At 21.3% G+C, this 121,227-nt stretch overlaps 6 protein-coding genes and 1 long non-coding RNA gene across 12 annotated transcripts in view; 4 read left to right on the plus strand and 3 right to left on the minus strand.

Moving 5' to 3' along the window:
• The window catches only part of Tgs1 (Trimethylguanosine synthase 1), a 14,368-nt gene extending 12,833 nt beyond the window's left edge, over positions 1-1,535 (plus strand). The window contains exons 8-9 of the mRNA XM_011507469.1: positions 311-609; positions 1,431-1,535. Of these exons, the coding sequence (XP_011505771.1) occupies positions 311-609; positions 1,431-1,535 (404 nt within the window). The remainder of the gene's footprint in view (positions 1-310; positions 610-1,430) is intronic.
• An 8,125-nt stretch (positions 1,536-9,660) lies between these two features.
• Positions 9,661-35,682, plus strand: exex (motor neuron and pancreas homeobox extra-extra). Its single transcript, XM_011507470.1, has 3 exons — positions 9,661-10,234; positions 31,717-31,880; positions 35,435-35,682. Exons 1-3 carry the CDS (start codon positions 9,661-9,663, stop codon positions 35,672-35,674), a joined length of 978 nt encoding a protein of 325 aa, XP_011505772.1. The 3' UTR covers positions 35,675-35,682.
• Positions 35,683-43,108: 7,426 nt separating this feature from the next.
• Positions 43,109-55,341, plus strand: GlnRS (Glutaminyl-tRNA synthetase). Its single transcript, XM_011507472.1, is given in 8 exon segments — positions 43,109-43,219; positions 44,993-45,297; positions 46,341-46,522; positions 47,393-47,645; positions 50,488-51,484; positions 54,721-54,941; positions 55,025-55,217; positions 55,291-55,341. Coding segments are annotated over 8 exon segments (2,313 nt in total).
• A 1,515-nt stretch (positions 55,342-56,856) lies between these two features.
• LOC105368148 (uncharacterized) lies at positions 56,857-59,577 on the minus strand. Its single transcript, XR_913096.1, has 3 exons — positions 59,221-59,577; positions 59,088-59,146; positions 56,857-56,955 (listed from the first exon to the last, which is right to left on the minus strand). It is a non-coding gene; the product is annotated as an uncharacterized LOC105368148 (long non-coding RNA).
• An 11,164-nt stretch (positions 59,578-70,741) lies between these two features.
• On the plus strand, positions 70,742-74,865 carry TfIIS (RNA polymerase II elongation factor). Its single transcript, XM_011507084.1, has 4 exons — positions 70,742-70,810; positions 70,876-71,053; positions 71,111-71,469; positions 74,388-74,865. The coding sequence occupies exons 1-4, from the start codon at positions 70,742-70,744 to the stop codon at positions 74,721-74,723; spliced, it is 942 nt and encodes a 313-aa protein (XP_011505386.1). The 3' UTR covers positions 74,724-74,865.
• Positions 74,866-79,154: 4,289 nt separating this feature from the next.
• Positions 79,155-118,640, minus strand: Pak (serine/threonine-protein kinase PAK 3-like protein). Of its 6 annotated transcripts, none has more exons than XM_011507090.1 (9): positions 107,481-107,503; positions 106,104-106,166; positions 101,301-101,496; positions 92,104-92,272; positions 84,604-84,754; positions 83,630-83,747; positions 81,386-82,168; positions 79,623-79,841; positions 79,155-79,548 (listed from the first exon to the last, which is right to left on the minus strand). In XM_011507090.1, exons 2-9 carry the CDS (start codon positions 106,157-106,159, stop codon positions 79,441-79,443), a joined length of 1,800 nt encoding a protein of 599 aa, XP_011505392.1. In that variant the 5' UTR covers positions 106,160-106,166; positions 107,481-107,503; the 3' UTR covers positions 79,155-79,440. The 6 variants fall into 6 exon arrangements, with proteins under 6 accessions (XP_011505392.1, XP_011505389.1, XP_011505391.1 ...); XM_011507087.1 differs by lacking the exon at positions 107,481-107,503 and adding an exon at positions 107,291-107,325; XM_011507089.1 differs by lacking the exon at positions 107,481-107,503 and adding an exon at positions 107,287-107,315.
• Tango10 (transport and golgi organization 10) lies at positions 111,290-117,483 on the minus strand. The gene is made up of 2 exons (XM_011507085.1): positions 117,304-117,483; positions 111,290-112,778 (listed from the first exon to the last, which is right to left on the minus strand). The coding sequence occupies exons 1-2, from the start codon at positions 117,337-117,339 to the stop codon at positions 111,363-111,365; spliced, it is 1,452 nt and encodes a 483-aa protein (XP_011505387.1). The 5' UTR covers positions 117,340-117,483; the 3' UTR covers positions 111,290-111,362.
• Positions 118,641-121,227: the final 2,587 nt, after the last annotated feature.

A 121,227-nucleotide genomic window follows, 5' to 3' on the forward strand; every position in this document is an offset into this window, starting at 1 on the left:
TAGTATGTTTCAAAGTATGCGATAACTGAATTTGATAATCATTATATAAAGACATAAAATATAAGTAAAAAAAATTATAGTACTAGTTTTTTTATCAATCGTTTTATGATTACAGCTATTAAACTCAAATTCGTGATGTACGTTAGGTTGATAATATATTAATTTTTTATAATAAATTTTAAACTTATATATATTAAAGTATTGTAAAATATTGCTTTATGGAGAGAGAGAGAGAGAGAGAGAGAGAGAGAAATAAAATTGTACTCTTAAAAAGGTTGTGGTCATTAAATTAAATATTTTTCTTTTACAGTTTATGCTATAGATATTGATCCTCAAAAAATTGCAATGACTAAACATAATGCCCAAATTTACAACGTCAATGATAAAATAGAATATATTTTGGGAGATTATTTTTGTTTGGTTGACAAATTAATTGGTGATGTAGTATTTTTGAGCCCTCCGTGGGGAGGACCATCTTATATTAACAATAATGTTTATGACATTAGAAATATTATGAGCCCAATAGGAGGATTAAAATTACTTGAAATATCGAAGATTATTTCTAATAATATTGCATTCTATTTACCAAAAAATATAAATATTTTGGAGGTATAGTACCAATTAATTTTTTAAAGGTAATCTGAAAAGTCAATGGAAAATATCAGAAATGCTATTTCTAATTTATGTTATTATAATTCTTCGATATCATTAATAAGGTTTTTTTTTTATTTAGTTACATAATCAATATTACTTTTATTTAAAATCAATAAATTATGGATTGTTTCAAAGAATAAAAGAATTACAATTTATATTTCAATTTATAAAAACTTGTAATTTATTCAAATGCTACATAGAAGTTTGAAATAGAAAACATATTTTGTCACGTTTATAATATGAAAATCAAAATAGTTAAATGATGAAGTTTTCAATAAGATAAAGTTTTCAGTTTTTTTTACAATCAATAAAAAATGTGAATAAATTAAATTGATACGATATTTAGAAATATTTTAGTGCAATCTGGCTTGTTTTGTAAATCAAAATAAGACTGTATATCTTTCTTACAAGCAAGAAAACGATCACATTTATTAAAGTAAATGGTATTTTTTCATACAAATAATAAATAATAAAAACCAATGATAGTAAATAAATCTTTTAACAAGTATTTATTTCTATTAATAAATAAAAAAGTGCATACATGACCATATAAATATAGTAATAAGATTACGTTTTTATAAATTCTGAATAATTTAAATACTGTTGATTCATTAGTAAAAGAATAAAATATTTTATAATATGAAATTTAATAGAAATATTTTTAAAAAACTTTAAAAAATTGTATTTCTTTCAATTTATATAGACTTTTCAGATTATCTGCATATGATTTTTTAATAATATAAAGAAAATACAAATTTAAAAATTCTATTTTTCAGTTAGTTACAGCTGGGGGTCCAGGATCAAAAATAGAAGTTGAACAAAATTTTATTAATAATAAATTAGTTGCAATAACTGCATATTATGGAAATTTATTAAAATAAACATGACCGTTGTAAAAATAGACAACCTTAATTTTAAAAATTTCTTTTTTACTCTACTCCATTGATTTATTTTACATGGCATTTATGACATTTATATATTTTTTATGTATTTTCAATCATATTTTTATAATTGTGACTAAGTTAAATATTATTAATAAAACATATTTAAATTATTATTAGAATATGCACACACACACATGCACACACACACACACAGAGAGAGACACGTGTATATATATACAAAATTTATAAAAAATAGAATATTGATACAATGTTATACTATGTGTAAAAGTAATGCGGTTTCTTCAGCTATCTCTGGTTATATTTCCAAATCCAAGAATGATTTTTTTTAATACATGTTAAATACAGACGTAGATATAAATAAGCTATAAATAAATAAACATAGCAAAACTATTATCCAATGAGTGCTATATATTTAAGTCAGCAAAATGCTTTTTAATTCTTTAATTTCAAAATATATTTATTGACAAAGATTTAAAAAAATTAGTATAATAGAATAGCAAAATCAACAAAAAATATATTAAAGATACTATTTTCTCAATTGTTTCAAGAGAATATTTCCAAATATCTTCTATAGTACAGAAAATAATTTGCATAAACCGAACAAAATGATGTAAAATAAGTAATCACAGGACTACTGAAATTTACATATTTTTTAATGAAAAGAAAAATTTAATAAAAATAATAAAATTGAAATTGTATTTAGAAAAAAAGTACACATTTGAAAATAACTCGAAATATTAATTTGATATGAAAAGCAAAAATAAGTAAATATATAAATGTAGATGAAAACATTAAGAAGATTGTAACAATGAATTATAAAAATATCAAATTTTAATAAATTTTTAGAAACTAATAATGAATTATGGAAAAAATAGATTTAATTAATCGAACTACTTTTTCTTGAATGAAATATGGAAAATTAGAACGTAATTCAATCTGTTTTACTTTCATACATGATTTGATACGTATTACTATTTTATATTTGTAAATTTAATAAATAAGACGTACATTGAAAAATTTAACAGCCAATGCACTATTGATAATATACCTAATAATACACAAAATTAAAGTACGATAACCAAATTAAAACAAAAATTATAAAGTGATCTAACTTCTCAGTACAAGCATTATTTTCGAAAAAATATAATTATAACAAATGTTAGAATGCGTAATATACAAAATTATAAATAAAAAACTAGTTATATACCAACCTTGTTGTATTTCTTAATGATAAGAAATCATACAAAATTTCTTAGAGGAAGCAAATTTTGCTAGCCTATATCTGACTATCTGATTTACTAAGTGAAAATGTATTCAAATAAACTATAAATGTCTCGCGTCTTATTAAAACAATCAGAATTTATAACTGAACAATTGAAAAACAATCCATTTGAATGATACATATAAGATATTATAAGATGAATCTAAGATAACAAGTATTTGTTGGTTGATATCATAGATATCATATTTAATAGATAGATAAGTTATTCAACATACAAAGTATATTTTGAATTAGAAGGTTTTACAAAGAATATTTTTTTAATTCTATAGCTATTTCTCTTTATGAAATTCTAACAAGTAATTTTAATAAAATTTTTGCTTAATATTTAATAATTGTATAATGAATTTTTTTATACAGTATCACACTGGGATGATTACATATGTTTTCATTATTTTATTTTATCATTTTATTAAGATCGTAATATAATATAATAGTTGACAAACAATATAAAACTTTTATAATAAAAAATTATTTAGCAAAATGATTGTTCATTGAATTTTTATTATTAAGCATATAATTTTATCAAGTTATCGGAATTTATATACTTAAATAAATCCTTAAAAAACTAAAATATATACTTAAGTGCTTTTATAAATTATTGTTATAAAATTGAATTTTTAACATTGAGTTCTTACTTTACTATTATTTATACAGTTAACTAAGTTAAAAAGATATTGATATAATTTACATAATTAATTCTATTTTATACTTTATTTAAAACAAATGTAGTAACAAAATTTTAATAGTGAGTATATAAACAAGAATAAATTTTCATGTACCATTAAAACATTAATAAATAAAGAAGTTTTCAAGTAAAAAATAAAATTAATTGAAAATCTAATATTCATCAATGCAAAATAAAACCATTATATTACTATTAAGTATACTAGAATTTAAATTATAAAATTAAAAAAAAATCGAAGTAATTTGTAGAATTTAAGGATAAAAATATAACTTTTATATTCTTTTTATTGTAAAATATTTCTTGTACATAATAAATACATTATACTTTAAATGGGTCTGCTTATCATTATTAAATCCTAACTAGTACTATGTGTATATCACTATTTTAATATATAAAACACCGAAAGTTTCATTTACTATAAAATTTACTTTTCTTTTTATCTACCGCTACAAGATGTTTATATATTTTTAGAAAAAGTGAAAACTCACTATTTTATTCTTAGTGACACAAGTGGGGAAAATTTATTGATTGGATGATAATAAAATAAAAGTAAATATAGTAGAAATAGAAGAGAGAGGAGAGAGAGAAAGTTAAGAAAAACAAACTATTATTTACGTGCCCTCAAAATTATATTTACACAGTTTAATTATATATTTTCAGCAACTGCTGAGGTACGCATTGATCTTAATTCATTAATATTATACACATCCTCTAATTAGTATATCTGCTCTTATCGTTCGATTTTTTTTCTTTATATTTTTTCGTAAAATAAAAAACTAACAGATCTCAATTCTTTTCGGAATAATCCTTTACTTTTATTGAAGAGTTTGTTCCAAATATTGCATATATCAATAAAGGATTTCAAATAATTCTCAATCTATTTTTAAACAAAAATAAAAATAGATTATTCAGTTAAATCATTATGAAAATTTATTTATCTCAATATAAATATATATAGTATCAGTTTTATAGTTTATATTTTAAACGGAAAGCTGTACATTAAACAATAAAATTTCATCGATAAAATCAATAGGAATCTTATAGTTAATTTTAACTAATCTAAAAAAAAAATAGAGTAATTTCTTGGTATTGCACATCTGTTCACAGTTCATTTATTTTATATGTAAAATATCAAATTCGTGCTTCCTGTCCACATATTACGTTTTTACTTGCAAACTAGTAGTCAACCATACATATATAAGTTTTAATATATTAAATTATTAATTAAACGAAAAATAATATTACATGAAAATTAATACAGATTAATTATATAGTGTAAATCATTAAAAATTAAGAATACTAAATAATTACCGAATAATATTTTTTATAGAATAATATAGTATATTATCAATTATATATAATGTATGTATGTTAAAATGTACAGAGGTGAACGCTGATAATTTTAGTATATTATTTTTAACATAGCATAGTTATGTATAAGTACGCTTTCCTCCACATTTAACTGAGAATAATTTCTTACTAATGCACGCTCCCAGCTTAGCTGTTAGGTTCTGCTCACTGAATTTTATTCTCTCCCTACGCACAAACAAAACATCATCTAAACTCTATCACTTGTTTTGTGTAATGTATGTTGTCTCCTAAATTTTTTTACCTTTACTTTTTACTGTTCTTTATGTCCATTTTTATTATTATAAAATATTTCTTTATAAAATTTAACATCAAATCTTTTAAGCCCGTCAAAAAAGTTGGCCAAACTCATAATTTCTTATTTATAATTGAATTTATTTTTTATTTTTAATTTAATAATTCAAAATAAAAAATAAAAATTAATGTCGATGTTATTTAAATTTTCATCTTTTAAATAAAGGATCTTGAGATTCGAAAACATTAATTATATAGAGCATATGTAAAAACGGTTACATACATATTATATTATTAAAATAATAAAAATTTAATACATGACTTTCAATACGTATGATATAATTTATATACTTATATATCTTATTTGAAAAAAATTTTTAATATTTTTGTTTTTTTTTAATTAATATTTTATAAATATTTTATTTATCTGGTTAACAATAAATGTGAATTAGAAATATAATGTAAATTGGATTCAAATCAGAGATCAAATTAGAAAAATAACATACGGAAACATATATATATATATATATTCCATATAATTATTACTGGTACAAAATTTCGGGTGTATACAAATCGAATTATAATGATAGAGCATAAATATTGTATACTGTTTGTAATAAATAATGAATGCCAGTAGACAATTTTGAGTTTGTCTACTAAATATTTTATCAATTCTAATTTTACTTAAAATTTTAAATCCAGTAATATGTATTTAGTTTGTATTCCAGTAATGTATTTATATTTTTATAAATTTCGAAATATAAAACATTCCATTTATGGATAATTATTATTATATGTTAAAAATGTATCACAAAACACTAGAATGTGTAATAAAAAAATAATAAAGAACAAAACAAAATAAGGCAAGTATGTTACCATTAACTGGGTTATATGAAACCCACGATCGAACATCCGACGGACTTTTTAGCTCTTTGAAAGATGCAATTTTTTTAGAGACTAAATATATATCTTTTGAATATTCTTCGATGGTGCTATTAATAAAATTAATATTTTAAATGAAAGAATTTAAATGAATGATTGTATAATTTTGATTTTTTAACAAAAAATGTTTAATTACTATAAGAAATTGATATTGCTTCATCTTTATAAAGATTTCACCAATTCCCTTCAATATTTCACGAATTATTGATATACATTACAGACTGAATGACATTTATAAAAATTTTCTAATAACACTAAGAAGAAAAGAGACTTGCATAATATTAATAAGGAATGCTATAATATTTATTATTTATCAAACCCAACCAATTTTTTAATAAAATTAAATCTTGTCAATAATGTATTATTACAATTTTTATATATAATTTTTAGCTGTATTTGATTAAAAAACAAAAAAAAATGTCTACATGAATATATAAGAGACAAGATTGTACAATCCAAAAAGTAAGATAGAATGGTTAAAAAATATAAATATTCTTGACAATTTTGAAATAATATTCATATATTTTTATATTTTTGACAATTCTACACATTAATAAAATTAAGCGAGTCTTCAGTTTTTGTTAATTTTATTAGCAGAATCAGAAATATTAGTAAAATGAATTTTTTTATTTTTTTAAATTAAAGAATTATTAATATATTTATATTCACATTTATATTTACCATATAAAAAATTGTTTATCTACTATTTTCAATTGTTGTTAAGCATAGTATGATCAAATACATTAGAAATTCATTTTATTTGAAATCATTGTCTACACAAATGTTTTTTGAATTTTCATAAAATTTACTATTTTCTATTTTTAGAATTTATTATATAAATAATATTTCTTAGCATTTGTTAACATTGTATTCTTAGAAAATTATTTGAAAAATACTTTATAATGTTATTAATGTAATAATATAATAATTTTAATTAATATATTAAAATTTTATAGAATATTTATAAATATTTTATATAATACTATTATCATAATCTAGATAAATAATATAAAATTGTAATTATTCTACTGAAAAAATTTTTTTTCAATCTCTCATTTTAGATTTTGTGAAAAATACTATTATTAGATAAAATTATTAGATTATAATATAGATAATATTATTAGATAAAATATTAAAGATAAAATACATTTTAATCATTATAAATGAAAATTACTTCATTTTAAAAAATTCAATTTTTTAATCTATTTTTACATTTTTTTGAACTAATATTTAGAAGAACAATATTTTTATTTAACAAGATTTTACATTTTAATGAAAACAGAAATTTAATCTTATTTAACTAACTATGAAAATAAGCTGATCTTAATATTTGGTTAAATAATTATTAAATAAAGTATCATTGTAAATATTTAATGATATACTTTATTGATTTAATTTAAAAATTAACGAGTCTTCTTTAAAATTATGAGTATTAAACATTAGGAAATCATCCAAAATAAATTGCTCAAATGTTTTATGTTTTGTAAAATTTAAACAGTAGATTTTATTTTGTATATGCAAAAACTTTACATTTTATACATTATATTCCTAATATTGTAATACATCAATTATAATTACTACATTTACAATTATTTATAAATTACGAAAAGCTTAAATACAATTAGATTTATCAAATATTAGTTCTTTTAAGAACACTTAGCTATATTTATTTTGTTTGAATAAAATATTACAAAAAATATATAAATTACAACATTATTTGTTATTTATGGGAATATAAAAAGTGAAATATAAATTTGTTTCCAAGTATTTTCATTTATAAAATATACATAAGTATAATAGAATGAAAATAAAAAATATATATAAAAAGTAAAATAATTAAATTATGTATAAAAACAGTGATCATGTACTTTTATATATTATTTTATATTTTTATATCGTTTTTCAATTAATTTAAACTTTTGTTTAATAATTTTGAAAGTAACACAAACAACATGCAGATTAAAGAAAAGTATTTGAAGTTTGTGATGATGTTAAAATCATGATATCCCTTTATTTTTTTATTAAAAAATCATTCATTTTACTATACAAGATATTTGTAATGCAAAATAAAGTAATGGTATTTAATAAATAATAAATTATTATCTATAAAATTCATTTTTAAAGGAGCAGTTAGTGTAAAAAAATGAATTTTATTTTATTAATACTCTAAATGTTAAAATAATATAAAATTATGTAAAGAACGTATAATTAATCAATAAATACTTTATTAATTAATTATTTTTAAAGATTAGCTATTTAAGCACATAATAAAATAATAGGTTTAATCATTATTAGAAATGCAGTGATACATAGCTCGATTAATTGTTATGGAAGGTATCAATCTTAAAGATGATAAAGTAAATAAATCTTATTCTTTCGAAGAGTATACTATCATAAATGTAAAGACTAACGCTGAGATCTATGAGAAGCTTTCCTATATGTCGAATGCGTGAGAAATACTGTGATTGGCTGTTACAAATTATATAAGTGGGCTGGAACTCAGTTGAGGGGAAAGGCACTCCCCACTTTTAGTATGAAAACAAAGCTATTGGCCATAGGGTGTCTCTTTCCAATCAACGGACAGCAACAATCTGGTTGGTTGATGAGTGCAATAGCAATATATGTTATAGGGGCGTGGCATTGAAGTCAAAATATTGGAAAGGGTAAAACGATAGACTTGCATCTAGGGAATCGTACAGAAACTTCAAAATGAAACAGAAGGTGAACAATATATAACATAAGAGAGAGAATATGGGCGGAGCAATCGCTATGCTTTCCTTGCTGTAGATTTCAAAATGTACAGAACCAGTTTCATTCTGTTACGTGGTTTTAAAGCAATCGTTTGCTTTCTGTTAACAATATTAAATCTATTGTATACAGAATAGATAGATTATTAGTGTTTTAAATATTCCATACATTTAATATCTTTTATCAATGTCTTAAAAATTATTAAACACAGTACATCTGTTTGATTCTTTTATTTTTGCTTCTTGTATAAGAGAGTAATATAAATAAATAAATTTATAATGAATTATAATATTCAAACCGTATCTCAAAATTTGAACCAACATTCGATGCAGATTTACAATCTCCAAAAACATGTATCGTCATTTACAGAAGGTTTACATACTTTGAATAATGAAAAAATTGAGAATTCGCCTATTCAAGAGATTTGTGAAAAGATTAAAGTGTTGAATTCAAATAGCCAGGAACCACAGTTATTGAATTTTTCAGAAGATAAAAATTGTGAAAGTAAAAAATTTTCTACAGAATTAGTTATTAATAATAAAGACAATTTTTCAAAAACTCAATCATTATATTGTGTCGAAAATGATTTGAATAATTCGGAAAAAAAAAAAGATTCTCAATATAATCCTGAAAATCAATCTCCTACATATATTGGTAAAACATCTTTTTATATCGATGCTTTATTGAGTAAAGCCTCCAATCAAAAAGATCCAGAGAATTATAAATTTAATAAAAAATTGAATCTTTTAATCAATATTAAAAAAAAAAATTTGAATCTTGACAATACCAACTCGTGTAAAGAAACTAAAACAGTAGAAATTTTAAACAACTATACATCAAAAATGGATAATCCTGAAAATGTTTTGTCTTATTTTCGAGAACAGAGTCACTCTATTTCGAAGTTTGAAATATCAAATAGTTTCGAAAGTAAAGATTTTAGTAAACAAGAATTTGTACAAAATTTTTCTCCTTGTTTACAAACTTCACTGCAATTTAATAATAAAACCATTGATATTAGTACAGAAATTGATTCAAGCAGAACTATTAGCGCAAGCCCAGATAGTAATGCAAGTAGAAGTTTAACAAATAGTCCGCCGATATCACCAGGATCTGAAGAAAACACAGGAATAGTGTTCGATGATAAAAAAAATATAGTGTCTAGATATTATGAATTAGGTGTAAACAATTTACGGCGAAATCAAAATTTTGTATTTAATTCAGGAAATTCGTTAGTTTATCCTGGAAGCGTATACTATCATTCTAACAGTGGAAGTGCTTTTCACACTATTCAAAAAGGACATTCAATTGGACATCTGATATCAGAAACGCCTCATCAACATCATATCCATTCGTTGCAGTTAGAATGGTTGGCTCGAAGTGGAATGCTTTATCCTAGATTATCTACTGATCTTACAGGTATGATCTTTTAAGTGTTAAGAACTTGAATTTTGTATAACTTTACTAATTTACTAAATATTAGTGCGAATTGTTTGTATTCATACGTAATGATTTGTTAATATAATACACTCTAATTAAACCAAATATATTTCAAATTAAAAATATAATATTTTTAATATAATATAGTATATGAACATAAATAAATATTAACAAAAATAAGTTAATAATTGAATCAATAACGATTAATTTAAAGTGTAGATAAAGGAAAAATAAATACATATATATAATTGCACAAAATTAATTATACTTTCGCCTATTTCAATTCGAAATTTAGAAACTATAGACATATTATAAAAATATTATTGGAGGGGCTTCTTGAAATAAAAATAATAGTTAATCATATCTTTTACATTGTTTTATATTTTCTAAAGTTTACTTATACTAAATTTGTAGGAATAACTACTTATGTAAAAGAATTTTATTTAATATTATATAAATGTATTAATATAAATATGATTTTTTAAATTTATTATGAAGTTAATATAATTCTAGTTTTTTTATTTATTCATCATTGTTTATAAATAATTTTTATATTATTGTCTGTATTTTATAACATTTCGGCAATTCATATTATAATAAAAATCATAAGAAATAATTTTCTAAGAATACGGAAAATAATATAATAGAAAAAGTATAAAGATGGTATAAAAATATTTATAAATATACTCAAATATTAAAAATATTTCAATTATATGCCTTTAAAAAATTGATTAAATACCGAAGAAATTCTTAATTTTGTCAATATTTTTAAAGATACTTATTTATTTTATTATAAAGACATTTATTATTTTATCATTACTTCAAATCAAAAATATATTTTGTTATAATAACAAGTTATATTGCATTATTAACTATAATTAATTTACGAATAGTACCAAAAATCATAATTGATATTTTTTTATGTTAAACATTATTCCATGGTTAATAATTCTAAAATATTTAATTCTTGTATCGTATTTAATATTTTCTATTATTTAATAATAAATCATTATACATTAATAATTATATAATTGACATATTGTAAAATGATAAAATAAAATAAAATAATAAATCTCATTTACTCTATTTTATATTAAAAATATAAGGATGATATTTACAATAATTATTTAATATAGGAACATGAATATTTCATGTAATAAAGAATTTCATTTTAAAAAGATTATTTTTATGATTTGTTAACTTTCGAATTATTTATATTAATTGAATCATTTTTTTACTTATAATTTTTCAAGGTTTCACATTTGATTTCATATTGATTTTAACTTTAATTTTCTTTTAACAAATAGGTATTCAATATCATAAATATAGCTATATAGCATGAATTTTTAACTTTCCACTTAAAATTTTAATTATGAATACGATACAATACTGTTTGTTTAATTAAATACATTTTTTAATTATTCGGCTTACTATTTATTTGATATAATTTAAGTATTAAATAATAATACATTAATGAAAATTATAACAATAACAATAACAATAATAACAACAACAACAATAATAATAATAATAATAATAATAATAACAACAATAACTATTTAAACAGCTCTATTGATACTACATATATAAGAAATCCAAAATATTCTTGTTAATTAAAATGTGATTATTTATTACTAATACTAATAACATGAAAGATTAATAATTTGCCTTTTAAGTTCATTAAAGAATCAGTGAAATTCAATGAATATGTGAATATTGAAAAATATTTTTAAATACTGTTATACTATATTTAATAAAAATACTACATATTCGTAAAAATGATTAATCATTATCTGTTTTGTCATTGTTCTCTAAAGAACCTACTATAATTAAGAAGAGTAAAACTATATACAATTTACAAAATCAAACATAAATGTTGAATAAATAAAATTATTATTTAATATTAAAAGAAAATTAAATATATTAACTTATATTGAATTGAAAATTAACAGAAATTTATTGTATAAATAATTAATAAGTTGTGAAAATTGATAAATGTATAACTAATAAAGTAGCCAAAAGTACAATTAAAAACGGAAAAAATTAAATATTAATTTAATTTACATTTTTAGATATAAATAATAATTTAGTAAAACTTTACATTTATAAAAAGAAATTGGATAAATAAAAAGAATAATAATATTAAATACTTAGAATTTTATGAAAATAAAGTACAGAATCGAGAAAGAATAATCGAGAGGTTATTAAATCATGAAGGTATTTAATTGATAAATAAATACTGTCCTTTGAAAATATTGTATTATACAATATGAATTCCAATAATTGAGTTTTAAGTATTTGTAATGCTTTAAATTGATAAAAGTGTTAGATTAATAATAAAATGTAACCGTAGATAAAATATTTAAGAAATATTATAAATATATCAAATATAAACATTGTAGACAAGAACCAAAATCGACAATGATGGGATAGCTTAAATGATTTTGCATATCGTACTCATTAAAAATTAATTTTCTCAAAATATAATATTTTTAATTTATAACAAAGTTATGCTTAGTTTTATTTCTCGAAGATAGACATATTCTTTAACGATCGACTTGAAGCAAAGAATGTTTGACATTAAAATCTGTTGTACATAATAATAAATCTAATAGTTTTCTGATTAAATTGTCTATGATAACCCCTTATGTTTCTCTTCTTCTTATTTCTTATTCTTGTAACTAACACAATTATTTAAGAAAATTTTAATCCAATTGCCGACGGACGTTCAATACATACTTGCAAGATTTAATATTATAATAGATAAAAATAAAAAATAGACAAAAGTAATATAGTGAGAGTAATTAAATAATCAATGTTATTTTCATTAAAACGAAACAACTGTTAAATATATCCATATTATTCTTTAATACAGAAATATCGAGTATTGATAAATGTGTGAAATCGTGAATGTGTGAATGTATATATATATATATATACAAAATTAAGAAAAATAATTATTATAAGTAATTAGGAAATAATAAATAATAAAGGTTAATTATTGAATAGGATAATAATAAATAATAATTTGTAAATAAAAAATGAAAACAAATGTAAGTAAAATATATAGTAACATTAGAATTTACGTTCTAGATTTTTAAAATACAATAAAATATAATTGATTTAATTTATAATATCAATAAATGATGAAATATGAAAATATATATCATTTGTAAAAATAATAAAATCAAAAGAGCAATTGTTTCAACAATCAGACATATAATATAAACAAAAGTTTAATTAATATAATAGTAAAGCATATGTTTTATATTAAATAATAAAAATTACTTTTCTAATAGATAATATGAAGAATTATTAATATAAGTGAGCATGTCGCATTTAGCAACTAAAGTGCAAATAAAACATAGAAATTCAATACTTTCTAGTACATTTATTGTTTTATTATAATGTTTTGATTTTTGTAAGAAAAATAAATATACTCATCTCTTCTATTATATATTTGAATATAAATATATATAATAAATAAAATAATTATTAGAATAAAAAAACTTATAAAATAAAATATTATTGAAATTACTTTTATAGTTATACACAGTTACATAATAATTCGTATAGGTATATATATAGCTATTACATAAATAAACATTATATATATCTTTTATATTTGTAGAATTGATATCAATATATATATATCATGGAATAGTTAACATAAATCAGATGTTCAAAGGACATATTATTTATACTTAACTTGATGTAAAAAGCTGAAACTATTTTAACAGCAAGTATATATAGTTTGGTAATATCATATCTATATTAATTCAAAGTTTAAATAAATAATGTAAAGTCTATCTTTCTGTATTGGCTCATCTACTAAATCATAAGTTATTAATTTTGAATAGTCTTTTTGATTAAATTTGAAGATTTTAATAATTAGCTATCATTGATAGGCTAATTACAGTAAATGTATAAAGTTTATAATCATTTTCAGATACCGTAGAAATTTCACTAATAGTATAAATTTGTTAAAGTAAATTTCACTTGAATATTTTAGTCAATACAACAAACGGAAATATAAGAATTTTCCAAATTTATAATATGGATTTTCTTTTTAAAAATCAAATTTACATTAAAGTAAAATTAAAATTCCTACAAACAAACTTTTTTATATAAATGATATATGATAAATAAAAAATTATATAATTTTTAAAACTCACAAGTGTTATCTTTTATATATTCTGCTAGTATAAAATATGCTATTTATATCAGATAGATATTTCATTCCTCCTTTTATACAAAAATTTCTAACATTTGAAACATTTATTATTGATTAATTTTCAATGAAATTTAAGTATTTGATTAAGTTATCTTTTAGGTTTACCGTCATTTACTAAAAAACATAAGCTTTACAGGAAATAATTAATATGAAATTAAAATATTTTACATAGTGTTTTTAATTTCATATACTTAAATTTCATATATATTTTTAGATTAAAGGAAACTATATAATATGTGACTAAGACTTCAAGTGGCCTAACACTGGATGTAAATTTGAATAGTATCAATGCTGAGAGAAACATCATGCTCAACCGTATAACAAAGAATCGGGAAATAAAATTACTAACTAATTAGTACGAGAATTATATCAGATTCAGAAAGTTCTTTAAATTTGATTTTTTAAATCCTGTTAGTGAAACTCTGCTAAATCTAATGTATTTGACTGAAGTATAATCTTGAATTAAGAAATAAATTTTCTTTTTATATCCTATTCACTTTCAAAGTATTAAATATGATAGTACCTACACTATTAATGCCGTGGTTTAATTCTATATATAATTCGAACTTAAGTATTTCAATTTCAATTTCAATTATAAATTCTTTCATGTTTCAATAATTTGTTATTGTAATATTAAAAATCATAACTCACTGTATATTAAAAAATTGCAAATTGTCGGTCCTATTATTGAAAAGCTTATGTTACGTGTAAAAGTAGAGAATTGTTGTACTGTTACAGACGAGGTGAAATTCCTAAACTTGAATTTGATTCATAGCTTTCTAGTTGATATTCAGATATACTTAATGGACTTATTTGTTGTTTTCATCTTCTAGCATTGCACTACGTATAAAAATGCTGAATCGTTTTTAAAAGCAGTTAGAAAGTAGGAAACGAATACGATGCTATCACTTGTTCTTATTATCTTTATAAAAAGTAAAATGGCTTACTAATTTTCTTATCAACGAGTTTATTAAAAAATAGTTTTTAATAGTTTTTAATATATTCTAGTCTGACACTTTTGGAAATATATTTAAGTTTCACAAATATGATCAACCAAATTATTTTTATTTTAAATTTAATATATCATGTTGTGAGTATACTATTAAAAACAAAATCGACATTTAAGATGCTATTTAGTTCACAGATATATAGGAACTTTGCACGTTTTATAGTATATTAATAGCAAACATTAAACTTTATTGATAAATTTGATATTTTTCAAATGTATACTACATACATGAAAAATATCAAGAATCAATTTTGTGTGGCGATATTGTAATAAAAATATTGTAATTAATTATATAAATTTTTTAATTATTTTTAAATATTATAACTGTTTGAAATGTTACCTTTATTTTATGATAGTTGCATCTACTAACAATCAATTTGAAATAATGTAATTTCGATAATTCAGCGTAATTCAAATAAGTTTTTTGCTGATTCGGAATGACGTATTAAGCATGGATAAAAAAATGTGCTGAAATAAAAAATGAGAATATCACAATCTGTATTAAGAAACATTGAAAGTATTTATTACTATGAAAGAGGAGCTTTTCATTATATAATGATATTTTATGTGAAACAGATGTATATTTCAAAATACTTGATAAATCATGGTTTATAGAAGGTACAAATTTATGAAAACTTGCAGAAAGCCTACTTCTTTTATGAAACTAATTGAATCTACTGCGTAGAAACTAGATTAAAGAATAAAATCGATTTTGAATTTAAATAGTTTATTTTCGTTATTAATATTGTACGGATTCTCTTCAGTATGCAATAATAATATCTAAATATCATTTATTGCTTTTGATTAATAATACAGAAACATTAGGATATTTGTAATTTTTTTTATCAATATATCAAGTATTTGCATGAAGTATACAAATACTAGTAGGTTTACTTTAATATATTAAGTTTTAAAAATTCACGTATATTATATAATAAAATAATTGATTTCTCTCAGTTAGTTTTATTATTGATTAAGTATATCATAATATAACTAAAATTTAATAAATTAAATGTTTAATACTTTCTCAAATATTTTGTTCAATTTTTTAAAATGACTAATACATTTTATCATTTTCAGATATTAATCAGGCTGAACTCTTTAATAACACATTCTGATTACAAAAAAAACATAATATGATATTATATTCTGGTTAAAAAAGGAAAATATCATATACTATATTGTGTTTAAAAAAGAAAACATGATATACTATATTCTGGTTAAAAGAGACAACATAATGATACTAAAACATATTAAAATATGTGGTATTACAACTATGATTATCAAAAAATCGATGTAAAAAATAATATGTTATTTTCGTTTTACAATTTATTATTTTGATTTTAATAGATAATATTTTCTACGCTAATTACATAAAAAGTTTTCTATTAAGATTTCAATAAACATCTTTTCAATATAAAAATTTTTATTTTGAAATTCTAGTAGGTCTATGTATAAGCTATAAGATCATATCACTTTTTTGGACACGAGCGATGAGATTTGCTTTACTCTTTTAATAAAAAGTGACTTATATCTGAATAATTATTCCATTTTTTATTTTAATTTAATATAGCTTAAATTTCAAATTTAACTGAATAAAGAAAATTGAAAAATGTCTATTTTGTGTATAAAATCTAAAATATAGAATAAAATATATGAATTATATCTTTCAAATTATACTAATATTATTTTTGTAAATTTATTGCTGTTTATACATTTAACGATATAGCTCTTTTTTTTTAAAATTAATTTATAATATAATATTTTATAAAATAGATTTCATAAAAATATTAAAGTAGAACAATTTTTAAGAATGTTGGAAATAATACATTAGTTGATAAACAATCTATTTTGCAATCACTTAATGACTGATTTTTACTTGAATTGAAGATGATAAATCTAGAAGCAGAAATAATATATGACAAATTTTGTAGTATTATCAAATCACCAAAGTATACAAAATACTTAATAATTGAATAATTATGGAAGTACAATTTATAATTATACTAAATACTACCGTTGTTCGAAATAATAAATATGTTTATTATCCACAAAAATGGATAATAAGTGATATAAATTATCTTTAGCTGAGTCATGAAAAATCATAAACAGTAATTAAAAATAGAATTTCGTGATTATCTAACACAATATTCTTTTTTAGTTCTGTTTTCATTATTCATTAATATTCTCAGACACTAAATATTTCTAAAACATTTGCACTTTTTATAAATTCATAGTTATAACATAATATTATTAATGTCTTTTTTGATATTTTAAATATTTCTTTTACATAAAACCTCTTGCAAATTATATTTAAGTAATAGTTTTTGCAAAATGAACATATTTGATATAGTGTATTAAAATAAATATATAAGACGAATGCAAAAAAAAATTAAAAGTACAAGTAATATTTATTTAACAGTTGATTTGAAAAAATCTCGTACACGAATAAAATGTTTTAATTCATCGATTAATATATATATTAGTTATATGAAAGTTAATATTTTAAATTGATTTCTTATAGAATTTTTAAATACTTGAGGCAAGTTATTATAATTATAAAACATGTGCCATTTGTTGGAATAATTAATACAAAGATAAAATCTTATAATTATATTAATACAATTACCTTAATAGTATAAAAGTATTGTATTTTTTAAAGAAATTGTTAATTTCTAGAAGTGTTATTTATACCAAAATCTTTCATTTATATTTATTTATAATTTAATTTATTACATTAAACAATTATATAAATTAAATTTTTATATGAATATCACCAAATGTATAATTTGGTAAATTATGTATAATATAAATGTTTTTATAAACATATTTATTCAGTTTTAAATTTATTTCTACAAATATAATTATTCTTATATAAATATTTTTACATAAAAAATTAAAAATAAATTTGAGAATAATATTAAGTTGTATAAATTCTATTTGATATATGTTGTTAATTACGGAGCTATAGATTTGAATGCACCCTTATTGTCACGAATAAGCAAGTGTCACACCGGCTGTCAGTGTTTGTACATATGGCAACACTTAAAAGATTTTATTTCTAAGTTAATCGTGACAATTAGAGGAACTAATTATAAATGGATACTAAATATTGATGTAATCAATTTTAGAATATAAAAAATTATTGGTTTTTAGTATATAGTATAACTTATATATATTTAGTATAGTTCATTTATATAGATATTTTTATTATTATCAAAGATAAATAATTTGAATTTTTTCTAATTTTGTTCTATGAATTTTTTGTTATTAGTATCTTATTACACTAACGTTTTATTAAACAGATCATAATTATTTTTAATTAAAATCATATTACTAAGCAAATAAAATATTGTAACTATGTAACAAAAAATTTTTAAGCCCAATTTTGACGAATGTGCTATTCTAGGTAGTTTCCTGTAAGTCATTACTTAATTATAATACAAAATATTATTTGAGATTACAATGCTATTGTAAAAGCGTAATAGAATGGATAGCACGACGATTTCGGTTTAACTAGTTTAATTTTGAATAATTTATTAAATTTGAAAATAAATTTTATGTTAATTTTCATTATTGCAATTTTTTAATATATCGAGTATCTTAAAGAACTATTTAATAAACGAATTGATCGTGTTAAATTATAATGATACAGAATATTTTTCAAAATTGTAAATTTCTATATTTCTTTTACTCAAACAATGAGATTACATGTAATTTTGAATTATAAGAAATTATTTTTTAGTTCAATAACAATCTTATTGTGTATTATTCAATAACAATCTTATTGTTTATTATTCAATAACAATCGTATGTTTATTAAATCTAGTCAACTAAATCTTACACAATTGAATTTTTTCTCAAATTGAAATACCACAAAAGATGTGTTCGATTTCTATTTAATGCAATATATGATTTTCAATAATATTTTATGATAGTTCTAAATCAACAACTACTACAACATAATACTGTATACCTGTTTTTTATGTTTTAATCAATTTTTTCTATAACTCTTGATAAAATATGATAAAAATTGATTAAGCATTTGCATTCAGTAAGTTATTTTTGTTTATTACTATTATTAAGCTTACAATATTGTTTTTATATTATTGTTTGGAACATTTTGAATAATAAGATTAATTCTTTATGTTACATTCCTTGAATAAAGAATATGATTAGAGAGATAAATATAAAAAATTTTAAATATAATTAAATATAATAAAAACTATATAATGAATTGATAAACTGTTATTCACAATATTAATCCCTAAAATATAAAGATAAATTTGAATAAATTTAATAATAAATAAACTTATTACATAAATATTGTAAAAAATAATTAAAATTATATTCACGAATTTATATATAAAATCAAAGCTTTACGCTTCAATAAAATAAAAAGTAATTAATATAAGTTCTGTAGTTATATCTCAACTCAGGTGAAAATTTTTAAGGTCTTAACAGAATGCTTTGAACATGTAAATATACTATATTTATAGGATTCAATTAGTGCAATTAATTTCACTTCAAAATAGTTCGGTAATTTATGAAATTTATTATAATATTTTCAAATATAAATTGGTGGATAATTTACATAATGAATATCCAAAACAATAAAAGTTACTATTTTAATTTACTATCTTGTAAAGTATATATATTTATTCATTGCATATGAAAATTATAAATAATATAATTACTGATAAAAAATAATAAAGAAAAATTAAGAAAAAACTTTTTGAAAAAGAGCGGATATAAGACTAATATTTTTTATTTGTGAAATTTGAATTAATGATTAATCACTGTTAAATAAAATAACAATTAAAAGACTTTAATAGATGAAACATACATTAGTAGTATATACATTGTTAAAATAAACAAAATTAAAATAAGATTGTACAAGAGTATATTTTATTGTAAGATCAACATAACTCGTTATTGGTGAAAATTAAATTATTTTATTTTAAGAAAATCGCATTTTTATTATTATAATATATTATGTCACTTAAATACAATTGAAATGATAAGATTAATAATAACACTGCAACAATAATTTTTTTGTTTAGCTTATATTCTGAATTTAAACCTACTTATTTGAAATTTTCCAACTTTAATTTTCTAAATACTTACTTGGTAAATACATTTAGTCTTATTGATTTTTATAATTTATGAAATTCACTGTGTCATTGAAAATTGAAAATCGTTATATTATACATTTTTTTTAAAAGATCTTTTAATTAGAATAGATAAATTTATTATAATGTGTGTGTAATTTGCGACAGTTTTATTTTTGAAAATAATTTAATATATTTGACATCATTCAAGTGAAAAAGGAATTATAATAGAAATTATTTATTATATTTATATTTTAATATCATTTAAAATTATTTTTTTATGCTTCATAATATAATATAAGTATAAGATAATAGAAGTAGTTGAAATAGATAAAATTTATTTTAATATTAGTTAAAAATTTGGAATGTAAGAGTAATTATAAATTCATTCATAACTACTTGCAATTTCTTTTTTATTATTGTAATTTATTTATTTTCATGTTCGAATAACAACGTTTGAATGTGATATAATTTTATTATAAAAAATTAAGTTTCTTTTAGTCAAACATTGTAGTATATATAACTTTTTAAATAAATATTGATAAGTATATCGTAATATATAATGTTATATATCGTAATATATAATGTTATTAAAAATGTACTACACAGATTGAAAAGTTATAAAAGAGGGTGTGTTTATTGATCAGAGCTGATCATTGTCAATCTAACTTTCAATACGTTTCCATATCAAATTTGAACCTCAATTCTATCTGTACACGAAATCTTCGACCCCACTTTTATCTCTGTCATTATTCTGTTAACATCGATTTATTTCTCTTTCCTCCTTCCTTTATATTTAATTACTTTATTCGACTGATTAGATATTCAATCTATATTACATCAAATTATTTTATTTAACAGACTAAAAGTATTGCTTATTCGTATTGACTTTATTATTTGGTTGACTAATTCTCGATGCATGTCTCCATTTTTTTCCGCATATTTAGAATCTAATAGTCATTTAATTACCTCTTTCTTCTTGGTTTACGAATGCTTATATAATTATGTTTTTACTTCAATTTTAATGAAAATAATATGTTTAAGAAGTATTAATATAGTAAATTAGTTTAATTTCGTAAATTAGCTTTCATTTTGTAGCATAATAAGATATTATATAAAAAATTATTATTTTTGTAATTAATCCATAATATTATATTAAAATGTAAAACAAAGATAAAAATCTGTATGATATTTCGTGATACGATAAAAATAAAGTCAACTCATTTAAATTTCAATAACAATTTATTTAATTAGTTCTTTCAAACTTTTTTGTAAAATCGTTTCGTATTTAAGTTATGTTATAGAAGTTGTAGCTGTGACGTTCGTGTAATTTAAGTATTTATCGTATATAATATATAGAATAGTCTGTATATAAATTACAGTTAGATATTGTAAAAATATACATATACTTAAGTAATTCTTTAAGTTAAAAAATGTGTTTTCAGTTTATTTTTTTTGAAAAAAAAAATAAAATTTACTAAATTTCAATATGCAATTAATAAGTAAAATTTTTTATAACCCAATTTTCATTGAATAATGAGAGTATCAAGTAATTAATACAATATCAGAAAATAATAAAATATTAAGGAACGTCGCAATTAAACAAAAAGTTTTAATTTTTAATTCGATTATAATAAGATATCAAATACAACGTATAATACAATGATTATATTAAGAATATTTCATAAACACGTTTTTCTCTGTTACTTTATCTTACGACATTCTGTTGGGATAATTGCAAATTTTGGATTACTAATTGTAATATTAGAAGTGTATAATACTAATAACTTAGTTACTTATATAAATAGAAACTTTTCAAAGTATTTTCCAGTTAATTTCTCTAAGTGGTATCCACTATATAGACTGCCAAATAGGCTGAAGAGAATAGTAAATAGATGCAAAATCTCATACGAATGTAAATGACGATAAAAATGTTCTGACAGCACTATAAATAATTATTACATTGTTATTTTTAGTCGATAATTAAAGACAATTATCTCAAACAAAGTTTGTATGTATATATTTATGTAAATTGTTTCTGACACTTTTTACCAAAAAATTTATATTATGTTTTTTATATTTTATGTTTAAATATATGTTTAAAAATGTTTAAAAATACTTTATGTTTGACTTTTTTAAATTTTTATTTTCTGAATCTGATATTGTAGTCTCATATTTACAAGATGTGGTATTATTATTATTATACAGATTGTAAATTTATTAAATAATTAGTTTAAGTTGTTAAATAGTTTGTCTAATTTATTAAATAGTTTGTATAATTTGTCAAATATTTTGTCGAATTTGAATAGTTTCTCTTATTTTTTAAATTATTTGTTAACAAATAACTAACTTCAATACAGTCAATCAGTTGTAATAGATTTCAAATCATTCTTAGGCTGGAATCACTTTTTAAATGTCTATTAAATACAAAAATTTCCGTTTTGATTTACTATGTTTGTGAAGTTTCAACATTTATATAACTGTAAATCACAAATAAAATTAATAAAATTGTATACAATTTGTTACATTTTATTCAAATTTAGTACTTCTGAAATTATACAGACATTTAGGTAATTTTTCCGTATAGTGGTTACTTTTAGATCATTTAATCTCATTGATATATATCATTAGGATGACATGCAATTTTGTAATGAATTAATATATATATGTATATATAGATCAGACGAGTAGCTGTAGGTTAAGATATAAAAAAAATCATTATTTCTTAGCGTAACAAATAAATGAACTAATTTGAATAAATATATATGCATTGTATTAAAAAGTGGCTACAAAAATAAGTAACAATTCCTTGTTTTTGTTATTATGAATATATACCATTGAAAGTAAGAACAATTGCAAATGATTGAATTAGACATCAATGAAAGATTTAATGATATATGGCTTAATACAAAGTGATATAAAATTGTTATTTATTCATTGTAAATTTCAACTGGTTTTATATAAAATGTATTTCAATGTTATTATTCTCTATACTTAAAATAAATAAGTTTATGCTTAATATATATATATTAATCATACACTTATTTATTTATATTATATATATATATATATATATATATACGCGTGTGTGTATTCCGAATAGATGCTTATATTTTATCGTATTTTAACCAACCTTTGACAAGGTTCTTAATTGAAAACTACACAGAATGTAATGCTTGAATGTCGCGTTTTATATAGTTAATTATATGTTTGGACCTTAATAAAAATACACTTTATACTATGGTATAAGAAAAAAGTACAGATTCCTAGTTTGAGATAGTTACAAATCACTGTCTATATGATTAGAATAATAAATTTATATCATAGACATAATTTCAAATATCTGTTATTTCATAAATCTATTATTTCATATCTGTTATTTCATAAATTTCATATACTTTCAAAATTATTTATTCATCTTATTTATACAAGTAAAAATACAAAAGACATAAAAATATGACATTCATAAAATATAAAACATGTATAAAATATAAGACATATATAAAAATGTATAAGATATCAATTTAATTCTTAGATTTTTTCAATTTGTTTCTTCAATTTTTAGATTAAATAATTTTTTTCTCTGATATTATAAGATTAAAAATCAAAATATTTATTAAATTAGTTACTGTTTTTATATAATGAATTTATAATTTTTTCTTAATAAATTTGTATTGATTTATTTCTAAATAATACAATGAAAATAGAATAGCGAAATGCAAATGCAATAAAAAAAGCACGATTTATTTATAAGAAAAAACAAAATTCTAAAATAAATTCATATTCTATTACCTACGTTTTTCAAATTGTAAATAATGAGATGTTTGTAAGATTGTTTAATTACATCAAAATATAAATAAAATTATATATATTATAGAACTTATTTACGTATTAAGTTTCAGTTTCAAGCTCATTCAAAATTTTAATATTAGTTTTTTTTAATTTATTTGAAGAATATATAAAAAGATAATCAACAAATGTTTCATATAATAATAAGGATATTAATATTCACATGATATTTAATTTATTCATATTCTATTTCCAATATTATATTACACATTAATAATACCATTATATTTATATACTTTAAAGAATAAGGAATTACATCAAAAGTATATTATTATATCAAATTATGAATTGTAAAATCTCCAACTTAATCATACAATTTTTCATTTTGCAATATCGTGTGCACATGTATGTGAATTTGTATGCGTGCATATACTTTTGTATGTACGTGTGGTTTCATGTGTTTGTACCTAAGTAAATTAAACTTTAGTTTTATTATGGATTTAGTTACTCAATTATGCATTTAGATATATGGTATCTACGTAGCTGATATTTTATTTGTTACAGAAAATATTGCTTATTTAGATAGTTTTTCAAAATTAGAATCATTATAAATACTGAAATTATTTGAAAGAATAATAATTTGACATTTATTATACTAACAATTTATTTACAATTTTATACAGATTTAATATACATAATACAAACAGCTATGTGATTTATTTTATACGTGCCTTATATTTATCTTTTACAGAAATAATTACTAACATTAATTCAGCAGACCTCTTACTATCATAATTATGGGTCTTGAATAAATTTTTTTATTATTTTTGAAGGACACAATTGTATTTCCATTTTATTTTATTATTAGATAAAAGTGCAATATTCTATTATATTATGCATATACTAACAAATAATATATACAAAAAAACGAAAGATATCATCGTTTCTTTAAAACATCGTTTTCTGCTCTTTTTCTTTGTATAAGCAAAAACAAGTGATATTAAATCGACAGGTTAAGAGGAAGCGTTGTAATTATTGTAAAATATTGTAACTTTATTTTAGGATCTCTTATAGGTATATATTAATTATACTAGTAATTTTTATTAAATTATGTTGAATAATGAAAGTAAATAAATGTTTTTGCAACTTTTATAAATAATTTGTATTTATTATTAAATAATTTACGTTTATTCGCTAAATCTTGATTTGTAAAAATGTTTTTAATCGTTTGATTATATGTATACATATATAAGATAATTTTGTTGAAAACAAAATGAATGAAAACTAATGGTTAGTTTTTCTGAATCAGATAATCTTTGCATTGTATTAAAAAAATGTAAAAACAAATAGTATTCAAATATAGACGTAAACAATTATTAGCTAATATATACATACTTATAGTGATAAGCAATATATTTAACCGAATAAAATCTTCATAATTTCATACTTTATAATATTAGAACCAAAAATTTATATTTTAATAATATTTTATTATTTATATATAAGTAATTCAAGGTATAAGATTTGCTTTGTAAATATTTATAAGTAAATAGTTTTATATGAATTTTATAAATATACTTATATATAATAAATACATTTGTATTATACTTGTACTAGACATAAATAAACTATATTAAACTTTCCAAATACTTTCCAATTTTATATTTTTTAAATTATTTACGTTTGGATTAATGTTCGGTAGATGTTATATTTTTACTTTATTGTATGTAAATTAATTGTATGTAAAGAATTGAAATGCTATACAATATTTGAATGAAAATATTCATATTTTAATATTAATATTATTTTACTACTTTTTTAATTTATAAGATTCTAAGAATATCTAGATAAACAGTAAAATAGTACATAGATTATTGTTTTGTCCTGTGTTAAGATTATTTATTTGTTTCGTTTCATTTAATGACATATAGATTAAACTATATATATATTTTAATTAAATATAGAAATTTAATTCTTATATCATATTTCGGAAATATTAATATTTTTAAATAAACGCTATAAAAATAATTAATATTCTCTCTAGTCGTTTACAAGAATTTCAGCTTTATAACTAATAAATATTGTAAAATATGTTATTAATGTTTAGGTATTACTGTTTATTAAAATATTTATATTAATTTAATGATTTTATATAAATCAATAATTTATTTTAACAATATTCGATAAAAATTAGATTTAAAAAATCTTACAATCAAACTTTCCAAAAGAACTGCATTCAATCAAAAAATTTTAAAATAAATAAAATTTTGGAATTATAAGTATACAATAATACCTGTTTAAATGACCAATTCATAGAAGATTCAATATATAGCATGTTTGAAATAATAAAATAGTAATATAAATTACAAATGAAATTTTGAAATATTATGTTACAAATATTATGCATTTTAATATTATAAAAATAATAATTAAAGTTTTCATTTGTAATATTTATTTAATAATTAAGAAATTGAACATTGTTTAACAATTTACTTTATATATAATTATTATTTTAAATAATTGACATAGAAATATTGAATACCATTGGATAATAAGAATTATAAAATTCTTTCGTAAGGGAGAATACAAATGATGACAGATGTTAGTAAATAAGGGAGGCGGATTTATCGAGTGAACATATCGCTGTTAAAGCTTGTGTTTGTAATATCCTTAAATAAAGGGGATGTTATGCAGGGGAATATATGAGTCCTTTATTATGATAATTTAATTTATTTGGGTTACTATTAGCCGTTTTCAGGTTGGATTTACTGTTCCATAAAATAATTTTAATCAGAGTAACGGTGAATGTCAGCTCATATCAGAGATTAATATTAATTCACAATTTTTCAAAATTCTGTATAAGACACTAATCCAAGTTTTTATATAAAATATATTTCGTATTAAATATTACATATCAATTTACTAACTATTATAAATTTGCTTTTTATCTTATGAAATTTTTCTATTCAATGGAAATATGAATTGGTATTCAATTTTTGTATTCAATAGAAATACAAAAATGGTATTAAATAATTCTAGTAATTAAAATGAAAAACTTACTCAAATTATAACCATTGTTAAAATCTCAATATTTTATTTTAAATATTTTTAAAAAATATCTGCACTTTTTTTATTCTTAATTTAACAATATAAAATAATTAATTAACAACATGAATACAGTTGTATCACATTAATTTTAATAATATGACAAAAATTAATTGATAATTGTAATTATTACAAAATTGGCACCTTAAATCGCATATGACCATTTAAATATTTAAATGTATTTTGTTTTTATTTTTGTCGCGAAACCAAAATTGTTAACTATTAAATATTTTTTTCTATTAATATAGTCTTTAAATAATTATCCACTATCTTCGATTTTATGATCGGAATTTGAATAAAATAGCAAAAAAATAATACGTATTATAATAAATAATAACTTATATAGGCTTAGGAGATAAATAAAATATAATATTTTATACATCGTTATTATTTAAATGTTTTTAAATAAAAAAGATTATTTATAAAATTTATGAAATCCAAAATAATGACAAAATATGTAATTGCAAATATAATTTTATATATTACGCGAAAAGTTTCGACCTCAATAGATAATTAAAATTAAGTAAAGATAGAAACTTGTTATTTATTTAATTAATACAACTACGTAAGATGTCACAATAACATTTCAAAATTATTAATATATTTCAAAAGATAATTAACTTATTATCGTGAAATTATCTAGTTACATAAAAATAGATATTTTAAATGCTAAATAGAGTAACCTTGTATAAATTACAAAGAAGCTATAAATAAAAATTGTGTTAGCAACTCTTACTTCAAAAAGTAAATAATGTATTTATAACATTTCTGATATAAAAAAACTATAGATTCATAAAGATTGGATTCAGTCGGATACTTTTCTATAATAAAAAATATTATCATTGAAATTATAATAAATTATCATTATGTTTCTCAAGCAAATTATATAAAATATAGTATTATTGTGAAATTATCTCGTATACAAATCGTTTTAATTATATTACATTATTATATTATGTAATCTGAATTTATAGATTAGTATATATAGTACAATAATATTGTACAAGTCAATATGAAATATTGGATGTTTTACATTGGTTGTAACGAGTTTGAATGTATTTTAAAAATGAAGCGTAACGGCCACAAAATCTAAATAATATTTAAAGTAAAAAAAAAGACAAATAATATAATAATTCAAATAGTATCCGATATAAAATATTATTTAGATATAGCATATAGCATATTTTCCTTTTTGTCATCTTTCAAGTCAATGAAACAACGATTATAAATATTTAACAACGTAAGTTAAATAGACAAAATGATTGTAAGATAATGTTTTACAGTTGTATAATTAAAACAGAAAGAATGAAATATCAAATATATTAGTAGTACAGGAGAACACTGAAATTTGTCTAAATGGATGAAAGATTTTTGTAAATAAAACGTATGCTAATTTAAAATAGTAAAAAAAGTATTATAATTATAATATTGAGGTTAAATTTTTTTCTTCCTTCTATATTAGAATTTATCTTTTGTTCTCTCTTCTCTCTCTCTCTCTTCTATCTTCTCTCTCTTCTCTGTCTCTCTCTGTCTCTCTGTCTCTCTCTCTGTCTCTCTCTCTCTCTCTCTCTCTGTCTCTCTTATTCCAGGTTCTAGTTGTGTAGATGGTTATTAACGGTTCATGAATTCAATTAAGATTCTATCTTCAAGCAAGTAGTAGATATGGTTTCTCTGTTGCATTGAATGTTATTCTCAATTATTGTTCACCATATAGTAATCAATATCTTTTAGTGTTATATTTTAAATTTTAAATTTCATATACGATCTTTCTGAAAATGTATATAATTATAAATAAATTTTATGAAGAATAATGATTTGTATGATTGATTAATCACATTAAATAATATTAAATAGTATGTAGAAAAAAGGATTCTCTTCATGATATATTTATATTTAGAAATCAGAACTAATTTGTATTATTTCTATCTTAATAAAAATATACAATTGTAATTGCAAATAATTTGATTTATTGACTTTATTTCAAAGACAGATATTTTTGTTAATTTGGTAACAATACGGTTACCAAACGATTTACAACCCTGTACGGATGTATATATAAGAGTTTTTTTTATTTTATTCGTGACTATTCTGTGGAGTATTCAGTGATGAGAAACGATAAGTGTATTATCCTTACAGACTTTTGAATTCATTTTCTTAAAAAATTGTACAATCTTTTCTAGTTAGCGATTTTCTTAAATTATCTTGGTTTTAAATTGTTTCATAAATTTTAGTAAATTTATTTTTTAAAGGATACTAACGTAAGTATAATTCCTGTATGTAATATATTACATTACACTATTGTTATTTGTTTTCATTAGATATCATGGACTTTTCATCATGCTACGGGTTTATTTAAAAAATTTAGTTGGGTAATATTTTAATAGTTAAGTATTTCACCCTTTCATTCTTAATTTTTGTATCATACTTACATTATTATATGTTTAAAAATAAATATTATAATTAAAATATATTTTATTAGTAAAAAAATGAATGAAATTAAAAATTTTTTTGAATATCAAATTTGTTATATAAAAAAAGTAGTTGTTCTGTTCATTTTTTACACTTAATATATATATTTATATATTACAATTAATGTATTTATTTTATAAATGCTATAAGGGATTACTTCTTGATTAGTGTATAGGAATTATAAAATTCAAAATTTTGCTAGTTTTAATCTCTTATACTATCATTTTGAATATTTTTGTTTGTAAGTTGACAGGTTTTACAATACCTTTAAATTCAAATTTCCTCAATTTCAGAATAAACTTCTTAACTTATAAAATCACCGATAAAAAATTATTGTCAATTTCAATAACTACCTGTATAAATATAATGATGAATTTCAATTTATATTCCTCTCCAAGTAATACCGCGTCATATTACATTTGATGATTATGAAAATAATATATCTTATATTAACAATTACATTTTTTCTTATGTAAATTAATTTGATAGTAACTAAAAATGTTTTATAACGTTAAACAGTTACTAATATAATTTTACAATCTTTTCTAACTTTTGCTTCTTTTAAAATCATGATCTTATTAATATCAAAAGATTGTTATTAAGTGTCTGTCCATGTTTAAATTATCATAGTATATCATGAATTAATCAATTGACCTCTTTACTAATTCATTTCTACCACGAAGTTACTATTATTTTCTAAAATTGTCCCTCGCCTTAGCATATATTATTACATTTGTTTTTACTGTTGCTTCTACAGTCATTTACTGTTATTTATGATCTTTATTTATGTTATTTTAGTATTTATGTTAAGTCTATATACTTATTGCATTAATACAAAATATCATATCAATATTTTACGCTAGTTTCGAATAATTAAATTTTTTAAAATATTTTTTAAAAATTATTTATAATTAGATTCCCATAAAGCAGACTAACATTTATATTGATGTATTGCGATAATTTATTTTTATTTTGCAATACAATGGTATTACGAAAAGAATATTTTATTCTTGGTTTAAATATTTAAAATCTTTAAAAAATCAGAGATAAAAAAAATTATGAAGCGTAATATAAAAAGTTGAATTACAAAATTTATATATTATTTTAAGATATTTATATTATATCGAGATAATATTGTATATTGTAATAGTAAATAAAATATTATACCGAAAATAATATTTACATCATCAAAAAAATAATATTAATATATAGATATAATTATCTACATATTTTACTAAATAAATACTTTAATTATATAATTTCTTAATAGACATTAAAATCTGGCTGTTTCTATACAAGTCAATAAATTATATAAATATATATAAGATAAAATTAATAATTAAAGCTAACTATATTTGAAAAAACAAGCCTTAAAGAATATTATAATTCATAACAAACATAAAAAAGAGATTTATTATAATTAAAATTTTAAAATCTTTATATTATATTAATTTTTTAAATTAACGTATAAAAATAGTATGAAATATATTTTTCTAAAAAAGAATAGAAAAAACTGAATATATTTATTCTATGGCTCAATTAAAAAAATATTGGAAAATTAAAAAAATATATAAAGAATAAAAACAATAAAATAATAAAAATTAATTTTTACTTATTCACTTTTGTATTTACATTTATGTTAATTATACATTTATAGTCTGTTTTCTTTAAAAATTATTTTCTTGAATGTAAATCAAAACATAATAATGATTAATTGTTATAATCATTTATTCTCAATGTTTAGGTTGTACTACACAGCATGCTCTTTTAGGGAAAACCAGACGACCAAGGACAGCTTTTACTTCACAACAACTTTTAGAATTAGAAAAACAATTTCGTCAGAATAAATATTTAAGTAGACCTAAGCGATTTGAAGTTGCAACATCCTTAATGTTAACAGAGACCCAGGTAAATATTTCATATAATTAATTACATGAAATGAGTATTGTGTATCCAATTGTGTAGTATTATATATATTTTTTTCTATTTTTAATATAAAAATAATAGAAAATATGGTTTTCTATAAATTTTTTTATAAAAAATTAATATGGAAATTATATAAAATTTGATTAATTTGTCGATATAAATTTTATTATTATATTTAAATCGTATTTAATAATTGAATATTTAATCAATTTAAAGATTAATCTGTTTTTAATATTGCGATATTGAAGAGCAAAAATATGCAACTATTTATTATCTCAAAATATATTCAGTAATTACATTGTTAATATAAAAATCATTAAATACTAATTTTATAATTTAGTAAGTACAATTATATAAACTTATAAATACAAATCAAACAAATCACATTAATGCCTTTAACTGAAATTAAAATTATATTTTTTGTATAATTCATATATTATTCACAGGTTCATTAAAGTTTTTACATTTTAGACCTTCTATATTGAACTTATTAAACACTAATACGTTGTAAATGTTTAATAGAAAAATGAAACGACTTTTTATCATTTCTATTTATAAAAATCAATATAAATATAAACAAATATATATTTATGATATTAATTTATCAATATTACAAGACAAAAATAAATAATACGTAAATATATAATATGTAGATAATATCATTAAATTGCAAAGGTTTAATTTATTTATAATTTTAAATTTAAAATAAAATTACATAAACCTATAATAAAATAATACAATTATTAATATTTACTAAATATAACTTTAATAAATGCTCAACAGTATACTTTCTAGTGATCTAAAGTTACCGATCAGTGATTCTAAAGAGAGTGGTTGTTTATTTAATATCCATAGAATTGTTTGTATTTTTTTAATGAAAGCTAAAATCATTGAGTGAAATATTTATATGTATCTCATCTAGATAGTTTAAAATATCGATAATAATTATTCAATGTAAACTGAGTTAGATCATTACAAATTTTATTTGATATTTAGTTATTAATCTTGTAATGATTTTACCTGCCTTAAACATAAGCCTATTTAAATAATAAAAAACTAACAAATGCAATAAAGTAAAATGAAGTTGATCTAAATATATTTGAAAAACTATATCTACTATCTCTAAGAACTTATTTTTATTAAAAATGTTTATTTGTTATCTTTTTATAAAAAATCTAGAGTATTAAATTTGTCAACTTAAACCACTTTTTTATGTTTTAATCTTTTATCACTCTCTTATATTTCGTTCTTTTGATGAACTACAAAATAAAGGAAAAAAATAATTAAATGTTATAGTGAAATAAATATGGTATAAAATAATTTTTTTTAATTAATAAAGGATTTTTTACTTATTATCAATAAATTTATATTTGATTTTTTGATTTGAGGTTTTTCATATTTCTTGACCTTGAGAAACGTTACCAACAAAGGAGAATTTTCCATTGATTTAAAGATTTTCTTAATCTATTTGAGATCAAAAGGTAACATCTTGCTACTAAATATAAGTTTTGCAATTGCTAAAATAAGTTATTTTAATTATATAGAGGATATACGTTTTCTAAAAAATCTATAATATTATATATATTTAAATTTCTAATATTGTTTATTTTATATATATATATATATATATATATATTGATACTAATTTATCTTACATTACACAAATTTCATTTTTAAGAAAATAATAAAAGAAAAGCGAAAAAATAAGATTTTACAAAACAACAATTTTATTAATAGAAATAGAAGATATAAAGCCACCACGTATATAAATATTTAATATGTATTAAGCGATAAATTTTTTAAATTTTCCAAAGACATAAATATTGAAAGAGATAAAGAAAAATCAATTAAATATACATCCGGAAAACAATTTATTGAACTTATTCTATAAAACTATGAAAAAATGGTTGAAGACATGTGAACAAGATTAATATTAACAAAAGATGAATATCCAGTTGTATAAAAGATTGTTATAAAAAAGATATAATGTTTTAATGCCAATACACATAATATCGTTATTTCATCCTATACTAGCAGTCGTATAAAAAATACATCTTTATCATTATAGATAAAGATGATCCAATAAAAAAATGTGCATTTAATGATAACAAATATAATTTAAGTTCTGAAATTCTATACATAATATATCAAGTAAAAGTATGTTAAACTTATTATAACATCCGTTTTATAATTGCAACGTTTAAATTATAATTAAAATTAAGGCCAAATTTGTTGTAACTTCATATTTACTTTTTTAAAACATTTTAATTTTAATGTTTGTTTTAAACTTTTATTGAGTTTCTAAATTTTTAAATTAAACTTAATCTGTTCAATTTACGAAAAAAAATTATAGAGCAGAGACATGTAAATGATGAATAATAAATACTGCAAATAGCAGTATGTAAGTGAAACATTTAAAATAGAATGAAGTAATATTAAAATAATGAGTAATGTGGCAACAATCATAATAATTACATATTTAAAATAGCAATAAATTAATCGATAATAGTAAGAAATAATAAAATAGATAAAACAAAATTATTTTTATAATAAAAAATTTTTTTTTAAAGCACAAAAATGGATGAGAAGGGCGTCTAATAAAATGTGTTTAAATATACAGACACCTATTGTAAAATGATTGAATATAAGTATAGAGAAGTATTGAGGTATCAAATATACACAAAAAAGTAATCTTCCAGAATAAGATTGGGCTTCAAATATACTTTAGGCCTCTTTATTCTTTGATTATATAGTATCACATATGTATGAATGACATCTTTTTAATCTATAATATTATCAATAAATATTATCAATATGATTTGTTTAAATGTATTGATGACAGATAACAAAAAAAAAAAAAAAAAGATTTCATATAATACTATTTAACTTTTCATTTTAAATTATGTTATCACTTCGGTATTATACTATTAACAACATGGATTAAACATTTAATTATACTAAATATTAATTTCTTATGCTTAATTTAAAAATATAGATATACGAAATATAATACGAAATATTTTTAATACGTAAAAAAAAACATACTTAATGAATAATTCTACTTATACATTTTATTGTTCTTGTAAATAATGATTATAATAGTTATTTTATAATGATTTTCATATATAACTCAAATATATTTGATGCATTAACATTTACAAATATTTATAAGTAGTATGGAAGTAGATATTATCTAGTAATAATCAATTTCAAATTTCAATGTTTTTAAATCAGTCGAGTAACAACATAAATTATTAGAACTACATAAAGATTGCGATGCTTTATTAATTCATCCTTTCCTTACAGTCAGTGTTTTCATTAAATTTCACTTGTTCATTAAAAATTTTATTAATACTTTTAATAATTTAAAAAAATATTACTACAATTTTTGTATAATAATAAAAATAATAATCTATCTTCAAATATTCCTTCTTATTAATATTCAATCCTATTACTTCAATTTTAAATATAATATATTATAATAATGTATTATAGAATATTGTTTAGAACTATATTGTATATTTAATTTTTTATAGGTGAAAATTTGGTTTCAAAATCGTCGAATGAAATGGAAAAGAAATAAAAAAGCCCAGCAGGAAACGAGGTCAAATACAAAAGGACAAGATTCAGAAGTTATTCAAATTGATAATCAGAAATGTAGAAATAATTTAAATGATTTAACATGTAAATCAACTGAATTAATACAAAATTCGTATGACAGTCAGATTAGTATTTCAGATATTCAGGAGTCCTTGTATCGCCCCTATATAACGTAAAGTAATTCGACTCTTATATTTCTACTTTTCCTGAAAATATAATAGAATATTTGTTTATAGATTTAGAAATAATAAACCAAAATATATAAAATTTTATTTTAAATGATATATAAAAAATACCCTGATATAATGTAAATATAGGCGCTGTTAATTGTAGATTCTGTAAATACTTTAATCAAATTCTGAAATATTGTGCCAATAAAAATTATTTCTAGCTGAAATATTATTCTCCATGGTTTGAATAAAATTATTAAAACTGACTATTAAATAATCGTATTTTGATTTTTTAAATATATTTGCAATTCAGTGTCTCAATAAATTCCTTTCTTAATTAAGATTCCTTTTAAATCATTAATAATACTTTATAAATATTTTTTATTTGTTAATGCATTATTTTTTTTAATTTCTTATTTTATTCATAAGTTGACTTAAAATTGAAAATTTTTTTAGTACATAGGAATTTCATAATTAATCTGAAAGAACTGAAACTTATAATATTATTCAGTAAGCCCTAATTATTTTTTCCTTAAAATTTTAATGTTATATTTTTGTAAATTATTTTTCTTACCATCGTGATGTTTAAATCGTAAATACTCAAGTTAATATCTTTATATTAATATAAGAATGAAAATAATATAACTAAAATAAGAATTAAATTAATTTGAAACCTATTCCAGTTTTCCTTCAATTATATTGATCAATATTGGATATTTGAACATTATGACAATTATTTGTAAAGAAATTATTTAATTAAAAAATTAATATTATTTTATTAAACTAGATAATAACTTTAATTAATAGTAATTTTATTCAATCTACCAGACTATGATAGTTCGTAGTCGGAGGAAAATCCGTCGACAGATATATCAGATTTAAATGAGTAGTAAGCAGATTCTAGAAAATATTATTCTTTAAGCGGTTCATTATTTTTGACAAACATATAATAAAGAAAAAGTGTTTTTAATGTCTTACATTTTCGTTTCATTTTTATCGACAGTGGTAATTATTGCGAATTTAGATTTATCATTGCAGTAATAATTATGCGATTGTATTGTTTTTAAATAAACAAATTAATAAATTGTAGACTGAATTTATTAATAGACATGGAAAATAGATTTTATTGTAAAAGACATTAAATGATATACTCCAAAAAAATGGAAGAATGCTATAAATGGATACTCATAAACAAAAAAATATGGTAATTTTGAATAACGCTAAAATAGTTTACGTAAAGAACATATGCACTCATGAATTTGTATACTGTGCGTACAGTGTGTACAGTACATGCATTAGTTATGTGTTGAAGGACGTTTAGTTGTATCTAATTTGGATCTTGGCACGTCCATCCTTTTTCAAGATTTTAACTGTCTTCATTTTGATAAGCAATTCGGTGTTTGAATATTAGACTGAAAATATAAATTTATTCTGGGTCATATAAATGGCTATAAGTAATACTGATTAGTAATTTCTCTATTAAATTATTGACAAAAGTATTCAAGTGTATTAAAAAAAAAACAACTCATTTAATAATAAGTACTCATAAAGATATTTTAATCATAAAGATTATTGCTATAAGGTTATAATTTTTCTGACATAAACATTTAAGAAGTTATAAATAATATATTATATATGTATTATTCAATACTAAAAATTGAAAATAAAATATAATATATAATCAATATGTATTTATTTAATGTATATAATCTTGAATTAAGTTTTTAATGAGATGCAATTAAATATACGTTGATAGGTAAAAAAGAAAAACAATTAAAATGATCGAAGTTCATCTAATAAAATAATTTAAATCGTCGATTATATGTTAAAATGTTAAATGTACATCGAATTACAATAACATAAAATTTTTCATAATAGACATTATCATATTTTTTCTGATTCACTTAATTCTATAGTACTGTATCGTATAATATGTTTATATGATTTTTTGAACATGATATGCAAATATGGCAAATTATAATTATTATTTTATATTATTGCTTATATACAAAACCTTCTTTATTATAAAAATATTCATTTTCAAACAGTCACTTGAATAATTTTATTTTAACTAACAAATGAGTCGTATTATTGTAATATTTATTTTTATATATATCTATACATAATTTTATATAAATATATATAAATAATTTTTAATTATTTTACTAAGCAATCGTAAATAATTGTAATTTTCTAATAATAACTACAAAAATATAAATATAAGATTTTATATCAACGTATAAGTAATTCTTTTTCTGTAATTGGCGACAAATTTATCATAATTTCATTTTTTTATATAACATTTTTAATTTTGAGGCAGGTTAATCAATTTATGCAATGTCGGAGTTCTTTAAACTTAAATTTCCAAAAGATAGTATATTACTTAAGGAATATATAAAAATGGAATAAAGTGGAGTTATACTCATTATGGAAATGTAAAAAGATTCTGTTATCAATTTGTAATTTCTTAATAGAATAAAAATAATGTGAAGTTGGTAAAAATATAATTTTTTAAATAACTCAAATTTGTAAATAAGTACAATTGCGTAAGAAATTATTTGAAGACCAGAAATGTAGTATGTTTTGCACTTTAATGGCAATATATGATATATATTTCCATAATAGGTTTTTAAAAGTATATTAAAAATACTGTAATATATTACTGTAGAAGCTTGTAGTAAATCATAGTAAGAATGATCGGACTAGAAAAAGATTAATTATTAAAATTGTATTAAATAAAATTAAATATAGTTTTATTAATTATTTTTTAAACAAAATACAAAGGTGAAATAATTATGCCTATTTTAATCAAAATATATAGGCAATTAATTCTATAAAATGTGATTGAAATGTATCATTTATTGACATTTAAAACAGTTGTTTATGTTTATTATTCTTGTTAATTTGTACTTCTTAGGTAAACACTCCCCAGATGTCTAAATTTAGATATTGAAATTATTGTTATAATTATGTGTTTGATAAGTATTTGTTTGAATAGCATAGACAAAATTTTTACATTCATAATATTTGTTCATTAACGTTAATTAATGTTTAATATGACTACTATGACTATTTAAATCGATATATCAGTAATTGATGAAAGTAATACGAATAAAAAATAATAAGGATTTATAAACATTTTTGGTAAATAAAATATTGTTTGAATTTTTTGAAAAATCTAAATCTAAAATTTTTGTCTTCAATTACAAAAATAGGAATATGTGGAGAATAATATACAATATTAAATATAGACATTATATTAGTATCAGAGACTCTAAAATTTTTAAAGATATTTTGATTAAAATTCTTATAAAAATACAATATTTACGAAGAAAGAAGTAATCAATATATTTGATTTTCAAGTGAAAAAGAAAAGGCCTAGCTATTAAAAAAAAGGTAAATAATAATTAGGAGACATTCTTTTTCTGTAAAATCTTGGACAATTTGTAATATGTGGAATTCATGAAAAGAAATTCAGAATAAAAATAAAAAAATATATAAGGAACAATTTCATTCTTTCATTTTTACACTTAATATGACTTACATACAATATTAGTATATAACAAAATATTAATTTCAGTAATTATAAATGTAAAAAATAATGTCTATGGTATATATGTAAAAATTCGATTGATTTCTACGAAATTAAACAGCAGTGGCCATTAATATCGTTGTACATGTAATACATTAAGAAACAAAAAAATTGCAGTTTTTATTTAACTATTTTAAACCCATATTTAGTGCAAAATATATAAAAGTTATAGATAAAGGTATTACATTAGGTATATAAAAAAATGATTTTTGAAATATTATAAAGATTATATAAGTTATGAGTATTATAAAAAACTTTCAGTAAATTTGCATTTAAAGATGTGAAAAGCAATATGTAATGTTCAATTTTATAAAAAATATAAAAAAAATATTGTTCATAATTCGAGTATTAATCATTTAAATTTTTATTTATATAAGTTTTTAATAGTTTAAAAAATATTTTATATGAGAATCTATTTTAATTTTTGGTATTTTCTAATTTTTTAAAAAACTAATTAATAATCATGACTGACGGTATTCTATAAATAAAACAAAGAGATTGAGTATTCAATTATAATAAAGTCTTTTTTATGCTAATAAAACAATAATATATTTGTAAGTATTTCAAATGGTCAACAAATTATTTAACGCTAGATGAAAATGATACTCATACGTAGTAAGTGATGATGGATAATACGTTTCACAATACCATGTTAAAAGGACTTGTTACTTCATTTAGCAATTGACTATGAAGGTAAGAGAAAGCACAAAAGTAAGAGTATAAAGATTTTTCAAATATTGAATACGTGTTTGCAAAGAGCGACAACTACTTCAGAATGTACGAGAGCGAAATTCCATATTAAGGTACATATTATATACATTGATTTCGTCTAATACAAAATGAACAATAAAATACACTTAAAGTTGCGATTTAGCTAGCAAAATGCAACACAGTTGATATAATAAATATTTTGGTTACTACAATAATTTAAAAAAGACAAATTTTTATTTAATAAATAATAATATTTCTAATAAATCATCGAACTACATATCTACACCTAAGAGTAAGTATACAAATAAAATAGAAACAAAATTTTTTACTCTGAAAAAAAATGCTTTGCGTAAATGCTAAGCAAACGTATGACAATTCAAATAAACCAGGCCAGATATTAATTTGCAGAACAAATTATATCTTTATTAAATATTTTCAAAAATAAATAAAAACAAATGTAGGACCTAAATTTTTTTTCCGAAGAAATATGTATTTAATCGAATATTTAAAGAAATGTGATGAAACAAAAGATATAGTAAATTTAATTCACAGTAATAATAAAGTATAAAGTATAGAGTAATCGCGACAAACCCAAATTGAAGAAATTTATAAGATGAGAAAAAAGTTATTATAATTATGTGGACTAAATGGTGAATTATCATAACCTGTGCAAATCTAACATGTAGAAAAATTATAAATCATATTAAATTATCATATACAAATTATATCAAAGCTGATTCACCCAAAGAACACTACAAAAGATTGAATAAAAATTACATATTAAATTGTTATGATTTTTTAGGTTCATCAAGAATTAAAATCAGGATGCTGAATTAGAAATCAACTTATTTCAAATTCAGGTTTTAAGTTAAAATGAGCAATTTATTTAAATGAATTAATCTTTATTAACGAAATCTTACTTGATCTTTTTGAAATAATAAACTAAATTTATCCGTGAAGTTAAATTTATCTAGGTATATTAACTATATCTTTGTAAATAGTAACTCTAAGATATCGTAACAAAAAGCTTGTACATAGAAAAGAATTTTATTTCTTCAATTTCAAGTAACTACTATAGTCTTAAAAAATTACAGTTTTATAGAATTGTACTTATTATCTAATAAAATCATATAAATAAAATGAATTTGGTTTATCTAAATAAAGTTTCAGTAATATATAATCAATATACAATATTTTGGATTTAATAGATATAATTAGAAGTTGGAGATACTGTTCTGAACCTATTATTTAGATTCTATTAAATCAATACGTGAAAAATAAACGTACACATAAGTTTTTAATATTACATTATGTCATTGTTAATTTGAAATAATGACATACTTATTAAGAATACATAAAAGTTTAATAACTAATAAATAACGCGTTAGGAAGTATGCAAAACAAAAAAAATATTTCATTCTATAGATAATTTAATTTTTTACAACAGATTTCCATAAGTACAGAAATTGTAATTTAATCTAATAATAAATACTTAATAGGCAAGAAATTAAAAAACACAACATATATTAAGTGAAAATAGTTTAAATTTTAACTCAAGAAAATTAATTACTATGCGAAATTTTAAAATAAAAAAACATAAAAAAATTTAGGATTAAGAAATTATTTAAAAAATAAAAATAATATTATACATTATATTATATTGCATTATATTAAATATTATACAAAATATTATAGAGAAATTTACGTAAATCGTTCATTCCTTGATATGTTTCATAAAATTGTGAAAAAATAACAGAATTTATTTCAAATAAACAAGTATCTTTCGAAAAAAAAGAAATATTTAATAATGTAAAATTATAAAGATTTATTTATTGTATATAGTGATGAAAATATATTAAAGAACTATTGTATTGTAACTAAAAAGTATTGGCTATAGTATAAAGTAATACGTTTTGATGTTTTGATGTTTACAGTAAATTCTATTGTAAACTAATCGATATACATATATTTCCATAATACTGGTCATATAAGAATGTAATTCAAATGAAAAAATCTCTGAAGTTATTTTTTTTAATTAAGTTAATAAAAATAAATTTGTCCAATAACTATATCTGCGTTAAAGTACCAATGATACCACCTTTGATAGATATTAATTTTGTTCAAATTAAAAGATCAAGAATAAAAATTCTTTTTTAAATAGTTTCAATATGATTATTATGTAACGAATGAAATTATGAAATAAAATCTTAATGTATTATTGTGATCGTTCCAATCAGTAACAATATACTATTAAGAGATGATAAAAATATAATGATAAAAAAGTAAAAACGACAAAGATGAAAACGAACGTTTGTAATATAAAATAAGTAAATAAAAATTTATTGGCTTTACAAATGCTTGCTATTTCAATATAGTTTTCAAAAAGTATCAATAACAATGGTGCGTCTGAATTAAATGAAAATCATTATAAAATATATTTTTGTTTGTCAATAATAGAAAATATAAAATAATTTATTTAAATACTTTTAATACTTATTTTTTAAATACTAGCACCTTTCGATGCTAGTATTTAAATATTAATTATATAATTTGGTCATATTACATCACTAAAACAGAGAATACATTAACATTCGGAGAATACATTCGGATATATCGAAACATATTACAACATTTTGTCTTATTATATACAAAATTGTAATTTAAATATATTTCACATCTAGTAAAATAACTTTAATGTTTGTATAAATATAAATATAAATACATTAAAATAGTAAATATATTGAAATAATATAATTGTAGTACATTTTAAATAAGAAATGTATGAAAAATATTTACTTTTAAAATATTAAATCTGATATAGAGATTAAAATAATGAATAAATTAGTTTATATATTATCTATAAAGAAAATTATTATATATAAATAAAGTTTATTTTATACTTTTTTCTTCAAGCAATATATTTTTATTAATCATTTTTCAATAATTATAAAAAGAACTCAGTAGTAACATTACATGTATTTGAAGAGCCAATAAGTTTAGGCCATCATTGCGCATGCTTTTAAAAAATGCATTCTACATTTTCCATAAATTATATTAGTTACTTTAGTATCTTTATAAGATATTACAGTCTATCTAATTTTTTTTATATATTTATATCATTTTTCATTTTAATAAAAATGGAAAAAGATATTCAATTATTAAAATCTATTGGTTTAAGTGAACAAAAAGCAAAAGAAACGTTAAAAAATCTACAAGTTACTAATAACTTAAAAGAAATAATTAATGAGGTTAGATTTTTTAAATATTTATTTTTCGTAAATTTCTATTATAAAGATCGATTCTTGAGAGAAATTTCTTGTAATGTTGTTTTTATAATTGAAATATATTACTCGGGCAAAACATTAATATTATAAAAAGAAGCATTCTTTTTTAATGTAAATATTAGTTTTTTCTTTTCATTTTATATTAGATTTAAATTTTGTTATTTTCATTACAGTAGGGTTCATTAAAGTACGTATATTTTAAGATGTATAGTATTAACTTTTAATATTAATTTTAAAAATTATACAATTTATTTATAAAACTGATTAACATCTGGTGAAGTTTTATAACAATTTATCACAACTCCTTGAAAAGTAAAAGATGATATTTTAATTCTAAATATTAACAATTTATTATATTCTCCTTTTTTTAATAAAACTTTGGATTACAAAATAAAATAATTGACAAAATTGAATGCTTGAATATACCTTTAATTATCATTAATAATTCTTTATTTAAATGTATTGTATAACATGTAACATGATAAATTGTAATTTATAATTGATTTTATAATATTCATAACTAATTTTTAAAAACTTATATGAACTGCTTTATAGAGTAGAATATGTATCAGATTATGTATCGATAATTATCCATTTATATTAAAGATATAACTTATAATATTTGAATGGTAATATCAAATAATTAAAAACTTTATGAAAAACAATTTCTGACTATATATAACGTTTTATATATAACGTCTAATGTTTGTATATAACGCTAAACTATTTACAATTAAATGTTTATATCGCAAATCATTTATTAAATTTTATTTTATTATTTATACCATTATAGTATCTATATTCTATAATAATATTCTTATCAAAGTTTTTCTACTCTTAATATTTATATATGTTAATATGATATATTTCTATTTAATTCTTATTAATAATTAAATTGTCAAATCTTGTATTTCATGTAGTTGTAGTCTGAAATTCATTTTTATATTATACTTTTATTTTTTCTTAGATATTATTACTTTGGTTATTAATTTTAGTTTTGTATTTATAATATAATTTGTTAATTTTTTTAGTAAAATAATGCTAATTATACAATATTTTATTTGATTAATATATATATAAATATCAAATAATTTGCATTTTATTTACTTTCTTTATTGAGTATTTAGGCTTTGTTTATAATTAATTGTTATTTTTTCAATGTTTATATCTTTTATTTATTTTTATGAAATTATGCTTATAAGTAATAAGTTTGTGGTAAAATGTTTAAATTATATTTTTTTAAATAAAATGTTATAGTAATATAAAAATTATAAATAAATTATTGTAACAAAATAGTTTACAATCTAAACAATATTATATATATATATATATATATATAAGCACATCTACATTTATGTGTGTATTTATATATATTGAAGAGATTCAGTTTCCTTAATAGACAATGTTTGACTTATCATTGGTTGGAATTAACAAATTTTTATTTGATAATTGAAAAATAATATAACTATTATATCACTTTTTATATTGAAATATCATTTAATTTAACAAAACTTTGATAAACTTCTATCAATTTCTTCAAAGATAACTTTAACAAAAATTCTTCAAATTAGCAAAAATTTAAAACGTTTTTTATTAATCTAATTAATTTATTCAGTGTATATTATATATATATATATATATATATATATATATATGTGTATGTTATAATTTTTTCATTATATATATGAATTAAAATTATGTGCTCAAAACTTATTTAACAATTTTATTTTATCGTAGGCTGTAAAATATGGTACGATTAATAATGTAAATGGAACCCTTATATATCATCTTGCTAGTAATATAAAAATGCAGATAATAAATACTATTCCACTTCTTACTCAATGCATTATTGAAAAGAAATTAGATTCTGTTCAAAGATTGGATTGTGCATTGAACTATTTATTACACAATCTAGGAAAAGTTGTTAATTTTGACGAATTTTCTAATGCCTGTGGTTTTGGAATAGTGATTACATCTGAAGAAATTAAAAAAGAAGTAGAAAAGTGCATTGAGAAATATAAAAATGAAATAATAGAAAAAAGGTTTGTCAATAGTAACATATATGTAATAATTATAAAACACTGAGAAATAAATTACTTGTTAGTAAAGATGTTAGTAACATATAAATCAATTTTATTAAAAATATTTCAAACTTTAAGTTATAAAACATAAAAAATCTACTAATAGTTATCATTTATATTAAGTTATTTTTAATTTGAATATATATATTTGTTTCTAAAATTATAGATTATAATTGAAATGTAAAATTTTGTAATTATTTATTTTATGTGGTATTTATAAGTAGTAGTCTTCTTTATAAGTACATTATGATTAAACTACACAGGAAAATGTACAAATCAATATTCCTTCTATAACTTATTGGATATATTTACATAATATATATTTTTATTTACTGATTTAATTAATAAATAAAAATAATTAATAAAAAAAAAGAATTAGTTGTTAATAATGCTTTATTTATACATAAATGTCACTATTCTAAATATATTTCCAGATGAAGTAGATTACATTTTTATCATTAAAAATTTACTTAATCATCATGAGAATCATTGAATATATAGACATCAGCTACTTAGAGGATTTTTTTTTATTTTTACATTAGAATGCTTGATATTCTAGACCTCTCTCATTCTCTTGTTCTGTTAATCTTGTATGGAGTTCAGGTTTGACTACAGTACTTATTAAGAATTAATTCATTTACTAATCTCTTCTACATAGAGATAGCTGAGTAATGTAATAGAATACTGTATAAAAATTAATTATCGAATGTATTTAAAGAAACTAAAAAATATTTGACGATATCTAAGAACTGAAATAGAAATTTCTAAATATCTGTCATTAGTATCTCTGAAAAGGTATATAATTAAAGTTTAAATTGACTTTGATTATAATTTACTTATAAAATAAATAATACATAATTTTGTACCTAATTTAAAATCTGTAACTCATAATATATCATTTAGACTATTAGAACTCATATTTTTTTCATTCAAATGAAACAATATTTCCACAATTTTATTCTTATTCATGAATAATATTTTAATTTTAATAATTTATACCATAGATATCGATTCAACAGTGGTATTTTAATGCAAGAAATTCGAAATTCGTTAAAATGGGCAGATGGAAAAACTATTAAAAATGAAATTGATGTACAGTTATATGATTTATTAGGTGAAAAACTAAAAAGTGATTGCATATTAATTAAACAAGCAAAACAAATCAATCAAATTAAATCGGAGAAATGTAATGGTATACAACTTTATATTTTAATATTTGCTAATATGTATAAAATACTGTAAGCGAAGCTTTATTCTAAATTATTAATAACATATTTTATTAAAAAGCTATTAGTTTAGTGGTTCCATTTAAACACCTATTATTATTAAAAATGTAAAATTAAATTTGAGTTTAAAGTAAGGATATAACAATTCATTCGAAGAAAAATTGAAACACAAGGAGTATATAAAATATTATAAATAAATAAATAGATAATAAACAATTGAATAATTATAAAAATTATTTTATATTGATATCGTTACGTATACAGGTACAGATTATAATAAAGGAATTGCAATCATATGTGATTCGTAAGTGTAATGAACGTAAATGAGAATTAAAAAATAGACATTATATAAGACTGAATTAACTAAAATGAAGTATCAAAAAGATTTGGGACCCAACTAATTTTTATATACTCTGTATGAAGCCGTATTTATTATAAATTAAATGTGTCAATGAATCGATGATTCTTAAAAAAAGTAATAGAAGAAATCATTTCATATTAAAGAAAATATATGAATTAAATGCTATTAACTTTTCAAAATTTAAAGTAAATTATAATTTATAAATTGTTCAAATTATGTATTATTATTATATATTATATGGATTAATGTCTGGAATTATTTAAAAATTAAAACATGTTTTTTATAATTTGTGTAACAAGTAAAATTATAAATTTATAAAAATGAATTAAATTACTGATTGTCTATTTTAAACAACTAATTGAAAGAAAATTAAATTATTTAATTAATTTCATTAAAATTATATTAGTTTCATTAATTATTTTACTTCAATTTATATCGTAAATAAATAATAATATATTATCTTTTATAGAAAATACATCTGAAAAATATTTAACAAATAATTCAGAATCAATTAAAATAAATGATATAATAAAATCGAAAATTCATTTTCATAAGCCTGGAGAAAATTTTAAAACTGATGGCTATATTTGTACTAATAATACACAAAGGTTATTGAAAGAACATTTACTTATTACCGGTGGCGAAATAAGAACTCGATTTCCACCAGAACCTAATGGAATACTACACATTGGACATGCAAAAGCAATAAATATAAATTTTGGGTAATTGATCAGATTTATTCTATTTAAATATACATTAAATACTTCTATAATAATATTCGTTATTTATAATATATATGTATTTTGTATAAGTATTTAGAAATTTCAGTATTACTACATATAAAAGTTTATGTAAGTATTTCATATTTTATAAATAATAGTCATAAAACATTTACAAATGTGATTCTCATTACATTGTTCAAACATTAAAAGTAGGTTTTGTTATATCTTTCTATCATTTATCCAATTCCCTTACTTATATATATTCTTTAAAATTCATAAAAAGTATATAGTATATAACTATTTTATTAATTCAATTCAATGTTTTTTATGATACATGTACTTATTTGATTGATTTGTTTATAAATTGTAAAGATTTAAAAAATGTATTATTTAATTTTTTTAATTCTTAATTTAAGTTGATTTGCTTAATATTGGAAATTTTTGTTTATAAGTAAAGTATCCTAAAGTATAGAGTTTTAATCGGTTTCCTTGTACACTTCGAATCTAAAATTCAAATTGGTAGTTTTCTAATCAATATTTTTTGATTTTCTACAAAAATTTCTTTATAATTTAACATTATATTAATTAACGTTCTATAATTAATTTTTATCAGTAATTATTTATTAAATTTGGAATTTCTTTTTCAATAATTTCCATTTGTACATCTTGGTTTATATTTCTAAAACAAAATATTAGAACAAGAAATATAGTAAATTATAAAGGAAATAATTTCATTATAAAAGTGCAATCATCTGAAAAATAAAGATAAAAGTTGAACGAATCAAAGAATAACTTGTATTGAATTCTCCATTTTAATCAAATTATAATTTTGCTTGCCAAATTTCTAGATACATTGCTAAAACGTTTTTAAGAATATTTTGTAATTAAGTATCAATTATTTAGTAATGCTTTTATTTATTTCTTGATTAGAGAAAGATTTCTTGAAGAGCACTTGATTAAAAAATGTATTTAACATTAATGGCTTAATAAAATATCAATATATTTATAATTAATAATAATTATAAAATTAGTAGAATATATAAAAATATAATCTATGATTTTTAGTAATGTTGTAGCACACTAATAAAGCTCTAAGAAAATGTAATTAGAATGATTTATTAAAAAGAACAATCATTAGGGCGTTTGGTTATAGAAGATATTTTTAGAATATATTTAGGTTTAGAATATATTTTTAACAAAATAAAATATAAGTAAATTAAAATTAAATTATATTAAGTATTAAATTATACTAAAACAATGTTAATATACTTTAATTAGTTTACATATAAGTTATATAAGTAAAAAAGTGTATAATTATTTATATAACTATAAAATTTAAACTTCACCAAGGATCTGTTATTTATGTTAATTATGCCTGTTGATTATGTACTGAATATTAAAAAAAGAAATAATTTTCATACGCACATACAGACGTTAAACTTCTATTCATATAAGTACAAAATTGAATTCTTACTTTTAATTAAGAATATACATTTTAAACTACGACATTATATATTTAATTTCTGTTTATCTGCGATATTATTTATTATGTATATTAAGTTTAGTTATATTTATACAAATCTTCAATCGTTACATATTTGTAAATAAGTTTCATAATATAAATATTTCTATGAAAAGATAAGCACTCTTTTAAGTTGCTTAAATTTTTACTATATTCCCTAGAAAATAAAATTTATCAAACGCTTATATGATATAACATCATTTTTACTTTTCAAGTTTTTATGAGTTTCGTATTTGATTATTTATTCAAATAGTTTTTGTAAGAATAAAATTAAAAATTCCTTTAACTTGCAATTATTAAGAAATTTAATTATTCCTTTAACATACTACTTTATTTGTTAAAACTTTGCAGTTCATATTGCCTATCTTAATTATATATAACTTATAGTATGTTTATTTTATTATAATACTTCTATTATGCTATAGAAAAATAATTTTTGTCTTTTTAAATTTATTTTCCGCAACAGTAATCTATTATTTGTACATCTGATACAGAGAATCTATATATGTATATAGTTGCTTTAAAAACATTGCTAGTTTTATGATACATAGATGTCTAATAAAAAAAATTCAGATATTAGAAACACTAGCAAAATTGTAGATACTAAATTAAATTCTGGATTGAATAGAATGACATTTTATATAAATATTTCTCGATATATTTCATACAGAAGTATATGGAATATGAATTTTCTTTTTTCGTTTAAATGTAGGTATTTAGCATTAAATTGAAGTACCCTAATTGCAAAGAAGAAGAATTTTTAATCAAATGTTATTAAGACGCCCGATAAAATTATATTAGTATAATTAATTTTCTATTGAATTACTTCAGAAATAGAACCTATAAATATAAAATTAATATATCTATGTAATTATTCATTTCTGTGTACAATTTTTGTTTCAAATCAATAAAATTTTCAAATTTAATATTTAGTTTTTACTGATTCAGTATGTGACATTTTTTAATGATATTGTTTACAACTTATAATATTTAATTATAAAATGTGTTGAATTGCATAAATAAAACAAAAATGTAATATTGAAAATAACATTATTTTATCAAAAATATTGTTCTTTTGTAAAAATTTTTACAAATTCCATCTCTATAAAATTTAAATTGGATAATTATTTAATAATTAATGAAAATATATCATTCAAATGATTTTAAACTTAGAATTTAATAATAAACGGAATTGTACTGAGTTTTTCCACTACCTTAAATATTCAATATAACATCAAATATGTATTTTGATTGTTCTGAATTAGTTATAAATTTATAAACCATTTTGTAAATTATTCATTTTATAAATTATTTTTATAGATATGCTGCTACAAATAATGGTTCATGCTATTTACGATATGATGATACAAATCCGGAAAAAGAAGAAGAAAAATTTGTTAAGGGAATTTCAAATATTGTCCAATGGCTTGGATATAAACCTACCAAAATTACATTTTCTTCGGATTATTTTGATTCATTATTTAAATTAGCTGTTTTATTAATAAAAAAAGGTTTGGCGTATGTTTGCCATCAATCTAGTAGTGAAATTAAAGGTTTTAATCCTATATCTAGTCCTTGGCGTGACAGACCTATATCTGAAAATTTACAAATTTTTCAAGACATGAAAGATGGGCTATTAGACGAGGGAGAAGCTACATTACGTATGAAAGTTACTCTGGAAGAAGGTAAACAGGATCCGGTAGCATACCGTATCAAATTTTCACATCATCATAGAACTGCAGATGAATGGTGTATTTATCCAACATATGATTTTACTCATTGTCTATGCGATAGTATTGAAAATATAACACATTCCTTATGTACTAAAGAATTTCAATCAAGGAGATCCTCGTATTATTGGCTTTGTAATGCTTTAGATATATACTGTCCTGTTCAATGGGAATATGGAAGATTAAACATTAGTTATACTGTTGTATCTAAAAGAAAGATAGGAAAACTTATTAATGAAAAAGTAGTAAGCGATTGGGACGATCCCAGGTTATTAACTCTGTCTGCTCTTCAACGACGCGGTGTACCTTCTGAAGCTGTTAATAAATTTTGTACTCAAATGGGAGTTACAGGTGCACAAACTATAGTTGATCCTACCGTACTTGATACAGTAGTAAGAGAAACTTTAAATACTACATCAGCGCGTCATATGGTAGTGTTAGAGCCACTTAAAATAACTATCATTAATTTTCCATCTAACGAACCAGTAATGATACGTGTTCCAAATATTCCAAGTGAAAAAAATAAAGATAGCCATTCAATTATTTTTGATAAAATCATTTATATTGAATCTTCTGATTTTCGTCAAGTAAGTTTTTAATTTTATAAAGTTATGTATAATCATAAATTATCAAATGTACCATTAGAGATAATTGGTACTAGTTTTTCCATAGTTCAATTAAAAGCTGTAAATTAAGGAATAATTGAATAGTACAATTTTTTAAAAAATTAAAAAATTTGTTAATCACTTTAATTATAATGTGATACAAAATTAAAACGTAAACTTTCTTATGCTATAACATCAGGTTTTATTTTTACTAAGCTCTAATTTGTAAAATTGTATGATATCTATTACTATTTCATAAATATTTAATTCTCATTGAAAGCTTGAAGGACGTATAAATATATACACTGGTAATTATTCGATAATCAAATGCGCATATAAAACTATCGCGTTTAAAATACTTTTATAAACAGAATGCATCTATAAAATCCTTTCATTATTTCATGATTAATAAACTTTAAATTATAAATTAAAAACTAATACGTAAATACTTTACACTGTTGTTCATTGCTATATATTTTATATTCATATTGTTATTTATTAAAGTTTTTTGTTTTGTACCTATTGCATAATACATCGTCTACTATTTATTATTTTAAAAAATTATTTATTACTACTTTTAAAAATTATTTTTGATATTTGGATAATCATTTAAATTTGTTTCTATTAAGAATGATGAATGTGCACGCAAACATAATAGAATTTATGTATCATAATTAAATCTAATTTTATAATTGATACTCCCTTCTATACTATAACTTTCATTGTATAGTTACAAAAATATTTTAATAATTTATATGTACGTATTCTATTAATAACAAAATTATAATAATTGATCAGTTTACATTATAATAATATACAAGAAAATCTTTATTTAAATTGAATATGAATAAGTATTTATATAATTTTTGTAAACTCATTGTTATTAAAACAAAAACAGTAATATAACAATGTTATATTTATTTCGAATTTTTCATTTAAACATATGGATATAGTTTTTTTCATACTATATAATCATAATTAAAATAAATAAGATTAGGAATTTCAATTAAATTTATTATCAATTAAAATTTGCATATTTAAATTTTTGATAAATATATAAATAAAAGATAATATTTTTTTATAAAAGTTGTTTAGAAAACTAAAGATAACTACACATTTCAATAGTGAATAAATTTCCTTAGGCAGACTTTTGTAGCACGCATATTATTTAAATACGCATTATGTAGCTTATCGATTACATGTAATCTGTTGATTTATCCAAGTCATCAAATTGTGTTGTTACAATTTGCTATTAACTTACACAAAGAAATTAATACCGAGGCACCCAATTTTTTTATATTTCAAGCATAACACAAAATATTTTATTTTCAGAAATTATAATTATTATAATATATAGTAATATGATAAATATATTTAATTATGTATATTTCAATTAAAATTGTACTGAATAATATCAATCAAAGAAAATTAATTGATTTAATTTAAATAAAAAGTTTACTTTGAGTTTATAATTAGCTACTAATATTTAATAGTATATTTTAATTAAAATATTTTAATAAAATTAGATTTTTTTAAAGTTTAAAAACGGGTAAAAACTAATTTTAATTGTGTAATTAATACATTTATTTAGAAATTTAAAATATTATTTGAAAGTACCTTATTTTCAAAAAAATTAATATGAATTTCTCAAATTTTTCTGTAATTTAGAAGACATTTTTCTATATAAATTTGAAGAACTTGTATTAATATTAATTAAAAATTTAAAAACTTTGATAATAAAAATTTGTGTGTTATAATATGAATGAATAATCAATTATTAAATCAAATATGAATTGAAAGTGTTTATAAAACATTTATTTAATAATTTCAAAGAATATTTCTCGCTTCTGCACAGAAAGTTTAAGTGTGTTATAGAAGACATTCGAACAATCTTCAACATTTAATAAAACCTATTTGTTAAAAAAGTAATGAAATGTCTAGTACTGTTACATAAATTTATGTTAATAAATCTCCCGATTTTTTTATATTAAGTAGTATAAAAAATAATTAAAACTTTTATATTATATATTTCTAAAGTTTATATTAGTTTCTTAAGTAAATTTATGCTTTTTCAAGATACCTATTTTTTATTTATTTTCTTTATAAATAATGCAATGTTTATTTATATATTATTTCCCTTTTTATTATTCAATGTGTTTCCCATAAAAATTAACTGCAAATTTTGGAATGAAAAATTTTTTAATATATTTTTAAAACCGATAAGATAATACGCTTATTATTCGACTTAACTATTTTATAAGATATAATATAATATACTATCACATACATAAATATACTATTTTATAACATATATATATATTAAACATTTTTAAAACATACATATATTTAATACTAAATTCAAAAGTCAAAAATAAATTGTATTAGAAAAAAAACTTAGAATAATCTCAAACGAAAAACATCGAATGCTACTACTAGATAGTAAAATACAAAGAATAAAAATTTTGACTAATAATAATTAAGAGATTATCTACAACTGCTGATAATACAAATAAGATTTAAATAAAAGAAGAGTCAGTGTCAGTCTGAAAAACAATTTATAAACACGTATTTACTGACCAAAACAAACCTGTTTCTATTTATTTCAAATTTATTCCACGTGTGACACTTATTAATTGAAACTAAATTATAATTGATACAAGAAGTGACATTTAGTTTTTAATTTTAAATATATTTTATAATACTATTAAATTGAATCTATTAAAATAACATTTTACATAAGATTTATAATAAATTATAAATAAAATACAAATTGATAATATACAATTTTATTTTATTTTCATTAATATGAATAATAATGAATATGTTTTTTAATTCCTATAAAAGATGGTTATAATCGTGAACAAAACTTGATAATAAAATGCTTTAAAACTAAAACAAGGAAACTGACAGAGAGTGAATGCAGTTTTCATCATTGCCATAATAATAAATTAATAATATCACATTGAAAAATAAAAACAAATATAATCAGTCGGACTTTTATGACAAATGTCAAATATTATGTACATTAAAAAAATTATTTTTTATCCTTATCTCAAAATAAGCTTAAATATATTTAAATAATTTCTAAAATTAGTTATAATATACAATATTTATTTAATTTAAATATTAATACATAATTCCATTTTATATTATGCAAGAAAAGAATCGACATGTTAATTATACATCAAATTAAGCTTTAGTATTGAAAATATTTTCAGGAAGCTGATAATAAGTTTAGAAGGCTAACTTTAAAACAGTCCGTTGGTTTAAAATATGCAGGTGTTGTACTCACAGTACAACAAATAAAAAAAGATAAATATGGTTCAATAGTAAACATACTCGTACACCAAGAAAATATTTCTGAAGCAAATAAACCAAAAGCTTTTATCCAATGGGTATCTCAACCTACTTTAGCGCATGTTAGGATATATGAAAGATTGTAAGTGATTACGTAATAAATAAAATTATTTTTTATCATTTTGAATTCATAACGATTAAAAATATTTACATACTTAATAATAGATTTCAACACAAAAATCCCGAAGATGAAAATCAAGTTCCAAATGGATTTCTAAGTGATATTAATTATAATAGTAAAAAAGAAACTTTTGCTTATATGGATATAAACTTTGAAAGAATTATTAAACATTTCGAAAATTATCAATTTGAAAGGATAGGATTTTTTTCCGTAGATCCTGATTCGAGCTCGGAAAAGGTTACTAGCATTTATTAATTTTTATCTATTTTTCTTTTCTATTTATATTTATATTTTGTTAAATATGTTACAGGTCATCTTCAATCGAACTGTCACTTTAAAGGAAACTAATTATAAATTATAAAAACAGAATAGAAAAATATACATTGTAATTTATAATTGTATATTCGAATTTTTAAAAACAATAAGAATTTAATGTCAAATTTTTATAATTAAATATATATGTAAAATAACATTGTAAAAAGTCAAAGCTAAAATGAAGATAAAACTTGCTTTTGTTATTTTACCACAAAATTATTGATTGCTACATATCTAGATAAATAACTTAAGTATTATTTATTTAATATATTACTACTTATACTGATGTTATTTTCTCACTATATTTTAATTTAAATTTGGAAAAGAAATAATTGTTGAACACAAACTTTAAAACTAAATTCTTATATAATAGATTATATTTTATTTTTAATTTATCTTAAACATGCAATAAACGGAATTACAATTTTTTTAATTTTTGGAAAAAGTAAAGTACTTCAAATAAATTACAAAGTTGATGCTTTTCAAATGTTATTTACTTTTAAATGAATACATGATTTGTAAAATCATAAAAAATTTCTTTCTATTGTAATAACACATATCTGTAATAAAATCATTAGAAAAAAGCTTACAATTGACACAACTTTGTTATTTAGATACGTAGTATCTATAAATTATGAATGACATTGTAACAATGTTATTTAAAAAAATATAATTCCTGCTTTTCAAAGAACAGACTTATTGCACATGTTAGAAATTAATCAATATTTTATAAAATAACAAATAAAATAAATTTATAAATTGTTGTGAGGTAATAAATATAATATATACTTTTAAGTAACAAAATTTATAATTGTATAATCCAGTGCTTCTATAAATTTATATATATATATATATAAAACTAATGTTTTGAAATCCTTTTTTTCGCAGATTTCAATTAATCACGAACATAGCGAGTTATTTAGCAAATACTGAATTAAAATTAATTTCATTAGACATTTGCTTTAAAAATGTCCAGATTCAAGCAATAATATAATGTAAACATTAATATGATATATAAAAAACTAGTTGATAAAATATTATCATTATCAATATATCCAATAAGTAAAAATATTGTTTTATTATTGCATATAGATATTTCATTCAAAATATTTTGGTATATTTTTAAAGGTTTTTCTATTATTCATTATATAATTTGTTAATATTTGTTAAATTATCAACCAAAATTGTATTTGATCTTTTAGTAAATTGTAAAAGTACAATTGTATTTACATTTGTAAAAGTTACAAACAAGTAATATATACAAAAAATTCAAGTTAAATAATGTTAATCAAATTGAATATTGTTAGATACATAAATTAAATTTACGATTTAATTACTGGAAACATGTCAAGAAAACTGTAAATTATTTATTTTAGACATTTAAATCTGATTTTATAATTTGAAATTAATTAATTTATAAAATCTAGCTAATATTCCTATAGACAAAAAGGTTGGGTATAACGAAATATGTATCTATGTATGTATGTTTTTATTAACTTTTTATTTATATATATATATATATATATATATATATATATTTCTGCATTAATAATTTTTCATTATTTCTCATTTTACTAAATTTATATGAATTAAAAAATTGAATTCATTTTATTTTCTTCAAATCAATCGCTTAATTCGGCTTCTATTGTGATATGACTTCCTATAAAATAAAAACATTTAAAAATAAGTGAACAATTTACTTAAGGTAAAGTAAATGTATATAAATAGTGTATAATTTCTTAAATCAGTTTTTAATTCAAATTCAGAAATTAATTTATAATGTTTCATTGATTTACTTAATTTTATGAATACCAACAACAATGTGAAATTAATTAAAAGATGCTATGATCCTTACCAGTTCTCGATAAAATATTTATATACTAATGTTAGTTTTTAATTCTTGAATCCCATGATCATCGTTGTATGTGCTTAAACATATACTTGATTATCAAAATATAAGATCTGAAGATAACATAAAACTTATCCATTTATTCTTGATTAATTAAAAAAATTGGACTGTTAATCGAACTATATATAATAAAATAGCACGATATTTTACTCCGTATGTAAAGTTGTTATATTATACATACTATTCAAATTTTCGATCTTGTATGGCATATTTTATCGATATACATATCATAATTTTTATTAATAAGTATGTAATCATAGATTCTTCTAGTAAATGATTAACTTATAGAAATTTTATTCCTTGCCAAATTTTTCTTTTAGGTAATAACAAAAACTCACTGCATTTTAAAAAGATATAATCTGTCCATGAAAAATCAGCTCAAATTTCTTAATATAAAATATAAATTCTGAGCAAAACTAGTATATCTGTCTAAAGTTTAGTAATATAAACAGTTAAATGCCGGTATCTGAAAATTCATGTTTGTTTTAGAAATTAAAAAGAAAATTTTATTTCCTATGCAAATGGTGTATTTAATAAATTATATTTGTCTACATTTTTTATAAATAACATTTAAGAAATTGTACATAATATAATATAGAATGTTTAAAATCCTCAGATCTTCTATTTCGACGATAAAGTATATTTGCACAAATGTTGCGATGATCAAAGGTTATAAGAAAAATTATATAATGAAATTTTAATGTAAAATTATGTTTATCTAAATCAAATTTTTAATTTTTTGCATAAAAACTTCATTCAAATCATAAAATTTTTTAAAAAGTGATTGTTTGGTTTGTGCGTTTATATTAATATACAATTTAATAATTAAATTTATAATTTTTATGAATTATAAAATATGAAAAGGTTTATATATTATAAAAAATTTATTATTTTTATTTACATTTGAATATCTAATAAAAATATAGGCTAATTAACTTAAAAATAAAAATCAATTTAATATTTGGAGTAATTAATAAAAAGCATATTTATCGTTAAATTTAATAATTATATTATTTCTTTTAATTAAACTTGAAAAATCAGAAAAACAAATATATTTATTTTTACTTTTATTTTATTAAAATATAATAATAAAATAAATAGTGTTTCATTTCAACTGACTTTTTAACGTATTCTTAAATAATGAAGATAACATTAATTAATTTAAAGCTCTTAACCTATATTATTGTGAAGTTATCTATATATTTCAAAACAAACAATTACAGTATTAGCAATTGTTATCGCACCAATGAAATATATAACACCACTTGGATTTTCAAAAAAATGCTCTGGATATGTTTAAAACTTATAACATTTACATAATTTTTTAAAATCATTAATTTGTTTATATTAATTTAACAAATTTGATTTAAATACATTTAAATTATAAAAGTACTTTAATAGAAAAAATATTTTCTGTATTATATATTGAATAAATCCTAGATTTATTTTATAAAATAAAATATATAGTTAAAAATATTATAAATTAAATACTATAAGTATACCTATTTATATTAAGATTTATTATAAAAATTAATTACAATCTTAGAGGAAATTTGGCAGTTATCAAAATTATAAATATGAATGTACAACTTTACTTTATTAAAATTAAATAACAATTTAGAAGTAATAAATCTTCAAATATAAATTTGACGTTAAGCTATTATTACGTATTTATTTAAAAAATAGAAATGTTGAAATTAGAAACAAAAGCAACGTGAAAAACTTAAAAAATAACGTTTTACTTTTTTTTTTAGAATTTGTAATTATAGAATCATGAATTAAAAAAATATTACATAATACAACTTTTAATATCTAAGTTTAAAATATTATTTATACATTTATGAAATTGATAAATAATTATACAATGGAGTTATAATACTTACAATCATTATGATCTTTAAAAAAACATTTGCGATTTGTTCTTAAACTTTTTTCTGTAGTCCTATAAAATTTTTAATCTTTAATGTTTTAATCTAACTATAATCTATATAAAAAAATAATCTTAAATTAACGTACTCATTTACAACTTCTTGAAAAGCGGACTGCAGTAAGCGAGTTGACTGGATTGGTAATAATTTATTTAATCTTTCTGCTCGTCGCCGACTAAGTTCAGTCCGAAGATCTCCTCTATCATCAATGCTTATACTATTCGAATTACAAATAATATCATCTTCAAATTCTAATAACGAGTGACACTTTTTTTTACACATTTCATTTTGTATTTTCATTATCTTATATAAATCAGCTTCTTTTCTCTTTCTTTTTTTCTTTGATACCTTTCTTTCTTGAATATCTAATAAACGATCTATTCTATCATTTTTAAAATAATTTAATGTCATTTGATGATTATTAATTTCATCAGCTCCGTTTAGAAAATTTATATCAGGATTAAATATTTTATCAACATTTTGTTCTTTTAATTTTGAACCTATAATTGTCAAATTAGATTTTCGTAATGAGTTGCTGGAAAATTGTTCTATGTCAGAATTCATTCGAATTTTTTTATTATCTATAAAATCCGAAGTTTTCGTAGATTCAAATTTACGATGCTTTGCCTCTGATATAGAAGTATTAGCAAGACGATTGTTTTTCATAGTATATCTTTCTTTTTTAGATAAACGTTCCTTTAATATACATTTGGACCTCTTACAACAAAGTATAGAATAATTATGACAACAAACAGGTGTATTCATTGTGTTCAATGAAATAGACACTTTTTCAGAATGTTTAGAATTTAATTGATCTAAACATTCTGTAGAAGAAATGTTATGAGATAATATATGATTAGATGAAGTTCTATTTTTTGATTTTAATCCAGAAAATGAATTTTCAGTTAAATATGATTCTTTTATAAATGATGTTTCATTTTTATGTAGTAAAGATTTCAAACCAGCTCTTGTTCTTATTGATTTTAAATCTCCTATATTATTAAATTTAGAAGTTGTTTCTATATCTGGTTTAGATGTTCGAATTGATTTTTCTAATTTTGATGACAATTTTGATTGACTAAATACAGATGTAGACTTTATTTTTGGCATATTACATTGCGATTTCGTCATTGTTTTTTTCGATTTTTCCAATGAAGTTATATGTAAAGTTGAATGTGGTGAAAGAGACCTATGTTTAGTATAAGGCGAATTTTTTTTTACACGACGGGTATTGATATTTTGACCTATACATAAAATTGTAAAATATAAAATAATCGAGTATCTATTAGTCAAATTATAAATAAAAATTTATATATTAAACAAAAATATATCTTACCTTTCGTACTTGAATATATATTTTCATTACGATTTGATGAACATTTAGTAGTACCTTTTTCAACCGATAATTGAGTATTATTAATTTCTTTCTCCATCTCATCCATTAAGCGTTCTAAACTGTCTTCTTCTTCATGATCTGACATAAGAATAATGTCATCATCATAAATATTTTTTCCTATTTTTCTTTCATGTTCAATATTTTCAGCTGTAATTTCTTTCATTTGATTGACCACTTTTTCAGAATTTATTACAGAACATGTCTTTTTAAAAACATTCTTCTGAGTTTTATCTTTTAAATCTTTACAATGAAAATAATGTAGTGGGTCTAAAATATATTTAAAAATTGATGAAAATATTTGTTTATAAACGAACTTTGTTCATATATAAATACTTTGACAATTCGATTCAAAATTGATGTATCAACGTATAAAATTAAGAAATTATTTCAAACTATTATTTATAAATCGAAACTATTAAATAAAGTCTTTTATTTGACTTAAGAATTTTTAAATAATAACAAAAAGCCATAAATTACAATATTTTTTCTAAACTAATGTTTTCATAAAAAACAAAAAAATCGTTTATACAAAAATTATCATTTATACAATTATTATTTCAAACGCAGTTACTACGTGAAAAGTATTACATTTACTCTAAATAATATAAAAATAATTAATGAAACATAAATGATAATAGTATTAAAGATAATATCCTAATTATTAGCAGTATTACAATTAATAAATACTAAATTGATTAAATCTTAAAATGCAAAAAATACAGTTGTAAGAAGTTCAAATTAATTAATAAAACTTTATAATAATATATAAAGTTATAATAGAGAAATTATAACTGCTTGTTTATGGATAAAGAAATTATCAATATTTGAATTAGAAAAAAAAAACAGTTCTTACAATAAACGACTAATTACATACCTGAAGAATTAGATTTCATTCTCGATTTTCGGTCTGCTACAATGGTATCAACATCTTTTGGAACGATTTCAATTAAATCTGATTTTTGTTGAAAATGACAAAACGAATTCTGTAACAATCAAATTTTCAAAAATATATACATATTGATTGTTTACTAAATAGTTTGATTTAATTAGAATTCGATTTTTATTGTTTACACCATTCGTGAAATGAAAAATTTATTTATAAATGATTAAAATACATTTTTAAATAAAGATTATTGAAAAAAAAATAGTATACGTGGGAGAGATATTGCGCATTGAATTGGATGTCTTAAAAAAATTAACAACTAATACACATAACTAGAGCGACTCGGTGCTCTCATCTACAAATCACAAACAAATTTCGTTAATTAAATTTAAACTTTTATGAATCTATTGACTATTTATTAAAAATTGTATTTATCTTCAGAGTTTAATTTCAACCACAAATAAACCGCTACATCAAATAAATAAATTGAGTAGAACCTCAAATTATTTATTTCAACGCAGAGCTTTCAAATTATTTCAATAAATCTATTTTAGATTTAAACAATATTTATAAAAATAATTGGCAGCAAAATTGTTACTATTTTAAAACTATTTAAAATAATTGATAAATATTAAATTAAAATTAATTCTTAATATTCTTATATGTTAATTTAATGAATCATAACTACAGTACGTTTAATATTTACGCTTCAAAAGATGTACAATATGCAATCATCAATATTAATTCTAATAACAATAATTAAGTTTTTACGATTAGTAATATAAACATATAAAATTCATTGCCAACTAAAAACAACAGAATATAGGGTACCTTAATTCCATCATTATAAAGACTAATCTATAAATACAAAATGTATACTAAGATCATTAATATGAGGTCACAATAATTCATCATTCATTCATCATTCACAATAATAGTATTTACGTCTCAAATAATTATTTATTTTTACACATAGTGCTTTTTTTCATGAAATTTAAAATTCAAAGTAACACCAAAAAGCGTACGGTCCTATTTTTTATTCAGCCAATATTAAACATTTTATATGCACTAACTATTTTAGGACCTGAAGATCTATGGCTGCTTATGATTTATCTGGATTATATAATATTCTATTATAGTAATCAACTGAAAATTATAGTTACCATGCATACAAAATATTCCAAATTTAATATTATTATCAGTGACTAACATGTTGAACATTTTTATCTATCTAAATATGTATATTAGTGAGCAAAATAATGTAATAATAATTTATTCTTTGACTTATTTATTTATGAAATCTGAACCATTAATTCGGCAATGTATTTATTTATTTATATTTTTGTTTATTAAAAGTTTTCTTATATTAAAATTCCGATATTTATTCTTTTGACAGAGGGAAATTTATACTATACTCTGTCAACGTAATCATTAAACTTTTTATCCAACATCAGATCTAACACTCTAGTATTTCATTTATATTTTTATTGTATATATGTTCACTAGTTCTATAAGCTATTTACCCACTCTAATATTCTTTTTGTAAGTGGTCAAACTTCAACAATGCGATATGCAAACTTCAAATATGTTTATTATATTCAATCAATTTATTACAATTATCAATTTTTATTGATAGTTGTATTTGAACTTTATCATCTCGTCAGTTACATACACTATTTTACATTTTCAAAACATCGACTTGAAATAATTTCTTATCTAGAATCAATCAACGTATGAAGAATACACGTTATATCTTTACTTGTTATGAAATTGAATAATATAAACATAAATATTATCAGAAGTACTTCCAAGGATGACGTCAGTTTATTGTAATAAAGATAAGTATACAGAGGAATTCTGATATAAATCACAATAAATAAAAAATAGATTAAAAATTTCAGATTTATTACATCTACTATATATAAAAAATATAAAATTAATTTAATTTAACAAAATCATACAATCAATAATAATTAACATAGAAATAAGTAACGCAACTGCAGTTGTATTTGATTATCTTAGCAATATAGAAGTGATCATGGTAAATAGAATATTTTTATGTTTTTTTTTCTTTTATAATTTTTTAATCTTTATTTAAGTTTTTAATTATAAAAAATTTTATAATTTTTAAATAAAGATTAAAAAATTATGGTATTTATTTTTTATAATATGGTTAATAATGAATACTTGATAATAGTTAAATAATTCTTTATATATGTATGTGATAGTTTTACGAAATTCGAACATTTTAATCTCCCAGTTTTCGCTAGTATATAACAAAACAAAATTAACTACCTTATTTTAAAGAGATGGTTATATTGCGTTAGTCACGAAAATTCTATTATAAATAATATCGGACTTCATTACTCATTACCTATAACAATTACGAAAAAGTCGCGCATTTATGTTTGCATATGTTAATGTATTTATTATATCCAATTACATTAATCTTTATTAACTTTTTATCGAATTAAATTAATATACTGTATATGAGGAAGTATTTCAAGAGAGATTTAAAAAAATAAACAATATAAGTTTTATACTAATTTAATTAAAATTATATTGATTATATTATTGAGATTATATCTATACAACTAATATATATAATGTTTTATTCTTGATTCTGCATTATACGAAATTTTTATGAGGATTTCACTGTCCTTTTATTATAAAATGAAGCATAGTATAAGGGAAAAATTTAGGTAGTACATAAGTTGATATATATATATATATATATATATACTTCAATTTGTGTTCAATACAGTTCAATAAGGGGGCAATAATCGAGGAAATAAAGATTTTGCTTTGTAAATGAAAAAATAAATATGAAAGATGATAATTGTCTAGCAAAAAAACAATTGTTACAATATATTGAATTGAATTTGACAGCTGATATATTGCTTAAATTTTTAAATACAAAGATAATAAATTATTAATATAAATTCATATAATAAAACGTACTTGGAAAAACTAAACATTGAATATATATAGATTCTTCTTATGCAGCACTTTTATTTATCTTTGTCCATTTATAAAGGTGAAAATTATTGGTTGGTAAAATTGAAAATATTTATTTCCAAGTTAACTGAAATGTTGCTATTTAAAATCACGAAAATACCTTTTTAATTACATCAATGTAAATAATGATATAATAGATAAATTAAAATTAAAGAAATTATTTTTCCTGTGTTCTATTTTGAATTCACTAAGTATTTTTCAATGAATTAGGTAGGTTATTTTTATTAAGTATCAACAAACATTTAAAATTCTTTCATGTAAGTTTTATATGTAATATAACTTATTTATAATATAATTGTAAAAAAAATGACGTCAAGAATCAAATTTCTTAAATAAACCGCAAATATTAAAAAGAAACAATGAAATTAAATAAAACTATGTATAAAAGTTCCTATTAACATTTATTATAATTTTACATTATAAGCATGTCTGTATTAAAACAATTTTAATCTAAAATAATTTAAAATAATATCAGATAAAAATAAGCGTAAAGCAATTATTTATAGGATCATAAGAGAAAGAATAATTAATTAATTGTAAATAAGATATACATGTTTTGCTATTTATCTCATTTTTTTTTACAATTATTTAATTGAATTACAAAAAAGTTATTTTTATAAAATATAAAATTATATTAATGATTAATGGCAGTAGATATTTATAAATTTATTTTAATCAACACTATTTAAGTATAAATAAAAACATAAATTAAACTGCATATTTAATAATTTGTAAGTAATTTTAATACGCATTTTCTTATTAAAATGATTTAAATATTTTATCGTTTCTTTTATGGATATGAAGGTGGTTTTACAAATAAACAAAAACTTATAATTGAAAATTAAAAATTTTTTTAAAATTGCATGTTACAACAAATTTTTTGATAAAAATTTATAACTGTTTAGAAATGTAAACGCTCATTATGATTTAATAATCTAAACAAATATCAATAAATAAAATTTCTTAAATATAAATTTTTTCTATTATGTAATAAAAATTTCAAAATAGATTAAAAATATTAATTTATATAATTATATATAATTATATATAATTGGTTCTTTTATTAAATTTTCTTATTAAATAAAAAAGAAAAATTCTGAATATCATATATACTATCTAATATCAATTTATTATAATTCGAATACCTTATTTTGTAAACTGAATTTATTATTCAAAACTGTACTGCAATCAGAATTTGTTGGTGTTATACAATTATATGGAGATTTACAATTGGAAATTGATAAATCTTTAAGCAGTGTTTTTTTATACTGCAATGATTGAAGTGCTGCTAATCTTAATGCCTCCAAATCTTCATCATCATTATCATTATCTTCATCATCATTAACATATGCTTCTTTGCTATTTTTTAAATTAGTAAATGAAGATTTTGCCTACAACATACACAAACAAATCATTGAAAATGAAATACAAGTTTGTACAATTAATATTAATCTTCAACAAATTACAAACTTATTCAACATCTTACGTCCGTAAGTTTTATAATCACATTTTCAGACTAATTGTACTAATGTAATAATTAAAAGTAAGTTATTATTATAAAATTAAATTCAACATTTTATTCAATAGAGTTTAATATTTCATAAAATTTTGATTTTCTTCTTAACAATAATTTAAAATATAAATTTTATTTCATTATTAGCTAGATGACATAATTCAAAATAAAAATTAAATTAAAATTAAAAATTGATAAAATATATGATTAAACAATGCTTTAAACAAGTATTGTTTGCATATATAATATATAATTGGTCAACAACATTGATTTTTCTTACTTAAATTCACAAACTACAATTTTATATTAAAATGAGATATTTTTATAAAAATATTCTTTTATAAAAGTACCAATAAAGTTAAAACAAATTGCAGTTTAATTAATTATAATATTTTATGTTACAGTATAATAATTTAAAATATTATTAAATGTTAGTTTTCAATAAAAAATCAATCATTAAAAATATAAATTTTCAATGAATACAAAATTAAATTGATTTTAAATTAAAAAATATAAAAACTATTTTGCTTTAATAAAAATATTTTATAATAGTAAGAATAGATTTTGATTTGTGTAAATTATAAATAAACTACAAATCTATTAAAAAATTACAAAATACTATTTGACTATTTTACACTATAAATCCAATAAATATTATCAATGTAATGCTTACTTTCAATTTATGATTCATTGCAATTTTTTTTTCTCCAAATATTTTGAATACACTTATTTAAAACAAAATATTAACATACAATAATTATATTTTGACAACATACAAATTTCTTTTTTATAATAGTATTTAAATATTCAAAAATTATAAACTAAAAACAAATTTGTAAAATGTGTGATTTCACACAACTATAATTTTTTGGAATGTAAATAAAAACGTATATTTATATTCTCTTGTCATTATAAAATGTGACGGTTTTGTAAGGATCCATAAATTCCTTCATCCAAACGTTGTTTAGGTTAATGCTTAATGTTGGCATTATTTGGATACTTATATAGGATTTTAAATGGGAACAACAAAATATCACGCATGCGCATATCGTATCTAACTGTGGAATATTAACCTGTACATAATAAAACTAATTAACTATGAAATCTATGAAAAAAATATTTTTAAAAAATTATATTTAAGATATGAAAAGAAAATAATTTACAAATTAATGCAAAAAAGCTTTTCAATATAATGTTTTGAAAGTTTTTCTATTAAATGATATAATCCGATCATAATATTAATGCAATAATTATACAAATCGATAATCATTATCTAAAAATAGTATTAAAAATAATAAATATACAATGTTCTCATATAGAATGAATAAAATAAACCACTATAAGTAAAATATCATTATTAACTATTAAAGCAATAATGAAACATAGCCTTTTCAATATACGTTTATTATTTTAAGAAAAATATTAAAAATCTATTAGGTTGAATAATCAAAAGTCTCAATAAATTTTTAATTATTTTATGAATATTTATATGGATTATATAGTATGTATTATATATAATATAATACGGAAGTATTTGTAATACCGAGTATAAATATTCATTTAAAAAAATATAATAAATATTTTAAAGCTTACTTACACATCGTTTAAAGAAATGCTTTTTATGTAAAAATTTCAGAATCTACTTAGAACCAATTTATTTTCTTCCTCTCGTCTATTATTCAACTTTTATTTTTCTACATTTTATGCATTTATAGAAAATATAAAAAACTTTCATAAAATTTGAACAAAAAAGAAACAAAATTCTATATATTAAAACTTAACTATAAAATTTATTGAGAAATAATTAACTAATAAAATATTGTTCATCTTTACATTTTAAATAAATATTAAAGGAATAAACATACGCAATATAAATAAAATATTTAAAAAAATTTTATTATTAAATAAAAACAAATTTAAAATAAAAAATGTTTTTAATATTTAAATAACTAATATTGTTTTTTTGGGATTCTTGATTATATAGCTAAAACCTTCAAATTTTCAATTTCATTTTTTCTCCAACAAATTTTCTAATATTTTAGTTTCACCAATTTAAATTATTACCATTACGAATTACAATTTTAATTCTCTATTATATTACTGTAAATTCAGTATTAACTGAGTATTTTTTTTTTAATGTATATTTATTCAAAAACTATAATTACAAAAAATGTTTTATTCGTTAAAAAAATAATAATGAAATTTACTGTAAATGTATGGAAGTGTCAACTTTGTAATCTCATTTTACCAACCGTGTGTCTAAGCATGCCATGAAATTTGGACTTATGTGAGGTCAATTCACTGTCTTCTTATTCTACTTGTCATTTATAATTAAAATTTTAAATTAATATATATAAGTGATAATTAACAGAATGTTATTTATATATCTATTTCACTTTTCTTCTTCGAAATTTTACTATTTATTATAGTTTAAAGTAATTTATTATCTAGTCACGCATATCTTTACAAATACAAAATAAAATATAAGCCAATACTTTTTCAAACTATGCTAGCATTTTCAATCAAACAAGCAACTCAATTTTGTTAGTCTCGATTCAAACGTAAAATATATAAGAATATATTGGAAACATTAATATTAATTAAAATTTGTCATGATATAATTGAAAATAAACCTTTGTCGCTTTCAACAATATGCATAATATTATAAGATCCAAACCTTGATCCAAACCAATGTTTATAAAGTATTAACTGTATTATTAATTAATATTTATTTTAATACGACATAACTAAATATATAAATAACTTATCCTCTGATTATTTTTCGTTTCATACCTGCTGGCACTAATATAAATAAACTATTTATTAATTATCACATATTTCTAAGAATAAGTTCATATAAAAGATCTATTTAACAATGTTACATATACGGAAAATTTTTGCGATTGCTATATCTGCTTCGTATTTTCTCAAATACCTATACATATAAAATTCAGAAAATTTCCATGAAATATTTTTAAAGTAGAAGCTTTATAGGCGATCAGTTTTTACAAACAAATATTACTTTGCTATTCAAGAATTTTTCTCCGAAAATGTATAATTGTTTTCTCCGAAAATGCATTTGAAATTGGAATTTGAAATACTAAAGCTCTATGACACGCGCGAAACTAATTCCGTATGCATATGTATATAAACAATATTAATACATATATTCATATTGTAACTTAGCCAAACCCAATTATTATACTAAAACAAAATTATATTTCGGTATTGTAGGTGAAGTTAACATTTGCGAATTTTCATATAAAAGGTAAATAAATAAATAAAATCACGACTTTTTCACTTATCAATCGAAAAGCTTTGTATATGATTCATTTTTGTACTTACAATTTTATAAATGATATGGTATACAAATGAATCAAAGACTATTAACACGTATTCAAATAAAATAAAAAATACTTTATAATGTAAAATAATTCGCTATTCAATTTAAGTTTAACACCTTAAATACTATATTGGCAAACAGATGTATATCAGCATAAATATATTGTTTGGTTATAAGTACCATAGCTACAATAGTAAATATCTAATATTTATTGAAAAATCTCGAATTACACGAAGAATATAAATAACATTCAAATATAATGGAACCAAAAATAATAAAGATATCTTAATTGATAAGTATAGAAATTCCATTTTTTTTATAAATACAAACAAAAATCCATATATTTCCTGACACAATATTGTATATATCAACGTTGATTTGTATTTATCAATTAAAATAAAAAAATAATAATCGATTTTTATTATCTAATAATAATATTGTAATATCTTGAAAAGTATGAAAATTTTCATAATTTTTTTATGTAAATTATGTATAAATGTCTTACTAATTTTTGTATATTTTTGAGAAAATATAATACACTATTGAAGTGCTATTTTTATTTTCTAAAAAAATTACTATAAAAATAATAAATAAAAAAGATGGAACATAGGTTTTTGTATATTATAATTTTTAATATATACATTAACATTTTTAGAAATATAGCACACAAAAAAATATTGACATAAAGATTAAATTCTACATATAATAGATTCTTTACTTTAGTTATTACTATAGGAAATCCAGTAAGTTTTCATGATGTACTTTATATATGCATATTAAATATATATAAGATTTTACGACAAGTAGATTGAAAAGAACATTATTATTTTACAATAATAAGTAAACATTTAAATATTAAGAATATTTTGCAACTATTTCAATAAAATAGAATAATATGTACGTTTGAAAGTTTTAAAGTAATATAAATATTTACATGCTTTAAAAAATTATTAAAAAGTCTAAAATGAAGAAAATATAAGAAAAATTAATGTAATTATTGACATTAAAATATAAATTAACTTTCATCAATTAAAAAAAAGTAGAATCGTAGTTTTTATTTTATAGTGCGCATGCGTTTTATAAACCATAATGTTTTTAATATTATAAAGTTTAATATCAATTCTATTTTTATTTAATATGTATATATAATGTTTTGACTATGTTTGCAATATTTTAATTTATTAAAAAATTATATGAATTTAAGCTGCTAAAATTTAATCCGAAAATTTTATTTCAATTTTTTTATTAAATATAAAATGCGCAAACAAAAATGTCGTTATTGTAATTCAATAAATAATGAGCAAATTATTTATAAAACTAGTCGTTTTATAACTATACACCATTATTTTTTTTGACATTGTAACATATTTAGATTTTTTGTGTGTAGTACTTCAAAAATATTACGATTGTTTTTTGAACTAATTATAAAGAAAAATTTAATTTAATAATTTTTAAAATGAATGCCGAAGAAGAAGTTTTACGAATTCAAAAAAAATTAAATAAAATGTCAACTGGTGATGGAACGGTATTAGCTTATTAATAATATATTCATAATCTTGATACTTACTTTTAAATAAATATTTTTTACAGGGACAGGAGCAAGCCTTAGAATTATTAAAAACATTACAGCAGTTACCAGTAAATTTAGAATTACTTCAGAAAACACGTATTGGAATGACTGTTAATGCCTTACGAAAATCTAGTCGAGATGAAGAAGTAATAGCACTTTCTAAAATGTTAATAAAAAATTGGAAAAAGTTTCTTTCAGGTATGTAAAGTTATATTGTTAAAATAATTTCTATTAAAATTAATTTACTTGCATCAGGTCCTAATAAAGATACAAAAGATGCAAGTTCATCTTGTAGCTCAAGGAAGAAAGATGATAAATTCGATAAAAATAAAGAAGATATTGATTTAAAAAGAGAAAGAGAAATTGTTGATAATAAAGATATTAAATGTAAAGAAGACAAATCCAGTAAAGACTTATATAAGAAACAGTCTTCTTTCCCAGCTCCTACTACTACTGATGCAGTACGGCTAAAATGTAGAGAATTACTTTCAGCAGCTTTAAGAGTTGATGGTACAACAATAGATGGTTGTGCTAGTCCTGAAGAGTTAGCTGAAGAACTTGAAGAAGCTATTTATGCAGAATTTAAGAATACTGATAATAAGTATAGAAACAGAGTGAGTAATTTATTTTCTATTAAAAAGTTCATGTCATTAATACAGAGCATTCTAAATTTTTGGTAATTATTTTAAATAACTAATTTATATTCATCATTTTTTTTCTAAGAAATCAATTTAATATATTAAATAATTTAATGTTTCTATGTAATTTTCTAAAAGATTATCTAGATTAATATTTACTCTTTAACTCAATTTATTTTTCAACTGGCTTTCCTATAAGTTGTACAAATGATTTTTATGTTATTGAAAGAAAAATATATTTATTAATAACTAATCGACATTTATTGGATTGTAAATTGCAACCTCTCAATATCAATGTGACATCGATTTTATAAAGTGATTGAAGAATTCTTATATTATAAAAAGTTAATCTTAAGATATTATATTGAAAAATTAGAAATTATTGTTAATAATATCTATATCCAATTTTGTTCCAAATATAAATATACATGCAATAAAACTTATTTGTATACAGTATAAATAATTCTAAACTGTATTTAATAGAATAAAACAAATATGAAGATTTAATTAACTTATGCAAACTGTATATTAGCATTTAATGAAAAAATATAAAAATAAATAAAAATTAAATTTATTTCTATCGTGTGTTATAAATGTACAATTTCTGGTTTTGGACTTCTAATAAAAATAAAACAAAAATTATTGCATTCATTAATTAATAATATTTTTAATATTTTAGTCATTAATATTTAAAGCCAAATTTGAATTATCATTTAATGTATTTATTATCTCAGGAACATTATCTTAAATAAATTTTGATTCTCAACCATTTTTATGAAGATAATTATCACATTTTCTTGTATAGTTGTGAATGTTAATTTGCTCATGTACTCAATAAAGTGAGGTAATTTGAAATAATGTAATATCTAATGTATAGAACATTTATTGTAATATATTGTTTAATATATAAAATATTCAAGAAATATTGAATTACCATTGGTTTTTAAGATAAGCAACATTTATTTGATCGGAGAGCTACATTGATATGATTGTACATTATTATAGTAGTTACCAATAAAATCTATTTCATGGGTGGTGAATTTTGGTTTTGACACAGCCATGTATTTAATTTAGTATGTAGTTAATATTTTGACCTCCATTCAAATAATGTAATCTCTTGTAAGGTAGCCACAATATAATGTCAGGGTTTCTTTACAAATATATGTTATTATACTTTAATAGAGAGCTTTTTATTAGAATTTGTAATCAACTGATGTAATATTTTTTTTACAAATTACAACCTATTTTTGTATTTTATTAATTTTGTAAAAAATGCTATCCTAATGTGGTAAAATCTTAAAACCAAGTAGTACTTTTACATTAATTTTTTTTATTTGAGGAACAAATGTTAATGATAGTGATAAATAAAATATGATATGATGAATGATGGTAAGTACACCAAAATAAGATATTAATTATAATTGCAGACGACAGCTAACTTAATTCGAATTATAAAATATATAATTATATATATTTTAGAATTTATATATTTAGAATTATAAATTATGTATAATAATATACATTATAGATTTCAATACAATATTCAAAATTAATTTTATTTTTTAAGAAAAAATGATTATATATGATTTTTCGTATTAATTTTCAAATAGAATCAAATTATTATTTTTCTATGTTATTGATTATTCATAGAGGTTGCGAGGATTTGGTTGCTTTACAGCATAAAACTAATGGATGATATGTAGAAAACATTAAGATTTAAATCGAATGAAATTTATAGTATTTTACAAAATAAATTATGAAGATTCGGCTGAAAATATTTAAGAAAGAATTACTGTTATAATATAAATGCTTTAACGTCGGAAACTATCATTTTAATTATGGAAATTAATTGACAATTAATAAAATTGTATATTACTCATGACGCCAGTGTAAATGAAAAGTTATTATTTAAGATTTTCGATTTTATTATATTAATATATAAAGCTGTATAGACATAATTGAGAAATTAAAATAATATATGCTTAAATAGAACTCAACTAAAAAGTAATAAATAACAAATTGATCGATAAGCTGAGTATTCAAGATAGTTTTATAGTAAATAGAATGGTGCTTGAACAGTACCAGTCCTTATATCAAAGTTTTTACACATAAGTATTAATACGAAAATTGGCTTGTAATGATATGATTTATGAGATTAACACCGAAAAATAGTTTTAAAATTTCCAACTATCAAGTAACTTGATCAGAATCAAATAACAAAAAAATAATATAATAATCTCATGAAAAACAATATTTTTATTGTTACGAATATTTCAAGTTTCATCAAAATTAATACCTAATATTTCTAAAGATAAAACTTAGGCAATTATTGATATTGACACAACTTAAAAATTATTATTTACTAGGTATTTTTATAAGACCAATTTAATATAATTATTGAATAAAACAATATATAAAATTTTCTTGTCATTTTTTTATGGCAGCACCAACAGAATATTATTAAGTTAATTTACGTATTATGGTTTGATGATTTGTACAATCACATCGAATTGTATTTAGAAAATAGTTCGACTTTTAGTAATTGATAGATTAAAGTAATCATGAAGTCATAACATATTTTATATATTTGTGTATTCTGCTATTATAAAAATACCAATAAATATTACATCTCGTTAAAAACCACCTGTAAAGTATATTTGTTATAAAAAATATATATATATATATCATATTTAAAAAAAAACTATAGCAAGTCTACCTATTCCCAATAAGGCTTTTGTATACAAAAATAATAAAACATTTTAAATCAAGACACTTATTTTTTAATATCCGTTTATTATGTTTAATATATTTATCATTTCAGAATAATAAATATATTACTGTAAGATTACATATTAATATTGTAACAGTGCTAATATTTAATGAAATTTTTTTAGGTACGCAGTAGAGTAGCAAATTTGCGAGATTCTAAAAATCCAACTTTAAGAACTAATTTTATTATTGGAGCTATAACTCCAGCAAGGTTAGCAATTATGACTGCTGAAGAAATGGCAAGTGACGAAATAAAGCAATTAAGAGAACAGTTTAAAAAGGAAGCAATTAATGATGCTCAACTTGCTACTGTTCAAGGAACTAAAACAGACTTATTAAAATGTGGAAAGTGTAAAAAGAGAAATTGTACTTATAATCAGGTACAAACACGATCTGCTGATGAACCTATGACAACTTTTGTCTTATGCAACGAGTGTGGAAATCGATGGAAATTTTGTTAAATTTAATTTAAAAAGAGGCTCATTGATTCATTTGTATATAATTTTATTCATATATATATAGACAAAGTTTTAAGTTAAGTTTTGGGCTCTAATTGAATATATTGAAAAGGAATTTATCGAAAATTAATAACAATATTCTTAATTGACCGATCGTGTTAAATACATTGCTTGTGTCACTATTTCTATTAAAAATACAAATCTTATAAATGAAATTATTGACTTAATTTCAAATTATAATTTTGTTTATATTTTTCAAAATATCTTCTAACCTTTGCCATTAAATTTATTTTGTGTTTATGTTTATGTATTAATATTTATTAAGTTTTTTTTTATTAGACAATCTATTTTATTTAAATTTTTTTCTCTTTTTAAAAAGCTACCAAATTACGTATGCTAACGATATCGTTGATGAAACAATTTTCTATAATAAAATTTTTAAAACAAATGTGACAAAATTATCAGTGAAGATACAATAATCAATGTAGATTACATATAAAGGTTCTTTAATCGTAAACATTTTTTCAAAAATAAATAAAAATTGTAAAATAAATAATTATAATTGAATTTTTTTACTTTTTAATACATCTGTTATATTTTTACGGTATAGTTAATAAAATGAAGTATTTGATACATAAAGAATTTAATTAGATATTTACACAGGTCAAATATACATATTACTTATGACAAACTTAAGATAACATGTATCGAAAAGTAAAAGTAAGAAACTATAAAGAATGATAAAAAGTTGGATATTAATTCTTACGATACTATTGTAATTTACCTCATCATCCATTATCCTTATAACACTAAAAGATTTTAATTAGTTGTTAAAAAATTATCAATTGCAATAATATTCTGTTGATTATAAAATAATACGTAGGAAAATAAAGTAAATTAATGGGTATGTTAAGATATTTTTCAAATATTGATTGATATAAATATATAAATTAAGTGAACTGTATATATTTATCAACAAAGACTGCTCATAAATAAGTTAGTTATTTATCTAATATAAATTAATTGACGTAATTTGATATAACGAAATCGGTCATAAACGTATTCTAATATAACTTATAAGTTTCTTTTATTGTAACTTAGTTTATATAAATCGTATAAATTATTAGATTTTAATTCTATTAAAAATGTAAAAATAAGAATCTTGATAAGTCAAATAATATTACCAAGATGGAATAACAGTATTTTCCTTATAACGTAAAGTAAACTAAGCCAATTTTAAGAGTACAATGTGACAAGTAATATTTTTCTGGATACGTGTATTAACTTGATAATTCACTGTTAGTCTGTATTAAAAATATATGAGTAATTAATAAAAATGAAAGTAGTAAATATGAAATAAAAAAACAATTGTCTTATAAAGAAGAATTGTTTTGATGATTACGATAAAGTAAAGTGCTGAAGGCACTCAAGAAAGTAAGTAGATATTTTAGCATTTGAAAGTTTATTCTTGTCAAATAAAAATTTGATAAAAAATTTATTTAAATAAAAATAAATAACTATGTATTGTGCTTTTTTTTATAAAATAGTATAATATAATATTACTTTGCTCACTGTTTTACAAAATTTTTTCCAATATTTGACTTATTACATAGCTGAATAAATATTAAAATATTCAAATATTTAGAATATTCAAAACAAAACAATAAAACTGTTTTGAATTTTTTACGGTGTACAGTATTATAATTTTTTTAATTTCTTTTAATACGTTTGTAGTTGACCACTTCTCACTATATATCCTAATATAAATATTTAAAATTATAAAAATTTTGTAATCACTTTGAATTATAAACGCTGTAACTATGTAAAAATATATGATGTAAACAAATATTTATTTTATAAGAATAATTATACGCATGTAATAGAGAATCAAAATTTAATTCTGTTAAAAATCCTACGACACTCAGGAGAGTTAAATCATAATTTATTTACAATATGGGAAAAATGTGACAAATAATAGAGATATGAGAGCTGCCATCCGTCTATTCAATTTAATTTATTAGTTAATAGTTTCACTAATGGAGAAATTCAAATTTTTAAGCAATATTCTTTATTTATGCATTTGAATATTTATATAATATATATAATTTTTTTCATGAAGCCGCATAAGTATGTTTTTTAATAAAATTTCATAAAATACATATATATTTTTTAAATATAATCCAATTATAGTTTAATTTAATACTGTTCCAACTATTAGATTCTTCATATTAAACTGGACTTTGCTTCTAAATCTTTATAAATGAGCCAATAGAATATTATTTTAATCTTTTGAAAGTACTGCATACGAAGACGGGATTTCTATATATAATTCGTTATCTGGTTTTTCATAAAAGAATAATAAAATACAAATTAATTCATAATGTAAAAATTATAAATAATAAGTTCTAAAATATAACAGTCAAATCTTTCTTGTTTTGTGCTTAGAAAATAGTTACAAATACTTTATAGTGGATGATAAAATAATAAATCATTTAAGGATAAGAGATTTATATAATAGAAATAATAAACTGAAATACGTAATTAATAATGAAAACGCAACTTAAAATAATACAAAGGTACACGCAAACTCTACTTTGTTTCGTGTAAATGTCTATTCATATATTCATTAAATTTTCCATTCATATTCGTTCATGTAACATTATCTATTTATATCTACGCTGTAATATAAATTATTTGTGAAGGAGGTGGAATCCATCAAATGTAAAAATTAAATTAAATATAAAGAAAAATAACATGTAAATAAATATTTACTAAGTACAAATAAAATCATAAAATAATATTATTTTATTAAACTAAAAATTAATCAATAACCAGGTTTACAAAATAATTTACATAAATAATAATTACATAATGGTTAAATAATATTATAATACAATATTTGTTTATTATATTGAATTTAAATTGAAGGTAAATTTTATATTTAAATTTTTTGCAAGTCGCAATTGGTAATGCTTACTGAAAAACGTTGATTTAAAAAAATGAAGTTATTTAGCTTCCACATCAAAAATAGTTTTGTAAATGAAAATCCACTTTGAATGTTTCTTATTTTATATACTGAATTACAGACACCGCTTCGAGTTTTCTTTGTAAAAAAATAATTTATTAATACATAAATTATATTACGAAACATTATTTATAAATTTACTACTTTTTAAAAAGCAAAAATTTATTGCTGAAACGCATAATTATATAGATATTAATAACTTATATTTTGACGCTCCTTTTCTACATTTTCTGACGTATTACATATGAAAATTTCTTTTATCTTTTATAAATCTTTTTAATGACATTATTTAGATAATACTAAATAAGATCCACGGACAGCATAAGTAAATAATACTTTCTTATCTAAAGTAGTATTGAATTTGAACATCTTATTTCAAATACAGGCAAATTGCATTATTAATAAATTAAAAGATTTTATGAACATATAAATAAGTACTGCTGCAATATTCTATTACCAAGTAGTAGTTAAATAAATAATAAACAACAGAAAAATGCTACAATAAAAATTGAATGGTTAATTTTTAGATATCTAGGACAATCTAGTACTAACAAAGGAAATAAATTGAGTCATTTGAGATATTTACTATTCTTTACTATTTCGAACATCCCACATTCATACCTACTCAATATGATTATTTCCGTTGAAGCATTTAGTGTTGATATCTTAAAAAAAATTTTTTAGCTATGAAAATACAGTCATTTTATTTAAAAATCTTACAATAGTTATTACAAGTTAAAAAGTAAATAAATTAAAACTATTCACAATTTTTGAATCTATTTAATATATATTTGTTATAGCAAATACTATTTAAATTTATAAACAATCAATATAAAATTTATTTTATTTGTACATATGCATTTATTCTATATTATATTTAAAATAAAATTGCATTGTAATATTTAGCATCTCAAATTTTTTTTAGTAATATAATTACAAGAGCATATATTTGAATTAAACATATACATATATATTATAGTAAAACAACTTCCTAATAAATTATATTTGCTTATCTTTGCTTTCATTCAGAATAAAAATTGTTAAAGGTTTAATTATTAAAAAGGTATAGTACCACTTTCATTTCATTCTAATGCATACAAAGATTATAATTTTATTTTACTAATCGCATAATATTTCTACTATAATATTAGTATAAATAATTTTTTAATCCATTTAATATAATATTAATAGAGCATAAATTTAATAAATGGAAAATTTGATAGAAATGAACAATCAAGTTTTATTTATAAGGATAAATTGTATAACATGTTTTGAATAAATTTTATATATAATAATGCAAAATTAGAAGTTCTATTTCTTTAAATGTCATATTTATTATATTTTAAAAAGGTTCGTGTACTAATTGTATTAAGGACTGATTAAAATTTTTAATTTAAAATAAATGAGTAGTTGCTTCACAAAAGTTATTTTATTGAAATTCTGATTCATTATAATCAATTTATTGCATATATGCGCGCGTATTTATATGCAAGTATCACACACGCGCACGCAAATACACACACGCACACACACAAATATACCCACAGCCACCCACGCACACTCATACATACATTTGTATGTATGTACAAGATTTTTTTATTCTAAAATTGTAAAAAAAATTATTATTGTACTAGTGTCAATTGCAGAAAACTCATTTCTGAAAAAATGTTTATCAATAACTTTATTCATCTATTTTTAATGTCCTTTAGCAGCTTCCTTTACCGCTTCCTTAGCTACGTCTTTAGCTGCTATTATTAACGGCGTTAATGATGCCAGTGGCCTTGCAAGCTTCAAAAACTGATGCTAAAAGTAAAAAAAATTGCACTTTAAAAATTATATAAATATATATGTGTATTAAAAAATATATATTTAATTACCTTTAATAAATCTGAAGCTGCTGACCGTTTTTCAACTTCCACTTCTAAACATTGATCTAAAAAATCTTGAAAAATACTGGATAATTTGTCTTTTTCCTTTATATCAGGTTTGCCATTCGTTGCAATTAAATATAATGCTTTTAAAGGATTTTCATTTAAGTATGGTGGCTCACCTTCTATCATTTCAATGGCCATTATTCCTAGTGACCATATATCAACCTATTAAAATAAGATATTTAAATAAAAATATTTTAAATACTTAAAGTCAAACTACAATTTAAATTAAATTGTATTATTTTGTTTAAATTATATTTTATAAAATAATTCAATTTTCCTAAAATTTATACTCTGAAAAAAGTGAAATTATAATTGCAATATATAATGAATGAAATTTAATTATATTAAATATATTAATTTTGAAAATAATTTTATTTTAAAACTGTTATTTTCTAAGGTACTTATAATTTTACATTGCAAAACTAATGGTTTGTACTTGAATCTTAAATATCCATTTTTATTAAGTTACAGAAAAATCCCATGATATGTAATATTAGATGAAAGTAAGTACAAAACGAAAATATTATATGTAATCACACTGTGTGGTCTATATAATTTCTAATCCTTCATTAATACTTTAATTTATTTTATCAAATTTTATCCATCTTATATTTAGTATATATTAAAATTTTGAAGAAAAAAAATGTACAATTGAATAACTATTATATAGATGCATTGATTGCTAATAAGCTAAATAATAAAAAATAAATGTAAAACTCAATTGATACTATTTTATCAAATTTCTATTGTACTTCTTTTAATTGTAATAAACTAGCTATTTAATTTTAATAATTATAAAAGTCAAGTAACATGATACAATTAAAAATGGCTTGAATGAAGGAAATTATTTATTTTCTAATTTCTCTTAACATAGCTTCAATAGAAAGATTACAGTATATCAAAAGAATGAAAACTACTACAATATAATTTTGTAATATATTAAAATATGTGTCACTAGTTAAGTTATGTATGTTATAGTATTCTCATATTAAAGCTTAAGTATAGATGAATCGAAGTTCTGTTGAAAAAGGAAGTCAAACAGATTTTAAAGTTTACATTCTACAGATAATCTATTAGAAAAATAGTATATTTGTTATCTTGACCCCTTTTTAACAGTATAGAATTATAAAAAATAATATATACATATACGTATCATCTTCTTTAATACATGATTTTAAAAATGTAGAGAATAAGCACATTATGTATAAAGTTTAGTTCTCTCGATTTTTCTGTGTAATGTTGAATACTCCATTAACGATATTAATACTGAATACCATGTTATGGTTTAACAAGAATTTTTGGTAAATTTTTTTTATACCCTTGTATTAACATAATAATTCAATAACAAATATAGTGTACAAATAAAAACTTGATAGATCTAGGAACGGTAACATAGTATTTTAGTAAGTGAATACTATAAATTTTAATTTACATCAACATACATTACGAGCTTTAAATAATTTATATTTCAATTAAAACATATTTAACATCAGAAATATTGTGTTTGTTCATATGCTGCTTTGTTAAATTTACATATTTGGAAGGAAAATGAATTAATTGAATATCTTAATATATTAAAGGATTAAATTGTGTAATTTCGATATTTTTTAAAACTATATGCTTGATATTACGAGAAATAAAATAAAAATTATTTAAATAAATAAATAAAATAAACAAAAAATATTATTTTTATTGTTTTTGAATACCTTGGGTCCATATTGCTTTCTAGTAACGACTTCTGGTGCCATCCAGTACGGAGTTCCAACCATGGTCGTCCGTTTACTTTGTTCTGGAGATATTTGTGCACAAAAACCAAAATCTGTTAACTTAACACTACCATCTAATCCCAAAAGAATATTATCTGATTTGATATCTCTGTGAATAACTTGATTACAATGTAAAAATTCTAATGCTTGTAAAACCTCTCTACATACTGCAGCGATTTGTCCTTCATCCATGCAAGTTTCAGTTACTACATCTGTTAAACTTCCTCCAGGTAAATATTCCATTACTACCCATAATTCTTCTCCAATAAGATAACTGTCTAAGTAATTTACAACATTCGGGTGCTTATTTTCTCTCATTACTAATATTTCATTTATAATAAGCTCTTTTTTAGGTTGTTGTGATAAATTCATTTGCTTTATTGCTACTTCCATTCCTGTTGAGCTTTCAATTGCTGTAAACACTGTTCCTGAAGCACCCTGTCCAATTTTTTCCATTTTAGTATATCTTCGATTTGGATCCCCAATGCTTACAATAGTTCTGAGTTTTTCAAGTATTTCTTCATCTGACATTTTTTTTTTACGCGTTTTATCATTTTGTACCGATCGTGATTGATCTGCTGTTATGGTAGGTGTTGATAAAGCTTGATTTTTATTCTTATCTAATAACGATTGATGTACTTGTGGCAAACCATTTCTTTGAAGTAAATTTGTACTTGAAGTAGTGAATGGTAAAATGATTTCCTCTTCAATGGGTTTTGTATACTGTATAAAAAAATTTATGTTAAAATTACCAGTAACATATATATATATATATATATATATATATACACACATGTTATATAAACAAATATAATTGTTTATAATTATTCAATTCTTAATTGAATTTTTTTTATTAATAATTAAATTAATATTGGTAAAAGATTCAAATAATTTATTTTAGTTGGATAAATAATAAGCTCTATTGCCCTGAATCAAGTTGCAACGAATAGTTTTTTGTTGCTGTTCAATTTATTTATTATAACATACGTAATTAATTATAATTCAGAAAATCTATACATTCTTAAGATTTTATTAGTCAAAAAATTTTGTTTTTTAAAATTATTTTAAATTGTTTACGAGAGCATAAGTTAATTTGTACTGATCTTTTTTTTTTGTTGAGAAGGCAAAACATTAGTGATAGTGCCATCTAAATTCTTGCAGCTTATCCAATGAAGTGTTAAATCAAAACAACAACTACGCATTGTTTTTTATGCATATGATTATAATGAATAAGAAAGCAGTTTAAAGATTTTTTTGCGAAGAGATAGCTCGTTAAATTGTATAATAATACCCGTATCTTTCTTAGTATTTTATAATGGCGCAGAAATTTAGCATCAATGAATGCTACCAAATTAATTGTATTATATATAAATATATATATATATATATATATTTATATTTCTATTTATATATATATATATATATATATATATATATATATATATATATATATATATGTAAACGTATGTGCACGTGCACAGGTTCGACTTATAGTTATAACAATTCCAGCCCCTGCTTTAGTCGAACGAGAGCCCTTAATTATGTAGTACTGGTAATGAAAATCCATATTGCTTTTACACCAAATAAGGAAATACTCTAAAAGAGAATACATTGCAAGTTTCTTTTAATTTATATTGTAAATATAGAGCTTTAAGCTCTTACTTCTGAACAAATCTAGGTACTTTCTACTTTAGAATAACAATAAATTTATAGATAAGGTTTTGCTTCTATATGGTTTAATCTAATTTATATATTATATGATGCTAATGTTTAGTACACTTCTAATAGTTTTATAATTTAGTATTCTATATGTATTTGTGGTTACTTAATGGCAGGTTGTGATTTCTATCTCTTTCATGTTAGTCAGGAAATCAAATTAATATATGTGGAAAAGATAATATATTACAAAAGTCCAAAGTATAACTAATTAGTACTCCAGTACCGTAATTATGTATTGCCTTTCTTTTATTTTGCGTAACAAAATATAAAAATTGAAATGTATAAATGCTAATAAAAATATATTTTATTAAAAGAATTTTTATATAACTAATAAGAATAAATAATAGTTCATTCATTTCGTACGATTTTAATATTTTTTAAAATTGTAATACAAATTATCTATCTATCTATCTATCTATCTATCTATATATATATATATATATATAATAAATACAATGCACTTACAATAGATTTTGTACGCTCTGGTCTTACTGTTATAGGTGGAGGCGGTGGTTCATCTTCTTGTTCAGAACTAGTTGCACAAGCATCTGTTGGTGTGCTACTTGGACTACTACTACTTACTCTGTAATTTAAAAATTAATTACTTGACAATTTTCTATTCAATAAAATATAAAAAATAGTCGTATTTACTAATCACTTTATATTCAATTTCATTTTAATTTGCGTACTTGTATGTTTACAAATTTATCAAAGGAAATATACAACGCATGTGACCAAGTTATTTAATGAAATGTTTTTCTACTAGACTTATATAATTCAGCAGATTATGCAATTCATCAACTGTACAATAAGTTATTTATATATAAAATCCTTATTAGATCTACAAAATAAAAACTTTATATTTTTTAATCTGTACGTAAAAAGTGGTTTTTTAGTTTGTCACAAATTTTTGGAAATTGGAAAATACGTTCTATTATTTAATTATTATATTTTACTAAATTGTTTTTTGATACCTCGACTTATTATATTAATCATTTCTATTATGATTTAATTTTTTTTTTGTATATAAGTTTTATTCTCGTATTATATATAATTGTTAACAAGTTTTAATTTATCATGTTTAAATTGATCGATATTTCTTTTAAGTAAAATCAACAATATCAATTTTACATCTTATATATTGGTTAGTTGTTGATCAATACATCTTTATTATTGGTATATATCAGTAATTATATTTTACTTCTTACTTACAATGATTGAATTTATTGATTTTATTTTGCAAGTATTTTTAAAATCACTAATTTTAGTAATAAAACATAAATTATTATTGAAATATGATTCAATCACAGAAATTGTAAAATAAATACACTTATTAGACATAATCATAATCTGAATATTTATGTAAATAACTAAAAAATTAAAATATTGACACTTTAAAAAATAGATAACATTAGTGTTACCAAGTCATAACATTTTACCTGCTTGATGAATGTTGCGAATGTAAACTACCAGACGTATGAGATATTACTTGATTGCGTACATTACTTGTACTAAACGCTATACCTCCTAGATTTCTAGGACTATTAGACCGCTCTAATGGAGTTGGATAAAATCCTCCATTGCACGAATCTGAATAAAAAATTAAATATATATTGTTAATACTTGAATATCTAATCTTATTGTAGTGATTTATAGTTATATTAATTTAAAAAGATCATCCTAACATTAAGTTCAATCCTATTACAATAATAACTTTTTGCATGTAATCATGATTAACATAATTTTTTTATTTAGAACACCCATATTATATAAAATCTATTTTTTATTTGCTTTCAATATTTCGTATATCTTTTACATAATGTAAAATTTTTTTTTTAATTTTTAATTTTTTAACATTATTAGGCGGTACAAATACTATGAAATATATTTATACAGTGCTTTCTTCCTTTTCCTACTTTTTACATGATATATATAAAATATCTTATTCTGAAAACTTATAAATTTTCAATTTTTAATAAACATCATTAATAATATCTAGTTTATTAGATGATACCTAGTAAACTAGATATTATTATAAAAATATGGATTTCCACAAATGAATTTTTTGCCGTTAGAAGTCATTAATAAAAAATTTGCATCTTAAAGCACTATAAAAATTTTTCAAATTATGTTAGCTTCGCATTTATTGTATACTTAATAAATTCTAATAAATAAGAAATTATTAAATACAATTTTTAAGATATTTACTGAAATATGAATATATAAGTTTAAACATAATATTATAATTGTATTCTATTATGTATAACATTGGGATTCCTTCAACTGTATACAAAATATATTTATGATGGTAATTGAATATAACATTAAGAAATAATTTTAATAAATTGCTATATAAGCAGTTATAATTATATATATCTCTCAGATAGTAATGTAAAGGTTATTCTGAAAATAAATTAATATTGACATACTCATAATATAAGTTAAAACGTTAAAAAATCTCTATTAAGTAATTGCTGTTGATCAATTTCATTAAATCTTTAAGAAGCTATTTATATTCATGAAGGTTTTATATATATTAAATTTAATTTATTGTGTTTTTCAAACAAATTCATAAGGATTATAACGAGTTCTGAAAATCAAATCCATCTTACCATTCAAACAATTTTAAATAACTTATTAGTCGAATCTGAAAATTATTCGTTAATATTACATAGTTATATACATACATATTATTATCTCTAATAATTGATATTCAATAATCAACTTTTTATTAATATTTTTCTATTATGCTCTACCTCAATTCCTTTTATTTTAATTAAATAATCTCTCTAGCTGAGATATATATTGCCTCTTCAAAGAGAATCAACTATATCTAGCATTGAAAAAGTTAGGTATATAAAGTTATTATTTGAGCAAAACTACAGCAGCTAGTAAAGTGATAAAAAATGGAAAGTAAAGTATATTGTGCGAAATTGATAAGAATTGCATCACTTCTTATCCAATTGTATTGAAAAAAACTCTTTGCGATAACTGAGAGTTATATATATATATATTTAATCTTTTATCAAATTACTAAAATCATATAAGACCACACCACTCATTTTAATAAGCTGAAATATACTTCATATAGAAATCTGTAGTTCCATTAAATGGAATAACAAAACATGAAGATGAAACAAAAATTGTGATCTTGAACATTTTGCAGTATAATTTGATTAATTTTTAACATAAAGCTGAAAGATATTAAGTTTCTATGCATAAAAGTCAATTCATATATCAAGTAATTAAAAATGTCATTTTTCTTATTTATATTTTTCTAACTGTATAATATAGGAATCTCGTGATATCATATTTTCTAATGTCCAATTATTTTTACAAACATTTAAACATTTAAACTAATAAATTTTATTGTAATGACATGCATTTAATTAAATGACATGCAATCGTACGCTACAAGGAATATTTCTCAAAAATTCTTAAGTAATTTTTTAACTGTAGTTATAAATATTTATCATTAGTCATTAAATGACATTAAATCTAATTACATATAAATACAATATAATTTTTATAATCTGATAGTAAATCTTTATAACTGAATATTGAACTATAAAAAAAAAATTACCAAAACAGTTATAATGTGTAAACCGTTAATTAATTGCATACGAACTCTTTCGCACAAACGTTCATATTTCATTAATTTTTATAATTAAGTACATTAGATATTTATGCCTATCATACTTTTATAATTTATTGTATTTGAATCCAGATCGTAATAACATAACATTTCTGTTTTTTAGTAAGTGTTAAAATTAAATAATCTACAATTATTGAATAATCGTTTTAAAACAAATCTCCCATATATGTTCCGTCTTAACAAAATTTTCTTCTCTTTCCATTAATAATTTTATAAAGGTATGTGGCTATTTGCATTTCAAATAAATATTAATATAAATGTACCTTTTAAATCTACAATATAACTCTCTGTTCGAGAATGTAAGAATACTTCAAGCTCATTAGACATCTGGAAAACTCGAAATAAGAGTTATCGAAAGAGCAAATCCTTGATTATCTAAAGAAAAATAATTCATACACACCCTTGACTATCTAAATATAACAACTCATAAACACATCTGGCGAGAATATGCGATCAAGTGTCTAGAAAAAACATGTCATTCAAAGTTGTGAAAAACAAGTTATAAAAATATAAGCAAAAAACCACGTCGTTTAACATCCGGAAAAAGGATATTAAAGGCAACACTGTAACGTATACGCTGTTGTCAAGCCCAACTACATGTGGCTCGGATAGTGAAGCGAGAACGCGCCAAAGAAGTCCACTCATGGTGGGGATGCAAGTAAGAAGCGTTCTGATTGGAGCCGCCAATAATGAAAGAATCAATTCGATTGGAGACGCGCAGAAAGAGGCGTTCTGATTGGAGACGCCAAGGAGACAATTCGCAAAGACCACACGGTGGCCGAGAATGCTTTTACGAAAGACGCTGGCAAGACGCAACAGCTTCTTCTCACAAGAGAAGCCGGCAAGCTTCTTCTCTAAAGGAACGCCAAATAACAAGGATGTAGACATACACAGTAAAGGACAAGAATTAAGAGGCAAAGCGTAGTCATATCCAACTCATAACAAGTGCAAGATAAGTGCAAATCAAACCATACAATTGCAGTAGTGCAAGACAAGGAAAAGGAAACAAGAAAACAGTGGTACACTTAGCACAACATAATCATAACGTATAAGGAGCCACTCGAGGCAAATTCAACAAACAATACAAGGTATAGCCAGCAAAACACAAAACATAAAGTACAAGCTGCCGCACGAGGCACAACCTGCAAATGTCACTAGCTGCTATCAAGAGCACAAAATCTGCAGAACTCACAAGGTAAAAGTTCCATTCGTTAATAACGATAATAATACACGATATGCCTCACAAGGTAAAGAAAAATAGAGCGACCAAGCGCACACAATCTGCAAACGCATAAGGGGCAAGTTTAGTTCCCACAAGATAGACTTACGTGATGCCGTACGCGGCAATATCTGCAGACTAAGATGAAGTGCCACCAAGAGCACACCTGCAGAGTCTACAAGGTAAGTAATAAAACAATAATAAGGCGAACTTAAGTTACTGCCGCGTGCCACTACACAAGGAGCGCGGGGGTTTACGACCTTATACTTCTACGTGTATAACTCTACCACCATGTGCATTACATATAGAGGACCAGAAGGTTACGCCCTTCTACCTGTACATGCAACGCACATTACCGCTCTGTGACAATAACAATACAAAACTCAAGAAACGACGGCATTCAAACATCAACTAAAAATCATTATAATTCAATTAATGCAATTATCGCAATAAACTACAACAAATAACAAAAGCTATTTATTATTGAACTATCCTGTCTACTTGCCCGCAATCCTTCCATCATCCATCTGGGAGCTTACACTTAACTTTAGATATTTGGCTCTCCTCGCGCGGTACTCTATTTTACTTACGTACTTAATATATTAACTATATTCCTTACATAGATATCAATTTATTTATTGATATATCAGTTTACGTAAATAAGACTTCAATATATGTTAATATTTTATATTTCTATATACAGAAATTATTCAGAAAAACAGGATTTTGACGGTAATTAAAAGAAACTATATCATGACGAATGTAGGATTATGAATATGTAATAGAGCTGTAGCTTTGATATTGATGATTGGTTATTTTATTTGAGAAATAAATTGATTTTACTTAAAATTTTATAATGAATGATAATGTGAAGTTTAAGTACTTCTTCATATTTACATTATTACTTTAAAAAATAAAGGAGATTTCCTTCGGTATTTCTATGATTACTTATTTATATAAGGATGATTGATTTCACAAGCTTCTATAATAACGAATAACATCAAAGCTTGTACAATTTTTTGGATAGCTGGCATATTATCTTTCAAAATTAGAGGTAATATAAAGCGATTATACGATGATTAAATTATGTCTTACTTGTCCAAAATCACGATCAAAAATATAGTTTCGATGAAAATATTTATATACTCAACCTTAAGTATTAATAAGAATTAAACTATTCAACATACAGAATAAAGAATATACGGTAAGCCGATTATAAGCAGTTGTTCTTGAATATTGGCCATGTTTTGACTTGTTATATGATACCCATTGATATATGTGACAAGTATAAAAGTTTTAAAATAGTATATTTAAACGCACGTTGTAGCGTAAAACTTTGTACGCAGACCTTCGCTGTATGATTTCCACATATATACTGAGGTGCTTTATGCGCGGATATTACAATTTGTTGACTGATTTTTATTTTAAATACTGTGCCATCGTTATCACAATCACACATTGCTCGAAATTGCAAGAAATCTTCCCAAGTTGTTAAACGTCCGGCAAACCCAAGTCATCAGACATCTGGCAAACGGAATTTGTTAAACATCTGGAAAAACCAAGTCATTAGGCTTCTAGAAAACCCAGGTAATTAGATACCTGGCAATAGTCGTTACAACCCAAAAATTAAAATCTAACGGTACAGAATTGCATCCATTGTTAAGTCCAGCCATACTGTCGCTTGGATAGGCAAGCGAGGGTACTTCATCCAGGCCGCCCTCTTGGCGAGAAAGCCATGAGAAGACTACTCTCTTTCTTTCTGTTATTGAAGACGCAGCTGTTAGGGACGCTTCTAGTAGAGACGCCTCAGCCAGAGGCACTCTGATTGGAAAAGCAAAGAAAAGGCGCTCTGATTGAAGACGCAAAGAAAAGGTGCTTTGATTGGAGACGCAAAGAAAAGGCGCTCTGATTGGAGATGCAAAGGAAGTAGGCGTTCCTTAATTGCATTTAAAGGAGACGACAACAAGACTCACCACTCAAACTGAAGTCGTCGAGGAAGAAGGAAGCAGAAACTCGCTCGGTAGAATCGGTAGTCAAATCTCTTTGTGCAGCCGCATAGCAGCTCAAGGTGCCATAGTCACCTTCCTCTGGATAGAGTTTTTCAAGGATTCAATGTCAACGCACACTTTCTCATTCTAGGTGGTTATAGCCACCTTTCCTCGCCAGAGTTTCTCAAGGATCAGAGCCGCTACGAAAGGTACACGCAACAACTTCACACTAAATAGAGTTTATACACCAGTACCCCGAGCGCGAAGCAGTCGCAGGCCTTTCTCATAATAGGTGCTACCAAGCGCACACACTCTGCAGAGCTACTACGGAAGAGCCACTAAAGAAGAAGAGACACCAAAAAAGAAGGTGTAAGCAACAGTTTCGTATAACTACTCACGTAGAATCGTATACATAGTGCTCAAAAGCACCAAGTTATTGAAAGACTTCAAGGATCCAGTGCCAACGCGCACTTATCATATTCACTGCCAACACATTTCTCAAGGAGGAGACAATCAAATTACCACCACGTGGCACTACACAAAGAAGTGGCAAGAGATTTACGACCTCTTACTTCTCAGTGTAATAATTTACCATCAAGCACAAGAGCATCTAAGTACGCCAAGAGGGTCCAGAAATTTACAACATCTTACCTCTGCTTGGTGTGCATGCTAATACCACGTGGCAACTGTCACGGAACTGCAAGATCTCAATAATTCTCATCACCAACTGAGAATCATTATAAAGTAGTTTGTAAAGTAAAACGCAACAAACAGCACGAAAAGCAGAAATAAAATATTAAATGTTAAAATTTAATGTTAAATATTTAATTTATGCACTAACCTTTCCACTTACCTACACTTTACTCCCACCAGTAAACTGGTGGATTTAATCTATTTCTAAACATACATGTTTTCTTTATAAGCAAATTTTCATTTTCCAATCAAACTATAATTTCCACAAAACTGGTTAATTATAAAACTAAATTTAAACTATAAACATGATTATTTAAACTATCTTACAAAACTAATTTTTTTTAATAATTTGCAATATTAACAACAAATTATGAATTATTAGTACTATAATAAAACTTATAAATATGATTTTTAAACGTATGTAAGATTCAATCAAATACATAAATTAGATTCGAATTTGAGTGAATGATACTCAATAACGTTTAGATTATTTAGACTTAATCTAAACTTAAAAATATTGTTCTTTTCAATATTATATTGTTATGAACATAAAATAATATTTTGAATGATATTTCTTAAAAATCATGCAAAGAATTATATTTATTTAGGGACTCATAAAATATAAAATTTTTAAGATTTTTTTCTAAAAAAATTACTTATTTCCATTTTTTGTGTTGTACATTTAAGGAACTTACTATGTCTTTTTTTAATGTAAAATATTAAATAATTAAAACATAGCATTGAAATTAAAAAAATAAAAATATTTAGTCTTGATAAGATTTTATTCTGATACACTACTAAAATTTTCAAAAATTAAATTTCTGAATAGGTACCAGTGATTTTGTTAAATAATCAAGTTTATAAAAAATATTACATTTTTAATATTTGTGATATGAAATGCGTAATCAATACATAAATTGATAAATGTATAAATGAGTATAAAACATTTTATACAAATAAATTGAACAACTTTTTAGAAATTAATGTAACGGATATTATCAGTTTCGATGATGCATTTAAGATAAAACTTAATACACATTTTTATTCGAAAATTAAATATAGTTGAAAGATTCTATTACTTCTGTTATAAGCTTTAATATAATTTTACGGTTTCTATATACATTCATTTACTTTGAGATAATAATGATAGATAAAATTTTTTCAAAATAAATCATGTTATATGTTTAAATCTGAGAAGTGTTATTGCTAAATAATGAATATGCAATTTACCTCTCTTTTTCTATTGTGTAAAAGTTAAATTATATATACAAGTTATTAAATAAGAGTAAAAGTGTAAAAGTTAAATTATATATACAAGTTATTAAATAAGAGTTACATTAAATTTACATATACCTAAATATAGTACATAAAGATTATATCTTACCGACACCTCCAAATGTTCTCATTGTAGTCATATATTTAGAACCTTTGCCTTCTTTACTACTGTTGTCATACCAATTCAATACATCTAATACAGCTTGAGGATTCTTCTTTTGTTCTTGCTTGCTGATGTTACTAGACATTAACAGTCTTGCCCAAGCTTCAGGCATTCCCTGAGATAAATAAATTAGTTAACGTACATATTAATACTTTACAAATAAACTTGTTTTTAAGTAAATCAAAGTTGATACAAAAAATGAATATATATAAGCTATTAATAAATTAAGGGTCAATAGCATATTACATGACAGAAACATTACTTATAGCTGCATAAATTTATTATTTTAAAAATTGATTTTATAAACCTTCGTTACCATATAAAATATTCATGAAATTTTATTTTATTTAATAAATTGATTAAATAGTTGCAGTCAATTTATTTAAAGTAGAATTTAATTGGATTTAATATAATAATATTCTAATAATACATTAAATCTAATAAAAAAGCAATATTCCTGTATAAATATTCCTGTTTTAATAAATATCTGCTCAAAAGCTTATTTAACGATAACAAAGAATTTTAAATTTCTAAAATAATGAAAAAATTTTTCTGAATTAATTTACTAAATAATTATATTAAATATAATAAATTTTACTCATTGACATTTTTCATTCACTATAAACAAAATATAATAATTATACAAATAAATGACTTGATTCCTTTACACTGTAATTTAATTAAATAAGTATATAAAAATATATGCTAGCTGATATATAAATTAACTTGTTTTATGCTAATACTTCAGTACAAAGAATTTAATTATATAAGTAAGATTGAATACAGTTTCTTAAAAAGATAAATACTAAGTAACGTCGTACATAAAGTATTTATTAAATTAATTTTAGATAAAAATGTTTTATTAGGAAATATAATATTGGTATTATTTAATATATTCAAACTAGAATATAAAATCCTTAATTTAGTATTAATTTTTTATATATTTATAATAAATTAAAGAAATTTGTTTTGAAGATTTCAATAGGGACAATAAAATAAAAAATAAAATATACCGGTAAAATTTTAATTAACTTAAACAAAAATAGAATGATCGTAACTATTTAATTTGAAATAAATAAAACGTCTCGGGTGACTTACGATTCCTGATGTTTTAATTATCTGGTAACACATACACACGCGCGCGCGTTTAAAATACTAGTATAAATCCGAATTACATAATATATAATGTACATACAAAATATTTGTCATACGTAAATTCTTTATTGCGCAGTAATGCAATTCACTTACATGAATTTGGCAATCTAAAATATATTTTAGTTTTATTTTTCTAAAAAACTTTTTATTATAATAACAAGTTAATTTATTTTTAAAATTTGAAGGCTTCAATTATATTGAATATGTATTAAAATATACTATTTTCTTAGTTCTATTCTGAGTGCATACATTTGTAGCCATTTTTAAAATATAAAATTAAAGCTTAAAATAAATTAGAAAATCAATCCAGCATAATTTAATTAGGTCTATATATCAAATATTAATGCGTGTAAACAATTTTACCAACAGTTAGTTCCAGTGGAAAATAATTATTTTATTAATAAATTTTCTATCTAATTTTTATATATAAATTAAGGTTTGTATAAGATAGAAAGAATAATCAGAGACGAAATAAATAAAAATTGTTTTAAGTTTCTGAATGTAAAAGGTAAATATTGAAAATTTAAAGGCATTATTTGGAATTATCACTTTTTGTATTAGAAAGCAACAATAATCTTTGGATTCAATGAATCTAATTAATATTTTATTGTTTTAATTCTTAAAAATGTTATTGCGAAATCATTTTAAATTTATCTAGAATTCGATTGAAATAAAATAAATTTTTTCTTATATTTAATCATTTTTTTTACTTGATTTTGATAATTACTTAATAAGTTCTTATATTTATTTAATGAAATTACATTGTATGCTGTCGTTGATGTATATAATATAAAAATTAATGCTTGAATCGTTATTCATAGAATTATCATAGTTTTTTCCATTCGGAAATGATACATATTTTTAAATCATATTTCATGAAAATAGATAAATAATCGGAATGCTTCCTATAAAATTGTAGAATGTTTTCACAAGCGGGTTTTGAGATTTGTTTATTTGGAGACCATCATGGTATACATTGCCGACAGTGTCTCATACATAGGTCATCTTCTGATCAGTGGAACCTCTTCTATAGCACGGATTACCAGTCAATAGTAAAGGAATAATCGAGAAAAACTAGTTTTTATGATAATAATTCAAATATAAAACAAAAGAATAGTTAGATTTATATATATTAAATTATATGAAAATAGCACAACATTAATTAACATAAGGCTAATTTTAAATCAGTTTATAATGAAATTTATTATGTTAATTTAAAATGAAACTTATTTGCCATAAGTTTAAATTTTAAAATAAACTATTTGTGTTTTAAAACTATTTTTTCTAAGTATTCAGTATATGTTTATTTTTTAAAGATTTTACTTTAATTGAAAATTTTTGTATTATTATTGAATTTATATGTAAATAACTTTCAGCAAACTAAGCATTTAGTTTTACTGTAACTATTAAACAAAACACCATCTACTATCAATTGTAGATTATACTGTGAAATATAATTGCTTGATAAATAAAAGTAATAAGTGAATATTTTTATTTACATATTGAAATTAACTTTACATGCCTCATTAAATTTCCAAATTTTTTGGTTATATATTTTTATTTTCTTTTTATTATAGTTTTGTTATTTCAAGAAAGGTAGTACATTATTTTCAACAAATTGATCCATAGAATTGTATATAACGCATTCCTAGTTGTTATGGAATAATACATAATTATCTATATAAATTGCCATGATCTACATATTTTTACTAAAGCAATATTAGCCTAGTATAAATAGTGTAATATTAGACTTATGATATATACTCTATTTATCTAATTTTTCAATTTTTATCAATATAAAAAATTTCCATACTATTATTATTTATTTATATTTTCTTGATTTTTATAGTATTTTATACAAATTAGTATAAAATAATTAAAAAATATTATGTATAGTTTTTAAGTAAGTTGCCTGTAATTTATTATTCATCACTTAATAAATATTTGTAATATTATTTAATCGGTGTATAACTTAAATTTGAATAACCTTGTATAATCTTTTCTCTAACGATACTTTCGTAGTCAAACTTTCTTATAATAATAACACAAATATCTACATAACAATTTTTGATAAATTTTAAAGTTTCAATGTTTTATATTAAATATGTATAATTTATCTTATTAACGAAAAAAGTTTTTTGTTATGGCTAATAATTAAAAATAATACGCACTGTTATGAACTACAGAAATTATGGGTATACTATTTTCTTTAAATTTCAATAATATTAATACAACAAAATGAATGAGATCATATCCCATTGGTTATATTTGTTTAATAAATGATAAACTAGTGTTTTCAAACAATCCGGTCATATTTTTATAGTTTTTATTATTTTTATATTTAGAAATAAAAGATAATCTAAATTTATAAATGTTGTAAAGTAATCAAGTATTTATTCAAATAAAATTTCTATAAAGATTTATTATATATAATTTTTCTGAAGTAATAATTTTTTTATTTGTACGTTAATTCAATTCATTTTTACCTACATTATGTTTAGTAATTCCTTCATCATTTATTAAAAATTTAAAAAATAAATGTATTACATTGTAATCCATTGTCTTTACAATGTCGGTTCTGTTCACTCTTAAATATATACTACATATAATAATCATAAATCAGATTTTATAATTTTTAAGAACAATTTTGTAAATTTCAATGGAATTACTTCGATAGTTTATTTTTAACAGCAAAACTGATAAAATAAAGTTTCAGAACAAATAATTTACATTTTAAAACTTATTTTTTCTATCACATCATTATTATCGAAATTAGTTAATTCAATGTCTAGTTACTAAATTAATTATTTCAATAATTATTTATATTAGATAATATTTATAAATCAGCATTTGATTACCTATTGTGTTTGTATTTAAGTTTGTATTCAAACATTTGTATTTAAGTTTTTTGGATATTAGTTATCATCATTAAGTATAACATTAAAAATGTTATTAATTTAGTGACGTAATTTAATTTAGACTAGTTATAAACTTTATAAATTATAATATATACTTATTAAATTTATATGGTAAATATTGTTTTTAATATATTTTAATTTATACTTTGATCTTAATTTATCTACGTATATGATCGCTATATCTCACGACACTGGTTACATCCGTATATTTCGTATACCAAAACCTTATTTTTAAATAATTAATTATAAAACAATGACGATTTTATTAGCGATAGTAGCATTATTTATTTTTTGTTTAAAAAGATTGAAGATTCCTATTTCCTCTACTTTCATAGAACAAAGTAAGTGAGAAATGTAATAAAAATATTATAATATCTATACATCATTATCTAAATCAATCTTAAGATTATGAGCATCTGTAAAATTTAGTTTATTTGTAAAATCTATAAGACTACTTACTATAAAAGTAATACATATATAGTACGCAATCATTGTAAATTAGAAATTATTGAACAATAAAGAGAGACAAGTTGCGTAAAGATCTAGTTTTTTTATGTTTTAACCATTCTCACTACTATATATTACCAGCTTAACAATAATATTGCATTCATTATTCACTATTTTTGTACCTTTTTTTTAATATCACGTAAAATGTAATCACCCATATATAAACAATGTATTTTACGAAATGATGTACAAATATTTTGTCTTTATTTTAAAATATTTCTAACGTAATTCTAAATATATAAGAAAATAAAAGAATCTTGATATAAAATAATGATTTACAATAATAATCTTTATGTATTTATTTCACATAAAATTGCCTATAATTTGGTTTCATGTATTAGTATGAAAATATAAAATAATTTTTTTATTGTAAATTTGATTTTTAACTAATCAGAATGAATAAATTGAAAATATTCTATCACAAGTACAAAATATGATTAACGTAAAATATTAATTAAAAGATTGTTATTTTTTAATATACAAAATGATAAATAGAATGTACATAGATAAAAATTAAAATCATTCGTATGTAATAATTTTCATTTTAATTAAATATTAATTTTAAATGAAATATTTACGAAATCAGTTCATATCATAATGCACAAGTGCTTTTATTTTAATATATATAACAAAAGTTTGAGGCAATTCCATCATTGTACATTAGACTAAAAATATAATATATCAGTATTTTTTGTTATTATTTTATTTCCTTAAAAACTAGTGATTTTAATAAATTTTAAAAATTATCAAAATTTTGTATCTGTTTTTTTGAAACTAAAGTATGAAAAATAGCAAAAGCAAAATCTATCAAGAATTTTTAAATAAATTGATAAAACGCGTTCTTATAAAAAATAGTTTTAAAATTTAAATTAAAAATTACTTTTATGTTTATAAAATTGTTATTATATATTAATAATTTAAAATATGTGATTAAGATTAAAAAAAAAAACTATCCGATAAAAAATATTCTTAGCTCCTTGTATTAATTTTTTTGATGAAATGATTCATGAATCTACCAAAATATTTTTAAACTAGTATAATATTAGTAAAATAGTTTCAAATTTGATAGCTTAGAAATAGTATTACGGAATATATGTGTAATGAAAAAATAATAAACAATTTAGATTCTCTATTTTAATAAGATGAAATACTCGTTATTTTATAAATTATCATGAATTAAATGTGTTGATTTTTACTAATTTTTATTAAATCTGTTAAATATTATTTTTAATACAGGAATTTAAACTACTTTTTAGTTAAAAAATATTAAATTAGAAGTGTTACATTTAACTTGGTAAAATACATATTTTATTGTATTTATTAAATGTAAATAATGTTTAAATCAATATTCATATTAAAAATTGAAAATTAAAAAATATTGTCATAAAAATTTGATTATTTATTAATAAATAGTTTATCAACTTATTTACATATTGTTATAAAGAAATATGATGTATTGCATTAATATTTTTCAGCGATATATATTTATAATTAATATTACAATATTTTAAAGCACCTGTACTATATATAATTTGAATTTGATGTTATGTAACTATGATTCCTCTGCTTTATGTGGGCTTATATATATATAATGCAACCAATTAAAATATATAGACATATAAATTTAACGATGCTGTTTTTGAAAAATAATGGTATACAACAAATATTAATTTAGTAGATCACTGATTATTTTTTCTAGCTTTAATATTAAAAATATTTCATGAAATATGAAAAATCAACATTTATTATGCGCTATATGCAACAATTAATTTTTTGTATAAATATCTCAATAAATCATACAATTTAAATTTATATTTGTCAATTTTCTTTTTCACCAGAATAATTGCTTTTCTTTTGATGAATCTTAATTATTCAACACAATGCTCAGTATATTAAAAGTAGATTGTCTCTATGCAATAGAATTTTTGTTTTTAATAAATATTTACCTTCGATTCAATACTACAAAGCATTTAATTCATTTATATAACTTACATTAAAAAATATTTTTAGGCTTTTAAATACATTTTCAAAAAGTCAATTTTGTTGTTAAACAAATATTGCCTTCATTTAACGTTTAAAAAAATTACCAATAAAGGGAGTATAAATGAAACTGTTCAGATCAATAGAAACGAAAGCAAGTTGATATAAATTTATAAAACCAAAATATTTTATTCAAATGGTTTTTTTATTTACTATTTAGCTAATGTTGTATAACTATAAGAGTACACAGATATTCTTAGAACTTGTCTTGTCAATAAATGAAATCCTATATTTAAATTATTATCTAATATGATCATATATACGAGCTTTAACCAGAGAGATATTACTTTATCATTTACATCATTACTACCGCATGATTTTTTACGAATATGCTCTATATTTAAAAATTATTAAATAGTGATATATGTAGTTTGTATCAATTCTTTTTTTAATCAAATTTTTGAAGTTCTACTTATATTTTTTAATTGTACAAATTGTTTACATAATATTTTCAATATATAAACTAAGTAATTAGAATTATTACAATTATTATTTGCTTATCCAGAATCCTATTAACACATATCAATGAATGTAGTAACATATTAACAGTAAAGAAGGCTGCCAATACTTTAAATTTTTAAGTTCTGTTAATTTTGCACCTGTTAAAATTTTAATATAAATTTTAATAAGAAATTCAAGCTTTTAAAAAATTAATAGAATTAATATGATTAATTGAACTACAGTATAAGTTCAGCCTTATAGAAAATACATTTTCTTTTTTGAAATTTCAGTTTTACTTATTAAATGTTCAATTTAAGTTTAAAATTATTATATTTAAATTTATTTATATGCATTTTATTTACGTATATTTACTTATATTATTTAATTATATTTAATAGTAGTCGTTACAGTTAAAGCTTTCATAATTACTGAATCTTTATGTTTCAAATGAAAATATTCATATTTTAATAAAGAGTTTAATTTCTCTAATTATACATATATTCTTTTTATATTTTAATTACAGCTTTATATATGAGCATTACCTTTATATAATGCAATTTTTCACTGCAAAGAAGGTAACTTATTTAATTGTTCAATATGTTAAATTAATATTTAAATATTTTTTAATCTATATACATTTTATTCATAATTTGAATATGCATTTTTCATAATTTTAATTGCTTTAAACTGTATTCTTATTATTTTTAACTGTTATTACCTGTTATTAACTATTACAGCTGCAATTATAATTCCTTCGTTTTTTCCTATTTACAAAGTAATATTATGCACTTAATTTAAATCTCTATTTTTGACTAAGTCATTATCATTAACTATTAAATATCTTGATTATAAATTTTTTATATTTTGGATACCAATTTTTATTAAAACATTAGGGTCTGTATCGAAAGCTTAACTTAGGATAGCTTGTCGAATTTTCTTTTAATATTTTCGTAAATCATTGTAATGTATTATATCGCCACAATAGTATTAATATATTAATATTATATTATTAATATATTTATAAATATTACATTCGACAGATATATCAATTGTTTTTTAATTTACGTTGTCACTATGTGCAATTTAATAGAGCAGTAAAAAATTTATTTTTTAAGATCATATAGGATTTTACATAACACTTAATTGAATATATTACTATACAGAAAGTGTATGAATTTACTTTAGAAGTATATATCTTATTTAATATCAAATAGTTGTATGACTTAATAAACTATTTTCATATACTTTACATACTTTCATTTGATTCATTTATGGTGTTTATCAATAAGTGTCATTCGTATAGTAAACAAATTCACATCCATGCTGGCTATGATGGTTTTTAGAACACAATTATTATTTAATGAAAAAGTTTCGAACAATGTTGTACGTTTATATATACTTTAAAACATGAATTTTTAGAATGAAGGACGTTGTAATGGTTTGAACTATGATAGAATTATAAAAAAATTAATAATCGACATTTCGGATTTATTTCTGTTAAACTATAGAGCTCATGGATACTTATATTTAAAAATACAATCGATGATTTTCAGACCTACAAATCATTAATTTTGAAGAAATAAAAGAGTTATCTTAAAAAATAAACGTGTAAATGATTAATATTAACAATATTGTTCTGTTTAACTAAATTAAATAAATAATTAATTAAATAAAATTTATTTATATTTCTATAAATTTTACTCCTCGAAGCAATTACATTAATAAAAAAATATATAGATAATATCTTTATATAGATATATAATAATTTTACATATTTTATCTCAAATGTTATACCCTTTCATCAAATAATGCAAAAAGAACTTCCTAAGACAATTTTATATACTTTCATATTATACTAAATATACATGTATGGTTTAAATTATAACGTACTTTTTACTTACTTTCAATGGCAGCTTGAAAAATAAATATTACTATAATTATTATTTATTTATAACGTATTGTTTATTATAATCAAAATCTTTGATTGTCAATAAAAAATCTGATTTTACTCTACATTACTTATTTTTTTTAAACAGATTTTAATTGAAAGATAACGAATGAAACGTAAAGTACTATACTTACCGTAAATTCACCAGTCACTGCATCAAATCCAACATGAACAGTATGTTCAAAGTTAGTAGGATAACTAATATTGGGCTTATCTTTATTATCTTTCATTTTTATTTTATTTCTCATATTTTTCTTCTTTTTTTCATCAAAATCAGGTTCTTTTGGCAATGGTCGCATATCTACTGGAAGATTAGATATGGGTTCTCCTCTAAAATAAAAAATTATTTTATTAGAGAATACAAAATTTGAAATAAAAATGCAAGTATGTAATAGTGAATCTTATAAAAAATTTTTATTTAATTATTATTAAATAATAATGAATATATTTACAATTACATTAATTAACACAAATTCTCTGTAGTATATAATATAAATACAAGCTACGAAATCTGCAATTCGATTAAATCTATAAATATGACCTACTGTACCACAATATAAATTAAGCAATTGATTTTAAGTTAACGTTGACTAAAATTGTAACAATGTGCTCAATACCAAATAATAAAAAATGCACAGACAATATTATGATATTCTTAATACTTAAAAATTAGGTTCTATAAAAACTCGAGAATAAAAAATTATTATCTTTTAGTTCTAAATTAGGTTAATAAATCAAATCAATTAACAAACTATCTAAACACCAAATTATGTTGTCAATTTTACTCAAAGTATTTTTCTCGATTTACTTAATTCAGCTACAAAGATGTGAGATTTTCATATTAATACATATGAATATTTATATAATAAAAGAATAATTTGATCTTTAATTCGTCTTCAATCTCTTCATTTTAAACGTGGAAAGATACCATAAATAAGCGACATTTTCTAACATATATTGGATTTATTGGAAACATCATAAGAGGATGTGTATAATTGTACTTACAGTAAAATTATAAAAATGAAATAAAGTACAAACGAACAAGTTTAAATTAATTGGTTGTCCTCGTCAATAATAGAAATAAAACAAACGCTCTCACTTCTCCGACTTATTACCTAACAAGAAAAAATAATCTAACACAGTGTGTTATTATTAATTCAGAATGTGTTTAATCTAAATATCGTGTTTAGTCAAATCAGACCAACCTTTCAACTGTATTATAATTTAATTTATGTATGTATGTATATATATATCATAATTTGGCCAGCCCCTCTTATTTAACATTTTCAAGATAATTCTTTGATTTTGACTTCACTTCATTTTACACCTTTCATTCTGCCCTATCTATCTTATTTCTTGTGAATAAAAGAAATTTAACTTACTTTTCTTTATTTTTTTTATTTAAAATTTGTTTTTTAACCCGCTTTTTGTCAAAAATACCAGCATCTACCTTTGCTGTTATTACGAGATTTCTAACTATGGATGATCTTTATGGAATGTGCATTAAAATAAAAACACATCGTTTTATTACTAAATTAATTATAATTCTTTCTTAATTAAACGGATATTGTTCTAAAAAGTTTGTTTATTTTGATTTGATTCAAAGGATCAAATGAATTTAGTTTTCTGGCTCGAACTGCCAAGTTCAACAGTTCAGTTTATTAGACGCCCACCTTAGCGATACTTAGAAAAGGACGTAAGTAGAAGGGCTATAAATATGTACAGTATGTTTAACTTCATTTAGGACATCGTTTATTTGGTTTTATTGGCAATTGCACTATTGTTGTTTTGTATTCTCTTCTCGTGATAGAGAGCGAATTATATTTTATCACAATGATGTAGTTGCTCCTTGGTGATGGTGACGATGCCGTCGATGACGCTATGGGGGTCAGCAATGGATTTTGTATATTTCCTGAAGGGATATATGGCTTGGTTGAGGTGTATGCTAATGTTGTAAAGGTTAGCAAGGAGAGTCGACCATACTTATAAGGGAAATATGGGAATGTTTATGTGGGAGTTATTCTCAGTAAAGACTGATACCTTTCGAGTGTACAAGGGTACGATACCAGCTTTCTCTAGTCAACTATTTTCTAGAACTGCAGACAGCCCTTGATTGGTTGTTAAGCGTTGCACACTGGAGAATTGAACGTGAGTTCCTTGCAATGGCTGTACTGAGAGAGCGTATGTTACGTCACTTTCTCTCTTCTGTAGACTCCGTTTAATGGCGTGGCTAGGACGTAGATGACTGGCTAGAACCAGTGACTGATTCGGAGGAACAACTGGCGCTGTTTACTGAGTGACAGCTGAGTGATAACTACTAGGAATCTTGATACGCGCTTCCTTAAGTATCAGCGTGGCAGTTAAAACTAGCTGGCAACAATGCTTAGATGCTGCTATGCCGACAGCGGGCTTGCAGAACGTTAGAGAATCTAAGCTTTGGGGTATTCGAAAATTCTGCGAAAGCGAATCCTTGGATGATTCGAGAATTCAATCGACGTTGCTATGCAAAGGCTAAGCAGCCTTGCAGAACGTTCGAGAATCTAAGCTATGAGTTAGTCGAGAATTCTGCGTGTTAAATGTTTACAAAATTTGAGAATTAGAAGGCTTATAAAATTTCCGAGAACCCAAGGCATCGAAAAAATGCTTCAATTACGAACAGATATAAATCAATCAATAAACAAAAATATTTTTTTTAAAGTATAGCTTAAGCTACATTTATTATTTCTCAATGTATTTAAACATGTTATAAATACAGTCTGAAAAAACTTTTTATCACATTCGAGCATTAGGTTGTTAATTATAATAATAATAAAATAAAATAATATAATAAATATAATAAAAAATAAAATAAAATAAAATAAAAAAATAAAATAAGAACATTAACCTGTTATATATAAGTTACAAATTATGTATAATTCCCTTTGGATATGTATCTTAAAAAAATCACTGTATTCAGAAATTATAATACTATTTTTCGAGTTTTTTTCGTTAGCGACGTGGTGATTTGACTTCATTTTTTATTGTGAAATATAATCTGGAAAGGAGTAACTTACAAAAACTATAATTAAACTACTGCTTCATGAAAAATATAGATAATAAAAAATTGCAGTCAATTATGTTTTATTTCTTCCTGTAATGTGATTTATAATAAAACTTTAAAAACATGTATCTAAATATATTTATTATACATAACCAATCTTTTTTTATCGAAATCTAGAATTTCAAAGAATTATGTAATTTTCATTCATAATAAGAACATAAATGTAACATCTATTTAGCTTTTCTCTTAATAAACATGTTTTGATTTTTAAAGTAATTTTCTTACCTCTTAGATTATATTGTATACAATAACAGAAATCATATTTAATATCACATTTAAAACTTAATTTTACATAACCATTTATTACTTAAATTTTGGGGTACATAACATTAATTTATTACAACACCTTGTAACTAATTGAAAAGAATGTGATTTAAAACATTCATTTGCATCAGTTTAATAGTATAAAATATAAAATATTGTTTGATAAAATAATAAAAACAATAAATATTTACGAGTTATTCTATCTTTTTCTCTGTGGGTGGGAGCTTATTATTCAGAATGCTTTATTTATAATAATTTACTCTAGTTTTTTCTTAAATACACTTTTTATAAAGCAATTTATTATTAAAAGTATAAACACATACTTAAAAGAAAAAATACAGTAAAATTTGGAAAAAATAAAAGATTGTTTCAATATTTTTCATTCTTGGTATAAAATACAAATATGTACTAAACAATAATTTTATGAGGTAATATGATATTTAGATATATAAATAATTAATATAATATTAAAGTAATTGAAATTTAAATTATGAATTAAAAAAAATAAAACAAAGAAAACAATGAAGGTGCAAAATTATTTCTTAATTTCTTTAATATTATTTCTTAATTTGTATTTTCCCAAATATAGATTATTCTAACTCAAATAAAAAAGAAAAAATAGGATTTACATTATTTTTATTTTTAAATACATACTTATATTAGCAACAACACATAAGAATGAGAATGCAAAGGACATCTATCAACAAAAGAATAGTTGGGAGATACACCAATGGAATTAAAAATTGATCAATTCCCAAAATATTTATTTACCCATAATTGTATAACATTCTTATTTTAAAGAAGTTGTGAGTCAATTAGATTTAATACTTCATAAATATAATAAAAAAAAAGTTTTATTATGAATATTCTATTAGTTACACATAAGGTACAAAATGTGGATGTCTTATCAAATATATTTGATACTTTGTAAAAAATTAATCAATAAAAAATCCTATCACAGTTTTAATTGTGATAATTTTAATTTAAATGTTTAATTCAGAATTTTGATTAAAAGTTATATATTTTTAATTTTCCATTACTTAGATCTTTTACTAAGAAAAATATTAAAATAATAGTGAAATTCTAAAAAAAATTAAAAATATAACACTCAAAATTTGATTGTCATAAAAATGTTACATGTACTTTAAATGTATTTATTGTCTAGAAAGTTGTTGAAATAATCATTGTTCTTTATTAAATAATAGCACTTAATTATAAATATTATTATTAAAAATAATGTATATCATTTAAATTATACTACAATTACTTTATATAAAATAAATTAATGAATTTATTATATAGAAATGAAAACTTTTGTAACAAATTCTATTAAAATTAAAATTATTTAAAAAGTGTAACGGTAAGTATTTATAGATAATAAATGTTCTCACAGAGGACTATCTTATTACTAATTAAATTACTGTGTAATTATAAAATAACAAATTTAATCTTAATTTTTGTAAGAATAAAATTTTTAAATAAACAATCAAATATTCTGTGAATGATAAAAAATGGTATTACATTATAATATATATTATTTTCAATATAATTAAAACAATTTTTTTAAAGTTACCTATTCGATGTTAATCTTACAGGAGGTGCTGGTGGCTTATCATCTTCATCTGACATGGTGAAACTTGAAATATATGGGTTATAATAGCAATTTCTAAAAAATTTTTCTTTGTTTAAATGAAATTAAAATTAAAAATAACTACAATAAGTTGGACACAAACATTGTTTGCATATATGAAAATCTTATGCATTAAGTTTAATTTAAATCATTCGACTGTATAAAATTACAAGTTATCTAATGATTGAATTTTGTATAATCATATGCGATAAGCTAGATAAAAATACATATAAATGTATATACATTTAAAATTCTAATTGTATGTTATTAAAAAATAAAAATTATATAGAGAAATTAAATAAATTAATTTTGATAAATTAAAAATGACCTAACACTTATTTGATATTCGAATATTTATAGACTTACAGAAATTTTTATTCCATATCTAATACATGGAATCATAATTTATATACTTATTTAAAAACTTTAAATTGTTTAACTAATTACTTATTGAAAATAAAAATAATTTTTTAAATAAATTTAATTAAACATATACCTACATATTGACAAGTACTTTTGACCAACTATGAATATTACTATTGAATAAATAAATATTGCAAAAATAAGGAAAATAATTTCAATTAATATTATAATACAGTTATTTAATTCATATTATGATTGCAATGCTATACATTTATAATTGTATGAGCTGTAATACATTATCTAAAAAATATATTAATAATAGTTTATTACTGACACAATAAACCATTATTTAGCAGTACTTAAATTAACCAATAATATTTTAGATAATGAAATTTAAACTTTTTAAAATTATAATAAAAAATATTTATGATACTCATACTTTATTTTATAAGTTTTTAAAAATTATTTAAACAATAGTATTACAAAAAATGTATCTAATATGTTTTTAACTTATATAATATAAAAAGATTCATTCGTTAACATTTTATAAAGTCTGTATGTATACATATAAAACAATTGTTGGAATTGTATAGTAATTATTATTTATTTTAAATTCAACTTCTTTTATTATATTTAATCAATATTAAGAATAATATTTTTTGCATGATCAATAACAATAAATTAAATTTGAATTAATTTGACAATATAATACGAACTTAATTATAATAAATATTTTTTTAAAATTCGTTAATAACAATTAAACCCACAAATATTCTTTTTAATTTATTTCACTCAATTGAACTGAAAATTACTAAATAAACATTTAAATAAATTATATACTTCTGACATTTTTCTAATTTACATTAATTGATAAATAAATTAAAACATTTTAATAAATATTAAAAACAAAAATAAATATTCGAATATTTATATATTTTCTACTAAAGTGATTAATACTTTTTATATTTTGTTGATTTAAAATATTTAGTTTATAATAATTTTGAAAAAGTTAAAATTTTTTTAATATTTATTTTACAAATTTTTCAAATAAAATGTACACTAAAATATAACTATATTCTTTTTTTTATTAAAAAAATATAAGTGGTGCAATAAACTTAGTTCAGAATCACTAAAGGTCTGAGCAGTATCATGCGATTTGAAAATACAAGATCCAAGGTATACTCTAATTGAATTCCGTAGAAGTTATTTCTTATAAAACTTCATTTTCATTGGTAAAACTCTTTCATCTTTATTTGTATTTATATTTAAATAAAAGTAAATAAAAAACTACTGTTTAATATAACCTTGTAATTATCGAATTACTTATAATTTTAAGACTATATTTCCACAGAAATGTAACAATACAATTTTTTCTTTAACAAACATGAAAAAGAATTATGTAAAGAAATTGTTTATAAAAATTAAACATTACGTATAACATATAAACTGATATACCTATTCGAAGATTAAAATAATGAATATCATTATTCAGATTTTCATATATATTATTTCTCATTTATTTATTAATTAATGTTATGAAGTACATTCATTTTGTTAATGAATTATCGGTAATGCATGTATGAGACTAAAAAGTGTACATCGTTTAACAATTAAAAGAATATACAAATTTCAATATGTTATAGTTGAATTAAAAAGATTAAAATTGAGTGTAGATCAGATTTATAAAATGGGAAAGTATTTAATATTTACAAGAAGTTAAAGTACACAATACGAATCCACTAACACTGAGATGAAATTGAAAAGACAGAAAGTTTTTAAAAATCGAATTAATCAATTGGCCTAGTATAATGCAAATTTTATTTTAACTTGTTATCATCAATTGAAATTCATTAAATTAATTTAATTTAAATGCGTTAAAGTTGATTACTTAATATTCGTATATCGTTATTTTCCGTTGAAATTAATACTTTTAGAAATTACAAGAGATTGTATTATTTCGAGCACGTAACAATATATAAAACTCAAATAAAGAAATAATAATAAAAAATTTGTAATAAAAAATTGAATAAATTAAAGTTAATTATTTCTGTATAGGAATACAAAACGTAATGTTTAAATGTTTAAACATTAAAGGATATTTATTAAGATCAATAGGATAACTTTTAAATTTTAGGTTTATAGTTCAATCTAAGAAACACATGATTATAAATTTAACTAATTAACAACTATTGTTGTACAGAAGAAATCAAAATATTTTGAATTGTGAATACATAGATGGCCAAAAACATATTGTACATATAAGCTTTAATAATTTTTTGTTATTGTAATTAAAGAGGTAAATAAATGTATTCTATTATTGCTGAATGATTATTTATCAAAATTACAATTAAAAATATGAGAATAATAGTATTCGTAGATTTAAGCACTCGAACAGATATTTAAAAACATTATTGACGTACTAATTGATATATCAAAATATATATAATAGATATGTATATAAATTATAATAGTATATATAATATGGAACAAAAAAAGCAAATTCACTGCAATCGGTTCATAATAATAATAACTGACAAATACACACAAAATTATACTAACAAGCGGATTTGATATGAATTAATTATTGAAAATTGAAGAACATAGTAATTTTTATGTCTTCACAAAAATTAGTAATGCCGATTAAAAAATAAGATAGCAACCTTATAAATTACAGAATTATATATTGAAATTTTATTTACTGATTTCCATATAACCGCCGATGATTTATATTATCATCAATAAAAGATATTTTCTCTCAAAATGAAAATAGATAAAACATAAATAATAAATGATTAAAGATAATTTACTTTAATTGAAAACAAAAAAAATTGAATTAAAAACTATACGATATCGTTATAAAATAGTAATATTATTGTAATAAAAGCTAAATATTTAAAATTGGAGTATTTCTTGATACATAATTAACATTATGTATATAATAATTGAAATATAAAGTATCATTATAGAATTCAACTAATCCCATGCATATATAATTTTAATTTACATCTTAATTAATGAATACTTTTTTCATCTTTCTTCTTAATTATTTATTACATACTGTCCATTTAATGATTTTACTTAGCTTTGTTTAACTTGAAAAAATTATTAGATATTCTAAATCCTACATTGTAATAACATGAATTATTAAGAAAAGTTTATTTTATTATAATAAATTATCTTTTTACAATGTTTACAGTTTTGATTAAGTTCCCTTAAATTTCATTTTTAAATTAGCCATGAGTCTTACAATAAGTAAAGTTTTGCAATATAATCAATAAAGGCTTACTAGAATTTACGATAATTCACTTAAAATATAAGAAATATTTATTGTATATCGACTTATTTTATTATCCTTCTATTAATCAAGCATTGTGCAGAATTAACTAACTGTAGAGATAATCAAGTATGTATGATTAAAAAAATTAACAAATATCAAATTCGGTGCTTGTTCTATCTTAATTTAATAGTAATAGAAATCTCATTATCTTACAAACATAATCAATGAGTTTATAAAGATATAAATATGAAAAGATCATTAGTCAGATTTGAATATAGTAAAAATAAATATAATTGAACATTTAATTCAAATACAAATTAATTAGTAATTGATATTGATGATTCGGAATTTATAATTACAACTTTTATAACTCTACATAACACAAAAATTTTTTGTATTTATTAATTAATGTTTTAAAATATGAATAACCAACAAGTTCATCTTTTCTATTTTCTTTTATAATTTAACAACTATAATTAAAAATTTATAATATTGTATATTAAAATTAAACAAGAATTTTATTAGATATCTTGAATAGGACAAATTTGTTTCATTATGTATCATCTACAAATGATGAGATCCATAGTATGAAAGAAATTATAAAACTAAATAAATTAAAATAAAAATACGTGCTAATTCAATAAAAATAGATTTTAATTTTTATAATGATTTGTTGAATACAGAATACAATAAATAAAAAATATGTATTATTTAAACTAGCGCTTATAAATTAGACTATATTTTAATTCATTGATTATACAACTTGAGATTATGTATTCCAAAATTAATTTTAACTTATGAAAATTGTATTAGAAAATAAAATGAATAATCCTTTTTTATATGTATATTGAATTCAGAATAGGAGAAACAATGTTCATTCCTTTCGATATGACATTGAAAATAAAATTTGTTTAATTATGAAATTCATGGAGTCTAAAATCGTGATCGACATGAAATGAATAATAAAAATACTTCTAAAAAGACTTAAAAGCATGATCATGAATGGCATAAAAACTTTATAGGAAAATTAAGAAATTAGAAAGAGGAAACAGATAACTTTGAGTTCTCATTGTTTATTCAATCTACAAGTGTGATTTCAAATTCCAATTATTCATAAAAATTTTAAATATCAAAATTAAATAAAAAATATTTTAAATATGATGTTTTTAAATAAATTTTGTACATTATTTTTCTTTTATTTTATAAAAAGAATTAATAAGTAATTATTTCTACATTAATCGTCAAGTATATGTAAAAATAGTTCGTTATATATAAAAAAGTGTAATATAATGTATATTTTTACGAATTCATTGTGTTAATTATATTTTTAAAAAGATTGTAAAATTAATATTTTAATAAAAATGGCTCAATCTTTTAAAAATAATAATAAATATACCCAATACATTATTTCTTCTAATGTTAGTTTTATTTCAATAATTTCACAAATTATTTTAAATATAAACAATTAATTGATTATACTAACACTTGTAATCTGAATACAAAATATAGCTTCAAATATAGAACAGATTTAACTCATTGTAACATCCATACATATACATTATTTAGTGATATGGATTTATAGGTGAAATAACGATATGAAGTTTTAATATATCTTTATTAGGCCCTACTAAGTATTTTGAAATTGGTATTTCTGAACACATAGAATCTTGTTGAGGATTTAATTCTTCAAAAGGCAATACATCGTCTAAATGAAGCACTCGTTCATTTTTATTAAATCTATAAATAACTTCTTTAACTCTGGCTATGTGTTCAACGCCATCTTGAAGTCCGTATATAAGAACTCCTATTTTTACACGTAAATCAGAGTCACTATCAACCGGTGGTTCTTTACACGTTAATGACAGTCTTACAGATCGAATAACATGTTCTGGCATTTCAACTGTACCTTGCCAAACAATCAAAAAATATTTTTTAAACCATACTCCTTTTGGATAAAGATCAACAACCCATTCACAAGATTTATCTCCTGCACAGTCAGCTAAATGCGAATGACTTGAGAAAACTAAAGTTCTTGAATGATATGATAGTAAATTATGAAAATTTTCAACTGTTAAAAGTGAGCTACAAGTATCTACTGTATAAAGTCTTGGTTCAAATAAAAGTATACCATCTTCTTCAGATTTTATGATTTCACGTACTCTATCATTTTGACCAGAATGAAATGACATTCCTATAGCCATTCTTTCAACAAAAAATTCTTTATATTTTTGTGTCAAAGGTGAAAGTAATAGATCAGCTAATTGTCTAGGTGACATCATAGGAAATCTTACTGGCAACATAACAGTTGCAACTATTTGCTTTAATGCCATTTCAAACTCTGATGTAGATAATCTCGTCTTTAAACGATTACTTTGATGATTTAACCAAGTTTCTAGACATTTATATAATGTCATTTCATCTTGTATTACAAGATTACTTTGACGTAGTAAAGATACAAGTACATCAAGTTCAAAATTAGCGAAGTCAGCTGTACCTGCTACAAGTTCGATGTTCCATTTAACAAAATTATGACATGCATCTGTTATTTCATGGTGACCACAATTTAAAGTATATTGTAACCAAGAAACAAGTGTACCTTGTATAGCTGCTATTGGAATGTGATTACGCATATAATCTAAACATAATAAGCTAAGATCCTTAACATTATATTTATCAGCAAGTGAAAGTATTGGTAAAACTACCCCGTGACTAATACGAAGATGCCCCGTATAAAAATATCGTAAAAATTCACTGAAAATTAATGCACATTGAGGAGTTTCTTGAAGTGTGACTCTACTTTCTTGAGATTCACTCCACTGAGGACTCATCAACATTACCTCAAATACATCACTAGATGCACACAAAATTAACCTATGTGCCGGATATTCTATATTATTAACTACTAAACAAATATCATTCATTAAACGTTCAGCATATAAAGTAGCTATTTTCATTAATACTGTTCGAGAATTATCAACCTGTTAAGATAGAAAATGTATTAATAATAAAATTAATATATAAATATGTAAAAAAAAGTCAAAGGTACTAAATTACTAAATATATAGTATATTTGACCTACGTATATAGAGTAAAATACTCTAAATATATATTTAATTATATTTAAATATATTTTATTATTTTCATATTATTTCAAATAACGCAGTTATATAAAAAGGTTGAATATTGAACTCCAACTTTATGTACATTAAAGTACTTTTCATCATTTTTTATATAAGTTGTGTACAATGTGGTTTGTATAGTTTTTGCGATAGGTAAATTTATTACATTGAATTTACTTATATAGAATGGTGATAAAAGAATATCTGTTTGAATTACTATAAACTTTAAAATACATTAGAAAGTTTCATTATATAGTTAGAAAATTTAAATCTTATTTAAGTATTGCTATAAATTCAAAACAAATCTCGGAATGAATTGCACTAAACATTATATAGTTTCTATATTTCTAGATTATAATTAGTTCATAGAGTAACGTCGTTTAGAATTAACTAAGTGACCGCTAGATGTTATGTGGAAATATGCGTGGGCAAGTGGAAGGGTTAATGCATTGATTCAATAGTTAACACATATGCTTCTTATTGCTGTTTATACCGTCTATTTTCCAAATACAGGGATTATTATTGTTGGTAAAGTTATAGATGAACCTTGGTTACTCTTTGGCGATTGGAATGTGGTGTTAATTTGTACTTCGGTTCGAGGTAGGAGGTTGTAACGAGGTTGATCCTCGTGACGTGGTGCCCTTGATGGTAGATTACCCTGAGAAAGGGGAGAGGTTTTAAAGCTCTCACCACTTCTTCGAGTAGTGCCACGTAGGGAAACTGTGACTGCGTCGTGCTTTTAAGCACACACCGCAGTTCCTTAACCGTGAGTCGTGTTCCTGACACAAGCCTTGAAATAGATTTAGGAATGATGCAGTGTTATACTGAATGGCGTGAACTAAGCGTCATGCGGAAGGCGCATGCGCGGAATATCTAAAAGCAAGTGAGTCGTACACGTGGGTACGAGCTTTGAAATAGAGTGAAGATCTCCTCCTTAGGCAGAGGCTGTGGAAATAATAGGAAATTGTAGCTTTTAACATGAATTGGCCTTGAACTTTCAAGTATGCTGTGGAGTCTGGCAACTGGAGATACCGGTACCAACTGGAGAGACTGATGGTGAAGCACCACTAGCGAAGTTTATCAACGGGAAAATTTCTGGAACTGTGAGTAGTGCGCCCTGTCGCGTGTTGCAAATTCCTCTAAATAAGTGAGTCGTACGCGGGGACACGAGCCTTGAAATAGAAAAAGGATCCACACGGAAAATACACTAAATGATGCGAAGTAGGCTTCATGCATGATGAGCATGAGCGAAAATCTCCTTGGGCACAAGCTGGCGACTGGAGAGACCGTGTGGGATTGGTGGCGCGAAACTCCGTTAATTGAGAATACTAATAATGAAACTTCACTTCAGACTCAGCTCATTGACTCTTCTTTTTCTTTCTCCTTGAGCACGAGAGGGTTTTAGTTAGATCGGCAAGGTGTGTGCTGAATGGTGCGTTGATAGGCTTCGTGCGCGTGGGGCACGAGAGTTCTTCCTTTGGGTACAGGTATTGACATTAGTTAGGATAATGTTACGTTTACCTTTGAAACAGCTTTGGCCCTGACGTATGTTCGGTGAACTGGCTCCTGAAGACACCTTGGATGGTCGATCGGTTATGACACAGTGAGTTGAGATTACAAACGAAGATATGGCTTCGGATTCACCTGAGGGGACATTTCTTGGCGAGTTCTATATGAGTGAGAATATTGTGTTTATCCTTCTTCAATAGTTCACTGACCCTGGTGTCCACATGGGACTCCTTCCGTTTTCCGTGTATCCAATCGGAAAGTTTACCGATTCATGGGCGAGAGCAGTGCCTCTCGTGGCGTATTCTTCAGTCAAGAAACTCATTCTTTTCGTTGCTCTCGAGCGAAGAAGAGCTCCTGATTCTATTACTATCGGCAGCTCTGGCAGCCGCAAGGCATGGTCGAATAAAAGGGGGAGGGACAATACGTGCTGAAAAGGTCTTAATGTTAAGTGACGCGACCGAATCGGGAAAACTCTGACATCTGGGTTTTCCAGATGATTTGACTTGTTTTTCAAAAAAGTTTTATGATATCAATGCCAGATGTTTTATTAGTAGGTATATTCAGGAGTCAACAGACTAGTTAATCCTTTCAGGTACGCAAAGTGTTTAAACGACTTAAAAATGTTTTCGCAATGTCAAACAACAGTAGTCATTTTTCGTATTTCGGTAAATTATTAATTAATGTAATTACAATTTAACGTATCAGTCATATAACTATGATAAAATACTAAAAAATAATATGAGTAGTGTGTTATTAAAACTTTAAATAAATATGAGTTGTTTCTAATCTTTCAGAAGCATTTAATTATTGAAATATTTGTGACAACCAAAATTCTTTAACCTCCAAATGATAATTATCAATTATATTCTTTAATAGATTTGTGCAAATGTGCAGGCCTATTCATAGAAAAATACTAATTAGTTCACTAAAAAATATTTTTGTTATAGATGTATGCATTAAAATCTCGTTATGGAGTAATAAATAGTTTATTTGTCATCCATATATATTTTTATTCTTTGTCATTACGTTTATAAAAATGTGACTTTACCGGTTTGTTTTCTATTGATTCTTTTTTTTTTAGATAGATATCAAAGTTACAAAGGGAAGATGTTGTGTTTGTTTATAATAACGATCGCTATACAAATGGTTTGTCGAAAATTTAATTTCTGCAAAATATTTATCTACCAATTTTAATTTATGTGATTAATTATTTATAATTTTACGAATACTTCCGTAGCTTTTCCCAAATATAAATATTAAATTTATTTAATATTAATTATAGTATTAGTCAATAAAAGTCGTACATAAATCATTAAGAAATGGAATTGTGTTACATGTGCTATGTGTTAATTTAGAGTATCGAAGAATTTTTTGTAGCTTACTAAATTTATTTTTAAATTTAGATATATTAGGATAGTCAGCAACGATACTGCAGATCTTTCATGTAAGGTTTCTAGGTTAACGCATATTTTTTGATATTTTTGATGTCACACTTGTCCATTTATCTACATACTGGCAATGTTCATGAATATTTTCGAAATTTGGATTTAAACACAACGTAATGATATATACGTTATACCTTATTTAGGTTTTTTTATAAGCATGCGTATGTACTCATTCTTAAAAATTACATTAATGTTATAAGTATCGTTTTTAATAGAAGTCGTAAAAATGCTTTGATATCAGGTATCTATGAATAAGTTTAAAAAAGTAATTTTTCGAAGATTTTATAATGTTTAAGTAGAAGTCTAAACATTTTAAGTGACCTCACGTAGAAATCATCGTAACTCATTCGTATTATTATATACAATACACAATATCAAAATACTAAATACAAACACAAATTAAGCTTTTCATCATATTTTACTTAACTTTATTCTAACCGAAGTTTCGATAAGAAATATGTTCTCTAGTATAATTTTGAATAATTAATTAAATTTTTTTATTTCCTTAACTGTTCCCTTTTTGAGTTATATAATTGTTTGCTTTTTTTATTTAATTTAAAAAAAAAAATTATTTACTAAGGAAATAACAAATGAATCTGAATTTTTAAATGCGGAAACACATTAATAAATAATAATATAAATTGATATATCATTTAATTTTTAAAAATATTTTTAGTTACTAAAAGCTAATAAAATCTAAAAAAATTAATTTTTTACTTCATAATTCTTAACCAACATTTTTCAGAATATAAACGAACAATTCATTATGGTATAAAATTATTTAAATCAAGCTCGATCAATATAAAGAATTTTCTTCCAAACAATATATAATGTGTTTCAGATTTAGGTTAACAATTTTGAATATTCATATAAAGTATGTTTGAATTTTTTAGACATGTACTTTGTTCAGTTATAAGTGTTTCGTACATTAAAAATATTATTCGGTATTATATTTATTGCGTACCTTTTATGTATAGATATTTAATGTAAAAACACTATTCATTAATACTTATCTATACTCGGAAAATTAATTCGAATTTCCATTATTTTAACCTAAACGGCATCCTTGTCTTTTTATTCAAAATAATAATTAAAAGATCTATTATGGACAAACAAAAAAAAAATTCGTTGCAAGTAAATATAAAAATATTAATCAATAAAAAGGATTAAAAGAAAACTGTGCATTATATATTTATTTCAATTTTTTAATAAATGATCAATTATGACCATAAATAATACATTTTATAGATTTTTCTTTTAATATTATAGTAAATATTTATTTTACGTTAATAAAATTCAATACTCTATAGATTTATTAAATCTTATATAATTAATAAAATAGTCATTTAATATACTGCTATTAATATTATAATATAATTGTTTAACATAATATTTAAACTTAAAAAGGTACTTGGGGATTTTGTCCTTACCGTGAACCCAGGATGAAAGGTACCCATGCTCCTCATAATGCATCAAATCTCTGTATCGATAATGTTGATACAATTTATAGAAATATAATACATTTCTATGAAATCTAAATATTGAAAATTTAACTGTAAGCAACTCTCCTTTATAACAAAGTGTTACAAATATTTAAGAGGAATTTAATTGTTACTGAGTTGCTTTTTCATAATAATGATAATATTTGGTAAAACTTAATCTGTCGATAAAACATGATATATTTATTTCATCTTAAATGAAAATTGTAAGGAACAGTACATGGTTAGAATTTTCAACAATATTATAATATAATACTATCAAAGTGAACAATAAATAAAATGTGAGATATACATGACAAATAGATGATTTCTTTATAAAATAAAAGAATAATTATAATGGGTTAGTTTTTATTTCTATTTTCAGATAGTATTTTATATTAAAATTTTTTACTTTAAAGTTGGCATAATTTCCTGCTGTATATAATTCAGCATATACGAATGGATTTTTCTGTAATACCATTCAAACTTTTGTAATAAGCATTAGTTTGTGCCATAAAATTTTAAATACCTATTTCTTAGACCTATTCTTTTTCAACCCTGGATATAATTTTCTACGAGTTTATATCCACTTACCCTTAAATTATCTACCATTGAAATTAATGCTAATTTTATTGCGTTTTGTGATGTAATTTTTTTTAGGCAAAGACAAAATTCAAATAATTTCATTTTACATGTATCTCACTTTTCACAATTTCATGACGGTCATATTTTTAAAATAAAATTTGATTTTTAACTAAAGTGTTAATATTACAGAATTCGTTTAAAATTTAAAGAAAATCTATATTAATGTGATTTGATTCATTAATAAATAATCATACATTAAAATATTCATTAAAAAGCTTCTTTAAAAATAATAGATTTATTGTTACCACACTGTTTTTTATTATTTTTTAATATATTTGAATCTGAACTTAATTTATTATGCAATTTAATTACATCTAAAAAATTGTTATTAACAAAAATAGAATTTAATTATAAATCTAATATAGCTACTTAAAATGAATTATCTTTTAACTAATATTAATACTATAGTACAATTTTCTAAAACCGCCAAGACTGCAATCCAAGATACATAATTTTAAATTATTGACTTCAACTTATTTAGGTTATATAATTAAATCTTACAAAATAAATGTAATTTGAAAAGAATCTGTGCCTTTAATAATGAATATTCTTGATTTATGTGTACCTCAATTATATCAGCTTTATGAATATCCACTTCGTTTAAATTAAAAGTTTTTTTATTTTCTACTACTTGTTCGTTGCTTTGTTCTTCATCCATTGAAGTTATATTAATACTGTACAAAGAACTTGTTTTTGTTAATACTTTAGAACCTTTTTTATACCTGAAAAATATCAATACTTTATACAATAATGTTTCTTATCTTATACTGATTTAGTTGTTTTATATAAAAAATATTATTTAGTCAATTTATATAAAAAAATTGAATACAAAAATATGAAATAATTAATGATGAATATTAATCAATGGGATATAGACCAATAATATAAACAATGTATGATATTTAATATTTCAAAATAAACATAATTTATGAAAAAGTTCAATCACTAAAATTTGTAACATTACAAAATAATTCCTCTATTATTTTAAATATATATTTACTTCTATATTTACACATCGGTTTTTATATGAAAAACGTAAAGTATTTGTGATTAAGTGAAAAAAATTTAATTTGAATATTTTCTTAATAAATTTATTCGTTTACAATTAAAATTTACAATATACTTGTTAATTATTATTTGTTACATATTAGATTACATTGAAAATTAACCTTACATTAAAAAATAAACACATGAAGAAAATCTCAATAATTTACTAATAATTTTTAATTTTATTATTTTTCATTTCAATAAAACTATTTCCATTATCGCTACTAGTAGCAATGGTAGATAATTTTGAAGAACCTGATTTTTTATACTGATTAAATTTTCAGATCATCAATTAATTTGATGGAAAAAAATAAAATACTTAATATTAATTATCTAAAATATTTAAATATCAATAATATTCAATTCATTCTAATTTATATGTGATTTCAAATAAAAATATCAATTATTTTAATTTCAATGTATAATACGTAAGCTTTAAGAAGTTGAAAAATTTGTATTATATTTATATCATATTAATCAAAATTATAAATGAAAATATTGATATTTATTTGATTGAGATATCTATAGTAATTATAAGTTATATAAAACATTTAAAGTGCTAACTAGTATTTAGTTATTTAAAGTACCAACTGATAGTATAAAAGAAGCTAACTTAAAACAAAAAATAGGGTATCCAAAAATAAAAATGCAATTTGCTTTTATAAAAATGGAAGTTTTATATATAAAACTTCATTGTTAAATATTCATTATAACAAATGATCTAAGGTAAAATATTGCTTTTGTTTTATAAATAGATACACTAAATTTCAAACTATCGGTAGAATAGAGTTTTAATTATTTTAAATTTACTTTATAAATGTAAACTTGAGGAAAACATATTTAGTTTTAAATAAGGTAATCCCAGTAAAACTATCTTTAAGATTTACAATCTATAATGCTAATTGGAAGCACATCAATTTTACCTTACCTCTTTAATTTTTTGTAGATGTTCTGCAAGTATTATTCTTATAATTTGTATTCTATACATTATGAATTTTTTTTTATTGACAAAAATTACCACTGACTTCTTGTATATCTTTTCTCTGAAACCTTTTGTACTTCATTAAAATGTTAATAAGAATGAAATAAAAAAAATTTTTAATGTTCAATTACCAACAAATATATTATAAAAAATTTTTTCTTAATTTAATTTTAAAAATGTTTAAAAGTTTTTTAATAATTATTTTCTTTTTTTAAAACTGATAAGATATTAATTAATTAAAGATAATAAATAAACAAATCTACTAGTATCTAAAAAGAAATTTTCATTTAATATCGTGTGACTATCATTACTGTTAAAAGTATCATTAAATATAAATAATTTTTATATCTAATAAAATATTTTATCTTTCTTAAATTAATTTTTTAATCAATCTATTTTTCTGAAAATAAAGAATAACTGTAATCTATCCTCAATTTCATATAGTTTGATGCAGTCCTCAATAAATATATAATTTAATGCAGTTTAAAACATCAATACTTTTTAATTAATACATAAATTAATGAAATATCAATTATAATAGTAAATTTCAAAATATGGAAGTTGATTAATCAAATTATAGAATCAATTAAAAAAAAAAAAGGATAGTTATTTAATAGATTACTCTGTATCATTACAACATTGTTATGAAAAAGAAAATTTACTTTAGATATATACAGTTTAGTATTACTAAAAACACTTTTAATTTAATTTTTTATTTTTATAATCATTATAAAACCTTTATATGCTATCATTAATAATAATAAATTATTAATAAATTATTATTTCATATCATATTGCATTTTTATTAGCATAACATCTGTAAAAACAAACATGAATATCAATCATGTATTTACAAAAGATACAATATTTTAATTTTTATACATCATATTTGTGTGTCTGTATGCACATATTAAAGTTACCAATGTTACTATTAACTTGCATGATTGAAATTTTGTTATGCTTCTGTAGCATTATACGAAATAGATCTAAAAAGATGTGAACTTGCAAAGATAAAGAAACTGCATTTCTTAATTTTTTCATTAAAAAACAAGGGGTTATTTTCTTCTTTTGTTTCTTCTTCGGTTTTGTTTATCAAGGTTTAATGAAATCTATAAAACTACCTCATATTATGATCATTACATAGCTACTAAAAATAAATAAAATTCTAAAATCTTATGAACTATTAAAATTTATAAATTATT

Source organism: Ceratosolen solmsi, unplaced genomic scaffold (genome assembly GCF_000503995.2).
Source record: "Ceratosolen solmsi marchali unplaced genomic scaffold, CerSol_1.0 scaffold6, whole genome shotgun sequence".
NCBI lineage: Eukaryota > Metazoa > Arthropoda > Insecta > Hymenoptera > Agaonidae > Ceratosolen > Ceratosolen solmsi.

Excerpts from the sequence above, each read along its gene's own strand:
- Tango10 (XM_011507085.1), bottom strand. The coding sequence starts at position 117,339 with ATGAGGAGCATGGGTACCTTTCATCCTGGGTTCACG. Across the intron at positions 112,779-117,303 it reads CCTTTCATCCTGGGTTCACG|GTTGATAATTCTCGAACAGT; the intron begins GTAAGGACAAAA and ends CTATCTTAACAG.
- exex (XM_011507470.1), top strand. The coding sequence starts at position 9,661 with ATGGATAATCCTGAAAATGTTTTGTCTTATTTTCGAGAACAGAGTCAC. Across the intron at positions 10,235-31,716 it reads ATTATCTACTGATCTTACAG|GTTGTACTACACAGCATGCT; the intron begins GTATGATCTTTT and ends CTCAATGTTTAG. Across the intron at positions 31,881-35,434 it reads TAATGTTAACAGAGACCCAG|GTGAAAATTTGGTTTCAAAA; the intron begins GTAAATATTTCA and ends AATTTTTTATAG.
- TfIIS (XM_011507084.1), top strand. The coding sequence starts at position 70,742 with ATGAATGCCGAAGAAGAAGTTTTACGAATTCAAAAAAAATTAAATAAA. Across the intron at positions 70,811-70,875 it reads TGTCAACTGGTGATGGAACG|GGACAGGAGCAAGCCTTAGA; the intron begins GTATTAGCTTAT and ends TATTTTTTACAG. Across the intron at positions 71,054-71,110 it reads TTGGAAAAAGTTTCTTTCAG|GTCCTAATAAAGATACAAAA; the intron begins GTATGTAAAGTT and ends TACTTGCATCAG.
- Pak (XM_011507090.1), bottom strand. The coding sequence starts at position 106,159 with ATGTCAGATGAAGATGATAAGCCACCAGCACCTCCTGTAAGATTAACA. Across the intron at positions 92,273-101,300 it reads CAGTGACTGGTGAATTTACG|GGAATGCCTGAAGCTTGGGC; the intron begins GTAAGTATAGTA and ends TATTTATCTCAG. Across the intron at positions 79,549-79,622 it reads CAGCTTCAGATTTATTAAAG|CATCAGTTTTTGAAGCTTGC; the intron begins GTAATTAAATAT and ends TTTTACTTTTAG.